The sequence below is a fragment of the Eptesicus fuscus genome, chromosome 5 (assembly GCF_027574615.1).
Source record: "Eptesicus fuscus isolate TK198812 chromosome 5, DD_ASM_mEF_20220401, whole genome shotgun sequence".
Classification (NCBI taxonomy): Eukaryota; Metazoa; Chordata; class Mammalia; order Chiroptera; family Vespertilionidae; genus Eptesicus; species Eptesicus fuscus.
Genome location: NC_072477.1, coordinates 57,971,328 through 58,105,382, shown reverse-complemented (window position 1 = coordinate 58,105,382; position 134,055 = coordinate 57,971,328). Strand labels below are relative to the sequence as shown.

At 41.8% G+C, this 134,055-nt stretch overlaps 2 protein-coding genes across 3 annotated transcripts; one reads left to right on the top strand and one right to left on the bottom strand.

Annotated features, from left to right (window-relative positions):
* The first annotated feature begins 30,494 nt into the window (after positions 1-30,494).
* On the top strand, positions 30,495-92,761 carry USP8 (ubiquitin specific peptidase 8). 2 transcript variants are annotated; one of them, XM_054716237.1, is made up of 20 exons: positions 30,495-30,606; positions 43,996-44,164; positions 47,126-47,270; positions 53,529-53,614; positions 55,080-55,242; positions 57,350-57,383; positions 60,855-60,999; positions 64,840-65,002; positions 68,348-68,492; positions 69,164-69,381; positions 74,857-75,441; positions 78,978-79,064; positions 81,828-81,905; positions 82,318-82,580; positions 84,406-84,618; positions 85,746-85,956; positions 87,333-87,569; positions 88,288-88,430; positions 90,106-90,238; positions 90,402-92,761. In XM_054716237.1, the coding sequence occupies exons 2-20, from the start codon at positions 44,061-44,063 to the stop codon at positions 90,585-90,587; spliced, it is 3,339 nt and encodes a 1,112-aa protein (XP_054572212.1). In that variant the 5' UTR covers positions 30,495-30,606; positions 43,996-44,060; the 3' UTR covers positions 90,588-92,761. The 2 variants fall into 2 exon arrangements, with proteins under 2 accessions (XP_054572212.1, XP_054572213.1); XM_054716238.1 differs by lacking the exon at positions 74,857-75,441.
* Positions 92,294-133,327, bottom strand: USP50 (ubiquitin specific peptidase 50). Its single transcript, XM_054716239.1, has 7 exons — positions 133,115-133,327; positions 130,236-130,430; positions 129,807-130,002; positions 126,972-127,181; positions 125,489-125,631; positions 121,506-121,638; positions 92,294-92,575 (listed from the first exon to the last, which is right to left on the bottom strand). The coding sequence occupies exons 1-7, from the start codon at positions 133,165-133,167 to the stop codon at positions 92,390-92,392; spliced, it is 1,116 nt and encodes a 371-aa protein (XP_054572214.1). The 5' UTR covers positions 133,168-133,327; the 3' UTR covers positions 92,294-92,389.
* Positions 133,328-134,055: the final 728 nt, after the last annotated feature.

Sequence of the window (134,055 nt, the reverse complement as noted above, 5' to 3'; positions counted from 1 at the left end):
GAGGGATGTCCGACTGCTGATTTAGGCCCGATCCTAGGGATGGGGCCTAAACCAGCGGGCCTCTAGTATCCTATATAATAAAAGCCCAGGCCGAAGGGCATAACAACCAGTACGACCTATCAACCAGACACTCAGCGCAGGAGCTGCCCCCTGGTTGTCAGTGCGTGGCCCTCCCACAGCAGTAGCAGCTGCTCAGCGGGCAGGTCCACAGCAACTGGACTGACCGGGATGAGCGATGCTCACTCAGCAGGCTGATCCCCGCAGGCCGCCCCCCACCAATGCAGGAATCACTGCACTAAAAACTGGCAGTTACTAATCACTGTCCTTGTGGCAGGCAAAGGCCGGGTACTCTCCAAGGAATCTCAGATAATCTCAGAACCCACCTCAGGGTTGATCTAAGGGTTTCTATTCATAGCTTTCAGAATTGAATGAGATCATCAGCTTTTAAGTAGTTGGGGGAAAACACACACTGCTCTTTTTTCATTCTTTTCCTCCCTCCTCCTTGCAAGAAAAGGAACAAATGGCTCTCACGGCCCGCCCTGAGCACTGTGCCAAGACGTCTCCGAGTCTGCCTTCCAATGGCCTTCACACCTAACGCCACTGCCTGAGCATCTTACTCAACCTGTATCACTGACTGAGCACCCACCATGTCCTAGGCATGCCTGGGTGCTCGCAGAGCAGCAGGGAGCCAGCCGCCCTGTCCTACTGAGCATGTGTTCCGCCAGGAGAGGACTAGGGTGCGGGGAGGAAACAGCCTCCGATAGACGTGAGGTGCAGCTATTAGAGGGCACAGGCACCATGAAAACATGGGAATGAAGCCACATAGGGCTTCGTGAGGATGGGGCAAAGGGAGGCTCACTGAGGGAAAGTGGACGGATGGAGGAGAGCCAGGCGGACACCTGGAGAAGGGCATCAGGCAGAGGGACAGCAGGACAAGCAAGAGGCTGAGTGGAAGGGGGTCAAGGCTGGTTCAGGGGGCACATCCTACAAGGATTGAGGGCCCATGAGAATCTGGCGTCCCCTGAGTGTGGGGGAGGGGGGGGCACCTGGGCTGTAGGTGAGGACCTGCTGGCTTCTGTGTCAGGAGCAGACAGGGAAGAGGAAGCAGGAGGTGACAGCTCCCTCCCTGAGAGCAATGCAGAGACAGTGGAAACTGGCAGCCGAGGTGGTGGCTTTGGGGTGTACTGGAGGGAAGCCAGAGTGTAAGGAATGATGGGGGGAGGAGGCCCCATGCTCCGCTCAGCCCCTGGAAGGCAGGGTCCCTGGCAGCTGCTGGCAGGGGGCTGTCCATTTTGAGGGTCTGACTGTAAAACCCAGACCTTAGTTTGAGCTTCACACGAGGGATGTGGAATGTTCATGACCAGTCTCCCACCCTGACGTCCAGGAGGCGGGTCATTCCTGTCTGGCTGCCCTAATCCCTCCAACCCCCCCTCCCCAAGCTTTCTTCAGTGATGACAAATACTTATTGGAAACAGGCAAATGGTGGTTTTTTTTGGTACAAAAAACAAAACAGAATGTACAGTATTATGGAAAGCAAATGTTGAAAACTAGGAAAATAGCCCTAGCCGGTTTGGCTCAGTGGATAGAGAGTCGGCCTGCGGACTGAAGGGTCCCAGGTTCGATTCTGGCCAAGGGCACATGCCCAGGTTGTAGGCTCGATCCCCAGTGGGGGGCATGCAAGAGGCAGCTGATAGTGATTCTCATCATTGATGTTTCTATCTCTCTATCCTTCTCCCTTCCTCTCTGAAATCAATAAAGAAATATATTTAAAAGAAAACTAGGAAAATGAAGCCCCCTTGTGGACACAGATCAGCTGTGCCCGGAACCGTGTCTCGCGTGACACAAAAGGGCTCAGGGTCCAATGCAAAGGACTTGCCCAGGTGGTCTGACTCCAATCCCCAACTCCAGTTTCCAGGACAGAGAGGATCCTACAGACAGAACAAAACTGCTGAGACCAGCCCCAAGTCCCGCGGCCTAAGGCAATGCTTGCAGTGCTTCCAGAGAAAGAAAAGCTCCTGAGATGCTGGGACAGGGCAATCAGCATCCAGATTGCTGCCTCTAACTCCCACCCGGGGTCTGTGGTGCTCCCAGCTCTGTCCCTCCCTTCCCCTCACACGTCCCCTCCCAGTTGAACTACAGATGGCCCTTCCCATCCTCCACCCCCCTCAGCTCCGGTAGCGGGTAGGGAGGGTGGGGGGTCATGCGGGGAATCTGAGGGCCTCAAGGAAGTGCCACTTGAAGAGCCAGAGACAGTGTCTGTCCACTCGCCCCCCTGGATGAACCCATTAACACAGAGGCCTCATGAGTGCATGTTTAGAACCGGTCCCCCTCCCTCCCTCTGACTCTGCCACTGCATAACTTGGCTGTTTTGAGCTAGTCGACCTCTGGAGTGTTAATTCTCCTTTAAAACAAGAACAAGAGCCTGGCGGGCTAAGTGGTTGAACGTCAACCTATGACTCAGGAGGTTAAGGTTTGACTCCCTGTCAGGGCACATACCCAGGTTGTGGTCTTGATCCCCAGTGTGGGGTGTGCAGGAGGCAGCTGATCCATGAATTCTCTCATCATTGATGTTTCTGTCTCCCTCTCCCTTCCTCTCTGAAATCAATGGAAGATATCCTATATAAGAAAAGCCTAATATTCATATTGTCCCATCAACCAGGAGTTCGATCAGGAGTTCAACCACTCACTATGACATACTCTGACCAACAGGGGGCAGCACGGAACATGGCAGGCGTGGGCGACAAGGCACTGGCAGTGGGCGGCAGTGGAGGTGCTGCCAGCCCCAATGGGCTTCCGGGTGAGCAGGACGCAGGGGGCCGGTCAGGCTCACCATGGGTTCGCACAAGAGTCAATCTGCCAAGGCAGGCTGGGAGAGAGCGTGTTGCCTGCTCAGCTTCCGTGCGGCACTGCTGGGCAGCCCAGAGGCCCACGCTGTGCCCCAACCCATGGCATCTGGCCGTGCTTACCACATCTCTGCATGGGGACTCAGGCGCCATGACTCAAGCGGAGACGGGCACATGGGGCCCAGGGCCCAGGTGCTGCCCACGCCCAGAGGTTAGCTGGGACCTGCCCTTCCACGCCAGACACTCACACTTGGATTGCTGGGCAGGCCTAGGGACCGCACCTGTGCACGAATTTTGTGCACTGGGCCTCTAGTAGAAAAATAAAAGTACTGAGGACAGAGGCACTGAGAAGTAAAGGAAGGAAGGAAATCAGCATTCATTGAGCATCTATTAAACTTTGTGTCAGCTGCTCTACATTTGTCATCTTATGTATTTCCCTCAGATTTCAAGGTAGCTAATTTAGCCTCACTTGGTTAATTGACTTTGTAGACTCAGCAAGAAAAAAGAGCCAGCACTGAAGATCAGCTTGACTCAATTTGCCCAGTACACTACACCATTCCCTGAGAAACAAGTATCTCTTGCAGAAGCCCATGGAGAATTCGAGTCAAAGAAAGGCAAGCCCTGAAGAAGAAAAACCATTTGTGATGTGTCACCCAGGGATTCCTGGAAAGTGTAGCAGTGCCTGCACTCCTGTTTGTTGTGCTATGAGTGTGGGTAGTCCAGACAAACGTTTGTGTTTTAGACCTCTGACAGTAAGAAGACATTGAAAATGGCAACTGTAAAAATTAGTATAATGAGAACAGTCATTTGTTAAAGCTTAGCTAGATACTCTTGCCAGCCAAGTCCTTTGAATCTGAAGGCTTGTAAGAGGGAAAGGAATAACTCATTGATTTGGTGTTCGCTGCTTTGTTCATATACTGCCTGGAACCGTCTTGAGTATCACCAGTGGTATGGGTCCTAGGATGTTATGTAATATGTTTACTGTTTACAGTGCAGTTTCAGTCACCTAAAATTCTTAGTGAAAACATCAAGAGGGCTTTGCCAGCCACAGTCATTGAAACTTGAATGAAAGCCCTGGCCAGGTGGCTCAGATGGAGTGTGCTCCCGTGTAGGAAAGAGTTGCGTGTTTGATCTCCACTCCAGGCACATACGATAGGCAACTGATCAATGTTTCTCTCTCACATCAATGTTCCCTACTCTCTGTCTCTCCTTTTCCCTCTCTCTCTGGAATCAATAAAAACACATCCTTGGATGAGTATTAAATATATATATAAACTTGAATGAAATGAACACATACCTTTTAGAAAGCAGACTCAAAATTTAGAGTAATCAGCTGAAACCGGTTTGGCTCAGTGGATAGAGCATCAGCCTGCGGACTGAAAGGTCCCAGGTTCGATTCCGGACAAGGGCATGTACCTTGGTTTCGGGCACATCCCCAGTAGGGGGTGTGCAGGAGGCAGCTGATTGATGTTTCTCTCTCATCGATGTTTCTGGCTCTATCCCTCTCCCTTCCTCTCTGTAAAAAATCAATAAAATATATTTTTTTTAAAAAATTTAGAGCCCTAGCCGGTTTGGCTCAGTGGATAGAGTGTCGGCCTGCGGACTAAAGGGTCCCAGGTTCGATTCCGGTCAAGGGCATATGCCCGGGTTGCAGACTCCATCCCCAGTAGGGGGCGTGCAGGAGGCAACCTATCAATGATTCTCTGTCATCACTGTTTCTTTCCTCTCTCCCTCTCCCTTCATCTTTGAAATCAATAAAAATATATATTTTTTAAAAAAATTTAGAGTAATCACAGTAATGAATGAGGAAGATTTATTTCAGAATTCCCCAGACTAAGAACTTTGATTTCCAGGAATTGGTTAGGCACAGCCACTTTACTCAAGCTTATATTTTACACACCACAATTAAGGTTGCATTTGGGCCATCTTATTTTCTTAGTCTATTTTAAGGTAGTCAGCATTTAATAATTGTTGGTTGGTTATGGCTCCCAGCCAGATTTTTAAAAATTATTTGAATAATCTATTCACTGGTGCAAAAAACTTTTTTTTTTAATTCTCACCCAAGAATATGGTTTTATTGCTTTATTTTTAAAGGGAGAAAGAGAGAAACATCAATCAGTTACCTCCCATATGTGCCCCACCTGGGATTAAACCCGAAACCTAGTTATGTGCCCTGACCCAGAATCAAACCCACAACCTTTTGGTCTACGCCGTAGACTCTACGGGATGATGCTCCAACCAAGGCACAAAATGCTTTTTCAACATCATCAGCTGTCTTCCATTCATACAGTTCCCACTCCCAAGGTAACTAACCTCTACTCTTATCTTCTTGTGTCTTCTTTCAGTTTTTTTCTTGCCTATACACGTAAGTAATAATAAATATTCTTATTTTTCCCTGTTTTTATTTAACGGAGGATACCATATACACTCTTGTGTGCTTTGCACTTAAGACATCTTGGACTAGAGTGTTACCCCAATTTTTGGATTTTTTTTACTGCCAGTTTTTGAAGGGCAGATTATTTCAGGTCCTGCCTAATATTTTCAGGACCAGTAACAAAATCATTTGGTTAAATTGGGAGAAATAGGGTTCTGTTTATAGGATTAGTTCAGAATACAGAAATGCTTTGCTGCAGCTCCTGCAGCTACACACCCACAACTAGTAAAACATGGTTGCTTATGCAGTAGAAGCAACCAGAAAACCTGGAAAAGGACCAAAATGACTACAAACAACTCCGCCTACTTTTTTTATTTTTTGGTAAATTTGCAAGCTTAGCAGGATCTAAAAAGATCCTTCAGCCTTTGTGTGAATTGCAGAGACTCAACCTGGTATGAGAGAGGAAATTAGTTTATTTCATAAAAAACTCCCCTAATATGATAGGAGCTGACAATTATTTTTATGTTATTTTGCTTCAGTGTTGAGCACAGGGAAACAGGAAGTAGGTGTATTGGGTCATGAGTTCTAGCTGCACTGGGATTATATGGTATGAAGAAAGATTTCCAGGAATGATGATCTCAGGTACTTGGAGCCAAAGTAACTTAGGAAGAGAGAAAGAATTAGTTGTGACATGCTAGTTTACTGGCTTTTCAGACTTTTAGTCATTTTATAAATTTGTAGGTTTATTATGGACTGAATGTTCATGCCCCCCTAAAGCCCCTAATGTGATGGTATGTAGGATGGGACCTTTAGAAAATAATGAGGGTTAAATTAGGTCATGAGGGTGGGGGCCTTATGATGGGATTAGAAGAGATCCTTTTTTAAAAAAATATATTTTATTGATTTTTTACAGAGAGGAAGAGAGAGGGATAGAGAGTTAGAAACATCGATCAGCTGCCTCTTGCACACCCCCTACTGGGGATGTGCACACAACCAAGGTACATGCCCTTGACCGGAATCGAACCTGGGACCCTTGAGTCCGCAGGCCGATGCTCTATCCACTGAGCCAAACCGGCTTAGGCTAGAAGAGATCTTATAAGAAGAGGAAGAGAGAAAGGTCTTCGCTCAGCCACAGAGGAAAAGCCATGTAAGGACAGTGAAGAGGCCCTCTGCAAGCCAGTAAGAGAGCTACCAGGAACTGAATGAGCCAGTACCTTGAACTTCCCAACTTCTACAACTGTGATTGTTATTATATATATTTGTGTGGGTTACTGTTCAAGATACTGAACTGAGCCTGGCCAGTGTGGCTCAGTGGTTGAGCACCAATTTATAACCCAGGAGGTCATGGTTCAATTCCTGGTCAGTGCACATGCCCTGTTGTCAGGCTCCATCCCCAGTAGGGGGTGTGCAGAGGCAGCCGTTCAATGATTCTCATCATTGATGTTTCTATCTCTCCCTTTCTCTAAAATCAATAAAAGCATATAAAAATATTTTTTAAAAAAAAGGAATATTGAACTGATACTCTCACCTCACTTTCAGAACATAAAGGAAGAGCTCAACCTTGAGGGCATTACGCTAAGTGAAATAAGTCAGACAGAGAAAGACAAATACTGCATGATCTTACTTATATATGGAATCTAAAAAACCAAACTCATAGAAACAGAGTAGATTAGTTGCCAGAGGTGGGGTGATGGGGTGTGGTGGTGATGAGGGGAATGAATAAAGGTGAGAAAGGGTACAAACTTCCAGTTACAAAGGATGAGTAAGTTCTGGTGATCTAATGTACAGCATGGTAACTATAGTTAACAATACTGTATTATATAGTTGAAAGTTGCTAAGAGAGTAGATTTTAAAAGTTTTCACCACACAAAAAAGGTAACTATATGAGTGATGGATGTGTTGACTAACCTTATTATGGTAATCATTTTGCAAAATGTATGTATATTAAATCATCATGTTGTACACCTGCCGGGGCTGACCGGCAGACCCTGAACGACAGATGAATGATTACTCTGACACACATTTCTGTGAAAGAGAGGCTTAGGGGCTAGTTGGCTTAAGGAGCCAAAAAAGCCCTGTTCACCTGCCTCCTTAGGCTTTTATTGTAACAACAGTTTGAACTAAAATTAACCTCTAGATACAATCAGCAGGGTAAGCATCCTTGAGAAAACACCTGCATCTGTAGTGTCTTTCAAACAAGGACATTTTGAAGTCTAAATATAAAGATTCTAGTAAAACACCCGGGAGCCCAGACTTGTTTGGAAAAGTCAAGGCAGGGTTTGCTGCCTTTGGCAAGGTCCCCCTAAGAGGCCTCTGACCTTTCAGAGAATCCTCCTTACAGACTTTCCAACTAAGTTCCATGCTTCCCCACATATACCTTAAACTTATACAATGATATATGTCAATTATCCTATCTTATATAATAGAAGGCTAATATGCAAATCGACCGAATGATGGAACAACCAGTTGCTATGATGCACACTGGCCACCAGGGGGAAGACACTCAATGCAGGAGCTGCCCCTTGGTGGTCAGTGCACTCCCACAGGGGGAGCGCCGCTCAGCCAGAAGCCAGGCTCACGGCTGGTGAGCACAGCTGCGGTGGCGGGAGCCTCCCCCCACTACCCCTCGCCACCCACCCCCGACTCCGTGACAGCGCTAAGGATGTCAGACATCTCCTGAGGGCTTCCAGACTGTGAGAGGGTGCAGGCCAGGCTGAGGGACCACCCCAAATTTTGTGCACCAGGCCTCTAGTATCTCAATAAAGCTATGAGGGGGAAAAGCTCGCTTTTAACACAATTACCTCTTTTCTGTTCCTTCTGCATCCCCACTTTACCCTGTTGACTTACATCCCTCAATTGAAGCCATGCCTAAGTACCTTGGGAAATGGAATAAGTGCAATATAGAAACATCCCCCAACTAACACCAGTTGGCCCTGTCAGTCATTGCTTTCTCCTTTCTCTTCCCAAGGACATGTCCAGTTTGCACTTTAAGGGAGCTTGGGACAACCCCCTACTCCAAAGACACTTGTAACAATGGAACTTTAAGAAAGAATACTTATGTATAGTGTGGCAGAGTTTAACAAAAGCCCTACCCAGAAGTGTGTGGAGGGAAGAGACCAGATTTTATAAACTCTTATGGTTAAAGCAAGACTTGAATCCAAGAAAGGGTTCACCCATTGAGGCCTTATGTCAGATCTAAGTACTTATACTCCTTTTTTCCTCCCTCTCTCACCCATCCCCCCCAAATAAAATAAAATAAAATAAAAAGCACCTCACTCAGGCAAAGGTAGACTCAACTATGGTTAAAACAATCCCTTGCTAACTATCCCCACAGCGTGGGTCATGTGAGATTGACTTGAAGTTCTGTGGTGCACTTTCTTTGCTCCTGGATTTCTGCATCTCCAGCCCAGAGAAAGTTAACAGGACAGAGTTTAATAAGAGCACAAACTCCAGTTTTATCCAGAGATGTTCTTTGACCATGCAGAAACACTGAATCATTGGAGAAGCTATGCCATGTTTGATTTTAGAAAAGACTTGACACTTGAGCCCAAAGAGATTGGAAAACTAGGAAGTGAGAAATTAAATTTCGAGTTTGAATAAGAGAACACCTACAGATTATTTAGGGCATAAACTTGAAAATGCCCCTGCCCAACCTCTGGAAAAGGCTTTCAGTAGGATGGGAAGCTGAGAGCTGAGTTTTCCCCCTGGCTAACCCACCTGTCCCTAGCAGCAGGCAAGCAATAGGGGGTACTATATTATTTAGTAAAATGTTTTAAATCCAAAATCTTGGTTTAAATTTAGATTTTTAGTTTCTCACATGTACTAAAAACTAATTTTTCTGCCATCTGCACACAGGTGTGTACAGGTATCCCTCTCCCCCTTAAACTCTTCAAATGAAACTTGTTTTGCTTTTCCCCCTCAAGGCACCATACCACCCTTCTCCAATAGTCCAGGCTCAAAACTTTGTTCATTTGTTTAGTTTTTGTTTCGTAATCGTAAACTTTGCAATCCAGCTAGACTTGGAGAACTGAAGTGAGAGCACAGAGATTATAGGATATAGTGAGCAGATGAGTGTGGTGGGGTGCTCTCCTGAGCAGCAGAAGGGCTGGTCTGGAGGTGAAGATAAAACACAAGTCAAATTTATTGGAGTTGTCCACAGTCAGCAACAGAGAGCTTTGTGGGCCTGCCATTCCTGGGCCTACGTGCTCCATGGCTTCCACAATGTTCACGTACTCTCCCACCTTCAGGATAAAATTCATCCAATTTCTCCCCACAGAGGGACTTGCTGCCAGTGCTATTGCCCTGTGTGAAGTCACCATCCTGGCACATAAACCCCCAGAAGAACTGAAAGCAGGAATGTTTATAACCAAGTCTCTTTTTTCCCCAGTGTTCAGAACATGAACATTTTCTGGCTGTCTTTGGAACTTTGTCTGCTAACAGCTAGAAGCAGACATGACCAAAGGCTTGCTACGGAGGGTAATGTGTCCAAGAATGGATTGACCTTGGCTGGGTAGTAGCAACAGCACCGTCTGCAAAACCAAATTTTCTTCATTCTTTAGTCCAAAGTGCTTGTCCTCCCTGGAAAGAAATTATGTTTATACCTTTATCTCCACAAACAAGGACTCCACCCTAATGAGCCTTTATCACTTTCCTTTCAGATTACTGAGTCTTGCTGCCGTTTTTTGAATTTAATCTTTCCTTCCTGCCCCCAGATGATCCTGCTTGACCACCACTGTGATCTTCCTCAAGTATTGCTTTCATCTTGAGAGTCTTCTGAGCATTCCCTACAAGGCATCTAGGTAGACATCTAGGCTCCTTCTTGACCTGACCCTATCTAGCCCTGGGTTTGGGCTGACCTGCAGTCAAGGATGATAGTATTTGAAAACACCTAGCATGGTTCCTGACATAAAAGACACTATAGCTTCTTTTTTTTCTATTCTTATCAAGTTAGTTTCTTTATTGCCAAAGAGTATCACTGGTTATATCTGCATCATAGATTATTCTCCTTCCAAGAAATGTATTCACTCCAATCTTCTGTCTCTCCAAATCTATCAAACATGAACAAATTCAAATTCTACCTTCAAATTTTAAAAGTCTTGAAAGTCACAAAATTAGGAACAAATGAAAAACCATACCTTATTCTTGGCTAAGGAATTCAACATCATAAAAATATTATTTACTTAACATATGTCAAAAATACTAACAAGGTTTTTTGGAGAGCAAAGGTAATAATAGAGAGGAGCTAGCCAAGCTAATTCTAATACTCATATGGGGAGAATAAACAAGCAAAAATGGCCAGAAAGTCCTGGCAAAAGAAGAGTGATAAGAGGAGACTAGCATCTGCTATGTATTAGTCAGATTGTAAACCCTCAGTAGGGGCACTAGTCTACCTTTTATGTCCTAAACACCTCCAAATACCAGCACATTGGGAATAAGGTTTCAACATGCAAATTTTGGGAGGACACAAACATTATTTATAGCACAAAATACCCACCTATATAGCTCACCATATAGGGGATAAAAGGGATCTATGATTACTGAGAGGAAACCATCAGCTTAATATAAACTTACATCATTATTAGGAAGGTGCAGAAAGTACATATAGTGTGCTATCTTTTAATAAGGGGAGAAGAAATATATGTACTAGTATTCACTTATATTTGTATAAGGAAACCCTTGACGGATTCTAAAAGAAGTGGGTACCCATAAAGTTAAGCCCACAGGGACAGTAATGGGAACAGGACTTGTCAGTGCACACTTTTTGATATTGCTTTGTTATTTAAACAATAAGAATTAAATATATCTCATGTCTATTTTAATATGTATTAAAATATAGTATACAACATAAGTAAAATATAACACACATATATGTATATATTTAAAGGCTTTCCCCATCTATGAATATAAATGTAAAAATTAAGAGTTGGGAAGGCCTTCAGATACCACCTAAAACAGTTTCCTCATTTTACAAGTGAGAAGATGAATGAATATAAGGGCAAAATGTTCTGCACGAGCTAGTCTGCTATAGAACTGGAATATAGGTCTTGATGATGCCCTTCTTCAGTCTCTTGAAGTGCTCCTACTCTAGTTCATGTTGATCTCACTTTTTTTTAAAATACATTTTATTGATTTTTTACAGAGAGGAAGAGAGAGGGATAGAGAGTTAGAAACATCAATGAGAGAGAAACATCAGCTGCTTCCTGCACACCTCCTACTGGGGATGTGCCCGCAACCAAGGTACATGCCCTTGACCGGAATCGAACCTGGGACCTTTCAGTCTGAAGGCCGACGCTCTATCTACTGAGCCAAACCGGTTAAGGGCTGATCTCACTTTTGACTAAATCACTGATGTCTCACCTTGTTTGCTGATTAGTTCTTAAGGCTATTCCTCTGTATATCCTATAGCACTTTACACAGTGTTTGGCCCATAACTGCTTTCTTCATTTATTCAACAATTTATTAAATGTTCACTAAATGCCAGGCACACTGATAGGTCTCCAAACGGTTGATTGGAACACTGGAAGTGAAGAAAGAAGTTTTAATCCTTGTTTTAAGCATTGAAATAAAGGCAGTAAAGCCTCTAATTCATTCACCTTCCTATGTGAAGCCATATTTAAATTTCCTCTCTTAATTATTCCTCTTGAGGTAGGGCCTAGGCATTGGGTGACATGCATCTTGCTGCTCATATATAGGTTGTAGGTAGATAAGACTACTGATCATCAAATGCAGTGTTAGGTAAACAGAGAACCTTTGGCCTGCCTGGTGTTAATAGCCCATAGATTCCCTTCTATCACTCTTGGTTTTCAGTAGCCTTCTAGAAAAGACTCTCCTATTTTCATCAAGTGTGCCCCACGCCAGGCTGTCCATCTCTGAAAGACAGGAACCATTTGTTTCTTTGTATTCTTAGCACCTGTTACAGTGCCCAGCACACTTTACATGTTAGTTGAACTAAACCTAACAGGTCTAGGGCCGTGCGCACCCCTGACTTCAGTTCCAAATGTGTCCCCTTCCATGTGTTTCCCACTAGAATGAGTTTCACTTGATTTCTAATCTGTTTTAATGTTTCTGATTCCTGCCCATCAATCCTGTAGCCTCCATTTCCTTTTCCCACAACCATAACTATCTTCTTTCCTCTATCCTTTCTGGAAACATTCCCTAACCCCTAAGCCTACTGAGAAGTAAGTGTTTCCTGGTGCTCAAGATAAAACCTGGCAAGTTTATTTGTGTTCCTCAAGGACTTCCTCAATATAAAGTTTGATGCAAGCCTGACTCCTGATCCTGGCAGTTATACTTCCCCCGGGTTCAAGAGCTTCTCTAGTCATTTCTCAAAAAACCTTCTGAGTGTATTTATATTGCATGATGAGGTGGAAAAGAGCTTGTGCTTAAGAGTCTCACACACCTGCTTTCAAATCCTGGTTCCGTCACTCACCAGCTCCATGGTATTAAATAAGTCACTAAAGCATTCTGAGCCTTGTTCTCCTTCTTTGTCAATTTAGAATAATAATGCTCATCTCATAATGTTATGGTGATTTAGAGATAAGGCATGTGAAAATCCCTGGCATATAGTAACTACTCTAAACACATCCCCCTTATTTTCCACAAAGTGGTTTACAAATTAATGAATAAATAAATGAACAGCTTTGCCAAGCAACAATACTTATTTATGGAAACCTGTACTACCACTTCATGAAGACAGGGACAAACAAGGTCTCTTAGTTGCTTGCCTTGGCCTGTCTCTAGCATTTTAGCTTTGGAACATTGTGTTCTTGAGGTGTGTCGTGGTACGTTCTGATTAAGGGCCTAGTCAGTTGTGACAATGATGTTGGTATGTAAAAGTCCCTCTTACTAGACTCCATGAGGTCCTCAGATAGGACAAGGCAGAGTGTCTGGCCCTTAGGTGATAAGCATCTGTCAGAGAATATAAGATATTTACATAAATAACAATTACACATGGTAGAAAGTGATATGACATAAGAGGTATATAGAGAAAATGCTATAGCAATTTAATAAAACCTACTTCCAGCTGGAGATCAAAAATGGGTTTACTCATTCAGTCAATAGAAATCACAGGTGTGTCTGTGTAAGGTATTAGGCTAGACACTGGGATGCAAAGATTAAAATTGTACTTGCTCTTGAGGATCATAGTAACTAAAAAGTCACTGAAAAAAATAATCACAGTGCTTTGGAAGCAGAGATCAAGAGTAATTAACTCTGCCCGGCTAGTGTGGCTCAATGGTTGAGTGATGACCTATGAACCTGGAGGTCACGGTTCTATTCCCGGTCAGGGCACATGCCCGGGTTGTGGGCTCGATCCCCAGTGTAGGGTGTGCAGGAGGCAGCAGATCAATGATTCTCTTTCATCATTGATGTTTCTCTCTCCCTCTCCCTTCCTCTCTGAAATAATTCCTCTTAAAAAAAAAAAAAAAAGAGTAATTAACTCAGCCCTGCCCGGTGTGGTTCAGTTGATTGAGCATCATCCCATGCACCAAAGGGTCACCAGTTCGATTCCCAGTCAGGGCACATGCCTGGGTTACAGGTAAAATTCCTGGTAGGGGTTGCATACTGGAGGCAACTGATGGATATTTCTCTCTCACATCAGTTTTTCTCTCTCTCTCCCTCTAGCTTTCTCTCTCTCTCTCAAATCAATGAAGAAAAAGCATTTAAAAAAAATAGTAATTAGCTCTTTCTCCTCCATCGAGGTGTGTGCATTTGATTTTCCTTCGCCATGTCTTCCCAAAAGATTTTCAGGATCAAGAGATTCCTGGCCAAGAAACAAAAGCAGAATTGGCCCGTTCCCCCAATGAATTAGGATGAAAACTGGTAATAAAATCAGGTACAACTTGAAGAGGAGACATTGGAGAACCAAACTGGGTCTATGAGGAATCACACATGAGAGATGGCGCATATATTTTTGCTGTATCCAGGTTGCCTGCACCTTTAAATGACTGAAAAGATCACTATTGTCTGGACAGTTGGGCATTTTAATTGGAAAATTATTGGACTCATGATTTTGCTCTGTTGGGTTTTTTCCTGCAGTAATAAGTTGGTTCAGTAATAAATGTGTGAGACCTTTTAAACTGCAAAAAAAAAAATAGTAATTAACTCAGTTTACAGACAGTATAAAGAAAAATAATGTTTGAACTGGTTCTTGAAGGAAGAAGAGTTTACCAGATAGAGAAGGTAGGAAAGGATATTCATTAAGGAGTTGACCTTTTATCTTGAAAAATGGGAAGAATTTAGACATTCAGAAATGGGGGGAATCTAGAACTGCATCAACAAAGGTAGAGAACTTAAAAGAAAGCATGAAGTAAAATAGTTTTTACTATAGTAAAAATAAGTGAATTTGATCCATTTTGTGATCGTATTAAAGACAATGGGGAAAACTGTCATCAAACTAGGACATGATAAGGTTAGAACTTTGAATTAAGAATATTAACCTAGTTTTGTACAGGATAGGTTGGACAAGGGCACACAAGGAGCAAGGAGGGCAATTAGAAGACCATTAAAATAGCTCGGTAAGAGGTAATGAGATCATGTAGAAAATGGCAGGAGGGATGGAAGGCAGAGGACAAGTGGAAGAAGTTTTGTAGACATAGCTGTATAGTTATTGGCAACCTTAGTGTTTGAGAGTGACCCATAACAGAAAGAGACATAAAAGATAAGGCTTGGGGAAGAGAAAAAATTCAATTTGGATACACTAATTTTGAGATTCATCAAGAGAGTAATTTCCACAGACTGGTATAAACAATACGATTGGACAAGTGGTTAAGGAGAAATGGGAAATGAGAAAGTAGAGACAGCAAATGTGACTACTTTTTGTGTGAACTTTGGTGATGAAGGAAAAGTGTATGAGGAAAGAGGTTGAGAGTTTTTATCGTATGATGAACTGGGGAGACTGAGCTTGTTTGTAAGTTGAAAGAGAAAATGAAGAACATACCAAACACTGAAGGTGAAAGAAGAGATAAATGATGAAGCAAGAGGCAGTGCCCTCAGCGGTCCCAGATCTGCCTTTTGCTTCAACAGTGTTTGGACAGAACAGACCCAAGGACGCCCCCTCTTCCAGCCTCTGACCACTCTCCTGCGTCTTATCCAGTCACCACCTTAAGAAACACCTCCAGGACCAGCCAACCGGTTTCTTTTTCTACCTTAACTCCTATTGCTGAACAACCACCAGCTCCCAAATTTGTCAGAATTATTCCACCCAGGTGGAGGCTGTGGTCAACCACCTGGCCAACCTGCATCTGCGGGCCTCCTACACCTACCTCTCTCTGGGCTACTATTTCCACCGTGATGATGTGGCTCTTGAGGGTGTGGGCCACTTCTTCCGCAAGTTGGTGGAGAAGAAGCGTGAGGGCGCTGAGCATCTCTTAAAGTTGAAAACCAGCGTGGCGGTCGCATTCTCTTCCAGGACATGCTGAAACTTTCCCAAGATGAGTGGAGCAAAACTCAGGACGCCATGGAAGCCGCCCTGGCCTTGGAGAGGAACCTGAACCAGGCCCTTTGGGAGCTGCAGGCCCTGTGTTCTACCATCGCAGACCCTCATCTCTGTGATTTCCTGGAGAACCACTTCCTGGATGAGGAGGTGAAACTCATCAAGAAGATGGGCGACCACCTGACTAACATCCACAGTCTGGCCGGCTCCCAGGCTGGGCTGGGTGAGTATCTCTTCGAAAGGCTCACCCTTAAGCACAACTAGGAGCCTTTGGAGCCCAGAGGCCTTTCAGAGGCCCCCCTGCACCCCCCTAGTGTCTCTGGCTTTTACCTGAGCCTCTTCCCGAAACTACTAGCCATTCTTTTAACCACCCTGGAGCCCTCTCCCATGCATTGGACCAAATGAAACAATAAAGCTTTTTGCAGGAGAAAAAAAAAAAAAAAAGATGTAGCAAGGTCATGATATCACAGTATTAGTGGAGGGAAAGATATAAAATACTCCCTGATACAATTGAAAATTTCCAGACGTAAGAGAGAAAGAATCTCAGATTCTACTTCAGATGATTTCAGCTTTTTATTTCAGTCCCTTTGCAATTAAATAATATCTCACTGGCTTGCAATATGGCCTACTTGGTAAAAGAGACACTTGGCTAAAGTAAAGTGGAAGTTGTGTAATTGCTTTCCCTAGGGTTCTGCTTGCAGAGAGCTGCTTGTTCAACTACTTCGATTTGATATCACAGGTCTCTGTGACTGGCTTTTTAAAGTAGCTCTTCAATTTGGATAGACGTTGATTTTCAAAACTTTCCCAACTCAGACATTTTAAAAGTCACGAGTGATACAATATAGCCTCTAGTAGAGAAGCCAGGTCTTTGAGCATGGTCTCACCTGTGACTCCAGGTTTGGCTCCATTTCCTTAAAAAATAAAGCTTTACTTTCTTGGCTGCAAACTCCTGTTCACATTCAATTGGGCTTTGATGTGTGCAGGCAAACGAACCCCTTTAGTTCAGAAAAATAAGCAGATGGGGAAAATTTTTTTAAATAATAAAGTCTATAGGAGAAAACCTTTCTGACCTCAGAATAGGCAAAATTTTCTTAACTAGGACACAAAAAACACTAACCATGAATGGGGAGAAATGTGATCAATTAGGACTATTAAACAATTATAAATTTTTGTTCACCAAACGACACCAATAAACAGTGAAAAGACAAGACACAGGGTGAAAGAAGATATCGTCAATATGTAAATAAAAAAGATGCATACCCAGAATATATTTAAAATTTCTGCAAATCAGTTAAAAAATAAAAAGCCCAATCATCAGGCATTTCAAGAAAGAGACTATCCAGGAAGAAACCAAGATGGCGGCATAGGTAAACACCTGAACTTGCTGCCGCACACAACCACTTCAAAACTACAACTAAAAGACAAAACGGACATCATCCAGAACCACAGGAAGGCTAGCTAAGTGGAAATTCTACAACTAGAAGGGAAGAGAAAAGCACACTGAGACTCAGAGGAGCTGCAGAAGTAAAGTCCAGAGGTATGGAGGCGCACACGCGCGCGCTCGGAGAGGGCTGGCATCTGAGTACGAGGCTGGCTTTTTCAATCCACAGGAGACACAAGCTCCCGACTGCTCTGAACTCCAGTTCTGGGTGAGACTCTGGAGACCCAGACTCATACGGGGAGAAACTGGACTGTCTGGCTTTGGGCGGAACTCGAGGGAGGCTTTCTCTCAGAGGTGCTTGCAGCGATTACTGCGGGACACTGAGACCTGGGGGCCTCTTAGGGCAGGGCTGACAGGAAGCCATTGCTGTTTGCTCCACCCTGAGACTCCGCCCCATCCAAGCTGTGCACAGAGGCTTTTGCATATGAATGGCCTGGTCCTTTGAGACCTAAACTTACTTAATAAACTGCAGCTGAGTCAGAAAGACTCAGAACATCCAAAAGAAGGCCCAAGGCCCCACAGCAGCTTGCATTGCTTCACAGCTGAGCCTCATCTGGGCACCTCCAAAACCGAAACAAAGAAGAGGAATCTGCAGATCTCTCCATAGCTCCTGCTGGGTGGCCTCAGACAGAGGCTAAATTAGCACCTCCTTGGAGATCCAAGAGCCAGTGTACCCAGGGGTCAGAGTAGGACCATCCAGATTACAACTTCTCAGATCCATAAGAGACACACTCAGGGGGCAGACTCAGTGAGCACCTATAGGGTGTCCTATAGGGCCCAGTGGCTCAGCCTCCCCAGTTACCTGAGGTGGACACTCTTGGTGCACCCCTTTGTGGGCTGTGTGCATAGTCTTGTTGTAGTTAAGCCTTGATTTTTGTTGGTATCACTGGGAGGAATTGACCTCCAGGCCAATTGTCTGTGAGGATCAGCTGTGTCTATGATGGGAGAACTTCTGTGCTGGAGACACAGTTATGGGGCAAGACTTGCTTCAGTGGACACCTAGCACACAAAACCACTCTATCAACTCAGGGAAGCAGCCAAAATGCGGAGACAAAGAAACAGGTCACAAATGACAGAAATGGAGGAAAGCAAACTACTGGATATAGAGTTCAAAACCACAGTTATAAGGTTTTTCAAGAATTTTCTAGAAAAGGCTGATAAATTTAGTGAGTCCCTCAAGGATATGAGAAAGGACCAACTAGAAATTAAGCATACACTGACTGAAATTAAAAATAATATACAGAGATCCAACAGCAGACTAGAGGATCGCAAGAATCAAGTCAAAAATTTGAAATACAAAGAAGCAAAAAAACACCCAACTGGAAAAGCAAAAAGAAAAAAGAATCCAAAAATATGAAGATAGTGTAAGGAGCCTCTGGGACAACTTCAAGCGTACCAACATCCAAATTATGGGGGTGCCAGAAGAAGAGAGAGAGCAAGATATTGAAAACCTATTTGAAGAAATAATGACAGAAAACTTTCCCCACCTGGTGAAAGAAATAGACTTGCAAGTCCAGGAAGCGCACAGAACCCCAAACAAGAGGAATCCAAAGAGGACCACACTAAGACACATCATAATTAAAATGCCAAGTGCAAAAGACAAAGAGAGAATATTAAAAGCAGCAAGAGAAAAACAGTTACCTACAAGGGAATACCCATATGACTGTCAGCTGATTTTTCAACAGAAACTATGCAGGCCAGATAGGAGTGGCAAGAAATATTCAAAGTGATGAATAGCAAGAACCTACAACCAAGATTACCCAGCAAAGCTATCATTCAGAATTGAAGGTCAGATAAAGAGCTTCACAGATAAGAAAAAGCTAAAGGAGTTCATCACCGCCAAACCAGTATTATATGAAATGCTGAAAGGTATTCTTTAAGAAGAAGGAGAAGGAGAAAGAGAAAAAGGTAAAGATAAAAATTATAAAAATTATGAACAACAAATACATATCTATCAGCAAGGGAATCTAAACATCAAGTGAATAAAAAATTTGATGAACAGAATAATCTGGTGAATATAATAGAATCAGGGGTATAGAAAGGGAGTGGACTGACAATCCTCAAGGGGAAAGGTGTGTGGGGGATTCAGGAAGAGACTGGACAAAAATCATACACCTATGGATGAGGACAGTGTGTGGGGGGGTGTAAGGGCATGGGGTGGGGTGGGAACCGGGTAGAGGGGAGCTATGGGGAGAAAAAAGAGGAACAACTGTAATAATCTGAACAATAAAGATTTTTTAAAATTTTAAAAAAAAGAAAGAGACTATCCAAAGGACATTATCCAATAAACATTTTACAGGATGTTCAGCTTCTTTAGTCATCAAGAAAATGTACATTAAAACCACAACAAGCCCTAGCCAGTTTGGCTCAGTGGGGAGAGCATTGGCCTGCGGACTGAAGGGTCCCTGATTCGATTCTGGTCAAGGGCACGTGCCCGGGTTGCAGGCTCGATCCCCAGTGGGGGGCATACATGAGGTAGCTGATCAATGATTCTCATCATTGATGTTTCTACCTCTCCCTCTCTGAAATCAATAAAAAAAATATTTTTAAAAAATATATATATATTAAAAAACACAACAAGACATCATTTTGGCTATCAAAATGGCTAAAATGAAAAGAACAGAAAATGTGTTGGCAGGGGTTTGGAGCAACTAATCTCATACACAACTTGTGGGAGTATTAGCTAGTTCAACCTCACTAAAAGGCAGTTCGGTAACTGGTATAAAAAAACTCGGGATCTCCCATGCCATTTGTTCTAGAAATGTCTCTTCTGAAAATTTATTTTAAGGTGTTTATCCTGGATGTGCAGTAATATTTATGCTACAAATGTAGAGTATGTATTTTTATACTCAGTTCTTTTTATAATATTGTTAAATCAGAAATGTAAATATCCAATGTACTCTTAAATAAATTAGGGGATTGTAAAATAATATTGCACAGTAAAATAAAAAATAATTATTTTTAATATATATCTTTTTTCTATCAGACAATTAATAGTAGTTGAAGCTGGGGGATGGGTACATGGGTCTTCATTGTACTACCCAACTTTTTTGGGTATTTGAGAAAGTATCTTTTGTGACAACTTCCTGGGCTCAATATTTTATATAGCTTATTCTTTATTAAAATGTGAATCCATATCTTTCATCATAACTGGAGCTTCATGCTCAGAATCTCTAAAAGACTTGGTTCAATGCTCAAAGAGTCTCTAGAAGGCTGACTTTAAAGCTATGTAGCAAATACAAGCCTCTGCTAATTTAACGTGGAGTGTTTATGCCAGATTAATAGAGACCTTTCCTACTCCAGAAAGCACTGTGTACCCTAAGTACTCACTTAAAATCTAAGCCTATGGGAGTTTTCAATTTTTAAAAGATTAGTAGTTCTTGGTTGATAGTTCTGACCTGCAGCAGAAAAGTGTTTCAAAACTAGACACAGAAACTCTTCGTTTGCCCCCTTTTTCCTTTCTTTAAGTAAATAAAAATATTCCTTAAATTGACAAGCTGTTTGTTTAACAGTTATCTGTGATTAAACTGTCACTCTCTGAAGCTCTTGCTTGAAATAGTCTTTCTAAGCTAATTGTCCCTTGTGTTTCAGTCAATAGTCTCTCTTACTTGCTTGTACTTATTTGCTGATGACTGTTCTACCACTAATGTAAGTTGTCTACTTTAATTTGAATGAGAATTTCCTTTTTCACCTTGAATCTTTGAATTTAAGAGAGACCAAGTCACATTTCATTTCTGAGCCCTAGACCCATATTTCTAATTTCTTTAAATATCTAACTCCATTTGGAGGTCTCCTGGCCACTTGAAATCCTCAGTTCAATACTGAGTCCTTCTTTCCTCCCCCAACCTGATTCTCTTCTAGTGTCCCCATGGTAATGAATGACTCCAGCATCCACCCAATGGCTCAAGTCAGAGTCCAGCAGCAGCCTTTTCCTGTCCCCCTTTACCTGTCCACATTTTCTCATACCCACCTTTAAACTATTCTCTCCCACAGCAGGAAGAGTTATCTTTACTAGTATAAATGCAAATCGAATCCTGTCATCCCTTTGCTTAAAATCCTGGAGAGGCTTTTCATGGCTTTTAGGGTAAAAACAAAACCCTAAATCTTATGTATGGTCGCGGTCCCAAATAATCTGGCTCCCAACCACCTCTCCAGCCACCCTCAGCTCCTATCAGTTCCCCCTAAATACTCTACAACTCCTTCCTACTTCAGGGACTTCCAGTATGATGTTTCTTTAATCTAGAAAGCTCTTTCTCCCCAAACTCCACTGCACTCCTAATTAATCCCCATTAGTCATCTAGGATTAAGCAGCAGTGAACAGTAGCTGGGATGGGTGGAGGGGTGGGCATCTTAGGGATGGGGTGGGTGAAGGAAGTGATGTCTTTGCAGGAGACTGAGAAGGAACTGTCCATGAAGTGGAAGAGGTAGCAAGAGAATGTGAACTCGCAGAAAGCAAAAGAGGAGAGTCACAGCAGATGTCAGAGGCTAAGAGAGACAAGGACTGAAATGTCTCCACTAGATCATGTATTTAGGAGGTCCCTGGTGACCTCAGCCACAAGAGTTACCCCTAAAAGAGGTGAGAAGAATGTTTATTAGACATTCTTTTAATAAACTTGCCTGTGAATGGAAGAGGGGTGAGAGAGGATGGTAAAATGGAGAGGTGGGATGGAAAAAGTTTGTGTGTGTGTTGAATCAGAGAGCCATTGGCAGATCCACAGTCTGTGTATAGGAAGGGTGCTGGAGCCCAATTGGGTTGGAAGGGCAGGCTTGAAGTTGCTTTTACATAGCACTTTACAAAAAAAAAAAATTGATAAAACTGTTAACTGACCCCATTAAAGGATGGGGGGTGCTGATGGAGTATATTAAAGGGTGTTAAACCCTCCTCAACTTTCCCTCCTGGATGCCAGCCACCTTTGCAGTCAGGTACCATATTTACTGAGCACCTAATATATGCCAGGTGTTAGTTAAATCCTTTGTATCATAAATGTGGTTTCTTTCATATACAAGATAATATGAAAGTCTTGTGTTTATCTATATTGAAACAAATTGGAATAATAAAAATCATCTATATAATCTACTAATGATATTACACACATTTATCCTAAATAGAAGGAAAATATAGATCTCTTGACCTATTTAAATAGTCCAATCATGAAGCAGTGTGGTGGGGGGGGAATGTACTTATGCATTTTTTATCCCAAATGATCACGCTACTAGACACAGGCATATAAATAGGTTCATCCTTTCAATTTTTATCCATGAATATACTATACAAAGAGAGACACTCATTCTATTACATTCTGAAATATGCTCTCTTCTCTATAGAGGTACTGTGTACTAGTAATCACTGAGGTACTTACCCACTTCACAGACTTATATAATCCACTGAGAGGAGGCACATTCATACTCTGCCTACCTATCTGTATGTGTAATATACTCGCACCTCTGTAATAAAACTACAATAGATTAGCTGGCCATCAAAGCAACATGAATTGGAACAGCACCCCACTCTCACACATGTCTACCACAGAAAGGACCGTTAACAATGGCTTGGACATTATACCTTTGCACTAGGCAGATTATAGAATGACATGCTGATGGACTTCGAATTTTAAAATACCTCAGAGATAAGATTATAAACTCCCCAATAATTGCATGAAGAATCTAGTTAAACTTTCAAAAATCTTCCTCAAGATTTCTCACAGCTATTTTATTTTTATTTTTTAAAATATATTTTATTGATTTTTTTACAAAGAGGAAGGGAGAGGCAGAGAGAGTTAGAAACATCGATGAGAGAGAAACATCCATCAGCTGTCTCCTGCACACGCCCTACTGGGGATGTGCCCACAACCAAGGTACATGCCCTTGACTGGAATCGAAACCTGGGACCCTTGAGTCCGCAGGCCGACGCTCTATCCACTGAGTCAAACCAGTTAGGGCACAGACAGCTATTTTAAAAATAAACTCAGAGTGAAGAGAATGTTTTCTCATGACTGTGAAGTAACATTTCTTCAGGTCTCGTCCATGACCACCAGCATCAGAGTCACCATGGACATATTAAAATGCAAATTGGTGGCTCCCTCTCCTTACCTACTAAATGTAAACTTGAAGTTGGTTCTTTTGCGTAGTTGAAGAAGGACAAGCTTGTCTATCTGCTAGGTAACCCAGTGTTCTTATTCTCTTCCTGCAGCCTAGCAACAAGCTGGCTCCACAGGGAGGCGGTTTCAGGCAGAAACCAGCATGGGTAAGGAAAACTTCCCAGACAGCTAGTGTCAAAAAGCTTGTTTTTAAAGCAATATGATTGAAACCCAAATAGAAAAGCTCACTTTTTCAAATCTGCAGGGTGATCCCCACACCCTCTCTACTCTGTTAATGTGTAAGGGAGCAGGGAGTCAGGATTCCTTTTCTGGAACATTTCCCAAGGTGTATCCAGGCCCAGGCACCAGTCTCCATGGATGGACAAACAGTGGGGGGTTCCGTGATTTGACTAGCCCTAAGTCTATAAAGTTTAGTTTGGAACCTGTACCGTGTGCTATTGTGTTTATAGAAGCCGTATATTGCTTGATAATATCTAAGTCTGAAAAACAACTTTCATATTATCTTGTATATGAAAGAAACCACATTTATGATACAAAGGATTTAACTAACACCTGGCATATATATCTTTACCAATATATTATTTAATACATTTACCTATGACTTGGAAGAATAAACACCCCATCAAAAATTGCACTCCTACTTCTATAGATGACATTATATTATTTTAGATAGTTAGGAGTTGTATAAATAGGAATAAATTGCAGGAGGATGTTTTGGAATTTCAACTTGAAGTCTCTTTTTTTAAATTAGATGCTTCCTTAAAATATCACTATAGCTAAAATTTAATAGTTTCCTTTGAGTGTGTGTAAATATGTAGAAACAGTTTAAGCATATCTGTTGAGTCCATGATCTCAATTTAATACTCTCATAGCTCAACAGTCTATGGCTATTGAATGGATTATCTTTTTTGCCAGTTAATGTTAGTATGACAAAATTGCAGAGACAATTCTTAAAAGGCTTAAGTAACCCTTTGATGAAAGTGTTACTCATCAGTAACCCTCAGTTAAGTAAGTGAAAATTTTGTGATAGGGTCAACAAACAAAACTTTCTCTTGTTAAGATAAGAGTATATGCACCCTGGCCAATGTGGCTTAGTTGGTTGAGTTTCATTCCATGCATAAAACGGTTGCCAATTCAATTCCTGGTCAGGGCACATGCCCGTGTTGCGGGCTCAATCCCCAGTAGGGGGTGTGCAGGAGGCAGCTAATCAATGCTACACGCTTGCATTAGTGCTTCTCCCTCTCTTTCTAAAATTAATAAAAACATATTTTTAAAAAGATAAAAGTATGTGCATCACCACTTGTTACATTGTATTTGAGTATTATTTGAGTATTAACTGTAAGTATAATCTAATAGAAGGAAAAGCCTGAAGACAAAGTAACAACTGGAATGGAGAACCCCTGAAGAACATAATAACCAGATTAAAACTCTTCAGTTTAGATTGAAAAACAAAGGCAGAAAGGAGAGAAGACATAAGCCTGTAAAACCATAAAGGGATGAAAAAGCTCTTCCCTGACTCTCCCATAAAAATTACCACTGTCTTTGCTGGCTCTTTGTCCTGTTTTATTTTTCTTCTCAGCACTAAAAAACACCTGCATGATATATATGTATTTGCTTATGATTTGTCTCCTCCACTAGAATGTAAGCTAATTCTATGTTAAGGAGGAACTTTCTATTCCAAGTCTAAAACAATGCCTGACACAGAGCATTCAGTAAATATTTGTGGAATGGATGAAGGATGAACCAGGTTTGGTAAGTTTTGGACTACTGCTTATATTGGATGGCACAGGAATTAAAGCTGTGATAAGTACAGGGCTACACAGCTAGTGACCATTTGATTATAGGTACCATAGATACTACTGCCTGGTTTATTACAATACACATTTGAAAATGAGCTAGGGTTGTCCTGGCCAGATAGTTCAGTTGGTTAGAATGTTGTCCTAATGCACCAAGCTTGTGGGTTTGATCCCCTGTCTGGGCACATACAAGAATCAAACAATGAATGCATAAATAAGTGGAACAACAATCTCTCTCTCTCGCTCCCCCGCCCCCTTAAAAACAAAAATCAATAAATAATTAAAAAAACTAAAAAGAAAAAGAGCTAGGGTTTATAAGTGTAGTTTCATCCACCATGCTCCTTAAAAACTCTTATTCCACTCAATTTGAAAAATTCAAAACTGGTCCCCATATTTCTTTAAATTTCCTAGGAATGGTGTGGTGTGTTTCTTTCTTTCTTTCTTTCTTTTTTCTGTTTTCACCACATTAGTTCACTTTGGGTATCATCTTGTCATTTTTCTTTTTAAATGTTTTATTGATTTTTTACAGAGAGGAAGGGAGAGGGATAGAGAGTTAGAAACATCGATGAGAGAGAGACATCGATCAGCTGCCTTCTGCGCACCCCTTACTGGGGATGTGCCCACAACCAAGGCACATGCCCTTGACCGGAATCGAACCTGGGACCTCTCAGTCTGCAGGCCGACGCTCTCTATCCACTGAGCCAAACCGGTTTCGGCTCATCTTGTCATTTTTGTGCCTGGTCTCTCTTCTACACCTGTTGACCAACATTTGGAAATTCTTCATAAAAGGAAAAGAAAGAAAAGAAGAAGAAAAACCCTCAAGCAAATGATTTGATGATTTGTGTTTTAGCAAACCTGACCGATGCTTTAGGGAAATGGAATAATTTCACTTATTGGGAAGAGGGATTGTGGCAATTACATCAAAGCAACAAAAATAACTTTAGTTAAATGTTAAATAGTACTATTTGCTAAAACCTTTCTGCCACCCCACCATAGGAGATCCTTTTCATTGGTTAATTCATTGTTATGGCTCCTTTCTTTATCACCTTCCAGTCCTTGCACCCTGTCTCTGAGATTGTCTTCATAGAACTCCAAATTCTCCCTATTTTTTTTGTTTTTGGTTGCTACTCCCAAACTCAGTTCTGAGGGTTTCCCTGCATATTCAAATTCATCAAGGTGCTCAGCAGGAAAAACAAAAGACAAACAAACAAATAACAACAAAAATCCCCCACCAACTTCCTTCTCTAAGATGTGCCCTCTAACACCCAGAAGTCTATGGCTTTTTTATACACCAATAATGAACTCACAGAAAGAGAAACTAAAAAAAAAAAAAAAAAAAAAAAAAAATCCCATTTACCATTGCAATACAAAAATTAAGGTACCTAGGAATAAATTTAATCAAGGAGGTAAATGTCCTGTACTCAGAAAATTACAGGATGCTGAAAAAAGAGATAGAGGAAGACATAAACAAATGGAAGAATATACCGTGTTCATGGATTGGTAGAATCAACTTCATTAAAATGTCCATACTACCCAAAGCAATCTATAGATTCAATGCACTCCCCATTAAAATACCAATGGCATACTTCAAAGATCTAGAACAAACTCTCCAAAAATTCATCTGGAATAAAAAAAGACTCCGAACAGCTATAGCAATTTTGAAAAAGAACAAAGTAGGTGGGATCACAATACCAGATATCAAGCTATATTACAAAGCCATTGTTCTCAAAACTGCCTGGTACTGACACAAGAACAGACATATAGACCAATGGAACAGAACAGAGAACCCAGAAATTGACCCAAGCCATTATGCTCAATATTTGACAAAGGAGGCAAGAGCATACAATGGAATCAAAACAGTCTCTTCAATAAATGGTATTGGGAAAATTGGACGGATACATGCCAAAAAAAAAAAAAAAAGAAAAAAGAAACTAGACCACCAACTTAAACCATACACAAAAATAAACTCAAAATGGATAAAGAACTTAAACATAAGACAGGACACCATAAAAATCTTAGAAGAAGCCATCGGCAGCAAAATAGCAGACATTTGTCGAAGCAATATCTTTACCAATACAGCTCCTAGGGTAATGGAAACTAAGGAAAAAATAAACAAATGGGACTACATCGAAATAAAAAGCTTCCGCACAGCAAAAGAAACCATCAACAAAACAATAAGAAAGCCCACTGCATGAGAGAACATATTTGCCAATGTTATCTCCAATAGGCGTTTAATCTCCAAAATTTATAGGGAACTCATACAACTTAACAAAAGGAAGATGCACAATCCAATAAAAAAAAAAAAAACAGACAAAGGACCTAAATAGACACCTTTCGAAAGAGGACTGACAGAGGCCAAGAGACATATGAAAACATGCTCAAAGTCCTTAATCATCTGAAAGATGCAAATCAAAACAACAATGAGGTACCATCTCACACCTGTCAGAATGGCTATCATCAACAAACAACAAGTGCTGGGGAGGATGCAGAGAAAAAGGAACCCTCTTGCACTGCTGGGCCTCCTCGTGGGAGGATGCAGACTGGTGCAGCCACTGTGGAAAACAGTATGGTCTTTCCACAAAAAATTAAAAATGGAACTTCCATTTGACCCAGTAATTCCATTTCTAGGAATATATCCCAAGAACTCAGAAACACCAATCAGAAAGGATATATGCACCTCTATGGTTCATAGCAGCACAATTTACAATAGCTAAGATTTGGAAACAGCCTAAGTGCCTATCAGCAGATGAGTGGATTAAAAAACAATGGTACATCTACACAATGGAATACTATGCCACTAAAAAAAAGAAGGAACTCTTACCATTTGCAACAGCATGGATGGAACAGGAGAGCATTATGCTAAGTGAAATAAGCCAATCAGAGAAAGATAAATATCACATGATCTCACTCATTTGTGGAATATAATGAACAACATAAACTGATGAACAAAAACAGAACCAGAGTCACAGAAGCATCAAATAGACTGTCTGACCTATGAGGGAAGGTGGGGGGTGAAGGGGTAAAAGATCAACCAAAGGACTTGTATGCATGCATATGAGCATAACCAAAGGACACAGAGGGGGAGTGGGGAAGGGCATGTGCTGGGGTTTGGGGGCAGCCAGGGAGAGGTCAGTGGGGGAAAAGGGAGACGTATGTAATACATTAAACAATAAAGAACTTAAATTAAAAGAAAAATAAAAGATGTACCCTCAAAAGATATATTTTTCCCCTTAGTTATGAAAAATTTGCTAAGGCTTCCTAGTTTGTAATTCCAGGCAATACAGCATCCTATACAATAAAGAGGTAATATGCAAATTGACCATCACCCCAACACACAAGATGGCTGCCCCCATGTGGACACAAGATGGCCGCCCCCATGTGGACACAAGAGGGCCGTCACAAAATGGCCAGCAGGGAAGGGCAGTTGGGAGAGACCGGGCCTGAAAGGTAGGACAGTTGGGGGTGATCAGGGCTTCAGGGAAGGGCAGTTGGGGGTGACCAGGCCTGCAGGGGAGGACAGTTGGGGGGGACCAGCCCTGCAGGGGAGGGCAGTTGTGGGGGAACCAGACCTGCAGGGGAGGACAGTTGGGGGGGACCAGCCCTTCAGGGGAGGGCAGTTGGGGGGAACCAGCCCTGCAGGGAAGGGCAGTTGGAGGGACCAGGCCTGCAGGGGAGGGCAGTTAGAGGGGACCAGGCCTGCAGGGGAGGACAGTTGGGGGGGACCCAGGCCTGCAGGGGAGGGCAGTTGGGGGGGACCAGCCCTTCAGGCGAGGGCAGTTGGGGGGAACCAGCCCTGCAGGGAAGGGCAGTTGGAGGGACCAGGCCTGCAGGGCAGGGCAGTTGGAGGGGTGGGGGAGACCAGGTCTGCAGGGGAGGGCAGTTGGGGGGTGGGGGAGACCAGGTCTGCAGGGGAGGGCAGTTGGGGGGGACCAGGCCTGCAGGGGAGGGCTATTAGAGGGGACCAGGCCTGCAGGGGAGGGCAGTTGGGAGGAACCAGCCCTTCAGGCGAGGGCAGTTGGGGGGAACCAGCCCTGCAGGGAAGGGCAGTTGGAGGGACCAGGTCTGCAGGGCAGGGCAGTTGGGGGGGGACCAGGTCTGCAGGGGAGGGCAGTTGGAGGGGACCAGGCCTGCAGGGGAGGGCAGTTGGGGGGGACCCAGGCCTGCAGGGAGGGCAGTTGGGAGGAACCAGGCCTTCAGGGGAGGGCAGTTGGGGGGAACCAGGCCTGCAGGGGAGCAGTTAGGCATTGATCAGGCTGGCAGGGGAGTGGTTAGGGGGTGATCAGGCTGGCAGGCAGAAGCGGTTAGGGGCAATCAGGCAGGCAGGTGAGCAGTTGGGAGCCAGCAGTCCTGGATTGTGAGAGGGATCCCACATTGGAGAGGGTGCAGGCTGGACTGAGCGACACACACACACACACACACACACACATACACACACCCGTGCACAAATTTCATGCACTGGGCCTCTAGTCTATATATATAAAAGCCTAAGCGACCATTACAACTGGTTGCTATGACGCACACTGACCACCAGGGGGCAGACGCTCAATGCAGGAGCTTCCCCCTCCTGGTCAGTGCACTCCCACAGCCAACCCCCTGTGTCCCTCCCCCGCCCCCTCTGGCCATGCACGAATTCCTGCACTGGGCCTCTAGTATTTCATATTAGTCTTATCTCTTTTGGGAAACAGTGTAAGCTTAGATATAAAAAAGAGCTACTATATATTTTTTGCAGGTATTTCATTGTGATGGAAAAGAAATTAACATTTCTTGAAATGTTGGACCAGGTGCTTTCATTTATCCATGTATCCATTACAAATTTATTGAACACCTACCTGGCACACACTTTCACTTAAGGCGCTTACTAGACCTCACCTCCCTTGAGACAGACACCTTGACTGTCCTTGGTGACTTAGTGCACCTGGGCAGCAGCTCCATTCAGGCACCTGTATGTTTACACACTATAATTGGAGCATCCAATCACCTTCCTTTACCAGAGTACAAAGGTCACCTAGTGAGAAAAGTTCAGACCTCTCGTTTTGTTTTCGTATAGCTGAGCCTTTAACTGGAACCAAGTATGTGTGTACGTAGTATGTTTGAGGATCGTGCCCGTTCTCCTTTGACCGTAGGCTTGGCTTCAGAAAATGTTAAACTTTTCGCCCAAACTTGGGAGGATTCAAGTTCTTTTTCCAGTCAGCTCTCACTCTCCGAGCGGAGGAGGAAGACACGTAGCCAAGAGGCGCAAAAGCAGCCCCGCTTCTCCCGCGAGGAGGCCCAGGATGCTAGCAACACCAGGGTGCCCGAGCTACGGCGGGCATAAAGCCCGGCTCCGAGGCTGAGCGCTCGCCCCGGTTCTGCGTAAGCCCGGCCCCGCCCTCCGCCCCCGCGCGCACCCGCACGGGCGTGGCCAGGCCTGGGGAGGAGCCAGGCGTCAGCAGTGCGCGCGCGCGGCCCCGCCCTCCGTGGCGTCCGAGGCGAGACGCGTTGCAACGCAGTGCAAACTGGGAAAAGGGGGATGAGCTGGGCAGGCTTCGTCGGGGCGGCGAACGCGGTTTGCTCCTGAGGTTGGTGGGACATGGGCCTTGGGCGAGGAGTCCGGCGTTAGTGAAAGCGCGCCTGGCGCCAAAGGTGAGTGCGGGTCTGGGTCCTGGCATCTGTTCCCCGCAAGCCGACCGCAGTGAACCCCCTTTTCTTCCTCCGGCTGCTGGTCACCCGGGAGACGAGCCCTGACCGCGGAGGGGGTGGGACTCCCCGAACTTGGAATCGGCTTTGGGAGGAAGGGCCCAGCCTCGGGTTTCCCCCGCCGCCCACCTTTGGTTGCCCAGCGAGTTCCGTGTGGATTCGGGTTTTCCGGCCCTACAAGGTGGCCTTGACCATTCCTCCCCCTTCTTGTGCACTCGGACCCGAAATGGATAAACTACCTCTTGCTTCCGTTTTCTCATTTTTTTGCTAACGAGCTACAATCCCAGTGCTTACTGTGACCCCTCAGAGTGTTCCGCAATCCCTCCCCTGCCCCAAACTTGCTTTTAGCGAAGTCCGAGTATGAATTTAAAGAACCTCTAAGCTCATCAGAATTAAAGCTGTGACTTACCTCAAACAGAAGCTTTTCTGTCTTAAAATGTGGCCTCTCCTAGAGTTGTGGGACAAGTGAATTTCACCTCCACTCCACCTTGGAAATTATCAGAACCCTGAATCGCAGTGATGGTCATTTATGCATAAAACTGCAGACCACACTTCTGGGTTTATTTTTGTGCCGCCAGTTCATTCTGTGACCTTGAGGCAGGTCACTTAATCACTAACAAAATGTTTACCTGAAGACAGGTGTTGCAGAGCCAAAGGAATTTAATATTTGTTAAGAGCTCAGAGAATTTAAGATGAAAGGGATTCCGCACTAATGGAGGTTACTCTTTCTGAATCTGCAAGCATCCTTAGTTTGTGTATTTTCTGTTGCAGCACTTGAAATTGTTAAGTGATATTTGTTAAGGACATTTTCCTGTTCTAGGTTTCCTCTCTGGCCTTGCTGTGTAAGCAGATTTTGCATTTCAACAGATTTTTTTTGAGTCGTTGAATGTCTTTCATGATGGATTCAGATAGTTTCTATGACTCTATAGCACTTGGACCAGTTTATGTGAAAGGTGATGTAGGTTGTGCTTTCTTTATCATATTGCTATGATTGCCTTAAATGTGCGTTTCTTTTGACACATTAGATGCATCTTTAAAATTAAATAGTAAGGATCTTATCAGCAACAACCTGTCATTAATGACATAAATAGGCATTAATTGCACTTAGGTATGTATTGTATTCTTTGAGAAACAATGCATGAAAAAAACTGACAGAAAATATTTTAAACCTGTCTTTCTAGCCTGATTTTTTATATATTTACTTGAACTTTATTTATCATTATGGTCATTTATTTATTAATGTGAACATAATGGAAAAGAACAAAAAAGACATTAATGGACATTTGTAAAGTATGGCAGTTGGAAAATAAATCCAGCACATCTAATTTTTTTCCATAAAATTTCCAGCATTATATATATAGGTTGTCCCAAAAAATGTATACACACACTTTGAATAATTATAAAGGCATTGTTTATTAAAATGCATTTCATTTTTCAAAATTGAGCTATCAGCTGTTAAAGTACATACATTTTTTTGGGACACTGTACACACGTGTACACACACACACACACACACACACACACACCCACGGGACGCAGTGCACGAATTCATGCACCTTGAAAGGAACTGTGGGCCTCGAGGCTGTGGTGGGCACAGGGGCGGGTCCATTAAATATGAGTTGCTAATATTAGAAATAAGAAAGACTTATTTTTTAAAATCTTGGTTATTGTTCCAGTTACCTATTGCTGTATAACAAATTGTTTCAACACAAAATGGCTTAAGACTACGATTTATTTTCCCTTGTTTCTGTAGACTGGACTCAGCTGGTTGGTTCTTGCATGGGGTTTCGTGCAGCTGTAGTCATCTGAAAGCTCCACTGGGCTGGCCATCAAAGATGGTTCATTTGCATGAGTGGCAGTTGATGTTGGCTGGGAGTTAGCTGGAGATGCCACCTGAAGTGCCTGCATGTAGACTCTTCATGTGGCTCAGATTTCTCACAATTATGGAGGCTGAGTTCCAAGAGCAAGTGTTTGAAGAGACAGGAAGTGAAAGCTGTCTCTTAAAGCCTGAACCCAGAAATTGGTATAGCATTACTTCCAACATTCTCTATTGGTCAGAGCAGTCAGAGCCCTCCTCCCATTGGATGATCGATCCCTATCTTTTGATGGAAAGAATGTCAAAGAATTTGTAGATTGGAAGAAGCCTCCTCACCCCCCAAGCTACATAGAATTTCCCCTTTCTTTTGACTCTCCAGGGACTGGAGTCACATTTTAGTATATAGTGTAACAATTAATTGTTGGCTTATTATTTAATGAGTATTGGTTTGGTTTTGGTGACTAGACTAAGTAAGATATTTGTGATCAGAAGCCCGATGGTGGTACTGTCTTTATGCCCTAGAGCAGTGGTCGGCAAACTCATTAGTCAACAGAGCTAAATATCAACAGTACAACGATTGAAATTTCTTTTGAGAGCCACATTTTTTAAACTTAAACTTCTTCTAACGCCACTTCTTCAAAATAGACTCTTCCAGGCCGTGGTAATTTGTGGAAGAGCCACACTCAAGGGGCCAAAGAGCCGCATGTGGCTCGCGAGCCGCAGTTTGCCGACCCTGGCCCTAGAGCAATGTTCCTCAAACTAGCCAGTCTCTGTTACAGGCTTGCAGCTTGAGCTAGAATATAATCAGTGCACTGCTTTCTTCATAGAGGAAGTAACTACTATGAAAAGCTCAGTGTGTTTAATTGTTACATTCTGTTATAAGCTTTGTATTTTATCACAGACTTAACAAAAAGTTTCCCAACCTGTACTAGCCTATGGACCACACTTAGGGTAGCAATGCTTTGCAGAACTTTTATACTTTTTCAGTGTGACCTATTGTATTAAGAAATACATTTTTTTTTAAAAAAATTATTATTGATTTGAGAGAGAAAAATACCAATTTGTTTTGAGAGAGAAAAAATTGACTTGAGAGAGAAAAAATACATTTGTGTATGTATTTATTGATTGGTTTTTAAAAAATTTTTTTATTAACCCTTTGCACTCGCTTGCTTTTTTCTCAATTCCTTTATTCTACTCGGGATTTAATTTTTTAAATACCCCAGATTTTACAAAGCATGGCAGTAGAATAAAAAACTGGAGTTTCTTTTCATACAAACTTATTTATTTGGATTTTTTTATATTTCAAATACATACGAGCTGCTACCGATGCTAACCGTGTCGAGTCACACTCGACATCCGAGTGCAAAAGGTTAATTTTAGAGAGGAAGAGAGAGGGGGGAGAGAGAGAGAGAAAGAGAGAGAGAGAGAGAATGATCAATGATGAGATAGAGTCATTGATTGGCTGCCTCCTGCATGCCCCACACTGGGGATCAAGCCCACAACCTGGGCATGTGCCCTGACTGAGAATTGAACTTTGACCTCCTGTTTCATAAGTTGATGCTCAACCACTGAGCCACACCGGCTTGTCCTCACCTGGGATTGAACCCACAACCTTGGTGCACCGGGATGATGCTCTAACCAACTGAACTGCCTGGCCAGGGCCAAGAAATACATTTTACATTTCAACTCAGTGCTCTATATAAGCATCTTTAAAAAAAAAAAATCCTCACTGGAGGATATGTTTTTATTTATTTTAGAGAGAAACATTGATCGGCTGCCTCTCATAGGTATCATGATCAAGGGATCAAACCCACAACCTAGGTATGTGCCATAACTGGGAATAGAACCTGCAATCTTTTTGGTAGATGGGACAATGTTCCAACTAACTGACCCACCCAGCCGGGGCAACACCAGGCATCTTATTTGACAATATAGCTTATACTAGAGGTCCTCTCGCAATCCAGAACCCCTCGGGGGATGGCAGACTGCTGGTTTTGGCCCAGTCCGCAAAAGCCAAGCTCAGGGATCCCACCAGTGCATGAATCTATGCACTGGGTCTCTAGTATGTATATAAGATATTTGGTTAATCTCTTCCCCTCCCCCTTCTCTCTGAGATTCATCAGTGTGTTCCATGTTTCCATGCTTGTGTGTTGAGCGTCTGCCCCCTGGTGGTCAGTGCACATCATAGCTACTGGTCGAATGGTGGCTTAGGCTTTTATATATATATAGACTAGAGGCCTGGTGCACAAATTCATGCACAGGTGGGGTTCCAATGGCCTTCCCCCCATGGGGGCAAATCCGGTGGGGAGGAGGGAAGTTGGTCGGCCAGCCCTGCCCCTGATCGGGGTGGGGCGGGGTGGTGGGGGGTGGTTGGGGTGGGGCTGGCTGGGGGAAGGGGCCGTGGGCAGTTGGCCGGCCGCAGTGGGCATCATAGCAACCAGTCGTTCTGGCATTCCGGTTGCTTGGCTTTTATATATAGAGACTAGAGGCGCGATGCATGAAATTCATGCACTTGGGGGGGTCCCTCAGCCTGACCTAGAGGCACGATGCATGAAATTCATGCACTTGGGGGGATCCCTTAGCCCTCTTGCAGTCTGGGACCCCTCACTCCTTACCACCCACCTGCTGGCTCCTTACCGCTTGGCTTGCTGCTCCTTAGCGCTGCCACAGTGGTGGGAGAGGCTCCCGCCACCACCACTGCACTCGCCAGCTATGAGCCCAACTCAGGGCTTCTGGCTGAGCAGCGCTCCCCCTGTGGGAGCACACTGACCACCAGGGGGCAGCTCCTGCATTGAGTGTCTGGTGGTCAGTGTGCATCATAGCAACTGGTCATTCCACCATTGGGTCGATTTGCATATTGGCCTTTTATTATATAGGATAATTTTGTGAATGAAAGTGGAAACAAAATTAGTCCTTTGATGACTAGTTATTTCAGCTATTCTCAAGAATCAAATAAGGACAGAAAAGGTAACTTTAAAAAAGTACAGTCTTTCTCATAGAAACCTTCACTAAAAACTTAGATGTCATCATAATCTTATTCCTATACTTTGCCTCCATGTGTCTTAGTCATTTGCCAAGTCCTGTCATTCTACCTTTGCAGTTTCTGTCATTCTACCTTTGCAGTGTCTGTTGTATCTGCCTCCTTTATTCCATCTCTGTTGCTCTAGTTCTGACCTTCATCATCTTTCCTTAGGATCATTCTGATAGGTAACAAGAGTGTTCCTTTTCTCCAGTCTTTTAAAGTCTTTGTACTGTTGTCAGTTTGGATCATATAACTCATTGTTAGAATCCTGCTATGGCTCTGTTACTTTTAGAAAATAAAATAATAAATGCTTTTTGTGACATTCAAGGACTTCCATTTTCTGTTCCTAGACTATTTTTTTCAAGTTTAGTGTCTAGTAGATCCTTGTTCATTCTCTGTAGTGACTAGTTCCTAAAGATGTTCTTTATTTTTTTTTTTTACTTTTCCTCATACTGTTCTTAATCTCTGTCAAAAACCTTCTCCCACCAAGACACATAAATGCTATCTCTTCCCATGGTGCCTCCCAGCATCCCACTTACTTAGTCATACTTAATCTTCCTTCTTAATTTTCCCATTGTACATTATTTGTATCTCTTTTTAGTTTGACATGATACTATGTTGTATTACCATTGCTTACAATTTTCTGTCACATTGGTTTTTTAAACTTTGTGAGGAAGCAGATCACATCTGATTTTTGAGTTCCTAGAAACAGTGTCTTCCATACAGCAGAATATCTGTGAATGATAGAATACAGCAATATACTGTTCAATGTAGTTTGTTTTTAAACTTTATACAAATGGAGCCATGTAATATGTATTCCTTTTATTTAAGTTTGAAATAGCTAATGATTTATGATTTTAAGTTGCCTAGGTAGCATATATAGTTTTAATATTCTTTGTCTTTTAAAGATCCAAACTTTAAAGGTAATCATGAGAAACAGATTCAACTGAGAACACATTTTAGATGTTCATTTTGGAAGGTTCAAATCAGTAGCTTTCTTTTCCTAGCCAGGAGACCTAATTGTCATGATTCAGCAAAATAGACTCCACCGACTTTTTTTTTTAAATCCTCACCTGGGGATATGCTTATTGATTTTAGAAAGTGGGGAAGGGAGAGAGAGACATCAATCGGCTACTTCCCTTACGTGCCCCGACTGGCGATCAAACCCACAACCTTTCAGTATAGGGATGATGCTTCAACCAACTGAGCCACATTGGCCAGGGCTCTACCTGACTTTTTGAACATACTGGTACATTGTGTGGTTAGACCAGTAGTACTTATGACCCAGATAGAGAATAGAATTGGAAAAAAGATACTATCAGACTGATACTTGGTTACTCTGCTTAACTCTGGCTTTAGTTTTTATCTTAGTACACTTTGTAATGTCACCAATAAAAAATGATTGTTGTTTTTAGGAATTACATTTCAAGAGCTGGCCTGTGTCAGGGGAGCAAATGTTGCCTTCTGTGGTTGAGTAAGCTGAGCTAGTTGGGAACAGAAAAGTCAGGGATAACTCTTGTTACTGGTCTCTTCTTACTGTCTTCTGGACCTCATTAATAGTCCAAGCTCCAATATCCCCTGCCCTCTGCCACAGTGATGTCTGTTGTCGTATCACTAAGGCCTCAGGTTTCCTTAAGTACCTTCCCGAAAAGTTAGTTCTTTTTTAATCCTCATCCAAGGATATTTTTTCCATTGATTTTTAGAGAGAGTGGAAGGGAAAGGGAGAGACAGAAAGAGAGAAACATCAGTGTGAGAGAGACACATTAATTGGTTGCCTCTTGCTTGTGCCCCGACCAGGGCCAGGGATGAAGCCTGCAACCAAGGTACATGCCTTTGACCAGAATCGAGCATGGGACCCTTCAGTCCTCGGGCTGACTCTCTATCCACTGAGCCAAACCGGCCAAGATGAAAAGCTAGTTTCTTGACCTTACTTTCTCTTAGTCAAAAGTGTTATTCCTCAGCTGCTACTTCTTGTGTTTCAGAAATCATTTTCTGGAATACCATTCCATCCAATCCCATCATTCTCTCTTTTATTGCCAATTTTTAAAAAGTTATCTACAGTCTACTTCCATTTCTTTATTCCTCAATGTTTGTGCTCTTGCTTCCACTCACACCCCTGTACAGAAGCTGTACTTCACAAAGTTATAGATATACTAGGAGCCCAGTGTGCAAAATTGCGTGTGCGATAGCCCTGTGCTGCTCGCAGCCCTGCCCACCACCCCGCTGTGCTCAAAATACCTTCTCCCCCAGTGTCGGGGAGGGGGTAGCAAAAAATAGGAGACATCCCTCCCTATTGCACACAGACCCTATATACAGGCCCACCCGGCCCAGGCCGGCGGGATGCTTGGCACATTTTTGGATCCCTGCTCAGGGGCGGGAGGGGTGACTGGTGGTAGCACACGTGAGAGGGGACCTCCGGGTGGCCACTCTGGTCCTGGCACTTCCTGGTCCTTGGTTCCTTCCTTGTCCTCAGTTCCTTCCTGGTCCTGCCTGCAGCCCTGGTCCCCCTACCTGGCTCAGCCTCCCGTCTCCATCCTGGCCTCAGATGGCCCCCTTGGCTCCTGGGGGCTCTGTCCTCCCCTCCCAGCCTGGAGGTCCTGAGGGGAGGTTATGGCTTCTCAGAGACTCCCCGGCAGCCCTGTCACTCGTGTTCACACAGGGGAAGGGGTGCGTGTGGCAGAAGCAGCTGTATAAATGCGGGTGCAGGGGCAAGTCCTCCGGGGTCACTTGGACAGTTTGCTGATGACGCGGATCAGGGCCGCGTTCTCGTCCTTGAGGCACTGGTTGTCAGCCCAGAGATTGGACAGGCCCTTCAGCTCCTCTTCCAGCTCAGCGGCCATGTGCTCCAGGGCTCTGCGTTCAAATCTCTCCAGCTCCAGGGGTCCCGCCTCTCTGCAAAGTGCTCCTGCCTCTGTGTGCGCGCTCCAGCTCCACCTTGAGTTGTGCCACCCAGCAGCATGGTCTCGGTCAGGGCCTCACGAAGTCTCTTGTTCTCAATGCGCAGCTCTGCTTAGAGCTTCCTGAAGCCTTCCTCAGGCTCTTCCGATTCGGGCTGGGGTTCTGGGTTGAGGGCCCGCTGCCTCTGGGAGGAAGGGCTGGATTCTGGGCTGATGTCTGCTGGCTTCGCTCCTTGCCCCTCCGCAGGCTCTCTCCTCTCCTTGCCAACTCTGCGGTGCTCCCTGGAGGCCTGTGGTCCTTGTCCCTGCCCGTCAGGCACCTCTACTCTCTGGGCAGGGCCATCAGAATTCTCAACCCCAGGGACTCGGGGCTGCCAGGAAGGCCCCACTCTTGATCAGGATGGGAGAATCCAATCAGGGGCAGGCCAGTGGGGGAAGGGGCCGCGAGGTTGGCCAGCCCCACCTACTGATCGGGCTGGTTCACTGGCTACAGTGGGCAGCGGTGGCGGTTTACTGGAGGCGGGTGGGAGGCAGGAGCGAGAGGCGGGAGTGAGCCACCACCACCCACGGGAGGCAGGGGGGAGGCGCCGCTGCCCGAGGGAGGTGGGAGCAAGCCACTGCTGCTGCCTGAGGGAGCTGGGGGGAGGGACCGAGAGGTCAACAGTTCAGCCCACTCGCCAGTCAGTGCCACCTCATGGCGACCAGTCGTTTGGTCGTTTTGGTTGTCACTGCCCCTGGCTTTTTATATATATGGATATCAGGCTCTTCCAATATCCCACATTTTTTTTTAAAATCAGTATTTAATAAACGCATATTTTGTGTTTGCTTGTTTCACCTATAACTTTAAAAAAATATTTTTATTGATTTTTAGAGAGGAACATCGATGCTTATATACAATTGCATATTTTTATTCATACTTGCATTGTTATGCTCATAATTATTTTTAAATTTTTTAATAAAATATGTTAACTACATTATATAATTCTTTTATATGCTATAAAGCATGATAATAAAATGATCACCTGTGATCACCTGTCAGTGTACCACCCAACTTGAGAAATAAAACCTTCCTGATACTGCTGACATTGCTTGTGTATGCCTCTGATTATATCTTCTTTCTCCTCAGAAGTAGAATTTGATTATCATTTCCTGTTTTTCTTTATAGGCTTACCTCATTTATATGAGCAATATACTGTTCAAGGTAGTTTGTTTTTATGCTTTATACAAATGGTGTCATGTATTATGTATTCCTTTTTATTTTAAAGTATGTGTCTATTCATTTTTCAAAATATGTTTTTATTCGTTTTTAGAGAGTAAAGGAGAGGGAGAGAGAGACATCATCAATAGGCTGCCTCCTGCACGCCCCCTTGTGGGGATCGAGTCTACAACCCAGACATGTGCCCTGACCGGGAATCAAACCCACGACCTCCTGGTGCATAGGTCAACACTCAACCAGTGAGCCCCACCAGCTTGGCATGTATTCTTTGTTTATTCAGCATTGGGAGGATAGGCAGGAGGTGAGGAGATGGTGGGTGTGGGAAGGTAGGGTATGTTCTCTGGCTAAACTGTTCATCATGGGAGGTCAGGGACCATCCTATATAATCCTATATAATAAAAGCCTAATATGCAAATTAACTGAATGGCGAAACAACTGGTGGAATGACCGGTCACTGTGATGCTGCGTACTGACCACCAGGCAGCAGATGCTCAACTCAGGAGCTGCCCCCAGTCTTCAGGCCCCAGGTTAGCCAAGGCAGGTGCCAGCAGGGGCCCCGTGATCGCCCCATTGGTTGCCCTGCAGAGGAAGGTGACCGGCGGTGGGGGTGGGAGCGGGGCAGCGCTGCCCTCCTCCCTCCCCGCCCCCCCCTCTCTCCCCATCGCCCCACAGATTGGCCCTGATTGCCAGCAAGGCCTAGGGACCCTACCCATGCATGCATTTTGTGCATCGGGCCACTAGTGTATTATAAACCCTTTGTATCTTTAACACATAGCATAGCGTTTTTTTTGCAAGGTAAGATACTCAAATGATTCTGCTTTGTCTAAAAGTATGAGGAGCCTGGCCAGCATGGCTCAGTGGTTGAGCATCGACTTGTGAACCAGGAGGTCACAGTTTGATTCCTGGTCAGGGCACATGCCCGGGTTGCAGGCTCACTTCCCAGTGTAGGGCATGCAGGAGGCAGCCGATCAATGTTTCTCTCTCATTATTGATGTTTTTATTGCTCTCTCCCTCTCCCTTCCTCTCTGAAATTAATAAAAATATATTAAATAAATAAATAATAAAAGTAGGAAATCCAATGGATCCCTATCATACTACTTCCTTTCCTTAATAAATGCTCTTAGCTGTTTTGGTGATGAATTATTGATGAATTAGATACCTAACTAGGACATATTTAACATTAATAAGTCTCTTTGGCAGTGATGGTGTGGTTCAGAGGCTTTCTCCCGTCATTATAGATTTAGACATAGGACACAGAATGGAGGGGAAAGTGTAGAAAATGTTTATATGTGAGCTTACTGGTTTTTTGTTGTTGTTTTTTAATATGTTTTTATTGATTTCAGAGAAAGGAAGAGGGAGAGAGAGAGAGAGAGAGAGAGAGAGAGAGAGAGAAACATCAATCATCCATCCACTGCCTCCTGCATGCCCCCTGCTGGGTATTGAGCCTAAAACCCAGGCATGTGCCAGGACCAGGAATAGAACTATGACCTTCTGTCTCATAGGTCAGCACTCAACCCCTGAGCCACATAGGCTAGGCTGAGCTCATTGTTTTTAAGTTCATAGATCTGATGCTACTAATTAAAGTGTTTGGTTAAACGTGTTTATAGATACACTAGAGGCCCGGTGCACGAAATTCGTGCACGGAGGGGGGTTGTCCCTCAGCCCAGCCTGTACCCTCTCCAATATGGGACCCCTCAAGGGATGTCCGACTGCCCGTTTAGGCCCGATCCCTGGGATCGGGCCTAAACAGGCAGTCGGACATTCCTCTCACAATCCAGGACTGCTGGCTCCCAACTGCTTGCCTGACTGCCTTCCTGATTGCCCCTAACTGCTTCTGCCTGCCTCTCACAATCCAGGACTGCTGGCTCCCAACTGCTTGCCTGCCTGCCTTCCTGATTGCCCCTAACCGCTTCTGCCTGCCAGTCTGATCACCCCCTAACCACTCTGCTGCCAGCCTGTTTGCCCCCAACTTCCCTCCTCTGCCGGCCTGGTCACCCCTAACTGCCCTCTCCTGCAGGGTTGATCACCTCCAACTGCCCTCCCTTGCAGGCTTGGTCCCTCTCAACTGCCCTCCCTTGCAGGCCGGGTGCCTCCCAACTGCCCTCTACTGCTGGCCATCTTGTGGTGGCCATCCTGTGTCCACATGGGGGCAGGATCTTTGACCACATGGGGGCAGCTATATTGTGTGTTGCAATGATGATCAATCTGCATAGTACTCTTTTATTAGATAGGATAGAGCAAATATAAATGGGAAAAATAGAGAATCATAAAAATATGACTTTAGAGAAAGATATATAGCTAGGTTTGCTAAATCAGTGGATTAATGGCACAGGGTTAGAAGGGATGAGTATCAAGAAATCAGAAAGTATTACTATTTAATGTAAATGTGACTAGAATCAAGTAGATTGGGCTGCCTTTGGAGTTTCACATAAGTGAACCGAAGCTGTTTTCCCCTACAGTTGTACTTTACTCAGCTTTTTAGAATTAGATGTTCATTGATGTCCATTCATCTAATAATAGTGAACTGATAGAATGAAGAGCATTAAAACAGTGGAATAAAGTGGTAGAAAAAAAATAAGTCATAATCTTTAAATGTATTAATGTTGCCCTAGCTAGTTTGGCTCAGTGGATAGACTGTTGGCCTGCGGACTGACGGGTCCCGGGTTCAATTCTGGCCAAGGGTACATCCCTGGGTTGCAGGCTCAATCTCCAGTAGGGGGCGTGCAGGCGGCAGCTGATCAGTGATTCTCATCATTGATGTTTCTATCTATCTCCCTCTCCCTTCCTCTCTGAAATCAATAAAAAAATATATTTTAAACATAAATAAGTAAATGTGTTAAAGTTGTTATTTATTCAAATTGTAATTAGTTCTTCACAGCTAAAGATCTTGCATACATTTAATTGGGTTACTGAAGTTTTCATTTGGTGACACGATCTTGCCAAGACTCCCCATTTGGTGTGCTCCCCTGATCTGCCCCATCTACATGCATCCCTGCACATGTATATACACACACACAACTTAATTGGTATATACCTAGCCTATTGTTTTTATTTTATTTTATTTACAACCTCCTCCATCTTCCTAGTCATAATTTACCAAAGCAGATGAGAAAATGAAGAATGTCATGAAATATCAATGACCTTTACAGAGTAAACCAAAGTACTTGGGTATATCCTGCCAGAAACATGCTTATATGTCCTTAGCTCCATATAAAATGGCCTTGCCTGCCTATCCCCTGCCTCCCTCACTTGTTTCCTTTTATAAATAGACTAGAGGCCCGATGTATGAAATTCGTGCAAGAGTAGGCCTTCCTTCCCCCAGCTGCCAGCACTGGCTTCCCTCTGGCACCCGGGATCCGGGCTTCCCTTGCAGCCCCAGCTTCGTCCAGAAAGTCATCTGGAAGGATGTCCAGTCTAATTAGCATATTATGCTATTATTATTATAGATATCAATGAGAAAGAGAAATATAGGGTGTCCCAAAAAATGTATTCACACTTTGAATAACTATAAAGACAGTGTTTATTAAAATACATTTCATTTTAAAAATTAAGCTATCAGCTGTTAAAAATGTATATACATGGAATACTACGCTGCTATAAAAAAGAAGGAATTCTTACCATTTGCAGCAGCATGGATGGACCTGGAGAGCATTATGTTAAATGAAATAAGCCAGGCAATGAAAGAAAAATACCACATGATCTCACTCATTTATGGAAAATAAAGAACATTATAACCTGATAAACAAAAAGATAGATACAGAGGCAGTAAAGCACCGAACAGACTGTCAAATTACAGTGGGAAAGCAGGGGAGTGTTGGGGAGGGGAGAAAAGAGATCAACCAAAGGACTTGTATGCATGCATATAAGCACAACCAATGGACACAAGACACTGGAGGGGTGGGATGAGGGCATGCGACAGGGGGTAGAGGAGGCTGGGGAAGGTCAATGGGGAAAAAAAGGAGATATATGTACCACTATATGTAATACTTTAAACAATAAAAAAATATTAAAAATATATATATACATTTTTGGGGATACCCTATATTTCTAAATTTAGCTTCCTATTTATGATCTATACATTCATGCAGATTTAATAGAAGAAAAATATAAAAGCTCTTATTATTCTGTTAGTTCCTTTGACAGGAAAGATTCCTAATACTTAAGATAAAATGATACAAACAATAATAATTTAATGAAAATCTGAAAATAAATTGTTTATTAATACCCTGTATATCGTGAACTCCCAAAATAGATATATTCAAGATAATTTAAAATTAACTGTTAGCAAAGAATACAGGTTAGCTGTTTTATTTTTTAAACTGCTCATTTGTTTTGTTGTTAATGAGGAATACTAGTGGAATCATTTGTGTTCATTTTGTTTCAGAAAAGAACTACTTTTACTGAAGTACACCATCCATTGTGAAAGTGGAAAAGTAAGGATTATTCATCATGCCTTCTGTGGCTTCAGATCCTAAAGAACTCTACCTCAGTTCTTCACTAAAAGACCTCAATAAGAAGACAGAAGTTAAACCAGAGAAAATAAGCACTAAGAAGTATGTATCCATTGTTAGTTTGACTGAGTCATATATTAAGTTTTAGTTCAATTCCATTTTCTTACATGTGTTACGTGAGTAAATTTAAAGTTTATTTAAACAATGGCATCATCTCAGAAATAAAGTAAGACCTCCTTAGAGAAGTTCTTAACTTTATCTTGGCAGAGTACATATATAGTCTTCTAATATACATATTATCTGTTTTCTAGACAATAGTAAATCATAAATTTGAGGTAAAGACTGTAAGGGTTCTACATAACTCATTCAGCCACAATCAATACCTTTTCATAACATAATATAAAAATACTGCTTAATTAAAGATTTTATCCTTGTGTATTTCACATATAAGAGATCGTCTTAGCATAGTCTTTCTTTGATTAACCTTTTGCACTCGGATGTCGAGTGTGACTCGACACGGTTAGCATTGGTAGCAGCTCTTTTTATACCCTTTGAATGTATCAATAATTTGAAATATTAAAAAATCCAAATGAATAAGTTTGTATGAAAAGAAACTCCAGTTTTTTTTTTCTACTGCCACGCTTTGTAAAATCTGGGGTATTTAAAAAATTAAATCCCGAGTAGAATAAAGGAATCGAGAAAAAAGCGAGCGAGTGCAAAGGGTTAAAAAGAGGAGAGAGATGTATTTTTTATCCAGTATTCAGCTTGACAAGAACTTTTAATCTAATGATCTATTTTATATAATATAGAGTTGGAAAAAGGAGTTTCAGAAAGAAAGGTAGGCTCTGGCCAGGTAGACCAGTTGGGTAGAGCCTTGTCCCGATATACCAAGATTGTAGGTTCCATTCCCGGTCAGGGCACATAAAAGGATCAACCAATGAATGCCTAAGTGGAACAACACATCAATGTCTGTCTCTCTCTCTCTCCATTCCTCTCTCTCTCTCTCAAAAAAAAAAAAAAAGAAAAAAATTAAATAAAAAAAAAAAGGTGCATCTAGCCAGCCATACACTAGACTTGAGTAAGAAGATTTTAGAGATTAGAGGAAAATACCTGTTCCATGGCTAGAGATAAATGGGGGGGTGGAGGAGGGATGACTCTAAAAACTGATTTTTATGATCCCAAATGTACTCATTCCTGAACGTTTATAGTGAATCTCCTTACTATCTTTGGTTTGATTTACCTCTGTCTTAGGTCTATGATGCCATGTGAGGCGCAGCATACACACTGACTGAAATGGTCCTTGTACAGGACCATCTTTGGTCTTAAATACCACTTTGTCCCTTTTCCTAATGTGGTGGTCTAGTTCCTTGGTCTGACCAACTTCCTCATTAGTCCATGTCTCAGTTTTGGAATACAGTTTGAAAAATACAGAAAACAAGATTCACTGCTTTGTATAAATAAGTATTGGTAAAGCATATTGTATATAACTTGGTTGCCAAAACTTTAGTCCTAAGTGAATGAATTTCTCTTGCAGAAATGCCTATTTTATTAATTTGCTTTCTAAAAACCATCAAACAAGGAAAATGTCTTTAGAATTAATGCCACAGAATCCTCAAATTATTTTACTGAAGTAGAATTTTAAGATGACGTATTTTTGGACTTTAAGTCTCTTTTTCTTGCAGGACCAATGAATCAGAGTGTAGTTCAGCCATTTTGTAGAAAATCTTAACCAAACAAAAAGATTAGCCTCATGTCCTCTTTTCTTTCCCTAATTTCTTGAATTTTCAGGTGGGGGAAATTTTACATAATGGTTAGAAAGGAGTGAGTAGAATGGAAAATACTTGTTTTAATATTATACTAATAAGAGAAATATGGTAATTGATCATCACTCTGTGACACCCACAGCCAATCAGGAAGGAAAATGCAAATTAGCAGGACAAAGATGGCGACAGCCATGGAGCTAGCTGGAGTGGGCAGGAGGCTTGGGTTGCCCCTGGCAATGGAGGAAGCCAATCTTCCTGCCTGCCTGGGCTGGCCGCCAAAGGAGGGGCCTGTGGGCGGTGGCCATGGAGCAGGCCGGAGCAAGCAGGAGGCTTGGGTCACCCCTGGCGACAGAGGAAGCCAAGCTTCCCGCCCGCCTGGACCAGCTGCCAAAGGAGGGGCCTGTGGGCGGTGGCCACGGAGCAGCCGGAGCGAGCAGGAGGCTTGGGTCACCTGGGCCAGCCGCTGAGGGAGGGGCCTGCAAACAGCCCTCAGCCTCTCACCCAGGCTGGCCATGCCACCATCGGGGTGAGGGTCCCCTCTGGAGGGCGTGGCCAGCCTGCAAACAGCCATCAGCCCCTCACCCAGGCTGACCAGGCACCCCAGCGGGGATCCCCATCCTGAAGGGGGTGTGACCAGCCTGAAAAGGGCCCCTCAGCCCCTTACCCAGAGGTGGTTAGGGGCCAAAAGGGGAGGGCAGTTGTGGGTGATCAGGCCAGTGGGGGGGGGGACAGTTTGGGGCGAGCAGGCCAGCAGGGGGCAGTTGGGGGGTGAGCAGGCCGGCAGGCAGAGTGGTTAGGGGCAATCAGGCAGGCAGTCAGGTGAGTGGTTAGGAGCCAGCATTCCCGGATTGCAAGAGGGATGTCCCAGATTGGAGAGGGTGCAGGCCGGGCTGAGAGGACCCCCCCATGCATGAATTTCGTGCACCAGGCCACTAGTCAAAATAATAAAGATTTTAACTCCCCTAATTCAATACAAATGGTATGTTCTTTAATTATAGAGTATGGCTATTATGTGGCTGCCTGAGGACCACTTGTCTCAGGATTATCTGTTGTAGCAAATCTTTTAAAACTGGACTCAGAAAGCATTTTGAAGAGTTTGTGGTATATAAACAATTCTTATGAAACAGAAGTATTTACTTGTAGCATAAGGGAAATTTTCAGATTGCATCCAAACTGGCATCTAACTTTGTGTCAGTTCTGAAATAAATTATGAAATGTATTTTATCGAGGTTCTCTGTGGGCTTTACCCATGATTTCCCCCCCAGATGTCAAATGTTTTATTTTTTTCTCTAATTTTAAGTTATGTACAGAGTGCCCAGAAGATCTTCAAGACAGCAGAAGAAAGCAGGTTAGATCGTGATGAGGAAAGGGCCTACGTACTATACATGAAATTCGTGACTGTTTATAATCTTATCAAAAACAGGCCTGATTTCAAGCAACAGCAGGTACCTTTTGTTTCTACATTTTTATTTGCTAAGTTAGACAATGGACTTATCTTCTCTAAAACTTTTAACTATATTGGAAAGTAGATAACATTATGTAGCATCAAGTTCAAACTCTCATGAAGATAGAAAAACAAACTGAAGATTTAATTTTATTTGCAAACATGTGGATACACACACTATATACACATCCTTTTTTTTTTTTAATATGTTTATTGATTTTTAGAGAGGGAGAGGGATAGATAGAAACATCAATGAGAGAGAAACATCATCGATCTGATGCCTCCTGCACACCCCCTACTGGTTATCAAGCCTGCAACTTGGACATGTGCCCTGACCTCTTGGTTCATGGATTGATGCTCAGCCACTGAGCCACACTAGCTGGGGCTCTATATGCACTCTTCATTTGTCTTGGACTAGTACAAATTTATAGCAAGATGCAGAAACAGTCAGTTTTCTGTTATGATACATCATTGCCAGGTCAAATAGAATATTCCGTTTACTCATGCATTAAATAAGAAAAATGTGACTTGAGATTGTACTTTCTCAAGATTCAAGGTTTAGTCATTTGTTTTAATGTGACAGTTTTTAATATATCACATTGTTGCCATATTGAAGATCTCAGTTTGAAAAATTAATGCTGATTGCTTCCATTTTTGTATATTATTATTTTGCTTTTAATCCTTTGAGCAGGTGCCTTTCTTCCACTTTGCTGAAGCCATGGGCAGTGAGGGAGGGAGGGGAAAGAGGGGAAGTGTAAATGAAAAAAGAACTGATTACTAGATAAGTGTTGCTAAGGAAAATGGTTGCATTTCAGCTGCACCAGCAACAGGCTAAAGAAGATCATGAAGACTAGGTTAAAGAAATGGGAAGAGTTTTCTGTTGGTGGTTCCGCCTTTACTTAGGAACAATCTTGCTACCAGACAATAGTAGCAAAATACTGCCTATAGACCTTATGTGGTGGAGAGGCCATTCCTTAAAAAAAAAATTTTTTTTTGTTAATCCTCACCTGAGGATATTTTTTCCCATTGCTTTTTCAGAGAGAGTAGAAAGGAAGGGAGGGAGGAGAGAGAGAGAGAGAAAGAAACATGGATATGAGCGATACATCTACTGGTTGCCTTCAGCGTGTGTCCCAACTGGGGGCAGGGAGTGAACTCAAAACCAAGGTATTGGCCCTTGACGGGAATGGAGCCCTGAGACCCTTTGGTGTGCAGGTTGACACTAACCATTTAGCAACACTGGCCAGGGCAGAGAAGCTATTCTTGAATTAATATTGAGATTTTTATTTTCTTTACTGGTGGTGGAATTTCCTTTGCCTCATTAAAATTATAGAAGTTAAAAAAAATTCTTACTCTTTTAATAGCCTTATATGAATTACAATAGTGTAATTCATATGATTTCTTTTGGTTGTTGGTTAAGGCAGCAGTCGCCAACTGGTGGTCCGAGGAGCACTGGTGGTCCGTGAGGTCCGAAAGGTTGGCGACTGCTGGGTTAAGGGATAGCCTCATTGTTTTATTTCATGGTGTTAAATCATTGCTCGTATTTCTTCTTACCAGAAAGGTTATACTAATAATAGTTATGGGGTTTTAGCTCTAGCTTTGGAATGGTGGCCCCTTGCATTTAAGGTTCATCCTCCACAAATGGCTGGATTGGTCCTGTCCTTGGAACATTCTTGGGCATACTTATCTGCAGCTGGAGACAGAGGCCTGCCCAAATTTAAGCAAGTGTTTGCATGCTCTTCGATGATTATCACAGTATCTCTTAAAATGGAATTGCTTAAAAAGAAGTGTAAAAGTGTCTGCTAAAGTAATTATTTTTGAAAAATTTGCAGATTTGGGTAACTGATAGTTTTGGTGTTTGCTATTTTGTCTATTACTGTAGGGCCAATTTTTAAATATACTTTTAATTTTTTGCTTTATTTTTCTAAATTAGTAACTACTTTTATTCTTTGACAAGATTGGGAGTGTTTTTGTAGCTACCTTTTTTTTTTTTTTTTTAAACCTGAGAAAGTTGGGAGTAAATTATAATCGGTAAGAGGTTTTTTCCATTTTCACAGACTATTTATTCCTTTTCCAAAGGGAGTGTATAGTTGAAAGTGGCAGGAGTTGTTCAGGTTAGAAAGCTCTCTGTTACTTCATATGTTGCAGTTGTTCAGTTTTTGGTTTTCAGTATAAGTATTATTTTTTGTTTGCTCTGTCCAAGGTATCACATCTGCTTCTGTCTTAGAACTGTTTGTGTTTTATTTTATTTAGCCCAACTTCTCCAGTATACTTCAAGTATGTGAAATGTTAAATTTACTAAGTAAATTTTTTAAACATTTGATTTTAGCGAGGGAGGAAGGGTGAGACCTGAGTTGGGATCCAACCCATACCTAAGTATGTGCCCTTACCAGTAATTGAACCCACAACCTTCCCATGCATGGGACCACACTCTAACCAACCAAGCCACACTGGCCAGGGCACTAACTAAATTTTGGTTTTTACCTTTTAAAGACAGTAGGGACAGAATGTAATGTCATCAGTCTTCAGAAACTTTGTCTTTCACTCTTATTTTATACTAGGGAATAGTTAGGATTTTAGATAAAAACTTTATAATTTAGCAAACTCACTAGTAGAGGACACATTGCATTTACTAGTGTCCTGGTGCGTGGATTTGTGCACATTGAAAGGAAATTAATTAGAAGAAATATTTTAATATCACTATTTGAGTCTTGCTAATGAAAAGAAAATAGGATTCTGCCGAGTCTCCTATCTACCTACTCCAGGACTTTTGAGAGAATCAAATGAGATGAGGCACAGGAAAATGCTTCACAAACATTTGGTTAAACTATAAAATGTTTCCACCTGGCTATAAAGCAAATCGGGTTCCTGGGCTGAAGAAACTCCAAGGATGCTAGTCACTAGGGAGAGGAAGCCAGGCGTTGCTACATGACGTCCTTACCCGGTGCCCAGAGCCACTGTTTCTGGGTGGTGCTGGGCAGTGGGCTGCATTTTGCACCATGGGGTCTTGGCAGCATTGGCTGCGGTTTGGTGGGGTGTATCTCCGAGGTGGTGGCGGGGCCTGTGTCCCACTTGGGGAAAGCCGAGTATTGGTTTGTCCGTGCCAGGTCCGTGGTGCCGTTTATTTTTAAGTGGCCAGGGCGTGTCATAGCAGCTCCTGCATTGAGCGTTTGCTTCCTGGTGGTCAGTGCGCATCATTGCTACCAGTCGGACAGACACTTAGCCTTTTATATATGTAGATTGCTTCCTCATTGAAAATATCAGTATATGAATAATTTTTTCAGGGTTATCTGAAAAGGGAATAAGGCAAATATATTGAAAATATTAGTATAACAGTCTAGATAATATTAGAATTATTATTATTTTTTAGAATTATATTTTAAAATCTCCATGGCATTCTTGATAATCCTGAATATTACTGGTAAACTTTTTTATTTGTGAAATCATGAGAGTTGCTTGAATCTGTATGTTCAAGAATAGGAAAGTTCTACTTGGTAAACCTAAAAAGCAAATGTTTTTAGTTGTATAAGAATTGGATGTTGTTATTAAAATTCTGTCAATTGTCAGTACTGTTGAAAATTTAAAAATATTTATGCTTATTTTAACTGTGATCCATTAACAGTACACAGAGAGAGAATTATTGAAAAGGAACCTCACCGATACTAAGGGAGTGTCTTTTGAGAGTTTGTAATAGGCATAGCCAAGCACAAACAATTTTTTCCGCATTTAAACAGAGTTAAGTTGAGCTTAAGACTGGCTTCTTAATGAGTTTCTATTTAAAAAATTAATAAAACAAGTCATAGTATTTTTTGGTTTTACTTTGTATTTTGTTTTTACTGGAGAAATCTTATAGTAATGATTAGATTTTATTTTCTGTTAGAAAAGTATTGTGCCCTACCTGGTTTGGCTCGGTGGATAGAGTGTCAGCCTTTGGACTGAAAGGTCCTGAGTTTGATTCTGGTCAAGGGCACATGCCCAGGTTGTGTGCTTGATCCCCAGTAGGGGGCATGCAGGAGGCAGCTGATCAATGATTCTCTCTCATCATTGATGTTTTTATTTCTATCTCCTCTCCCTTCCTCTCTGAAATCATTAAAATATATATATATATATATATATATATAAAAATATACATATATATATAATTTTTAAAAGCTTTGTATCAGCCCTGGGTTGCTCAGTTGGTTGTAGTGTTGTCACATAGACCAAAAGGTTGTGGGTTCGATTACCAGTCAGGGCACATACCTAGGTTGTGGGTTCATCTCTGGGTGGAGCGAGTACGGGAGGCAGCTGATCTGTGTTTCTCTCTTACATAGTTGTTTCTCTCTCTCTCTAAAATCAATTACACATCCTCAGGGGAGAAGGGGGTGAATATTGTATCAGTTGTAGGACATTGTGATAACTAAAGTAATTACAGTTTCCACTGTAATGTTCAAGTGATAGAGTATTGAACAAACTATACTTTTATTGAAATTACATAATGAATGCCCTCTTTATTTAGTCTTTAATCTAGAAGAATAAACTCAACCAAAACCTGAGCTACTTTTAGGCTAGATAGATAGACATATGATAGCTATTACCAACAGACTTATTCCACCCAAAGCTCTTGGTGAGGGTCTCTCCATGAGCCAGAGATGGATATTTTTGACCTTCTGGCCTTTCCTTTTTTTTTTTTTTTAAATACGATTACTATATCCTTTGTGATGAATTGTACTAGTAGGTTCTATTTGTAGTCATACTGACAAGTTGTGGCAAATTAGATCCAATAATTAGCCTACTCTAACTGCACTGCTGTCATGTCATACTAATTTGATTTGAAAATATCTCTGATTGCAGGACCTAATGAGTGACATCTTAGTGAAGTGATTTTTTAAAAACAACTTCATTATGCCTATTAGTAAATTATGTGCCAAAATGTGTGTGTGTGTGTGTGTGTGTGTGTGTGTGTGTGTGTGTGTATGTGTTTTAGAGGGAGGAAGGAGGAGAGAGAGAGAAAGAGAAACATTGATGTGAGAAAGAAACACTGATAGGTTTCCTCTGACCTGGGATTGAACCCACAACCTGGTTATGTGCCCTGACCAGTAGTCAAACCTGCCACCTTTTGGCGAATGGTTCGATGCTCCAACTGAGGCACACAGGCCATGGCTATTTTGTATTTTTGTGGGGGGTTGTTAATCCTCACCTGAGGATATTTTTTCCATTGCTTTTCAGAGAGAGTATAAGAAGGGAGGGGAGGGGGTAGTATGAGAGAGAGAGTGAGAGAGAAATATGGATAGGAGAGGGATACATTGATTGGTTGCCTCCCACATGCACCCCATCTCGGGGCGGGGAGCAAACCGGGCACCCAGGTACATGCCCTTGACTAGGTTTTTGAACCTAAGACCCCTCGGTGCGCAAGCCGACCTCTAACCTTTGATTGTGTTTTTTTTAAGGTAGATTATATTATTGATGGCATATTTTCAGTCATTTGACTTTTAGTTATTCAATGTTTCCTTAAATATAACACTTGTTTTATGTCTAAAGTATTGCAAGGCAGGTAGCTATAGTAAAGAAAGATGGAAGCACCCTGGCTGGTTTGGCTCAGTGGATAGAGCGTTGGCCTGCAGACTGGGGGGGTCCCAGGTTCGATTCCGGTCAAGGGCATGTACCTTGGTTGCGGGCACATCCCCAATAGGGGGCATGCAGGAGGCAACTGATCGATGTTTCTCTCTCATCGATGTTTATAACTATCTATCCCTCTCCCTTCCTCTCTGTAAAAATCAATAAAATATATTTTAAAAAAAGAAAGAAAAATGGAAGCAAAACATCTCAATTGAAAACAAAAGGACAAATCCCGTGCTGTAGATTGACACACAATTTGTTTTACTGCATCTGAGACTAGAGAAAAATGAAACTAGGAAACCTCCTTATAATGGCAAGATACATTATGCCCTTGAAAGCTTTGTGGTTTTTGTTTTTTTGTTTGTTTTTTTGCTATTTATTTATAAACAAAAAAGAGTATTTCTTAAAAGTTGCCTTACAAATAAGTAAAAACTGTTACCTACTCGAATTTTTTTTATCATACTGATGCTATGATAAGATGCTTTTGCAACATTTTAAGAATAAGTTGTGCATTCATGTAGGTTAAAAGTTTAAAAAAATACTTCAGTCATAGTGTTTTCATCTAAACTTTCCTGTTTAAGGACTGTGATTTAATGTCTTTAGCATTACAGCTGTGTATAGTACCTAATGCTAACGGTATAGGATGGTTTTTCTATAATTTTAGGACTATGTTCATTCAATGCTTGGACCTGCAAACATCAAAAAAGCTATTGAAGAAGCTGAAAGACTTTCTGAAAGCCTTAAACTCAGGTATAGACATTATTATTTTCAAATATAATTCCTAAAAATAAATCCTGTGTTAACAGACCACAAAAATTAAATTTTTTTTCTGTATCACTTACATTATATTTATGTGTTACCATTAATATTTTTTACTGAAGTTTTTTAAATGCTTAGAACGATAGTTTATTAAGGTAAGTGTTAGTATAGTAGTTTAGAGCTTAGGTCTCATTTTATTCTCAAGTTTCTAACAGGATTCTTCAGAAAAATATCATTCCTCTGCTCCATCTTGTGATGTGCTACTAGACACTGGTCTGATGAGAATAAAGTATTTACTGTAGTTTGATCTGCCTGGTTTCAGAAGGTATATATGTGTTGTTGTTTTTTTAATCTAATTCTAGTATTTTCCATGACTAGTTTACCAGACTTATAAATAGAAATTAAAAATAGTGTGTTTCAATTTTTAGTCATTCCTTAAGTAACAAAATAAAAAAGGAACTATTTAGTTCAATATTTTTTCTTTAATGGTTTTTGTACTTGGATCAGTTAACTATTATAGTTATATACATCATAGCCTTGACTTAAAATTATCTTTTTAAACTGCTATATTCCCTTCATCCTTTCTAGAAATTACTAATCTTGGGTCTGGAATATCATTAAGGTCGTTGATGTCATTAAGAATCACTATTCTCTTTCTTCTTTAGCCAGTTAATCAATTAAGTAGAATAGCATTTCTCCTAATCTTTGTATTAGCCATTATTAACTGTTGTTGTTTTTTCCCTTCGGTTTGCCTAGTTTTTCAATAATCATCTATATGTATAAAAGACGTAAGTTCCCGAACAACTGACCAACCAGTCGACCAGTCACTATGACACGCACTGACCACCAGGGAGCAATACAGGAGCTGCCTCCTGGTGGTCAGTACGCTCCCACAGCCAACCTCACGCAGCCCCTCCCCCTGGCCAACCTCCTGTGACCCGATCACTGTCCAGGCCGAGGGACCCCTCCTATGCACGAATTCGTGCACCGGGCCTCTAGTACTATTATAATAATCATGTTTATCTCCTCTTTTTTTTTGGGGGGGGGGTCCTTTCACTTATTTGTTGTCCGTATTTTTTAGTATTTTTAATCACTTTATAAGTGAGTGAGGTTTATAGTTAATTTTAGGATTTTAGGATTATAATTCCTTTCAAAAGGAAATTGTAGCAGATTTGAGTCATTAAAAGGTTGAAATTAATGGGAGGGAAAGAGCAACAAGAGCATTAAACAACTTTAACTTGAGAGTATAGAGTTTCTTTTCAAGATTTTTGAGCAATTTATGTAAATCTACAAAGGGCAAATTTGCAAGTTGTGGCTTATAATGACCAATGGCAGCATTGAATATCAGTTGGAGGGAGAAAATATGTACCCAAAGCATGGTACTAGTATCATGTAACTGGAACTCCTTTACTTTTCATGATCATTGCAAGACATCTTGACTTCTTTTTTCAACTAGATATGAAGAAGCCGAAGTTCGGAAAAAACTTGAAGAAAAGGACAGACAGGAGGAAGAGCAACTGCAGAAACAGAAAAGACAGGAAGCAAGAAGAGAGGATGGTAACACATCAGCTAAAAATACTTTGGAAAATGTATTGGATTCCAAAGACAAAACCCAAAAGGTATTTTAAATTTATTGTGTGAGATAAAAAGACTCTTCTCAGATGATCTGCTTAAGAAGAGTTGAGATATCACTACAACGTTCATTTGGGCAACCAGGGTAAAATTTGATGTGTTTTTATTAGAAACTGAATCAAATATTCTAGCTTCAGTTGGTTTTCTTACAGGTTTTTGGTTTGTGGTTACTATGAGATTCATATATAACAAGCTGTGTTTATTGCAGTCTGTTTTAAGTTGATGATCGCTTAAAATTGCATTTTAAAAGCTCCATTTTTAAAAAATGTTAATGACTATTCAAGACTGTTGTAATATGGGAGATTGAACTCAATGATGCTTAAACAAAATGTAGGCAGATTTTTATTTATTCATTTTATTTATTCAGTTTAAATTATATTGATCAGATTTTCATATTTAAAAATAAAAGATTTTTACGTATTTATTTCAGAGAGGAAGGGAGAGGGAGAGAGATAGAAACATTAATGATGAGAGAGAATCATTGATTGGCTGCCTCCTGCATGCCCCTACTGGGGTTCGAGCCTTCAATCCAGGCATGTACCCTTGACCGGAATTAAACCTGAGACCCTTCAGTCCGTAGGCCGAGGCTCTATCAACTGACCCAAACCATCTAGGGCGAGGCGGATTTTTAAATGCTGATTAGCTCATGGAAAAGTATTAGAGTATAGTATTAGAGTGTAGAAGGTTGATCAATGTGAGTGGCTTCTGTTTTTGCTAATTGTCAGTTATGGAAGTTAGGCTCCTACCCTCCCAGAGACTGGGAGATAGAGTCCCTATATTTAAAAAAAGAATTTATTGTTGTAAAATACACATAACATAATATTTAATACCTTATCCAGGTCAGTGGTATTGAGCACATTCACATTGTTGTGCAGCCATCCACTGTTCATCTCCAGAACTCCTTTTATCTTGCTAAACAGAAACTCTGTATCCTTTAAACCAGCGGTCGCCAACCTTTTGGACCTCACAGACCACCAGTGGTCCACGGACCACCAGTTGGCAACTGCTGCTTTATACAATAACTCCCCAAACTTCCCTCCCCCCAGCTCCTGGCACCCACCACTCTGTTTTCTGTCTATGCATTTGACTACTCTAGGTACCTCATATGTGTGGAATCATATACTACATTTTTACTAGTCCCCAATGTTTATGTTTTTGACATATTTTACACCTTTTGTGTGAGTTTGTGTGTGAGTGTATCCATTAATTACTGTAGTTACACATGATCTTACTTTGTCTTTTAACTTTCATACTAGTTTTATCCATGGTTGATGCCTACTTTTACTAAATGTTTGCCTGTATTAGTGGTTTTTTCCCCCCAGTATTTTATTTGTTAATATATTTTTATTGATTTCATAAAGGAAAAGAGAGGAAGAGAGAGAAACATCAATGATGAGAGAATCATTGATCTGATGCCTCCTGCACACCCCCTACTGGGGGTAGAGCCTGCATCCTGGGCATGTGCCCTTGACCGAATCAAACCTGGGACCTTTCAGTTGGCAGGCTGACACTCTATCCACTGAGCCAAACCGGCTAGGGCTCTTTCCAATATTTAAAAATTTTTACTATTGGCTATTTCTTTTCCGCTTAAAGAAGTCTCTTTAACATTTCTTGTATTGCTGGTTTAATGATATTGAGCTCCTTTAGTTTTTGCTTGTCTCAAAACTATCCAATTCTGAATGATAACCTTGCTGGATAGAGTATTTCTAGGTTTTCCCTTTCTTCATTTTGAATGCCAGGTAATAGCCCAATTTTTATTTCATTGTAAGAAATATTCTCATTAAATTAAATAATAAATTTCTGTAACAATCTGTGCTTTTAAAATATATTTAGCCAACAACTGAAGAAAATTTTGAAGAAATGTCATATGATTCAGATATGCTGCTAATTATTTTAGCTGTTAACTGCTGCCATAGTAACCTGGTAATGCCGTTAATGTTCATTTGCATTTTTATAAAATGCCAGTACCCTGAGCCCTTCATTTCCTAGGCATTCAGTTTCAATGAGATATTCAAGTTGATATTAAAATTTTTGTTTCTATGAACATTTTTGTTTCTATTATTAAATTTGAAACTTTTTTTTCCTGTTAAATAGATAAATGGTGGAAAAAATGAGACCACAGAGAAAGGTAAGTGTGTTAGCTTCAGATTTTACACAGATTCTAATATTGTCTCATCCTATATAATAAAAGGCTAATATGCAAATGGACTGAATGGCAGAACAACCAGTTGCTATAATGCACACTGACCACCAGGGGGCAGATGCTCAATGCAGGAGCTGCCCCCTGGTGGTCAGTGCTCTCCCACAGGGGGAGTGCTGCTCAGCCAGAAGCCAGGCTCATGGCTGGCGAGCACAGCAGTGAAGGCGGGAGCTGCTCCGCGGCAGTTGGACATTCCCCGAGGGCTTCTGGACTGCGAAAGGGCACGGGTTGGGCTGAGGGACACCCCCCCTCCGTGCACAAATTTTGTGCACCGGGCCTCTAGTCTGTATATAAGCTAGTCTGTACAAATATACTGCAAATGTATTCTATTCTGAATTTATATATTGTGGGTTATATTTATGATACTACTAGAGGCCCGGTGCATGAATTCATGCAGCAATGGGGTCCCTCGGCCTGGCCTGCAGGATCGGGCCAAAACCTGCTCTCCAACATCTCCTGAGGTGTCCCAGATTGTGAGAGGGCGCAGGCCAGGCTGAAGGACCCCACCAGTGCACTATCGGGGTTGGGGAGGGACACAGGAGATTGGCCAGCCAGCAGAGACCGCATGAGGGTTCCAAGGCATGTCTGGCCCATCTCGCTCAGTCCCAATTGGCCAGACTCCAGCAGCAAGCTAACCTACTGGTTGGAGCATCTGCCCCCTGGTGGTCAGTGCATGTCATAGCGAGTGGTTGAGCAGCCTTAGCATATCATTAGCCTATTACGTTTTGATTGGTTGAATGGATGACCAGACATTAGGCTTTTATTATATAGGGTGCAATTGAAAACATCAAAACCACAGTTTGTAGTTGTCATTGTTTTCTTTTCAAGGTAGTTTAACATAGTGGTTAAGAACATGGATTCTCAGAAGTGAGACTGCCTGGGTTTGAACATTGGCTCCTCTGAATTTCCATGTGATCTTGAGCATGTTGTTTAACCTCTTTAACTTAATTTCCCTTTTTTATTTTTATTTTCATTTTAAATAAATAATTGTTTTTATTTATTTTATTTTTTTTTGTTAATCCTCTCCTAAGGATATTTTCCCATTGATTTTTAGAGAGAGTGCAAGAGAGGGGCAGAGAAAGAGAAACATCAATGTGAGAGAGACACATTGATTGGGTGCCTCCTGCACACGCCCAACCAAGGCTGGGGATCAAGCCTACAACCCAAGCGAGATACATGCCCTTGACCAGAATCGAATCCAAGACCCTTCAGTCCATGGCACAACGCTCAATACACTTAGCCAAACCGGCTCGGGCTTAATTTCCCTTTCCTAAAGTGGGGTAATAACAGTACCTATTTCATAGGGTTATTATTGAGGATTGAATGAGTTAATATATGTGAAACTTGTAGAACGCATAATAAACTTTATATAAGTGTTAGCTAGTACTACTTAAAACTCTCAGTTGAAGACTTAATTATTTAAAAATCTTCTTTACTCCCTTAAAAAATCTAAACGAGTAATTTTGGTATTATCCACAGGTGGTGTGGATGCTGTAGTGCAGCAGTCGCCAGCCGGTGGTCCGTGGACCACTGGTGGTTCATGGTCTGAAAGGTTGGCGACCGCTGCTCTAGTGACAAATATATGACCTAAATAATAAGACTTAGGTAGTTGCCCTAAATTTTTGTCTCAGAAAAGGTTTAACTTAACCCTTTGCACTCGCTCGCTTTTTTTCTCGATTCCTTTATTCTACTCGGGATTTAATTTTTTAAATACCCCAGATTTTACAAAGCGTGGCAGTAGAATAAAAAACTGAGTTTCTTTTCATACAAACTTACTTATTTGGATTTTTTTATATTTCAAATTATTGATACATTCAAAGAGGATAAAAAGAGCTGCTACCGATGCTAACCGTGTCGAGTCACACTCGACATCCGAGTGCAAAAGGTTAAATATTAATTGTGTAACACTAAAATAAATTATTTACTTAAAATATTGCCATACAACAATAAAAATTAAACCTAGTAAAGTACCTTCCTAGAAGTTGTTACCAATTCATTCTGAGATTTGTTTTTATCTGTATGTTCCTTTATATCTCATCCTGCTTTGATATTATCCTTCTCAGTGGTTTGGTCTCAACCTGTTTAGCTTCTTTTGTTGTCAAAATAATCTTGATGGTTAGAAAGGGAAGTAGGATGGTTATTAGCAGCTGGGTTTTTTTCCCTCACCTGAGGATATGCTTTTTTTTTTTGGTTTTAGAGAGAGGAAGAGAGAAAGAGAAACATCCATGTGAGAAACATAGATTGGTTGCCTCCATATGCACCCCTCCCAGGGATCAAACTGGCAACCTGGGTATGTGCCGTGACCAGGAATCGAAACCACCACCTTTGGGTGTACGGAACAACACTCCAACCAACTGAGCCACACCGGCCAGGGCAGTAGCTAGATATTTTAGCTTAGGAGATAATGTGACTACATTCTTCTCACAGCTCACTACCAAAGAAATAGTTCTTCCCATATTAAGCTCCCTTGTAGTGCTTTTTGATCGTTTACTTCAGGTGGTAGAAGCTGGAAGAGGAAAAGAGCAACATAGGGAATATTTATTTTGGCTAAATATTAAAGGGTTGGATAGTAAATACTTTAGGCTTGGGGCGGCCATGTGGTCTTTGCTATTGTAGTGTGAAAGCAGCCATAGACAATATGTAAACAAATGAGTATAGCTGTGTTCCAGTAAAAACAGGTGGCCATGGTTTGCCAACCCCTCTCATGGAACACAAATAACAGGCTTTTGGCTTGTTGCTCAGGGAATACTTGAAAATCTAAAATAGCTCTCATAAAGCCCCATTAAAGAACTTAGACCCTTTCAAGAATTTTTGAGCCATAGAAGTTTCTTCTTTTTTTTTTTTTTTTAATATTTTTATTTTTATTGATTTCAGAGAGGGAGAGGGAGAGAGAGAGAAATACCAATGAAAAGAGAGAATTGCACACCCCCTACTGGGGATCGAGCCATGTGCCCTTGACTGGAATCGAACCTTTCAGTCTGCAGGCTGATGCTCTAGCCACTGAGCCAAACCAGCTAGGGCTAGAAGTTTCTTCTGATTGACATATTTTAAATGGCTTAATTTAAAAATATATAATATTTCTGTGAGATACACTTATTAATTTTCTTTATTTTAAACCAGTAACATAGCCAACACCAGAAATAATTGTAAACTCAACAGCAAATTTTATTAAGTCTTTATAAACAGAGCATTGAGTTAGTTTCTTGGTAAATGTCAAAAATGCATGTTATATTTAATATTAGTTTAAAAGGTAATAAATAGTGTGATGGAAAAGCAAGTATGTAACACCCAGTACACTTTACTCTTCTAGAAAAAGCTGTGCTTGCCCTGTGTGTAGTGAAAGATAACACACAGAACTGGGTGTTACTTGTCACTAATATTACCTCTCTTGATTCCTAGGATCAATCACAGCAAAGGAACTATACACAATGATGATGGATGAAAACATCAGCTTGATTATAATGGATGCTCGAAGAATGCAGGATTATCAGGATTCCCATGTTTCAGATTCTCTAAGTGTTCCTGAAGAAGCCATCAATCCAGGGTGGGTCATTGTGTGTTTAGATAGAATGGTAAACTGTGGAGAGTAGTAAATGTTAATTATTAGCATCCAATCTAAATGTGATATAATAGTGTTTTCTTTTCCCATTGACCTTTTCATTCTTTGCTCGTAATGGCACACCTTACCTAGTCTGGGTGCTCTCTCCTGTCTGTGGCATTTGGAGTCTTAGAAGAGAAATGAAGCCGCCCTTATGTACTGTCTCTCCCCAGGTGTTTGCTTGTACTGTTTTTTATGTATGAGCTTTTGAAACATATGCATCAAATAGACTAAAATTGTGAACTAATTGAATTGTTTTTAATTGGAAATTTCCCATGCTATTATCTGTGGTAAAAGCACACAAATACTTTTTTGAAGAAGACAGTGTATAACTAAGCCATTGAGAGAGAGTAAAGACTTTAAAGGCAGATTATGGTGAGATTATAAATGTCTTTTCTTAGCTACCTTATTTCTAGCTAGTGACTTAACCTCTTAAGCCCATGTTTCCATCTATAAAAGGGGATAATAATAGTATTTATCTCAGAGGTTTTGAGAAGTTTGAGAAATTTTATACACACACGCTTAGCACAGTGCCTGGCATTTGTAAGGACTTAACTTAAAAATGTATTTTCTTTCTTTTTTGATAAAAAAGCTTTTAACCTATAAAATTAAAGTTACCATGTATGGATATGTTGTATATTAGAAACTATCTCATCAGTGACAGAATTAAAACTTCAGATCCAAGGTTATTTTCACTGTTTTGAGTATTATATAAATTATGTAACCTCTCTGGGTCTTAGTTTATGGGATTGGAGTAGGTCCATTCTATGACTAACAACATTAAGAAGATATTGTTAAATTAGGTAATTAATAAAATTTGCATGATATTTGGTGTACTGCAGATGTTTGCTAAATGTTTGACCTGAAGAATAGCATGCATTGTAAATATGTTATCTGTCTACTGTGTATCAATCTATCTAGCTATTTATTTATCTGAATTTTAAATTAACTAGTGTAGCTGGATGACTTACTTTTTTACAAAACAAGGTGGCCTCTGCCATTCCCTCTATCATTCCTCTACTGTGAACCACCAAACAGATTAGTAACTACACTATTTAAATATGAAATTCAAGTGCTTAGTCTAATTAAGTAGGTGTGAATATATTCCCAGGATTTGAAAAGAAAAAGAAAGTTACAATTACTCTTTGGGTAGTTTAATCTGTACTAACAAAAAGTTTATGGTTTTTATTGAGTTTAATTGTTTCCCAAAATGTAGGATTTGGATTACTGAGAAACTCAAGGTGAGTTTAGGTTGAAGATTAAAGAACAATGAATTGCATACCAAGAAAAGTATTCCCTTTTAATTTCTGTTTCAGTCCTGAATTAGTTAAAAGAAGTCTCAATTTGGTGCTAGCATTACCTTTTAATATTTGCTAATCTCTCTTTCTTACTAGAGAGCAGGCCTCAGAGCTTTCTGTAGGCAGCAGTGTCTACAGCTACCTGACAGTGATAACTCTATTTTTTCATTGTCTGTTTTTTAATGTTAGTATTCATACGATAAGAATGCTTATGTAAGTATTTAACCCAGTGAATTGTCAAAAATGGAATGCAACCATTGAGTTAGTATCTGGACCAAGAAACATTATCATCGCTCCAAAAGGTCCTCATAAGCCACCTGTCAGTTACTACCCATACCCCCACCCGCCCAGGGAACCACCAATTTAGAATAGATTCCTTTTTATCTGTTTTTATAGTTTATAAATGGAATCCTATAATCAATAGCCTTTTATGTCTGGCTTTTTATACTCAACCTAATGTTTATGAGAGTCATATATATTATTATGTGTTATAGTAATTTATTTATTTATTATTGCTAAATGGTGATCTATTGGGTGAATATAGCATAGTTTAGTGATCTATTTTAATTTTAGGATTATTTATTTTTAGGATTATCCTTTATTGGATATGATTCTATTTTTCCATGTACATAGGAATATACATTTTTCTGTTAAGTTTATTTAAGTAAAGGATCACTTTCAATTAAATTAACGAATAATTAAAGTATTAAATAGTAGACAAGGTAAAGCAAAGTTGTAGCAGTGTGTGAAGATGATACTGGTTGATACTATTGTTTTCCACAGAATAGTAATCTTGAGTTTTTAGATAAAAAGTATTTAGGCAAGTATATCCCTGCAGTTAAAAATAGTCCTTAAGAATATCACATTTCAATTTTTCTCATTCTTTGTTGACTAAGCATTCTTCTGATTTCAATATATCAGATGCGAATTATGAGGCATTTTGTATTTCTTATTTTTTTTATATATATATTCTAATAGGTAAAGTAACCAACATTATTATATACAGGATTTTTCAAAAATGATCTTAACACCATTTAGTTTTACTTATGAATAAAGTTTCACCAGTCCTGTCTTGCTTGCCAGTATCGTCACTTAAATAAATGCCCAGGTACTTTGTTAGAAATAATATGGAGTTTCTTACCTGGAGGAGCAAATCTGTCTTACTGACTCAGTTATTCAGCAGATGTTTACTGAGCACTTGCTATGGGCTGGGTTCCTATGGTTCTCAGTGCTGGGACTAAATCAGTTGAACAAACAAATCTTCGCTTCATGGAGCTTATATTTTACTAGAGGCCCGATGCATGAAATTTGTGCAAGGGGCTTGGTCCCCGCCACCGCAGCGGCCGCCTCTGCCTCGGCCCTCACAGCCCTGGCTTCGTCTGGAAGGTCATCCAGAAGGACGTCCAGTCTAATTAGCCTATTATGCTTTTATTATATAGGATTAACAGGGAGATGAGGTAGATGAGGCTGTCAATAAAATTTAAATATGTCTGCTGTTGATAAGTGCTATGGAGATGGGTGTGTCAAGCTTGTATGTTGGAGTGAATATTAAAATGTTAATCCAGTATGGCTTCACTGAGAAGATGAACTAGTGAGCAAATCTTGAGGGGATGAGGGGAATGACTGATGCATTATCTGAGGGAAGCATACTAGAAGATAAAAGGAAGCCAGTGCCTGGAGTGGAGTAAAGGGGCAAGTACATAGTTAATGATGAGGACATTGAGAGAGTAGGATTTGGGGGAGGGGCCATGTGCGGGCCCATTGTAAGGACTTAAGGAAGAACTTCAGCTGTTCCGTAAGCAAAAGCGGAAATGAACAGCATGCTTTATCATAGAGTTGATAATATTCACAGTTCATGATGTAAGAGGCAACACAACAAGGCAGCGAAGAGCTTGGACATGAACCACATTGCCTGAGTTTGAATTCTGGCTTCACTTCACAGCTGTAACCTTGGGCAGGTTATTAATGTTTTGTGCCTCAGTTTCCCCATCTATAAAATGAAGATAACAATGCCTACTTTAGAGTATTGTTGTGAGATTCAGAATAAAGCGTTTGGAATAGTACCTGGCACGTAATAAATGCTGTATGTGTTTGCTAAATAAATATTTGGGTATTTGGTTAACTATTAATTATAGGTATCAGAACTGAAATATAAATAATGTTACCTGGATGATCTTCCAGTTGTTTATACTTGGCTGAGAGATGCTCATAAGGGTTCCTGTTTTCAGTTTGGTCCCCCATTTTTTGGTAAAGGGTCAAAATTTTAGTCTCTAATACTAAAATATATTCCAATATTATGCAGTTGCGATGTTATTAAACATTTTAGGGTATTTAGTATCTTTAACACACAGTCTGACCTTAGAAAGTAATCTGTCTTAAAGTTTCCTATGGTGTGATACAGACTGGAGAACAAAACTCAGTGTCTTATGTTAGTATATTAGGACCTCTCATCTACTTTTGCCCCAATATAAATGTTAATACATTTCAGAATCACTGCTAGTTGGATTGAAGCAAAACTCCCAGATGACTCTAAAGACAAATGGAAGAAGAGGGGGAATGTGGATTATGTGGTACTTCTTGACTGGTTTAGTTCTACAAAAGATTTACAACTTGGAACAACTCTACGGAGTCTGAAAGATGCACTTTTCAAGGTTAGCAAGTTTCCTTATTAGTTTACTATAATTGCAAGCCTTCTCTGGTTGTTAGAAAGCTATGTTGACTAGTTTATCTTAAGGACAAGAAGATCCATTAATGCTTTGGTTGTAGATTTTTTTGGTATTTAGATATAAAGACTAATTTTGAAATACCAAATAACATTTAGAAATACCAAATAACAGTCTAAAGTAGAATATTAGAATTTTCAGTAATAGAACTTACCTGAAAAAAAGTTATTTTTTGTTTTAAGAATTAGATTATGAAACAAGGACAAAGGAAGGTATCACTAAGAAAAAAGAGATTGATTTGACTTCATAAAATAAAAACTTAGATGTGGAAAAACACTGTAAGAAGACAGAGACAAACAGAAAGATATCTGCCTAAAATCCAGAGATTTTACAAATAAATAAGAAAATTAAGATGAAATGATAAAATAAGTAGTTGACTCAGACATAAACAGAAAAGGAGATGTAAGTGATAATAACATACAAGTGGCCAAATCAGAGAAATTCAAATTGAACCAATGAATACCATTTTCACTGATCAGATGAACCAAGATAAAAATAATCAGTTTAATTTGTTAAATTATTAAATAATGATGATGGCACTGAATGCTGGTGAGAATGTGGTAAGAATAAAACTTACCTGCTGGAAGGAGGGTCAGTTGATGGAACATTGTCTTCTTCCAGGAGGGCAATCTTAAAAGCCTTGAAACAGTTCATGCTTTAAAATAGGGAATCTAACCCTAGCTGGTTTGGCTCAGTGGATAGAGTGTCAGCCTGTGGACTGAAGGGTCCCAGGTTCCATTCCAGTCAGGGGCACACGCCCGGGTTGCGGGCTCGATCCCCAGCAGGGGGCAAGCAGGAGGCAACTGATCAATGATTATCTCTCATCATTGATGTTTCTATCTCTCCCTCTTCCTTCCTCTCTGAAATCAATAATATATTTATATATGTGTGTGTGTGTGTGTGTGTGTGTGTGTGTGTGTATATATATATATATACACACACACATATGTATATAAAGTAAAATAGGGAATCTAGAAATATACCCAAGGATAGGTTGATATATGAAAGTGCCAATATTTAACTAGTATTGACCTACAAAAGAAGCAATTTCATAAAGTTCATTCTAAGATATTTGAGAATTTAGTGTATGATAAAGGTAACAAATTAGTGAGGAAAAGATGGATTTAAATGAATGGTTTAGGGACAGCAGCAGGCTAGCCAGTAAGTAAAAGAAAAGAAATTACCTTAATTTCTTAGACTACACTAGACTCCAAATGAGTCAAAGATATAAATATGTTGATTGAAACAATGAACTACTAGGAAAAAGGATTTTTATTATCTGGGGGGGGAAAAAGTGTTTTCATGATCTTGATCCTAAAGCAAAACACATTAAGGAAAGTCAATATATCTGTGTCAAAAACTTCATAAACGAGGTAAAAATCAATCAGGACAAATTTTGTAACGTATGACAAAGACCTATTAAATATTCAGAGTACATTTGCTGTTTACTAAGAGAATAGCAAACTCTGTAGAAAAATGGGCAAAAGATGAGATTAAATAATCTTCTATATATATAAAAAGCCAGTGTCATCTACTTTCTCTATACATAAAAAGCCAGTGTCTGATGACCAAACGACCGGTCACCATGAGGCACATTGAGTACCTCTCTGTCCCTGCCCCCTAGCCCGCGAGCGGGGCTGGGCGGGACTGGGGACTGGCGAGCTGGCTGAATGGCTGACCTCTAGGTCCCTGCCCCTGGCCTGCAGGCTCCGATGGATCAGTGATGGTGAACGTGGGAATCGGGTGGGTGGCAGGAGGACTGGGCTGGCTGTTAGGCCGTTGGGATCACCAGCTCATCCCCGGCTGCTCAGGGGCTCAGGCCTGCGGGAAAGCAGGGGGCCGCTCACGCTGGGGCGGATATGTTGCGGGCGCGCCCCTAGCTTCCGTCAGCGCCTCAAGCCCCAGCAGCAGTGGCAGTGGCAGCGGTGGCGGCGTGAGCGGCCCGAGCGGGCAGCGCATTCCATCAGTGGCCAGCACATGCATGGAGGTGAAGTTGCCAGCTTTCCTGCAGGCCTGAGCCCCTGAGCAGCTGGGGATGAGCTGGTGATCCCAACGGCCTGACAGCCCGGCGTTCCGCCTGGGGACTGGTGAACAGGCAGAAGATGGCCCTGATCACAGGAGGCTAGGCCCTAGGGACCCTCCCTGCACGATTTCATGCGCTGGGCCTCTAGTATAATATAAATGACTAATAAACATACTAAAAGATGTTCAATTTCACTAATAAATGCTAATTAAAATAGCATTTATGCCCACCAGTTTGGAAAAATTGTAAAGATTTATATTGGGCATTCTCATACACTGTTAGTAAGTATAAAAATTGGTATTGTCCTTTTGAAGGGCAATTTGGCAGCATCTAACAAACTTTAAACCAATAGTTCTACTCCTGGGATATTATTCTACAAAAATAAGTACTTTTTGAGGATCCTTTCAAAGATTAGCAATATAAAGATGTTCATGTGCATTGGCTCGGCACCTACACTTCTGGGGATATTCCCTAATGGAGTTGATTGGGTGAATACATTTATAAGGAAGGATCTTCAATGTTTATAATTAACTGGGGAAAATAACAATAAGTGTTCAAATGATGAATTCAGTTTTGGTGTATATGTATGTGTGTTTACATGTGTGTATAAAATGGAATATTAGCTGGTCATTACAAATGACATACAGCTCTTTATTAATAAAAGACATAAGATAAAAGCATCATCATAAAAGTTTCGTTGTTTTGTAAAAATGATGTTAAAAATTTGTGTATCTTTGTAGAAAAGTAAGAATAAACTGCAATATTAAAGTGGTATCTCTGGATAGTGAGGTTATGGATGGGTTTATTGCATATAGACTTACTTTATTTTTCTTCTAAGGTCATTGATTACTTCTCTGGCTTTAAAAATCTGATCTACCCATTTGTTTCATTTAATGTTGAATTTTTAATTCTGCCCTCTTTTTTTTTTTTTAATATATCTTTATTGATTTCAGAGGGAAAGAGAAATAGAAACATCAATGATGAGAGAGAATCATTGATTGGCTGCCTCCTGCACGTCCCCTACTGGGGATCAAGCCTGCAGCTTAGGCATGTGCCCTTGACCAGAATTGAACCTGGGACCCTTCAGTCTGCAGGCTGACGCTCTATTCACTGAGCCAAAGCAGCTAGGGCCTGCTCATTTTTTTTTTTTTTATCGGTTAGAAGATAAATCTTCAAGAGAGCAATTTTTAAATTCAGGTTTGTTGTGTTCTTAGCTGCCATATTAAAAACACTATTTCCTTATTTTATAGTGGGAAACTAAAACTGTCCTGCGCAATGAGCCTTTGGTTTTAGAAGGAGGCTATGAAAACTGGCTTCTTTGTTATCCCCAGTACACAACAAATGCTAAAGTCACTCCACCCCCACGAGGCAAGAATGAAGAGGTGTCTATCTCATGTATGTATGTGAAAATTTTTTATTACAATTGCTTCAGTAAAATAAACTTTAAATTATTTATGTTCTTAAGGTAATGTTATTGATTGTATGTGCATTTGTCCTATTAGCTAGTAACTTGTTTTCAGGCATAAAAAATACAAGATGTTCATAGACTGGAAGTTAATGTTTAATTCTTTTTTATTTTTTTAAGAATAGTTTATTGATTTTTGGAGAAAGAGAGGAAGGGAGAGAGAGAGAGAGAGAGAGAAACATGGATGGGAGAGGGTAACATCGATAGGCTGCCTCATGCACGACCCCTCCCAGGGATCAAGCCCACGACCTGGGCATGTGCCCTTGATGGGGAATCAAACTGGCAGCCTCCTGGTGCACAGACAACACCCAATCAAGCCAGGGCTAATTTTTAAATTTTATTATATATTTATTTTTAGCAAAGGTGGAAATTTATTGAAGAACAAGTACAGACTCCCACATGGGGAAGGGGAAAGAATCTCACAGCACAGATTCCCACGTGGGGAGGGGAAAAGAGTCCCCTAATTCTTAATTTTTTAATACTATTATTACCTCATTTAGTTTATATCTAACTATCACATACAGCATGCATGAGTTATGTCAGTACTGTTTATGGGGTTTGCTGTTCTTTTAATTTCTTATTATTCTTTTGGGGATTTTAGTGGATTTTACTTATCCCTCACTGGAAGAACCAGTTCCTTCTAAACCTACTGCACAGATGCCATCTCTTCCTCTGGGTGAAAATATAGAATTCATAAATGATCAAGATGAGAGAATGAGACAATTGACTTTATCAACTTCAATTGAGCCAATTGTTACTTCTAAGTCTGATGTTTCACCCATAATTCAGCCAGTGCCTATTGTAAAGAATTTTCCACAGGTATGAATTTTCTTTGATAGTTAACCTCATCTTCATACTGTTTCTTCCCAATTCATTTCTTCTTCTTTTTTAAAATACGTTTTTATTATTGATTTTAGAGAGAGAGGAAGGGAGAAAGAGAGAGAAACATCAATGTGAGAGGGTAACATCTGATTGGCTGCCTCCTACATACCCCTTACTGGGGATCGAGCCTGCAACCCAGATATGTGCCCTGACTGGGGAATCGAACCAGTGACTTCTTGATGCATGGAACAATGCTCAACCAACTAAGCCACACTGGCCAGGGCTGTCTCTTTTATTTAAATATATAGGATAGAAGTGAAGGTTTATATATAACCTTTAATATTTTAAAAAGAAAAATATCAATGAAAAGAATCTCTATGCTTTGGTTCCTTTATTGCTATAAAATATTTTCATTATAATTCAGTTCTGTTTAATACAGCAGTATTAAAATAGATAACTGGAAGGATTTTTAAACCCAGCTGGCGGTCTATTTACTGCAGGCAATACCAATAAAAGATTTTATTATTACCACAGTGAACTTGAACAACTCTTTCAAGTTTTCTGATTTTTTGTTTTTGGTTTTTTTTTTTGTGTATTATTATTTAACCCACAGTATTTTCCCAAATAGCTTGTCTTACAGATGATAAATATGTAATGTCAGTATTTGGTTTTGAAACAATGCTTTGTTTCCTTAGAATTTGGCACATAAATAACAGGCATGTATTAACAATAATAATATAAAAAATTTTAGAATTTTTAAAGCTTATGTTATTGCACTTTTTTCAGTTTAATCAATGTTATTGAACCCTTATTCCTTTGTGACTTTGAGATATGTGCAATTTATCAAACTTATTTTGAAGATTTTTCTATATGAAATAACATGAAGGTTTATACATATGATTAAGCCATGAATTCTGTCTGATGTTTAGGAGAGTCTTATACAAAATCAGCCATAGCATAAGGCAGAATATCATAACTTTTCTAGTAGTCACTGGAAAGAAATTCTGACTGAGGGTATCAGGGATGTCTTTACAGAGTTTTTATCTGGGCTTTAAGAGTTTAGTCAGATTCGAGGATGGAAAAGACAGTAGAAAATTGTATGACTAAAGGCTCAGAGCATGCTTTGCGGCTCGTGAGTAGTTTTGACATGCTTGGACGCAGCTGACTGTTGAGTAAGGTGACCAAAAGTAGGTAAGAATGGAAAGATGGGCAAGAGTCATCAAGAGAGACTTGGATGAGATTGGAATTTTATCCTGTAGGCACAAGGAAACCATTTAAAGAATTTTAAACTTGAAAGTAACATGATCATAGATATGCTTTTATGATTAAGGAAAAATGGATTGATGTACCAAAATGTGTATGAAAACATTTATTCTGGTTTCTATTCAACCTTTTATAGTTAACCTCATCTTCATAGTGGTTCTTCCCACTTCATTCTCAAATGTAGAAAGCAAGAGGGGAGAATAGATTTTTTAAAAAAATAATTTTTTTTATTGATTTCAGAGAGGAAGGGAGAGAGATAGAAACCAATGATGAGAGAGAATCTTTGACTGGCTGCCTCCTGCACGACCTCTACTGGGGATCGAGCCCATAGTTGTGGGCTGGTGCCCTTGACCAGATTCAAACTGGGGACCTTTCAGTCCGCAAGCTGACACTCTATCCACTGAGCCAAACCGGCTAGGGCAGATTTTTTTTTTTTAAGTGATAGGGCAAAAAGAGAAGTGAGGAACAAAGGAATGATTTTTTTTTTTTTTTTCACTAACTTCTTCCTATGGTATCATTTTTTAGTGGAAAAACATACAATCCATTTTATAGGACCACTATGCAGGTTGTTACTAGAAGATATTCTTGTAAGTTCTCATTTTTGTTTTAGTAAGCTGTCCTCACAAAAATTATGCCAGCATCACTTCTAAAGATTTTGTAGGGTTAGTTAATATGCAGTTAAATTGAAATAATAAACATTTACCTCATTAAATCAGGAATTTAGGTGGTTTACTAGTCAACTTGTATTTAGGATCTTATCTCTTAGGAATATTTTATTCATTCTCACAACAATATATGTATTTATGACACATTCAGCACAGTCTCTGCCCTCCTGAAACTTATATTCTAGGAGGGAAGAAGGTTTTAAACAAATAATTATAGTTATTTAATCAGAATTCTAGTAAGTACTATTAGGGAAAAGAATAGGGTATTAGGAGGGTATATATATCAGGGTACTTGGTCTTTTCTAAAGGAAAGATATGTACACCAAGATGTAATGCTGTGGTGGGAATTATCTAGATGAATAGCTAATATGAAAGCTTGCGTTGGGAAGGAGCATAGCATCTTTGAGGAACAAGCATATAGATCAGTAGAACAGAGTAGACAGCCTAGAAAAAACCCACGCCTTATGGTCAATTAATATTGACAAAGGAGGAAAGAGCATACAAAGGAGTAAAGACTTCAATAAATGGTGGTAGGAAAATTGGACAGGTACATACACCATTAACAAGAATCAACTCAAAATGGATAAAAGACTTAAAACGCAAAGCCATAAAAATCCTAGAAGAAAACATTGGCAGTAAAATCTCAGACATCTCTTGTAGCAAAATTTTTTTTGCCAGTGCATCTCCTCAGGCAAGGGAAACAAAGAAAAAAAATAAACAAATGGGACTGCATCAAACTAAAAAGCTTTTGCACAGCAAAAGAAGCCATCAACAAAATGGAAGGCAACTTAACGGCATGGGAGTACATTCATCAGTGATACATTTGATAAGGGGTTAATTTCTAAAATATATAAAGAACTTCTACAACTCAACACCAGGAAGACAAACAACCCAATTAAAAAATGGGCAAAGGACCTGAATAGACACTTCTCCAAAGAGTATATACACATGGCCAATAGACACATGAAAAAATGCTTATCGTCACTGATCATCAGAGAGATGCAAATGAAAACCACAAGATACCATCTCACATCTGTCAGAATGGCTATCATCAATAAATCAACAAACAAGTGCTACGAGAACTTGAAGAAAAGGGAACGCTCGTGCACTGTTGATGGGAATGCAGACTAGTGAAAACAGTATTGAGTTTCCTCAAAAAAGTAAAAATGGAACTGCCTCTTGACCCAGCGATCCCACTTATGGGATATATCCTAAAAAACCTGAAACACTAATTCAAAAAAATATATGTACCCCTATGTTCATCGCAATGCCAAGATCTGGAAATAGCCCAAGTGCCTATCAGTACATGAGTGGATAAAAAAGCTGTGCTACATTTACACAACGGCTACATTTACACAACAGAATACTATGCAGCTGTATAAAAGAAGGATCTCTTACCCTTTGAGATAGCATTGGAGGGACCTGGAGAGTATTATGCTAAATGAAATAAACCAGTCAGAGAAAGACAAGTATCACATGTTCTCACTCATCTTGGAATCTAATGAACAAAATAAACTGATGAGCAAAATAGAAACAGGCATAGACACAGAACAGACTGACAGTTGTCAGAGGGGAGTAGGGTTGGAGGACTGGATGAAAGAAGGTGAGGGATTAAGCAAACACACACACACACTTTAGAGGCCTGGTACACGGATTCATGCACTGGTGGGGTCCCTCAGCCTGGCCTGCGCCCTCTCGTGATTCGGAACCCCTTCAGAGGCCAACCTGGTCTACACGGATCGGGCCAAAACTGGCAGTCAGACATTCCTCAAGGGATGTAGTAGTGCACGAAGCAGCAGTCAGCCAGGGAGGAGCCCGAGCCCAGGCCAGACGCCACGCCACTCCCACTCATTCTGGCCCCTCCTTGCCCGCCGCCACTCGGTAGCGCTGCCGTGGAGGTGGGAGAGGCTCGTGCCACCACAGATGTGCTCGCTAGCTGTGAGCCTGGCGTCTGGCACCCATTCGTCAGCTGAGCGGCACCCCTGCTGTGGGAGCACACTGACCACCAGCATTTGCCCCCTGGTGGTCAGTGCATGTCATAGCGACCGGTCATTCAGTTGCTTAGGCTTTTATATATATAGATATAACACAAAGACACAGACAACAGAGTGGTGATAGAGAGGAAGGGGATTAGGGGGTAGGTGGAGGTTGGGGAAATGGGGACGGAAAGAGACTGCTTGGGGAGATGGGCACATGATGCAGTGTGCAGATGGTGTTTTATTGAGTTGTACACTTAAAACTGGTATAGTTTGGTGAACCAATGTCACCCCAATAAATTCAATTTTTTAAAAATGAATAAATAATAAAATAAAAATAAAAGAGGAATGTATGGATGGACCTGGAGAGCATTATACAAAGTGAAATAAGCCAGTCAGAGAAAGACAAGTACCATAGGAACTCACTTCTATGTAGAATCTAATGAACAGAATAAACTAACAAATAAAATAGAAACACTCATAGATACAGAGAACAGACTGATAGCTGTAAGAGGAGGGGGGTGGGTGGGCTGGGTGAAAATGGTAGAGGGAATAAGCAAAGAAAAAAAACACCTCATAGACACAATAGTATGGTGATTACCAGAGAGGAAAGGGTTGGGGGGTGGTAAAGGGGGTAGAGGGGGATAAATGGTGATGGAAGGAGACTTCACTTGGGGTGGTGAATATACAGATGAATATACACTACAATATATAGATGATGTATTGTAGAATTGTACACCTGAAATCTATAATTTTATTAACCAGTGTCACCCCAACATATTCAATAAGAATGGGATGTGTGTGAAAAGGAAAGTATGTCTGGTGTATAGGATGGTATGAAATAAGATTGGAGAGAGAGGCAGAGGTGAGACCACCATGGTAAGGATTTTAGATGTAATCTGGGTACAGTGAGTTGCTGTTTAAAATAGAGTTTTACGCAGGTGAAGAACATAGATTTGTGTTTTAAAATTATTACTCTGGCCACAATGTAGAGAAATAGAAGGGAGGCAAGAGAAGGAATGAGGCAACTAGTTGGAAGCTATGTAAGAGAGTCTTGGCATGGACTTGGCTGTTGCTAATGGAGAAGGAGAGAGAGATAGAGGAAAATCATCAGACCGCAGAAGGGCAGGGGAGAACATATGAGATTCAGTTTTCTAGTTTGAGCTGCTGTTTTGATAGTGTTTCTATCCACAAGATAACCATGTTTGTTGGGGGAAATCATGGAATTCAATTTTGGGCATATTAGGTTTGTGTTATATGTGAGATACTCACATGAAGTTATTGAGTAGGCAACTGAATATGTAGTAATGGAGCTTAAGTCTAGGTATGCCCAGGTCTAGGTTTTATGTTTTAGAATGAACTCTTCCATATACAGAACACACCAGGATATACTGAATGTGTGGAATCGAGAGTGCCAAGTGCTTCATGAGGGTAGTTTACAAATAGATATTGTGGCAGATGTCTCCATAAAGTGATGGGTTGTGTTTTTTTTTATCACAACTTGATTTCAAGACATGAGTTCCTGGATTTTGACAAAAGTATGTTTTGTTCTGTTTTTGTTGCTATAGATTGATCGTACTAAAAAACCAGCAGTCAGATTGCCTGAAGATCATAGAATAAAATCTGAAAGTACAGATCATGAGCAACAGTTTCCTCAGAATGGAAAAGTTGTTCCTGATCGTTCCACAAAGCCAGTACTTCCCCCTCCAACTGCCATGTTAACAGATGAAGAAAAAGCTCGTATTCATGCAGAAACGGCTCTTTTAATGGAGAAAAACAAACAAGAGAAAGAACTTCGGAGAAGACAGCAAGAGGAACAGAAAGAGAAACTGAGGAGAGAAGAACAGGAACAAAAAGCCAGAAAGAAACAAGAAGCTGAAGAAAATGAAATCACAGAGAAGCAACAAAAGGCAAAAGAAGAACTGGAAAAGAGAGAGAGTGAACAGGTCAAGAAAGAAGATAAAGAAACCTCAGCAAAGAGGGGCAGAGAAATAACAGGAGTAAAAAGACAAAGTAAAAGTGAACATGAAACTACCGATGCCAAGAAATCTGTGGAAGACAGGGGGGAAATGTGTCCCACCCCCGAGGTACAGAAAAAGTCAGTGGGAGATGTGCCCCATTCCTCTGTGGCAGGAGATGCAAGTTCAGGCAAGGTAAGCGGACACAAATAGTATAAATTGTCAGCTAAGTGAAATAAAATGTACATAAAAAGATGACACCAGGAGCATTCCATAAACAGGGCAGGCATTCTGAGTAGTTTGGTAGAGGGGGATTTGTACTGATCCATCTACATTTGCTCACCTACTCTCCTTTGATTGGTTGAGAATGGAATTGCTCTTTGAGTCTGTGAAATACAACATATTTTTAATAATTGAAATGAATAGCAACATTCTTCTTATTTTGATGTGTGATCATCAAAGACTAGAATGAAATACACTCTTCCTTTCTGTATGGAGGAATTAGGTGCTCAATCTATATCTATACTAATAAAAGGGTAATATGCTAATTAGACGACGTCTTCCGGACGACCATCCAGACGTCCTTCCTGACAAAGCCGGGCCTGGGAGAAGCTGCCTGCCCCGAGGTCCCAGGCACCTGCGCCTGCGGCCTGGGAAGGGGAGAAAAGCCACCCACCCTGCGGTCTCGGGCGCCAGCGCCTGCGGCTGTGGCCTGGGAGAGGGAGAAAAGCCGGACACCTGTAGCTGCGCCCTGGGCAAAGCCGCCTGTGCACAGTCCCCTGCGGCTGTGGCCTGGGAGAGGGAGAAAAGCCGGACACCTGCAGCTGCGCCCTGGGCAAAGCCGCCTGTGCACGGTCCCCTGCGGCTGTGGCTGGCCCGGGTCCCGGTTGCCTGCAGCCAGGCAGAGGGAGGGAATCCTGAGTCTCAGGGCCGAGGCAGAGGTGGTTAGGGGCAATCAGGCAGGCAGGCAGAGGTGGTTAGGGCAATCAGGCAGGCAAGCAGGCGAGTGGTTAGGAGCCAGTGGTCCCAGCTGGATTGGGCCTAAACCGGCAGTCGGATATCCCTTGAGGGGTCCTGGATTGAAGAGGGTGCAGGCCAGGCTGAGGGACCCCCCCCCACCCCGTGCACGAATTTCGTGCACTGGGCCTCTAGTATTTATATAATAGATTTTGTATCTAAACTAGAATATGTCCTAAATCAGTGATATCTAAATGGCCTCACATTTATTTTTGTGTACAATGATTTTTTTAAACTTTTCTTTGTCGGGTCTGCCATTTTTTTTGTTGCTTCATGTAATCAAGAATACTGGCAATAACCCCATTCATGTTGCCTTTCTCTGCCCCAGGGCTATCTCCCAAAATTGGTTTCTTTAACTATTGAGGACATTTTTTGTCAATTTTTTTCTCTGTTATGCAATTAATAATGCCTTTCCCTTTTGAACACTAAATAAGTTTCTATAATAGCAGGAATAGTTACAGCCTTTTTTACCTACATTTAAATGGAAATAAAATTTTGGTAGTGTTAAAATGACTTTTGATGGAAGGTGAAATACCATATTTAAAGATTGTTCATTTCTGTACTTCTCACGCAGCAGTTCAGGCATATATCAAAGTTAACAATTATTAATGCCTCACTTCTCCAGGCAACTCTGATCTGGTAACCTTAGCTATCAAAAATATAGCTGCCAGCCGAAACCGGTTTGGCTCAGTGGATAGAGCGTCGGCCTGCGGACTCAAGGGTCCCAGGTTCGATTCCGGGCAAGGGCATGTATCTTGGTTGTGGGCACATCCCCAGCAGGGGGTGTGCAAGAGGCAGCTGATCGATGTTTCTCTCTCATCAATGTTTCTAACTCTCTATCCCTCTCTCTTCCTCTCTGTAAAAAATCAATAAAGTATATTTAAAAATATATATATATATATAGCTGCCATACAGTAACCTTTCTAAACATCCAACGTTAGAGAAATGAAGCCCATGTACTAATACTTGATTCATAGGAGAATCAGAACTTATGAGCTCTTATCATTTAAATATTATTCATTGAGTAGCTACTATAGACCAATGTTTTTCCCTACATTATCTTATTCCTCCTAATGATAACTCCATGAGGTATTCTATTTACAAATGAAATTGAAGTTTAGAGGTTAATTTGCTTAAGATCACATATGCAGTGAGATTCCAAAGTGACTTCCTTTCCATCTTGCTATACTTAGTGGTAGGCAGTCATAAGAACATAAAGAATGTAAAGCATTTATATTTCTGAGGTCATTTAGTATAGGTGCCAAATATTCCTACAGATCTAAATATCCCTGAGATTACCACATAGAGTGTTTGATGTTTCTTATAACACACTAGAGACCCGCTGCATGAAATTCGTGCACAGGTAGGGTCCCTAGGCCCGGCCGTGATCAGGGCCAATCGGGGCCTTCCTTCCCCCGGCTGCCAGCTGGGGCCTTCCTTTGTTCTTCACCGCCCCCTGGTGGTCAGCGCATGTCATAACAAGCAGTCAAACTCCCAGTCGGTCAAACTCCCAAGGGGACAATTTGCTATTAGCCTTTTATTATATAGGATTAAAAAAAAAGTTAAGATTGCCTTCCTTGTATGCTGCTATTTTTTTTTCATTGTATGCTTCTTTTAAAAGTGAGCAAAGTATGTAATTTATTCTAGAATAAATTTTATTAAAATTATTACATATGCCATTTTGGCTCAGTGTCGGCCTGCGTGCTGAAGGGTCCCAGGTTGGATTCCAGTCAAGGGCACATGCCTGGGTTGCAGGCTCAATCCCCAGTAGGAGGTGTGCAGGAGGCAGCCAGTCAGTGATTCTCTCTCATCATTGATGTTTCAATCTCTCTCTCCCTCTCCCTTCTTCTCTGAAATCAATAAAAATTTATTTTAAGAAATGAATAATTAGCTCTAAAAAATTATTACACATTTTTAACTTTTTACTTTACTGTGGTTATTTTTAAATGAACTATAAAATTAAAGTGAATTTTTAAAAATGTTTTTATTGATTTTTTAGAAAGAGAGGGAGAGAGAGAAACATTGATGAGAGAGAAACATCTATCAGCTGTCTCCTACAAAGCCCCTACTGGGGATTGAGCCTATAACTGTGGCATGTGCCCTGACCAGAAATCAAACTGGTTACCTTTTGATGCATCTTGATTTTAGGACAATGCATCTGAGCCACACCAGCCAGGCTAAAGTGAATTTGTAAAAGAAATTATGCTAGGTTCCAAGAGGAGGTAAAATGGGATTTTACACTTTTGAATATCACTCTGTATAAAATTTTACAATCTCTTCATTCCCTTTAATACATTTTTTTTGAACATGCCACCTTCAAGGTAACCAAAATCATATGAGGTTTAAATAAAAGCATATGTATTTATTGTTCAAAAGAGGCCTTGGTGAATTATTCTAATGACTAATGTCTTGTACTTCACCATGTATTATGAATCAGTGCTTGACAAGCCACTGTGAGTTGTGTCAGTTTTTTTTTTCCCTACTGACTCATCAGAAATTTTTAGTTCTTTATCTTTAGCATTAGGAAATCTCACATGGGCTCTTCCACCTTTCCTTTGACAATAAAATTGCATAAACTTATCAGAGGCCTCAATTTTTTCTCCTTTTATATTTTCAGTTTGGTAAATTTGCTTATATTAGCTTATGTTAGGTAGGTGTATATTGGGGGGAAATTCAACTGTTTTTTCACTTCTGAAATTTTAATAATTTTACAGCCTGTTAAGATTAAAGGACAGCCAGAAAGTGGAATTCTAAAGACTGGAACTTTTAGAGAGAATACGGAAGACACTGAAAGAAATAAAGTAAGTAGTCGTTCCTTGGATGGAGAAAAACATGGATTATAACATACCATATGTTAATTGTTACCCTAGCATTCATTCTCCATCTTAAAATCTCTCTGAGGGAATCTTTGCTACCTCTGGTAGCTGATTTGTGTTTGTTTTTACATGATTATATGCTGTTTGTCTTCCTATTTAAAGTACAATAGTATATTCTATTTATTTTACGAAATTAAAAAATACTTAGGCCTTACTATATGATCCAGGAATTCTGCTTCTGGATATATATCCAAAATAATTGAAAGCGGGACCTCAAATAGATATTTATACATCCATTTTCATAGCAGTATTATTCACAGTAGTTAAAAGATGGAAGCAACCCAAGTAACCATCAACAGATGAATGTATAAACAAATATGGTGTGTACAAACAATGGAATATCACTCAGCCTTAAAAAGGAAGGAAATTCTGACACATGCTACACCATGGATAAATCTTGAGGATGTTATGCTAACTGAAATATACCAGTCACTAAAGGACAAACTGTGATTCCATTTGTATAGGGTACCTAAAGCAGTCAGATTCATGGAGATAGGAAATAGAGTGGTGATTGCCAGGGGTCTGGGGATGGGGTGAGTAGGCAGTTGTTTAAATGGGTACAGAGTTTCAGTTTTGCAAGATGAAGAGAGTTCTGAAGGTGGGTTGTGCAACAATGAATATACTTTTACCACTTAAAAATGGTTAAGATGGAAAGAAAAAGGTTAAGATGGTAAATTTTATGTATATTTCATCACAACTTTTGAAATAGGTCTTTTATGAGACATCTTTGCCTTTGTTTTTAAGAGCTTTATTTAAGAACTAGAGGCCCGGTGCACAAAATTCGTGCACATGGGTGTGTGTCCCTCAGCCCAGCCTGCACCCTCTCAAATCTGGGACCCCTTGAGGGATGTCCGACTGCCCGTTTAGGCCCGAGAGGATTGGGCCTAAACGGGCAGTCGGACATCCCTCTCACAATCCAGGACTGCTGGCTCCCAACTGCTCGCCTGCCTGCCTTCCTGATTGCCCCTAACTGCTTCTGCCTTCCAGCCTGATCACCCCTTAACCACGCCCCTGCCAGCCTGTTTGCCCCTAACTGCCTTCCCCTACAGGCCTGGTCACCCCTAACTGCTCTCCCCTGCAGGCCTGGGTCCCCCCCAACTGCCCTTCCCTGCAGGCCCGGTCGCCCCCAACTTCCCTCCTCTGCCGGCCTGGTCACCCCTAACTGCCCTCCCCTACAGACTTGATCGCCCCCAACTGCTCTCCCTTGCAGGCCTAGTCCCTCCCAACTGCCCTCCTCTGCTGGCCTGATCGCCCAAAACTGCCCTCCCTTGCAGGCCTCTTCCCTCCCAACTGCCCTCCCCTGCTGGCCATCTTGTGGTGGCCATCTTGTGTCCACATGGGGGCAGCCATCTTTGACCACATGGGGGCAGCTATCTTGATCTTTTGTGTTGGAATGATGGTCAATCTGCATATTACTCTTTTATTAGGATAGAGGCCTGGTGCACGGGTGGGGGCTGGCTGGTTTGCCCTGAAGGGTGTCCCAGATCAGGGTGGGGGTTCCCTTGGGGCATAGGGCAGCCTGGGCGAGGGGCCTATGGTGGTTTGCAGGCTGGCCACGCCCCCCAGTGACCCAAGCAGAGGCCCTGGTATCTGGATTTATTTATCTTCTATAATTGAAACTTTGTAGCCTTGAGCAGAGCCAAGCCTCCTGCTTGCTCTGTGGCTGCAGCCATTTTTGTTGGAATTTATTTATCTTCTATAATTGAAACTTTGTAGCCTTGAGTGGAGGCCTGGGCCGTCCAGGGTGTGCGGAAAGCTTGGCTTCCTCCATCGCCCGAGGCAACTCAAGTCTCCGGCTCTCTTCAGCTCCGTGGCTGCTGCCATTTTTGTTGGGATTTATTTATCTTCTATAATTGAAACTTTGTAGCCTTGAGTGGAGGCCTGGGCCATCCAGGGTGTGTGGAAAGCTTGGCTTCCTCCATTGCCAGGGGAAACCCAAGCCTCCTGCTTGCTCCATGGCCACAGCCATCTTGGTTGGGTTCATTTGCATACTCGCTCCTGATTGGCTGGTGGGTGTAGCAGAGTGATGGTTAATTTGCATATTACTCTTGTATTAGATAGTACTAGAGGCCTGGTGCACGAAATTCATGCACAGGGCAAGGGGTCCCCTCAGCCCAGCCTGCACCCTCCTATCCGGGACCCCTCGGGGGATGTCCGACTGAATTGGGCCTAAACCGGCAGTCGGACATCTCTCACAATCCGGGACTGCTGGCTCCGGGACTGCTCACCTGCCTGCCTGCCTGATAGCCCCTAATTGCCCCCTCTGCCAGCCTGATCACCCCTAACTGCCTCTGCTTGCCAGCCTGATCGCCCCTAACTTCCCCCCCTGCCAGCTTAGTTGCCCCTAACTGCCCCCCTTGCCAGCCTGGTTGCCCCCAACTGCCCCCCTCTGCTGACCTGGGCGCCCCTAACTGCCCCCCTCTGCTGGCCTGGTCGCCCCCAACTGCCCCCCCTGGTGGCCTTGTTGCCCCCAACTGTCTCCCCTTCCCCCCGTCGGCCTGGTTGCCTCATGCAGCCTGCTGTTTGGTCATTACTGTTACTGTGACGGCATCCCGGACAATTTGCATATTCCTCTATTATTAGTGTAGATAGTATATAAAGGGCAACCAACACAAGGCTTTTGGTTCTCTGGTACAAGTAGCTTAAGTTTGTAAATCAGATTTTTTTTTTCTTTTATAAATAAACTAGGCCCGGGAGCCTTTGACAAGAGCACGAAGTGAAGAAATGGGGAGGATCGTACCAGGACTGCCTTTAGGCTGGGTCAAGGTAAAACTCAAAATTAGCACAGAAATAAATAAATAATATGGTCATTGTATTCTTTGGGGGGGAGGGGGAGGTTTTTTTTTTGTTTATTCTACATTTTTCAATGCACTCAGTTCTGTTTCATTATAGAAGATTTAGCTCATTTTCCTAATTATAGCAGAGTTAGATTTTTGTGTATCCAATCTGAGATGCTGGGTATAATATATGAGCATTACTGGCATTTGTAATTTAAAACCTAAAGTTTTTTGGAAGTTTAATTACAGAAGTGATTATCACCATTCTATCCAGAATACTTTAATCCAAAAGCAAATTTAACAGTGGAATACTTTTGAGTGATTTTTTTTGTTGTTGTTCACGTAATGGTCATTGTTTTTTGACCTGTTTCTTTTTTTTTTTTTTTCCTTTTCCAACTAAGTTTCTTGACCCAATCACTGGAACTTTTCGTTATTATCATTCACCCACCAACTCAGTTCATATGTATCCACCGGAAATGGCTCCTTCATCTGCACTTCCTTCCACCCCTCCAACTCATAAAGCCAAGCCACAGATCCCTGCTGAGCGGGACAGGGAACCGTCCAAGCTGAAGCGCTCCTACTCTTCCCCAGATATAACCCAGGCCATCCAAGAGGAAGAGAAGAGGAAGCCAACAGTCACTCCAACAGTCAATCGGGAAAACAAGTAAGTTTATCCTAACTCCTGAAACTAGAATAATCTGCTACATTTGTGAACTGCTGTAAACATAACTTATTTATGTCAGGGAGTCAGAAATTTCTGTGTATGGCTTCTCACCAGCAATTGTTATTTACCATAGAGGGAAAAAGAAATTACTGGATTAAAATGTCCTTGGTTGTTCTCCCAAGTGCTAATTTAAATATGTCAGAGAAGACTGTCACAAGCATTAAAGTAGATATAAAGGTATATATACATTATTACATTTTAAGACACTATGCTATAGACTACCTAAAAGTTTTCATAGTTCTTAAATCTCTTTAAGGAGCATAATTTATAAGCTTGTTGAGTTTACCTTATTAAATCTCTAAATCTAGTTACAGATTTTAGGGCTCACTATTAAAACCCGTGAGATTTAATTCCTTCTTGCATCATCATCCTTTTTTTTTTTTTTAAATATATTTTATTGGTTTTTTACAGAGAGGAAGGGAGAGGGATAGAGAGCCAGAAATATCGATGAGAGAGAAACATCAATCAGCTGCCTCCCGCACACCCCCCACCAGGGATGTGCCCGCAGCCAAGGTACATGCCCCTGACCGGAATCGAACCAGGGACCCCTCAGTCCGCAGGCCGATGCTCTATCCACTGAGACAAACCAGTCAGGGCGCATCATCATTCTTAATAAAACTTGTTAATTTCACAGTTTTAAAGACTATTACATATGCACTTTATGTATTTTTATATATATTGAACAGAGAAAGAGTAAATGAGTGCAAACACCTGAGCACATGTAAAGAAAAGCAATTGAAATATAGTTCACTGGGTTCTCAATATTCCTTCAGGGTGGCCCTAGCTGGTTTTGCTCAGTGGATAGCGCATCGGCCTGAGGACTGAAGGATCCTGGGTTTGATTCTGGTCAAGGGCACATGCCCGGGTTGTGGGGCTCGATCCCCAGTAGGGGGTGTGCAGGAGGCAGCTGATCAATGATTCTCTCTCCCTCTCCCTTCCTCTCTGAAATCAATAAAAATATAAAATATATATATATGACAAAGTCTTAGAGGCATTCACTAGTCTAATGCTGTCCAGTAGACATGTTGATAGAAATATTCTCTATGTTTGATGATGGAGATGTTTTGGATCTGTACTATCCAATGTGGTAGTGGCTACTTTGGATTGTGACTAGTGTAACTGAGGAGCTGAAATTTTTTTATTAATATTTTTAATTTAAATAGCCATCCATCTGTAGCTAATGGCTACCATATTTGTCAGCACAGCTCTCGACTTTAGGGAATAGTACCCAAATAACCTCTTCCTCCTTTGATATACTCCATAGTAATGTACAGGTTTATAACTGTGAGTACATGAAACAGAGTTTATTCTTATATTATTATTTATTAATGTATTACTTTTTATATAAACTACTTTTGCCCACCCAGGTGTGTGTGTTGTATTCCTTTTTTTTGTATTCTGTTTAATTCAACATTTGGTAATACTAAACTTCCCAGAATCATTTAACGGAGTTTGAAAGAGGCTTCTTTACTAGAAGACTCTACCTATTCATGAGAAGCAGAGATCTATCTCAGGATGTCTGTAAGACCCATGGACCCACAAAAGAGGTTAAAAGTATTTATTTCATGGGAGGGTCACAGAATATGTGTCACCTAGATGGTAAATGTTCAGTAAGACCTAGTACCTTATGAGCTAAGTTATTAACACTTTACAAGATTACTGTTTTCTATAGTACACATCCTGGAGTTTGCTGCCATTTGTCATTTAAACTTTATTTTCACATGCCATGTATTCTAAGACATCTTGTATGCTTTTTCTTTCTCAGGCCAGCATGCTATCCTAAAACTGAGATCACAAGGCTTTCTGCTTCTCAGATTCGGAACCTCAATCCTGTGTTTGGAGGCTCTGGACCAGCTCTCACCGGACTTCGTAATTTAGGAAATACTTGTTATATGAACTCAATACTGCAGTGCCTATGTAATGCTACACATTTGGCTGATTATTTCAACCGAAACTGTTATCAGGATGATATTAACAGGTAAAGAAATACTTTTTGCAATATAATGTTAAAAGAGTGATATAGCCCAGTTGGTGTCGCTCAGTGGTTAAGCGTTGACCTATGAATCAGGAGGTTATGGTTTGATTCCTGGTCAGGGCACATGCCCAGGTTGCAGGCTCGATCCCCAGTAGCATGGGTGCAGGAGGCAGCCGGTCAATGATTAACTGCCACGATATTTTTAATTTAATTTAAAAAGGTCTGCTGCTTGCGTCTATAGACGTTTAAGGCGTACAAATGGTTAATTCTCCCTCTCCCTTTCTCTCCCTGAAATCAATTAAAAAAAAAAATTTTTTTTTAAAGAGTGATGTAACCACCCAACTCCTTCCAGTGAAGTCAGAGTAGGAAAGGGGAAAATAACTTTTTTCTTTAGAAAAATATAGAGAAAAGCCTCTTCTAATAGGTAAAGGACAGACAGGAAAGGAGCAGTGCAAGAGGCTAGACCAGTGATGGGCAACCTTTTGAGCTTGGTGTGTCAAACTTCGCCAAAAAACTGAGCATAACTCGGGTGGTGTGTAACTTTGAGGAAAAAACATTATTTCACAAATGTTTCATCCTCAGGAGCAGCAAATGTTTCATCCTCGGCATGCGGCTGCATCAGCGGCCGCGTGTCATCAGAAATGGCTATGCGTGTCAGTGCTGACACGCGTGTCATAGGTTCGCCATCACTGGGCTAGACGCTCACAGCCATAAACTGGAGCCTGTCGATGAGGAAGAAGAGACAGTGCAGGGCTGGCAGCCGTAAAGAAGCCAGTCAGGCGTGTAATCAAAGTCAGATTCATATGGTTATTTGGTAATACCGTATTTTCCGGCGTATAAGATGACTTTTTAACCCAGGAAAATCTTCTCAAAAGTCGGGGGTCGTCTTATACGCCGGGTGTCATCTTATAGGACGGGTATATCCCAAACTCTATATTTTAACTGGAGAAGTTGGGGGTCGTCTTATATGCCCAGTCGTCTTATACACCGGAAAATACGGTACACCTGTGAATAAGTATTTTAGTGTAAGGTCATAGTACGTTAATAGTTTAATGTTGACATCAAGATCCCACTGCACCTTGACTGTTTACAACTTCCTTTATTGCTTTTTTGTAATTTTATTTGCCAAGGTCAAATTTGTTGGGTCATAAAGGTGAAGTGGCGGAAGAATTTGGCATAATCATGAAAGCACTATGGACAGGACAGTACAGGTATATCAGTCCGAAAGACTTTAAAATCACCATCGGGAAGATCAATGACCAGTTTGCAGGATACAGCCAGCAAGATTCACAAGAACTGCTTCTGTTCCTAATGGACGGTCTCCATGAAGATTTAAATAAAGTAAGAATTTTGATTGTTCTTTAGGTTTGTTCAACATGTAATTTTTATAGCAATTTAAAATTATAGTTGGTGATTGTTCAATGCTAGTTTATCATGTCTAGTGACTTTGTATTAATGCGTGGAACTATAAAACGCATATATCTGATAGGTCTAGTATTTGAAAAAGTATATACAATTTGTATTTACTCACTAAAATGTTAGCAGGTTGTATTGTGAGAAATACAGTTTGTATTTACTCACTAAGATGTTAGCAGGTTGTATTGTAAGAAATTTATAAATGTTAAAATAGTTGTTAGAGATATCCTGCAGGGATCAGGCCGAAACCTGCTCTCCGACATTTCTCGAGGGATCCCGGATTGCAAAAGGGTGCAGGCCAGGCCGAGGGACCCCACTGGTGCACAAATCTATGCACCAGGCCTCTAGTATGCATATAAGATTTTTGATTAATCTCTTCCCACCCTCCCCCTCGTCTTCCCCCTGAGATTCATCAGTCTGTTCCATGTTCCATGTGGTTTCGGCTCCTGCATTGAGCATCTGCCCCCTGGTGGTCAGTGCGCATGATAGCTACTGGACGGTTGGCCGTTGGCCAGTTGCTTAGGCTTTTATATATAGAGTTATACTTTTTTCTAAAATAAGAATTATTCCATGTAACCACAAATGATTCATGTCAAAGGTGATTATTGTGGCATATCTCTATATAAATGACCAATCTGTTTAAACACTTTGGTTTCCTTTTAGCACCAAGCTGTCCTCTGTACATCCCTATACACACACTTTTACATACATAAACATAGTGTGTTTGTATATGTACCTTGTGTATATGTGTGAGAGGATATGAATATCCTATATAATAAAAGCGTAGTAGGCAAATTATCCCCTCGACCAGAGTTCTTCCGGGAGTTTGACCAGGGGGCAGGCTGGCTGGGGGAAGGGAGGAGGGAGTACCTGGCCGGCAGCTGCTAGGGACCCTACCAGTGCAAGAATTTTGTGCACTGGGCCTCTAGAGTGTGTGTGTGTGTGTGTGCGCGCGCGTGCGTGCACACGCACATCCCTGAGACTACAAAATAACATCTGTCTAGTTGTAGCCCAAACTCCCAGCTACATGTAGCATGTTTTCTGTTTCTAAAACCAGACTTTTCAGCTTCTTAAATAAAAATTCATTAAGCAATTTCAACAAGTCACACTCTTTTGATAAAGTGGGTTTTTTGGCAAAAAAATTTTTTGTAGTGCTTAATGAGATTAGAACTCCTTTATGAAAAGAATCAGAAGTATTTCAAAATCCGCAAAGTGTTTGTCTTTAATACATTTCTGTCCATTTTATATTTCGATGCTGACTTTAAGATATTAATATAGAGTTTAAATAATCTTATTTCCAGGCTGATAATCGGAAGCGACATAAAGAAGAAAATAATGATCATCTTGATGACTTTAAAGCAGCAGAACATGCTTGGCAGAAACACAAGCAGCTCAATGAATCCATTATTGTAGCACTTTTCCAGGGTCAGTTCAAATCCACAGTGCAGTGCCTCACCTGTCACAGAAAGTCTAGGACATTTGAGGCCTTCATGTACTTGTCTCTACCCCTAGCATCCACTAGTAAATGTACATTACAGGTAAGTTTATGATTGAGAGAAAAGGATTTACTGAATAAAAATGCTGTTTGTATGCATATAAAGATATACTTTATTCAGCCATTTATGTCTGTTTTTTACCCCTATAAACATTGGTAAAACTAACACATAAATTGTTTTAATTAGGCTTATGTGGGTTAGAAAAAAATTTCCCCAAGAAATAATTTTTTCAGATCTGTTTTCTTATTAAATATTCTTTCAGAGCTGATAAATAATGTGTGTTGTTTTTTTTAAGTTTGTATTTTGAAGTTTTTAAAGTTAATTGGAAAATTATGTTGATTTTAGTTTAGGTCTTCTTTTTATAAGAATTTGCTTTACATGGGGATATCAAATGAACATCCTGTTTTCCATACAACAGCAATGTGATGTAGGTCGCTTGTTGACCTCTAGTGTTAGCTTCTTGGAGGATGTCATTTCTTCCAATAAGACTTCCCTGAGCCCCCAGTAGAATTATGCTCTCAGGAGATGCAGTACCTCTTCTGCTCACCACAGGCAGCACTCGCCACACTGTGGTGTCAGTGAAGGCTCTCTGGTCTGCACTCCTCACCAGATCATCAACTTTATGAGGGTAGAAACTGTTTTGTTCTAGTTTACTATTGTACCCTTCATCTAGGCAGAGTAAATTACTGAATAGATGCTCAATGACATTGTGTTAAAGAAATGAATTAATGAGTATCTACTACTTCTTTTTGCCCTCTAGGATTGCCTTAGGTTATTTTCCAAAGAAGAAAAACTCACAGATAATAACAGGTTTTACTGCAGTCATTGCAGAGCTCGAAGGGATTCTCTAAAAAAGATAGAAATCTGGAAGTTACCACCTGTGCTTTTAGTACATCTGAAACGGTAAAGGGCACAATATTTTCTACCTGTTTAGTACAGTTTAGATGAAGGAATTCTAAATCCTTTATTGTAAGTCACTTTGTGGTATTGCCTGCTAAAGATGCATCATCAAGGAAGATGTCTCTGGTTAGGGTATCTCCAGGGGAATAAGGCAGAAACGATGAGATTCTAGTTCACCTTAGTATTTGCAGTAACAGAGCAAAATGATACCACCACTCACTCTTTTATGTAATTCTGTCTTTAAAACATGAGTGAAACTAAATTATTGCATTTCAAATATAAAAATTTTAAATCATTACAAAACATAAATGAAAATGTATTAATATGTTATTTAGTATAACATTTTAGCAGATAAAATTTATTCAAACAATAAACTAAACATAAAAGAGATTTAATCTTGTACTGAAAATGAAATAAATGATATTTTTAAAGTGTTATTTTAAGGGTGACATTGTTGAGTGCAGACATAGTTTTGTCCAGATTTTTCCAGACAGTGAAAAAGATCTGGCCTGTAGTAGTAGAAGGAATAATGGGGAAGAGCTGTAAAATATGCCTCCAGTCTTCTCCAATTCTTTTGTCTTTATGTATTCCATCTGTGGAGTGATAACTTTGAGTCATTTTTTTGAAAAACTTTTTTAAAAGGAAATTTCATCTTTTTATTGAGAACTATTTTTTTAATGTTTTTCTTCATTTCAGAGAAAGGATCCATTGCAAAGGATCCATTGCCTACTTCTTAAAATATATATATTTTTATTGATTGATTTCAGAGAGGAAGGGAGAAGAGAGAGAGAGAGAGAAACATCATGACAAGAGAGAATCATTGATCAGCTGCCTCTTGCACACCCCCTACTGGGGATCGAGCCCACACCCGACTGGGCTATAATTTTTGTTTTACATTTTGTATTATTGGAGATTCTTATATTAATTTTAACATTGACATGTTCAAATTCATCTTGTGTATATTTCCTAACAAAATTGGTTAGATCAATTATTCTTTTCTAATTCTTGAGGACTGGAGATAAACACTACAAAAATAATCACACACTTGTTCTGTTAAAATTTTTAATGCTTTGTATTACTCTTGGAGAATATCTAAGAATATAAATTGTTCAGAATTCAGTTTTTTTTTAAATGATTCTGAAGTAATCATATTATACCAACCAAAATACCCGTATTTTGGTATTTAAAGGAGCAAACTATGCCAGGATAATGCAATGGCATTATTTCAGTCACTAGTCTACATGCTTGCAGTTTCCAGCTCTAGTTTCTCCAAAAGTGCAAGCTTCAATTGAGAGTAGCTCTCTGCAGTCTTTCCTCAGTCCTTTGGTAGAGATTAGCATTACAAGTGGGGTTTTTCAGAACTGTTACCTCTACAGAGGATGCATCTAACCGTCCCAGCTAGCCTACAGATCAAGGGACCAAGGTGTGGCCCTGCCTCTGCCAGTCTAGCTGTTTGACCTTGGGCAAGCCATTTAATACCTGTGTGCCTAGGTTTCCTCACTTGTGAAATAGCAGTGAAACCAAATGTCTTCAGTAGGTCCCTCCACTGCTAAAATGCTGAGTGTGTGATTGAAATGGATTTTGTGGTCCTGGTTAAATATCTAGATTGTTAAAATGAATTAGGGTTCATTCTTATGTCTTTCCTGTCATATAATTGCTGTAATGTTTGGCTTTGCAGTTTTTCCTATGATGGCAGGTGGAAGCAAAAATTACAGACATCTGTGGACTTTCCGTTAGAAAATCTTGACTTGTCACAGTATGTTATTGGTCCAAAGAACAATTTGAAGAAATATAACTTGTTTTCTGTTTCAGTAAGTATATCATTGAACTAAATACTTTTCTTTCAGAGCAAACTAAAAATAATGTTTCCAATGGTTTCTTATCTCATAGAAAAGTAACAACATAAAGCTTTGAAATTATTGACATATTTTAAATAACTCCATTTGAATTTATTTTCTCTTTAATTTGGCACAGAATCACTACGGTGGGCTGGATGGAGGCCACTACACTGCCTATTGCAAAAATGCAGCAAGACAGCGGTGGTTTAAATTTGATGATCATGAAGTTTCTGATATCTCCGTTTCTTCTGTGAAATCTTCAGCAGCTTATATCCTCTTTTATACTTCCTTGGGACCACGAGCAACCGATATAGCCACTTAAGAGTACGTTGTAAGCTAGTTATCTGTTAGAAGGCTGAGCAACACAACTCTGGAAATGCTTATAAAGATCCTGGACAGCTCTACCTGGCCATTTAGAGGAATTGTAAGACCATGAGAGCTGTGTTACTAATACCATATATTCCAGGTCAGTGCTATTATTAAAAAACCGACCAATAACATTTAACAAGTATTGCAGTAAGCATTCCTTAGAGATATCATTGACATCATAATAACTTTTTTAGTTTGTTCCAAAGTTAAGTAGCTATGCATTATTATTCTACTGGTCTAAAAACTGTGTATCTGTTGTTTTCGTTTTCACTGTTATGGCCTTTTCACATTTCTAAACCTCAGCTTGATCTATGAATATTCTAGAATATGAAGCAGATAGGAATGTATGTGTATATATTTATTGCACACTTGCACATCAAATCGATGTACATAGTATCATATGTGGTCCTTCCATGAAATCTAGAACTCCAGGGATTGCTTTTTTTCTTTTGGCCTATTCTGAGTAACTGCAGTGCTTTCTTAGGGAAATGACAGGGCAAAGCTATTTTTCTTTTGGCTTTGGGCTGTATTTGTGCACTAAATCTTTATTCTAAAGAAATAAATGGAAACTTTTCTCTAATTTTTTAAAATGAGAATTTTCATTTACACCTATATTAAAATCTTAATGAGAAAAATAATTTAAAACCTTGTAAGTGTTCTGTCTTTAATTTTATATTATCAAATATAGGACAGTAGAACTATAGATTTTATACACACACACTCTTTGTCCCACTACACTGACTTAAAATTTAGTTCACTTACCTTGTTAGCATCAGGATTCAATTCCACTCTTTTTTCAACTTGACCCAGAACTGCATCTAGCACTTAGGGTTCTCAGATTTGGGAGTCATAATAAGATATTATACTGAGACTCATTCTATCAAGAGTAGTAGAATTCTTAGAATTGAGATAAAAAGGAATAGGAGTCATGTATTACTGCAAAGTGAACTGCATTATGAACCCCACGTCTTTACAGAGTAATGTATTAAAAGGAATAGAGGAGCTTAGAATTTATCATTTACCTCTGGGACTCATTAGTCTAAGAGACATAGTTTTTTGCTAAATTATCTGATCAATAAAATATTTTCCAATCACATTCTTAAGCACACAGCGCCACTAGAACAAAAGTTTTGTTCTAGTAAGTATTTTTGGAAAATAATTTTTTGGAAATATACATCAAATTATCAGATGTTTTATGATAAAAATCCACCCTAATAAACATTGAATTTTGAAGCCTGAACTCACTGCATAATCTGCAGTGGTTAGAAGGCCCCCAATCTATTAGCATTGCATTATTTTCAATATGCCAGGACCCATTTTCTTGGCTGTAACATCTATAATAATAAAAGCATAATATGCTAATTAGACTGGACAGCCGAACGTCCTTCTGGACAAAGCCGAGAAGGCTGCGAGGGCCAAGGGCAGGCAGCTGTGGTGGCCGGCAGCAGCAGCAGCGACAGGGTGATGGGGGCAGCGCCTACTCCTGATCAGCCCAGTCGCCTCCCACGGGGAGCAGGCCTAAGCCATCAGTAGGACATCCCTGAGGGCTCCCGAACTGTGAGAGGGGGCAGGCCGGGCTGCCCCAGGCATGAATTTTTGTGCACCAGGCCTCTAGTATCTTATATAAGGTTGTATAATAATACACCAGAAAGAAAAATGTCAGTGATGCAAGTAAGTTGCAAGAATTTAATAAGGCAAAACTTAAGTACCAGTTTCTGATTGCTTGTTTTGCAACTTTCAGGAAACACCATTTTCCTAGCATTTTTCTATAGGTATAGAAAAGGGCTGGCAGCTGTAGAACAGGAGATATGCTGTAGCAGTTTGAACTGAAGTATCTGGAATCTCACTGACTCGTGTGTCGTCAAAGCTAAACCATGCTTGGGTCACTGAGTTCTTGCAGAAAGCAGTGTAATGGCCACCATCCAGATCACCAAAGTGGTTCTAGGAGAGGAAGGAATGTCAGACTTAGTATTTACATGCAAATACTCCAACTATTGGGACAAAAAAGGTAGGGCCAAGAAATCTTTTTCATAATTGTCCCTTATACTAAATTAAAGGAAAATGATAATTGTGTTCAGTTGAACCAAACATATATTCTGACTTCCATATTGTTTTTCTATTTTTTTTTTTTAAATAAGTTTTTATTTGTTTTGAGAGAGAGAGGGAGAGAGACATCAATGTGTTGTTCCACTTATTTTGGCATTCGTTGATTGATTCTTGTATGTGCTCTGACCAGGGATTGAACCTGCAACCTAGGCATATTGGGACCACACTCTAACCAACTCAGCTATCCAGCCAGGGTTTATAATGTTTTTCATTTAATTGAACAACTATATATGGTACCCATTGACTACTTAACAGAATCTGTGAATGAAATAGGATAATACTTGACTAATATCAGTTAATACTTACTGGGCACTTAACTGTACCATAGACTATTAAAGGAAATTTAAAAATAAGTAAGAAGGTAGTCATCTTTCCTAAATGAGCTTATAGTTTAATTTTGAATATACATGAAAAGACATTTAACATTGGACCAAGACATTTCCACACTGCATATTGCCACTGTACAGTGTGTGCAGCAACAATCCCCTCAGTCACTGCGGGCCCAAAAAGGACCTGTTCCATTCTCGTTTTCCCTTGTCTCTGCTAACCCAGTAAAGGAATATTTGAAATAAAGACATTAGAGAACCTCATATCTCAGAAGGTGGTATAGCATGGAACTAGGGTTGACAAACCATTTGCCATGGGCCAAATCCAGCCTGCTGCCTGTTTTTGTATGGCCTGTGAAGAATGCATCTTATATTTGTACTAGAGGCCTGATGCACGAAATTGGTGCACTGGGATGTGGGGGGTCCCTCAGCCCAGCCTGCCCCCTCTTACAGTCCGGGAGCCCTGAGGGGATGTCCTACTGATGGCTGAAGGACCATCTTAAGCCTGTAGATGAGGGGATGTCCTACTTAAGCCTGTAGGGAGCGGGCTTAAGCCGCAGTCTGGCCTCCCTCTGTGGGAGGTGACTGGGCTGAGCAGCGGAAGGTGCCACCCCCATCACCCCACTGCTGCTGCCACTGCCAGCCGCCGCAGCCGCCAAGGTGTTTTCATCAACACGGACTTCAGTCCCTTCACCATGAAAAAATGACAACTTCCTTTATCCTATATGACATTTCTTTCTTTTTTTTTATCCTCACTTGAGGATATGTTTCCATTGATTTTTTGAGGGAGGGAAAGAGAGAGAAACACCAATGTGAGAGGGACACTTCGATTGGTTGCCTCCTGCATGAGCCCTGACCTGGGCCCCGGCCACGGAGGAGCCTGCAACCTAGGTACATGCCCTTGATCAGAATCGAACCCAGACCCTGTGGTCCACAGGCCAAGGCTCTATCCACTGAGCCAAACCAGCTCGGGCAGATTACGACATTTCTTAGCCCCTCCAGCAGTGGACCTTCGTTTTTCCTCCAGGAGTGAGGTGGAAAAACCCTAGATCACCTTCTTGGATTCTTATTACCCAAGTTACCAAGAACACTGCAAGTAGCAGTGTACAGGGAGCTTAGCCAATGAGTGGTCAGAAAAGGTGTTTCCTCTGCAGCTCACGTGCAGAGGCCACCCGGCACTCGGAGCACGCCCCCACCCCTGGTGTGTGTCCGCTGAGGGCCTGCTCCCAGCTGCACCGCGGAGGCTCGGAGCAGGCACCCCTGTGTGTTGTGTCTCTGTTCTGGCCTGCCACCAGCTCCAGCCTCCCGCGGCTGCTGGGGCTGGGGGCCGCATGCAGTCCTCTCCCACCCATCTGCGCGCACAGCTCCTCCTGAGCTGGTCGTGACACCTTAAGGTGTCCCAGCTAATTTGCATATTACCTCTTTATATATATATATATATAGAGAGAGAGAGAGATATGGTTAAAAAATAAAAAGCATAATTTGTGACATGAATATTATATGAAATTCAGATTTCAGTGTCCTTCAGTAAGTTTTATGGGAACAGAGCCATGCTCATTCTTTTATGTTTTGCACTGGTTGCTTTTACACTAAAACAGTAAAATAGTTGCAGGAGAGACCATATGGCCTGCAAAGCCTAAAATATTTACTGGTCTTTTACAGTTGCTGATTCCTGGTGTTGAAGGAAGAAAATGTTTTTTTATAGTCAATTCTGACCAAATTTAGCTCTAACAATAAGAAAGGACCTTAAAGGAGTTACTTAACCTTTCTGAGCTTTACTTCCCCCATCTATTAAAATGGGGTAATAAAACCTGTCTTGTCTTATACAGCTATTGTCAGGTATCTCATATTATAGAGGTAGCACATAGGACGTACTTATTAAATGTTCCCATAGACCTTTATCTTCTCTCCCTTGACATATTAGAGAAATACTCCAAAGCTGACAATTAAAAGATCTAGTCTTGGTCTTTGCCATGTGACCTTAAACTGACATGCTTATTTATAAAATGGTGCCCAAAATAGTGTGATGTAATTTGAGAAAAACAACATCTGGTGGTAAGTAAGTAGTGCCCAAATATTGAAGTAATGTTCTGAAATGATTAGAACAGAACTAGAGCATTATGTTCAGTTTTGATGACTTAATGTGCAAAAGAAAAATGACAGAAGACAGTCCTAGACTTCCATTTCCAGCAAATATAGGAGATAATTAGATAGCCTGAAAGCCTTGGTTATAAAATTGTAAGGAATGCTGAATAAAACATGATAAACATCCTTTGAACTATATGGCTGACTTTAAAGATTGTTTAATAAGAGTAAACCCCAGGGGCCAGAACTAGAGGAAATAAGAGTAGCATGATGTGTGGTTAATGCTCTGACTGCCTCAGAGTCAAGATAATTCCTGGTCTCTGTAACCAAAGTACTTCAGTTTTAAAGGTCACACAAGGACAGGAGGTAAACTCTTAGGTCCTAGCACGGTGAGGAATTGGATTGAGGTCCACACACCTAGCAAGCACTCTTAAAGTGATTCACCCTCAATAAAAATCCCATCCTTTAAAGCTTGTCTTAGCTTAGGGCATGGGGGCAGAGAAAAAAGTCATTCCTAGGAATTTATTACCACAGAATCCTGTGAATCTAATGTAAAGTATTTTTGGGGTGCCGGGCAGAAAGAAAGAACACTGAGCCCCAGCCCACGTGGCTCAGTGGTTAGAGCGCCAGCCTGTGCACTGGAGTTGCAGGGGGCATGCGGGAGACAACAAATTGATGTGTGTCTGTCTGTCCCCTCCCCACTCCTTTCCACTGTCACTGAAGGTCGATTTTAAAAAAGAGAACACAAAGAGAAGGTAGGGGAACTGCAAGAGCTCTACAGCATCAGAGAAACCAGTGAGTGCCATTGTTTACGCTTCCCCAATGCTTGGATAGAGGATGGGACTTCTAGCCAGGTGCTCTGGTTGACCTGCAATGCTTCTGTAATGCCTCCCCAGCCACTCCAGCAGCAAAAGCAAGGTGCCATAGTGCACGCACAGGACTCCTCCACCAGAAGGAGTGCAGAACTCGCAAAGTGCTGCCGGACCTGCGTGCAGAGCCGTCCCCTCCAGAGAAACTGCAGAGATAGGGTGGCACTGCTGCATGACCACATAGGGATGCCCCATCCAGAGACAATGTGGAGCTAGTGGGGTGCTGCTGTGAGCACATGCAGGATTTACATGCCCAGAGAAAGTGCAAAAGTAGCAAAGTGCAGTATGTGTATACAGACCTGCTCTGTTCAGAGAAAGTGGAAGTAGTAGGGTGCTGCCACGTCTCACTCAGGGAAGCCCTCATCACACATGGCTTAGGCAACAGGGCAGGCTCTGAACAGCAGACAGCCCCACCCAGATCAGGACGACAAGGAAAGGTGCATACATAAGTGTGCCCTGCCTAGACTCCATTCTGGCTGTGGACACCCAGAACAATAAGGAGCTACCACCCGCATGTGAACACCAGACTGCCATGCCTGGAACTGTTCCTTCTGGTTAGGAGGCGTACCAGGCACCGCACATGCCCACCCTGATCACAACTGGCCTGCCAAAGTCATCCAGCACACAGTCAACACAGAAGCCACTGTTGCAAGGCTACAAACACAGCTACTTCATCTAACTCAGGAAGAAACACAGGAAGTCAAACAAAATTAGTAGACAGAATATACCCCAAATGAAGAAACAAGAAAAAAAACTTGGTGAAATGGAGTTAAATAATGTACCTGAGAAAGAATTCAAAGAAGTCATAAGGATGCTCAAAAAACTTGAGAGTAGAATAGAGGTACTCAGAAAGAACTTTAACAAAGAAACTGTAATAAAGAACCAATCTGAGATGAACACAATAATCAAAATGAAAACTACATTAGAAGGGTCCTGGCTCGGTAGCTCAGTTTGTAAGAGTATCGTTTCAATACGCCAAGGTTGTGCATTCGATTCCCGGTCAGGGCAATTATAAGAACCAATGACTGCATAAGTAAGTGGAACAACCAATTGATGTTTCTCTCTCATGAATAAATAACATTTTTAAAAATATATTAGAAGGAATCAACAGCAGGTTAGTTAATAAAGGATAGGTTAGTGATCTGGAAGAAAAAATGTGAAAATCAAATTAGGACAGCAAAATGAAAAAATAATTTTAAAAATTGAAAAAAGCACAAGGGACCTCTGGGATATCAAACACTATAACATTTACATTATAGGGACTTCAGAAAGAGAAGAAAGGGGCAGAAAGAATATTTGAAGAAATAATGGCTAAAAACTTTCCTAAACTGGGGAGGGAAACACATCCAAGTCCAGGGTTTAGAGAGTTCCAAACAAGATGAACCCAAAAAGGCCCACAGCAAGATATACTGTAATTAAAATAGCAAAGATTAACCCTTTGCACTCGCTTTTTTCTCGATTCCTGCTACCGATGCTAACCGTCTCGAGTCACACTCGACATCCGAGTGCAAAAGGTTAAGGATAAAGACACATCTTGAAGGCAACAAAATGGAAATAAGTCACATACAAGGGCAACACCATAAGGCTATCAGCTGACTTCTCAGTAGCAACTTTACAAGCCAGAAAGGAGTGGCAGAAATATTTAAAGCGCTGAAAGAGGAATGTGCAACCTATGCTCAGCAAAGTTATTCAGAATTGAAGGAGAGATCAGAGTTTCCCAGACAAGCAAAAACTGAAGGAGTTCACCACAACTAAATTAGCTTTACAAGAAATGTTAAAATGTTTTCTTTATGCAAAAAAAAAAAAAGAGAGAGAGAGAGAGGCCATAACCATAAATGAGAAAATACAGGAAAGGCTTGTGGTTAAGATGGTGGTGTAGGTAAATGCCATACTCACCACCTCTCACAGTGATGTCAAAATTTACAACTAAAATACAGAACAACAATCATTCAGAACCACCTGAAATCTATCTAAATGGAAGTCCTATTACAGGAATTAAAGAAGAAGCACATCGAGACTGGTAGGAGGGGTGGAGATACGGCAGAATCACAGAATTGGCTGGTCCCACATCCATATATGGCAGTTTAAAATCAGGAGGGATATCTTGGATGTGGAGGTTTCCCTAAGGAGTGAGGGGTCCAGGCCCCACAGCCCAGGGTTCCACTGCCGGGAAGAGAAGTGTCCCTCTCTTGCCCCCCACTTCTGGCTTAAAAAATAGTGAGGTTAGTGGGTGAGTGACACAGAGGCTGCAGGAGTCTCAGGCAGTTCCTCTTAGAGGGCCCGTGCATGGACTTACTTAAGACTCACTCCCGATGGGAGGATCCAAGATGGCGGCATAGGTAAACACCTAAACTGCTGCCTCGCACAACAATTTCAAAACTACAACTAAAAGACAAAATGTCTATCACCCAGAACCACAAGAAAGCTGGCTGAGTGGAAGTTCTACAACTAGAAGGAAAGAGAAAAGAGCATTCAGTGCACAAGCGCTGAAAAGCTGAGGTATGGAGGCGTACACGAACCGGGCTGGTGGCAGGCATTGCTTTTTTCAACCCGAAGGGAGACAAGCTCCCGATTACACTGAAATCCAGTTTCTGGGGAGATGCAGGGGACCCAAACTCCTACGGGGAGAAGGTGGACCATCTGCCATTGGGTCGGAAAGTGAGGGTGACTTGCTTGCAGAGCTACATGCAGGAATAATTGTTTACTGCGCTGGGGCGCGAGACACGGGGACACGGTTGGAGACGCAGAGACGGCTGACTGGCAGCCATCGCTGTTTGCCACACCCTAGCCTAGTGACACCCTGAGACCCTGCCCCACACAACCTACAAACCCACCCAAGCTCCAAGCAGCGGCTTTTGCATATGAATGGCCTGTCCTATCGCAGCTTAACCTAGCAAACTTGCAACCCGGGTCAGACAGCTCTAAAACCTCCAAACCCCAAGCAAAGAGGAGAAAACTGTAGTTCTCACTGTAGCTCCTGCAGGGTGGCCTCAGACAGTAGCTGACCTGCACCCCATTGGAGATCCAGAAGCCAGTGTACCTAGTGGTCAGTGTGAGACACCAGATTTCAACTCCTCACATCCATAAGTGACACATTCAAGAGGCAGACTCAGTGAGCACCAAAGCCCACTGAAACAAGTCCTGCATCATAAGCGTGTCTCCACAGCACAGCAGTTCTTCCATTATAGACACAGCGGGTCCTCACAGCCAATTGGCCTGGAGATCAATTCCTCCCAGTGTACCAACAGCAATCAAGGCTTAACTACACCAAGACTTTGCACTCAGCCCACAAAGGGTTGTACCAAGAGCGTCCACCTCAGGTGATTGGGGAGGCTGAGCTACTGGCCCCTATAGGTCACCTACCACACAAAGCCACTCCATCAACACAGGGAAGCAGCCAAAATGCGGAGACAAAGAAACATGTCACAAGTGAAAGAAATGGAGGAAAGCAAACTACTGGACGACAGAGTTCAAAACCACATTTATAAGGTTACTCAAGAATCTTCTAAAAACCACTGAGAAACTTGATGAGACCTCCGAGGAGCTTAGTGAGACATTCAAGGACCTTAATGAGAATGCCAAAAAAATGGAAAAGGACCAGTCAGAAATTAAGTATACACTGTCTGAAATAAAGAATATACAGAAACTCAACTGTAGATCAAAGTACCCCAAGAATCAAACCAAAGATCTGAAATATGAGGAAACAAAAAACACCCAACCAGAAAAACAAAAAGAAAAAAGAATCCAAAAATATGAAGATAGTGTAAGGAGCCTCTGGGACATCTTTAAGCGTACCAACATCCGAATTTTTGGGGTGCCAGAAGAAGAGAGAGAGCAAGATATTGAAAACCTATTAGAAGAAATAATGACAGAAAACTTTCCCCACCTGGTAAAAGAAATAGACTTACAAGTTCAGGAAGTGCACAGAACCCCAAACAAGAGGAATCCAAAGAGGACCACACCAAGACACATCATAATTAAAATGCCAAGAGCAAAAGAGAAAGAGAGAATCTTGAAAGCAGCAAGAGAAAAACAGTTACCTACAAGGGAGCACCCATACGACTGTCAGCTGAGTTCTCAACAGAAACTATGCAGGCTAGACGGGAGTGGCAAGAAATATTCAAAGTGATGAATAGCAAGAACCTACAACCAAGATTACTCTACCCAGCCAAGCTATCATTCAGAATTGAAGGTCAGATAGAGCTTCACAGACAAGAAAAAGCTAAAGAAGTTCATCACCACCAAACCAGGATTACATGAAATGCTGAAGGGTATTCTTTAAGAAGAGGAAGAAGAAGAAAAAGGTAAAGATAAAAATTATGAACAACAAAATGACATCAAATACCTACCAACAAGTGAATCTAAAAATCAAGTGAATAAAAAATCTGAAGAACCGAATGGACTGGTGAATATAATAGAATCAGGGACATAGAAAGGGAGTGGACTGACAATTCTCAGGGGGAAGCAGGTGTGAGGGATGCGGGAAGAGATTGGACAAAAATCTTGAACCTATGGATAAAGACAGTGGCGGGCGGTAACGGCATGGGGTGGGGTGGGGAATCAGGTGGAGGGGAGCTACGGGGGGGGGCGGGGATAGAGGAACACCTGTAATAATCTGCACAATAAAGATTTATTTAAAAAAAAAGACTCACTTCCTCTGAGCTCCAGCACTGAGGCAGCAGCTTGAAAGGAACCTGGACATTCAGGCAGGAACTAACTTGTCTGGAATCAGGGTGAGAGCTGGAGGGGGAGCTTTTTCCTGACAGAAGTGTTGGCAGAGGCCAGTGTTCATGTGCTGAGCGCTCCCTGCCACAGAGCCAACAGGCTGTGCCATATCTGAATTTCCATCAACCTGGCTCACACCTTTAGCCCTGCCCTGGAGATTCCCTGAGATCCCACCCCTCCCTGCTAGCAGGTTCATCCAAGCCATTTCCAGTGCTGTGGACTTACAACTAAGATTACTGTACCCAGCAAAGCTATCATTTAGAATTGTAGGTCAGATAAAGAGCTCCCCAGACAAGGAAAAGCTAAAGGAGTTCATCACCACCAAACCAGTATTACATAAAATAAAGGCCCTTTAAAAAAATTTTTTTAAATTGATTTCAAAGAGGAAGGGAGAGGGAGAGAGAGAGAAACATCAATGATGAGAGAGGATCATTGATTGGCTGCCTCCTGCACGCCCCACACTGGGGATCAAGCCCGCAACCCAGGCATATGCCCTTGACCAGGAATCAAACCTGGGACCTTTCAGTCCGCAGGCCAACGCTCTATCCACTGAGCCAAGCCAGCTAGGGCTAAAGGGTCTTTTTTTAAGAAGAAGAAGAAAGAAAACAAAAGATAAAAAATCCTACCTAATAATAGACAAATATGCAAATTGACTGTACCTTCGCTATGCCCACGATTGGCCAGGAGGCGCCAAGGGGCAGGACTCGGGGTGGCCAGGGTGGCCGATTGGGCCGGCGAGACACTGAGCTCGTGTCGCCAGCAGCAGCGCGAGCTCAGCATCTGCGCCATGGCTGTGCTGTGGCACAGAAGGGGCCTCTGGGGCAGCGAGCCCACGTCCTACCGCGGACCATCAAAAGCGGGGGAGCTGGGTGCCTGTCCGCTCCGGCACCAGGCCTTTCAGAAGCCTCCGCCATGCAGGAGCTTCCTGGTGCACCAGAGGACAGGCACCCAGCTCCCCAGCGATCGAAAGTGGGGAGCTGTGTGTCCGCTCCAGCACCAGTGGACCCCCTGCCATCAAAAGCTGGGAGCAGGCTGCTAGCAGTGTCCGCAGAGCGTGCTAGGCTTTGCGGGGCAGTGGATATGGCCTGGATGGCAGGTTAGGCCTAGGGGACCCTACATGTGCATGATTTAATCATGCACTGGGCCTCTAGTAAGAACTATAAAATGACAATAAATACATATTAACAATTGAATCTAAAAATCAAAATAAATGGACAAGCTGAACAGAAGCAGACTCATAGATACAGAGAACATTTTACAGTTGCCAGAAAGGAGGGATGGGGAGATTTAGAAGTACAAATTAGTAGTTATAGTGTAGTCTCTCTATCTGGGGGTATAAAGTACAGTATAGGGAATATCCTATCTAATAATAGAGTAACATGTAAATTACCATCACTCCGCTATGCCCATGATTGGGCGGCGGGAGGCTGGGGGGTGGGACTCAGGGTGGCCTATCTGGCCATTGAGAGGCACAGATCCGCTGCCACTGAGCGGGGCTACCCTGCTGTTGAGAGGCGCAGGGGGTGGGACTCCCGCCCCCGGTGCCTCTCAACAGCTAGATTCGTGGCCGCTGAGGGGGCCTGCCGCGGACACCCAGCTGCGCCTCTCAACGGCAGGGTAGCCAGGTGTCCGCAGCAGCCCCCCTCAGCGGCCGTTCCTCTCTCTCAAAAAAAAAAATCAATAAACTTTTTTTTTTTTTAAAGAGGAAAAAGGCAATGGCAACTGCAATTTGGAAATGAACTCGCCGAGAAATTGGGATAATTTCTGAAAAGAAAACATAAAAGAAAAAGGGGTAAAGTTCTGAATTTGCAAAGGGGAATGAAGATTAGATACATTCAGAAGAAAAAGCACAAACTTTCTTTTACATAAACCTAAATGGAAACCACACACACACACACACACGCACGCAGAAAACAAAACTGACACACATAACTTAAAGAAAAGGAAAACAGAGGGGAAAAGTATAGAATACCACCAAACAAAAACAACAGTCAGAAATACACAGGAAAAGAACCAATGGAGGCACAGGGCTGCCAGAAAACAAAAGATAAAAGGATTATAGGAAATCCTCACGCATCAATAATTACCCTAAATGTAAATGGCCTGAATTCACCCATAAAAAGGCACAGAGTAGCAGACTGGATAAAAAACAAAAACCAGAGAGAGAAACCAAGATGGCAGCATAAGGTAAACACCTATACTGCTGCCTCGCACAACAATTTCAAAACTGCAACTGAAAGAGAGAGCGGACATCGTCCAGAACCACCGGAAAGCTGGCGAGTGGAAATTCTACAACTAGAAGGAAAGAGAAAAGGACACTGAGACTCAGAGGAGCTGTGGAGGTGAGGAGACCTGTGTGCGAGGAAAGGGCGGGTGGCTGAATACGTGGCTGGCTTACTCGCGGCGCGTGGAGAGGGCGGGCAGCAAATGCGCGGCTAGCTTTCTCCTTCGGGAGGGAAACAAAACCTCCCAACTGCACTGAAATCCAGCTCCGGGTGAGACTTTGGGTATCAAACTCATTCGGGGAGAAACTGGACTGTCTGGCAGCGGGCGAAACTTGAGAGCAGCCTTCTCTCAGAGATGCGTGCAGCCATTGCCGTGGGACACTGAGACCCAGGGGCCTCTTAGGGCGGGGCTGACGGGAAACCAAGGCTGCCTGCTCCACCCTGAGACTCAGCCCCATCCAAGCTGAGCACAGAAGCTCTCCCAGTGGAGACACTGCTGATCGTCACAGCCAATTGGCCTGGAGGTCAACTCCCCCCAGTGATACCAACAACAATCAAGGATTAACTACAACAAGACTGCACACACAGCCCACAAAGGGGCGTACCAAGAGTGTCAGGTAATTGGGGAGGCCGAGCCACTGGGCCCTGCTAGGACACCTAGCACACAAAGCCACTCCATCAACTCAGGGAAGCAGCTAAAATGCGGAGACAAAGAGGCAGGCCACAAATGAAGGAAATGGAGGAAAGCAAAAGACTGGATATAGAGTTCAAAACCACCATTATAAGGTTTTTTAAGAATTTCCTGGAAAAGGCCGATAAATGTAACGAGACCCTCGAGGATATGAAAAAGGATCAACTAGAAATTAAGCATACACTGACTGAAATAAAAAATATTATACAGAGACCTAAAAGCAGACGAGAGGATCGCAAGAATCAAGTCAAAGCTTTGGAATACAAAGAAGCAAAAAACACTCCTCTGGAAAAGAAAAAAGAAAAAAGAATCCAAAAAGTTGAAGATAGTGTAAGAAGCCTCTGGGACAACTTCAAGCATACCAACATCAGAATTATGGGGGTCCCAGACGAAGAGAGAGAGCAAGATACTGAAAACCTATTTGAAGAAATAGTGACAGAAAACTTCCCCCACCTGGTGAAAGAAAGAGACTTACAAGTCCAGGAAGCACACAGAACCCCAAACAAGAGGAATCCAAAGAGGACCACACCAAGACATTTCATAATTAAAATGCCAAGAGCAAAAGACTAAGAGAGAATATTACAAGCAGCAAGAGAAAAACAGTTAGTTACCTACAAGGGAGCACCCATATGATTGTCAGCTGATTTCTCAACAGAAACTATGCAGGCCAGACAGGAATGGCAAGAAATATTCAAAGTGATGAATAGCAAGAAACTACAACCAAGATTACTCTACCCAGCAAAGCTATCATTCAGAATTGAAGGGCAAATAAAGAGCTTCACAGATAAGAAAAAGCTAAAAGAGTTCATCACCACCAAACCAGTATTATATGAAATGTTGAAAGGTATTCTTTAAGAAGAGGAAGAAGAAGAAAAAGGTAAAGATAAAAATTATGAACAATAAATATGTATCTAACAACAAGTGAATCTAAAAACCAAGGGAATAAAAAATCTAATGAACAGTATTAACTGGTGAATATAATAGAATCAGGGGCATAGAAAGGGAGTGGACTGACAATTCTCAGGGGAAAAGGGGAGTGGGGGGTGTGGGAAGAGATTGAACAAAAAGCGTACACCTATGGATGAGGACAGTGCGGGGGGGGCTAAGGGCAGAGGGTGGGGTAGCAACCTGGTGGAGGGGTGCTATGGGGGGAAAAAGAGGAACAATTGTAATAATCTGAACAATAAAGATTTATTATACTTAAAAAAAGAAAAAGAAAAACAAAACAAAAACAAAACCCAACCATATGCTGCCTTCTGGGGATACATCTAAGCTTCAGAGACAAATATAGACTCAAAGAGAAAGGGTGGAAAATGACTGTCCAAGCAAATGGCATCTACAGAAAAACAGGTGTAGCCATTCTGACAAAATAGATTTCAAAATAACAAAGGCATAAAGATGGACATTTTATAATGAATCAGGGGACACTTCACCAAGAAAACATAACATCTCTCAATATATATGCACCCAGTCAGGGAGCTCTGAAATATATAAAGCAACTACTAACAGAACTAAAGGGAAAAACTGTCAAAAACACAATCATAGTAGGGGACCAATTTAGAGAGCTATAGGGGATCAATTTAGACAGCTATAGATAGATCACTCAAACAGAAAATCATTAAAGAAATAGCAGACTTAAATGACACATTAGACCGAATGGACATAATTGACATTTACAGAGCCTTTTATCCCAGAACATCAGAATGTACATTCTTATCTAGTGCACATGGAACACTAAATAGATCATATGTTGGGACACAAAACTAGCCTCAGCAAAGTTAAGAAGACTGAAATCATACTGAGCATATTCTTCAACCACAATGCTTTGAAATTAGAAATCAACTGCAAAGAGTAAGCAAAAATACCCACAAATATGTAGAAATTAAACAACATGCTACGAAAAATTGACTGGATCAAGGAAGAAAAAAAGGTGAGATCAAAAGTTATACAGAGACAAATGAGAATGACAATACGACATACCGAAACTTTTGGGATGTGACTAAAGCAGTAATAAGAGGGATAAGTAACTAAAGCAGTAATAAGAACATAACATCACATCTTAAAGAACTAGAAAAAGAAGAACAAAAGCAACCCAAAGCCAGCAGAAGAAAGGAAATAATAAAAATTAGAGCAGAATTAAATGAAAATTAATGCAACAGAGCGCTGCTTTTTTGAAAAGAATTAAAAAAAAAAAAAAAGACAAACCTCTAGGTAAGCTCTCTAAGAAAAAAAGAGAAAAGATTCAAACTGAAATGAAATTTAAAAATTCTGAAATGAAAGAGGGGAAGTAACCACAGACATCACAGAAATACAAAGGGTTATACAAGAATACTATGAAAAACTACATTCCACCAAATTCAATAACCTAGAAGAAATGGATAACTTCCTAGAAATATACAACCTTCATACACTGAATCATGAAGAACTGGAAAATCTAAATAGGCCGATAAACAGTGAGGAAATTGAAACAACCATCAGAAACCTCTTAAAACGTTAAAGTCCAAGATCAGATACTTTCACTAGTGAATTCTACCAAACATTAAAAATGATTTGATATCTATCTTTCTTAAATTCTTCCTAAAAGAAGAGGCGGTAATACTTCCTAACACATTTTATGAGACCAACATAACCTTGATACAAAAAAACCTGGCAAGTATAACACAAAAAAGAAAACTATAGACCAATATCTCTGATGAATACAAATGCAAAAATCCTAAACAAAATATTAGCAAGCTAAATATAAAAATATATTTTAAAAAGTAATACATTACAATGAAATGGGGTTGATTCAGGGAGTGGCCCAAGGATGGTTCAATATATGCAAATTGGTCAATGTAATAAGTAACATTAACAAAATAAAGGATAAAGTCATATGATCATATCAATAGATGCAAAAAAAGCATTTGATAAGATACATCTATTTATGATTAAAACACTCAATAAAGTGGGTATAGAAGGAAAGAACCTCAACATAATAAAGGCCATATATGACAAACCCTCAGCTAATATCATACTCAAATGATGAAAAACTGAAAATGTTTCCTTTTAGATCAGGAACAAGACAAAGATATCCACTCTCACCACTTTTATTCAACACTGGGGCCCAGTGCACGAAATTTGTGCACTGGGGAGGGGTCTGTCAGCCCATCCTGCCCCCTTTCACATACTGGGAGCCCTCAGGGGATGTCCTACTGATGGCTTAGGCCTGCTTCTGGTTGGGAGTGGACCTAAGCCACAGTCTGGCCTCCCTTTGCGGGAGGCAACCGGGCTGATCAGGGGAAGGCGCCAGCCAGCCCCATCACCCCGCTGCTGCAGCCACTGCCAGTCACTGCAGCCACCAAGGTATTTTCATCAACACAGACTCCAGTCCCTTCACCATGAAAAAATGACACTTTCTTTAGGCATTTTCAAGACGTGTCTTTCATAGTATATAACATTTCTTTCTTTATTTTTCTTTTTATCCTCACCTGAGGATATGTTTCCATTGATTTTTTAGGCTTGGGCAGGGGGCTCCCCTGTCCCCCAAGGGTTTAGGCTTGGGCAGGGGGCCACCCCGCCCCTCCGATGGCAGGCTCCGCCCCTTCCCAAGCCTAAAGCCTCCGCCCGAGGCTTAGGCTTGGGAAGGGGGCGTGGGCTCCCCCACCCCTCTGATCGAAGGCTTGGCCCCTTCCCATGCCTAAAGCCTCCGCCTGAGGCTTTAGGCGTGGGAAGGGGCCCACCCCCCCCCCCTGCCTCCGATGGCTTGCTGGGAGTGACCTGGGTGCCGAGGAGGTTCCCAGGACCCAGGTATGTATGCAAATTAACCTCCATCTTTGTTGGGTTAATTTGCATACTCACTCTGATTGGCTGTGGGCATAGCAGAGGTACAGTCAATTTACATGTTCCTCTATTATTAGGTAAGACTAGAGGCCCAGTGCATGATTGAATCATGCACGTGTAGGGTCCCCTACACACTTTCGCTTTCGATCACAGGGAGCTGGGTGCCTGTCTGCTGGTGCACCAGGAGCCGGAGGCTTCTGAAAAGCCTGGTGCTTGAGGGGAAAGGCACCCAGCTCCCACGCTTTCTTTTCTATCGCTGGTGCACCAGGCCTTTCAGATCAGAAGCCTCCAGCGCGGCGGAGGTTTCTGAAAGGCCTGGTGCCTGAGCGGACAGGCACCCAGCTCCCACACTTTTGCTTTCGATTGCGGGGGAGCTGAGTGCCTGTCTGCTCAGGCACTCAGCTCCCCTGCTTTTGATGGTCTGCACGGCGGGACGTCAGCTCGCTGCCCCAGAGGCCCCTTCTGTGCCACAGCACAGCCATGGTGCAGACGCTGAGCTCGTGCCGCTGCTGGTGACGCAGCTCAGCGTCCCGCTGGCCCAATCAGCTACCCCGGGCACCCTGAGTCTCGCCCCCCCGCGCCTCCTGGCCAATCATGGGCATAGTGAAGGTACGGTCAATTTGCATATTTGTCTATTATTAGGTAGGTAGTATTGGAAGTCCTACCCACAGCCATCAGGCAAGAGAAAGAAAGAAAATTGGGAATGAGGAAGTAAAATAGTCGCTCTTTGCAGATGACATTATTCTTTATATATAGAAAACTCTCAAGACTCCACCAAAAAACTATTAGAAACAATAGACAAGTACAGTACAAAAATACATTGTATTCCTATGTACTAACAATGAAATTGCAATAAAAGGAATGGGAAAAAATTCCTTTTACAATTGCAACAAAAAGAATAAAATACTTAGGAATAAACTTAAAGGATGTGAACGACCTATACATTAAAAACCACAAAGCATTATTAAAGATTTAAAAAAAACACAATGAAATGGGAAGATATTTCATAGATTGAAAGAATCAACACAGTTAAAATGTCATACTACTCAAAGCAATATGTAGATTTAATGCAATCTTCATCAAAATCCCAATGACATTTTTTTTAATACAGAACAAAAAAATTAGAGGAACCAAGATGGCGGCATGGTTAAACAACTAATCTGCTGCCTCGCACAACAATTTCAAAAATACAACTAAAAGACAAAACGTCTACCACCCTGAACCACGGGAAAGCTGGCTGAGTGGTAGATTTACAACTAAGGGGAGAAAGGAGCACAAATGCTGAAAAGCTGAGGTACGGAGGCGCGCGAATTGGGCTGGCAGCGGGCGACTGGGTGCGCGGTTTTTCTTCAACCCACAGGGAGACAAGCTCCTGATCACTCTGAAATCCAGTTTCTGGGGACACTCGGGGGACCCAGACACCTATGGGGAGAAGCTGGACTCTCAGCCATCGGGTCGGAAAGTGAGAGTGACTTTTTTGCAGAGGTGCGCCCAGCAATCATTGTTTACTGCGCTGGAACGCGGGGTGCAGGGACTTGGAAACGTGGAAAGGCAGAGACGGCTGACGGCAGCCACCACCGTTGGCCACGCCCTAGCCTAGTGACGCCCTGAGACCCCGCCCAGCCCTGAGACCCCGCCCCGCACATTCTACAAACCCGCCCAGGCTCCACACATCGGCTTTTGCATATAAATGGCCTGTTCTGTGGCAGCTTAACCAAATAAACTGCAGCTCCAGTCAGACTGCTCCAAAACCACCCAAGCAGAGGAGGAGAAAACTAGTTCTTGCTGTAGCTCCTGCTGGGGGACACACAGTACACAAGGGTACACCAAGAGTGTCCACCTCAAGTAACTGGGAGGCTGACCCATTGAACCAATAGGACATCTAGTACACAAAGCTACCCTAACAATTCAGGGAAGCAGCGAAAATGAGGAGGTAAGGAAACAGATCACAAACCAAAGAAATGGAGGAGAACAAGCAACTGGACATAGAGTTCAAAACCACGGTTATAAGGTTTTTCAAGAATTTCATGGAAAAGGCCGATAAATTCAATGAGACCCTCGAGGATATGAAAAAGGACCAACTAGAAATTAAACATACACTGACTGAGATAAAAAATATTATACAGAGACCCAACAGCAGACTAGAGGATCGCAAGCATCAGCTCAAAGATTTGGAATACAAAGAGGCCAAGGACACTCCTCCAGAGAAGCATGAAGAGAAGAGAATTCAGAAAGTTGAAGATAGTGTAAGAAGCCTCTGGGACAACTTCAAGCATACCAACATCAGAATTATGGGGGTACCAGAAGAAGAGAGAGAGCAAGATACTGAAAACCTATTTGAAGAAATAATGAACGAAAACTTCCCCCACCTGATGAAAGAAATAGACTTACAAGTCCAGGAAGCACACAGAACCCCAAACAAAAGGAATCCAAAGAGGACCACACCAAGACACATCATAATTAAAATGCCAAGGGCAAAAGACAAAGAGAGACTCTTACAAGCAGCAAGAGAAAAACAGTTAGTTACCTACAAGGGAGCTCCCATACGATTATCAGCTAATTTCTCAACAGAAACTATGCAGGCCAGACGGGAGTGGCAAGAAATATTCAAAGTGATGAATAGCAGGAACCTACAACCAAGACTACTCTACCCAGCAAAGCTATCATTCAGAATTGAAGGGCAGATAAAGAGCTTCACAGATAAGAAAAAGCTAAAGGAGTTCATCACCACCAAACCAGTATTATATGAAATGCTGAAAGGTATTCTTTAAAAAGAGGAAAAAGAAGAAGAAAGATAAAAAATTATGAACAACAAATACATATCTATCAACAAGTGAATTAAAAATCTGAGGAACAGAATAAACTGGTGAACATAATAGAATCAGAGGCATAGAATGGGAGTGGATTGATAATTCTCAGGGGGAAAGGGGTGTCTGTGTGGGGAGTACGGGAAGAGACTGGACAAAAATCATACACCTATGGATAAGGACAGTGGGGGGGGGGAAGGTAAGGGGAGAGGGGGGGTGGGAACTGGGTGGTGGAGAGATATGGGGGGGAAAAGGAGAAACAATTGTAATCTGAACAATAAAGATTCATTAAAAATAAAAAAATAAAAAAATAAAAAAAAATCATCAGATTTGTATGTAATCACAAAAGACCCCAAAGAGCCAAAGAAATCCTGACAAAAAAAGAACAAAGCCGGAGATATCTCTCTCCCTGACTTCAAATTTTACTACAGAGCTACAATAATCAAAACAGCATGGCATTGGCAGAAAAATAGGCACACAAACCAATGGAACAGAACTGAGAGCCCAGAAATAAACCCACATATATATGAGCAACTAATTTTTGACAAGGAGCTAAAAAACACACAATGGAGAATAGAAAGCCTCTTCAATAAATGGTGCTGGAAAAATTGGAAAGCCACATGCAAAAGAGTGAAACTAGACTGTTTGTCTCCATATACAAAAAAAAAAAAATAACTCAAAATGGATCAAAGACCTAAATATGAGATCTGAAACCATAAATTACATAGGAGAAAGTATAGTTACTAAACTTATGGAACATGGTTGTAGAGAACATTTTATGAATTCGATTGCAATGGGACTATATAAAACTAAAAAGCTTCTGCACAGCAAAAGAAACTGACAACAAAACAAAAAGGCAACCAACTGAATGGTAGAAGATATTTGCAAACAACAGCTCCAACAAGGAGTTAATTTCCAAAATACATAAAGAACTCAAACAATCCAACACCAGACAAACAAACAATCCAGATAAAAAATAGGCAGAAGACAGATCTGAACAGACACTTCTCCCAACAAGACATACAAATGGCCAACAGATACATGAAAAGATGCTCCACTTCACTATTAAGGAAATGCAAATCAATGCAAATCAAAGCTACAATGAGATACCACCTCACGCCTGTTAGAATTACTATTATCCACAAGAAAGTAATAAGTGTTGGAGAGGTTGGAGAGAAAAAGGAACCCTCATTTACTGCTGGTGGGAATGTAAACTGGTACAGCCACTGTGGAAAACAGTATGGAGGCTACTCAAAAAATTAATAATAGAGTTAGCACATGACCCAGCAATCCCTCCTTTGGGTATCTACTGGGAAATTTTGAAAACATTTATTCTCAAAGATATATGCACTCCTATGTTCACTGCAGCATTATTCACAATGGCCAAGAAATGGGAACAACTGAAGGGTCCTTTGACAGATGATTGGACAAAGAATATGTGGCATATACAGGGGTGGGGAAAATAGATTAAATTACCAGCTATCATTACCTAAAGGGTAAATCATAAGTAAGAATACAAAATAATAACAACAATAAGACCGATAACACAAATAAGTAATACAATAATTAATAATACAAGAATAAGTTCTGTTTTGTGTACTCCGAACTGTAAACCTACTTTTGCCCACCTGTGTATATACAATGGGATACTACTCAGCCATAAGAAAAGATGAAATACTGCCATTTGCAACAACATGAACCTTGAGAATATCATGTTTCGAGAAATGAGTTAGACAGAAAAAGTTAAGAACCATATCATTTCACTCATATGTGGAATATAAAACTGAAAGCAACAAATAAGAAAAACAGACAAAAACTCATAGATATAGACAACAGTATGGTGGTTACCAGAGGGAAGTGGGGTGGGTGGTAAAAGGTAAAGGGGGTCAGATATATGGTGAAGGAAGATGATTTGACTTTGGGTGGTGGGCACACAATGCAATATACAAATTATGTATCATAGAATTGTACACTTGAAACCATTATAAAATCTTATTAAGCAGTGTCAACCCAATAAAATTAATTAATTAAAAAGAATAAATTACTTGGAGAAAAAAGACAATAGTAGTAGTTAGATCATCAGAATTACAGTGCTCTAAGATCCATCCATTTGTGTGAGAGGAGAGTATGTGATCTTAACTTAAGGCTTTAGGTCAAGTATGAAAGTGGTTTAATTGCAAAAGAATCTAAATAAAATGTGTAACCTTGAAAGCTGTAAAAGGAAAATAAACTTAAGAAAACTATTGATTTAGTAGGAGGCAAGAAAAAAAGGAGGAAATGAGAAATAAGATTAAAGCACACAAGATAACAACAGAAACAAATCCAAATTTATACAAGTTGAAATATATGGAAATGTACTAAACTTACTAGACAGAGATTGACAAACAGAATTTCTTAAATCCAGTTCTACACTATCATTCAGAACTCAAAAAGGTTGAATTTAAAGGGATAGAAAGGATGCCGTAGGTAGATACTACTAAAAGAAAGCTAGAGTAGCTATATAAACATCAATTAAAATGAACTTAAACACAAAATGCATTATAAATGATAGTCACTTCATAATAAAAAAGGTTTAATACACCAAAAAGTTTATAATTCTAAATTGCTATGCAGTTTAAATATATAGGTTTGTTTAAAAATTTGTTGTAAAATACTGACAACTTTAGGGAAATTTTGACGAGTCTACCATCATAATGGCATACACTTTTTCTATGCTGTAATATATATTTTATATATAAAGATAATAAATAATGACCAAATTGTATTCATCCCAGTAAGGCAATAGTAAAATTAGAAAATCTATAAATGTAATTGACCACACTAACATATTTAAAAAGATTCAGGAGAGTCATAGCATCTCGAAAAAAAATTTTTAATAAAATTAAACACCTTTACAAACATGCACAAAAATTGTTAGCAAACTAGAAGTATCCATAACCTGATAAAGTGTAGCTACTAAAAATTTACAGCAAACATCATTCTTGATTATTCCCTTTAAAATCAGGAAAAATATTTCAACACATTTCTTTCAACTATAAATTAGTCAAACAGATGGAGAAAAAATAGTATAGAGATGATTTTGAACAACAGAAGCTTACCTTCAATCTGGCTTCTAATAAATACACAAGTCTCACCAAATGTAAAAGAATTCAAATGGATCATAATCTTAGAACACAATACAATAAAACTAGCAGTCAATACAAAAAGTTATCCCCCCTCCACATTCCTATACTTTTAGAAATTAAGAAGAAATACTCCTAGGTAATTTTTATAGCAAATACTATATCAAAACATGGGATACAGTGATTGTCTTTAAAATAATATGGTGCGGGGAGGGCCTAGGGTGAGTATTATAGCTGAGTCGACAGCTCATCTATAAAGCTGGTTGATGGATACTGTTCGCTCTGTTTTATGTATGCCTGAAATGTTTTATAATTTCAAAGGCGGTGGTAGGCAGTGAAGTGGTCCCTAGAGCACACATTTATCATTTTTAATGCTTATATCTAAAACACAGGCTGAATGTTAATGAACTAAGCATCCAATTTAAAATATAAGGAAATAAACCTAAAGAAAGTAGAGGGAAAGAGATAATAAGGGCTAATTAAGCAGAAAACAACAAGGTAATAAGGAAGATCAAAAAGCCAACTTAGTCCTTTGAAAAGACTTAACTACGTAATAGGAACATTAATAATTGATTTTAAAAAAGAGACAAGGCAATGAATGGTTAAGTAAATAAAATTAGAAATGACATAAAGTGTTTTACCTACAATAAAAAAAATCTATATTATTGTGGGAAAAAGATTTAAGATCCAGCAGAAAATAAAAACATTTTTAATACCTGAAAAAGTTTTGCCAGCAAACTGAAAACTTTGATAAACAGAGAAATATCCAGAAAATTATAACTTACAAAACTGATGGAAGAAGAAAATAAAAAGCCTAAATAGACTTACAAATATTAAAGTAATTGCATCGGTACAGGCATACCTCAGAGATCTCGTGGGTTTGGTTTCAGACCACCACAATAAAGCAAGTCTCCCAGCAAAGCAAGTCTCGCAATAAAGCAAGTCTCTCAATAAAAGCAAGTCTCGCAATAAAAGCAAGTCTCGCAATAAAAGCAAGTCTCGCAATAAAGCAAGTCTCGCAATAAAGCAAGTCTCGCAATAAAGCAAGCCATAATCTTTTTCTGCTGGTGGAGGAGGGTCTTGCCTTCAATTTGTAAAAACACACACCTGTGAAGCACAATAAAGCGAAGGGCAGTGAAACGAGGTCAGCCTGCAGTTCAAATCTTCCCTCAGAGGGAACAGCAGGCCCAGGTGGGTTTACAGGTGAGTTCTGTTAATCCTTCAAGAAACTTTTCATCAGCGAACTACACAGGTTTGTGTAGAAGAGGCGGGGAAAGCTCCTTTAACTCTTGAGGTCAGTATAACCCCAAACCAAAGACAATTCAAGGAAGAAAACAAAGATCACTCTCACCCAAGAAGACAGATGCAAAAATATTAAAATACAGCCAACCAAATCCAGCAAAATATATTGAAGATAACAATGACCAAATTGTATTCATCCCAGCAATGCAAGAGTAATACAAATTTTTTAAAATCTATCAATGTAATTGACCGTGTTAACAGATTAAAAAGGATTCAAGAGAGCCGTAGAATCTATATTATTGTGGGAAAAGGATTTAATAGAAGTTAATACCGTCACAAAATGCACGAAAACGGTTAGCAAAACCAAAATAGAAGGAAGAACGTATAACCTGATAAAGTGTAGCTACTAGAAGCTACGGCAAGCATCACTCTTAACCATTCCATTTAAAATCAAGAAAAAAAGGATACTCGATATGGTGACTTAGAGAATCCTGAACTCACCTCCTCCCAGGAGACACGGAAAAACCAACAGGGCTGAGTTCATGTTCCTGAGATCCACAAGGCTGCAAGGCTCTGAGAAGCGACTGCAGAAGGTTGAGAGCACTCGGACTCACCTGCCCCGACTCACCTGCCCTGCTGCTCAGCCTGCAGGCAGCTGACCTTATGTGAATGAGGTTCACTTGCTACTTTTAAAGCACTGGCCTGAGGGGCAAGCGTCTACTTCAGCACAGTCGTGTCTGAAGCGCCCGCAGGCAGTACCACCTTCATGCTTTCCCTGGGCCTCAGGCTAGCGTGTGCGCGTGTGTGTGTGTGTGTGTGTGTGTGTGTGTGTGTGTGTGTGTGTGTGTGTGTGTTGTGTTGGGGGGGGGGGGGGGGCAGCTCCCTGCTCCCCTGTGCTTCATTCCAGGCCCTCCTTCTGCCATGCCCCAGAGCGCTGGCACCTCCCAGACCAGAAGATGGGAGTTGTTGTTTTCATTGAGGCAACATTGGTTTATAACATCATATAAGTTTCAGGTGTGCAACATTATCTATTTTATTTTTTAAATTTTTTGTTAATCCTCACCTGAGGTTATTTTTTCATTGATTTTTAGGGAGAGTGGAAGAGAGAGGGAAAGACAGAGAGAAACATTGATGTGAGAGAAACACATCGATAGGTTGCCTCCTGCATGAGCCCCGACCAGGGCCCGGGCGGGGGAGGAGCCTACAAACCAAGATGCCTGCTCTTGACCAGAAGGGAACCCGGGACCCTTTGGTCCGCAGGCCGATGCTCTATCCACTGAGCCAAACTGGCTAGGGCTTTATTTATTTATTTATTTATTTTTCAACATCATCATTTGACACGTGTATCCACCACATCCTGCTACCAAAAGTCTCGTTTCCATCTGTCACCATCCACTTGACCCCCTTTGCTCATTGCTACCTCCCCTCCACCAACTTTTCCCCTCTAGTAACCACCAATCTGTTGTCTTCCCCCATGATTCTATTTTGGCTTGACTCAGGTTTTGTTTTTGTTTTATTTTCTACACATAACCGAGATCATATGGTATTTGTTTTCTTCTTATTTGTGTCCTACTTATTTTACTTGGCATTATACACTCAAGATCCATCCATTTTGTCACAGATAGCAAGATTTTATCTTTTTTACGGCTGAGTAGTATTCCATTATGTAGGGTGTGTGTGTGTGTTCACATCTTTCTTGTTGTTGTTGTTCACATCTTTTTTTATCCATTCATCCATCAGTGGACTCTTGGGTTGTTTTCATACCTTGGCTATTGCAAATAATGCTTCAATGGACACAGGGATGGGGATGTCTTTTTGAATTAGTGTTTCGTATTCCAGAAGTGGAATAACTCCATCATATGGTAGTTTTATTCTTTATTTTAAGGGAATATGCACACTGCTTCATAGTGGCTGCAATTTACATTCCCACCAATAGTGCACAAAGGGCTCCCTTTTCTCTGCATCCTATTCATTGCTTGTTAGTTCTTGTCTTTCTGATGATAGCCATTTTTTTAAAAAATATATTTTTATTGGTTTCAGAGAGGAAGGGAGAGGGAGGAGAGAGAGATAGAAACATCAATGATGAGAGAGAATCATTGATCTGCTGGCTCCTGCACGCCCCCCACTGGGATTGAGCCCACAACCCGAGCATGTGCCCTTGATCGGAATCAAACCTGGGACCTTCCAGTCCACAGTCCAATGCTCTATCCACTGAGCCAACCAGCTAGGGCTGATGATAGCCATTTTAATAGATGTGAGGTGGTATCTCAATGTGGTTTTAACTTGCATTTCCCTGATGTTGAAGATCTTTGCGTGTGCCAGTTGGGAACACTCCTTTGGGAAAATATCTATTCAGATCCCCTGCCCATTTTTGTTGTTATTGTTAATCATCACCCAAGGATTTTCCCCCCATTGATTTTCAGAGAGAGTGGAAGAGAGGGGGAGAGACAGAGAGAGAGAGAGAGAGAGAGAGAGAGAGAGAGAGAGACAGAGAGACAGAGAGAGAGACAGAGACAGAGACAGAGAGAGAGAGAGAGAGAGACAGAGAGAGAAACATCGATATGAGAGACACAAATCAATAGGTTGCCTCCTGCGTGGGCCCTGACCAGGACCAGGGATTGGTCAGGTATGTACCCTTGAATGGAATCAAACCTGAGACTGTCAGTCCATGGGCCAATGCTCTAACCACTGAGCACCCAGCCAGGGCTCCTTTGCCCATTTTAAAATCAGGTTGGCTTTTTGTTGAGTTATATGACTTCTGTATACTAGTATATTTTGTATATTAACCCCTATTAGATGTATGATTTGCAACTATCTTTTCCCATCCAGTGGATTGCCTTTTTCCTCGCTGTGCAGAAGCTTTTCATTTATTTACTTATTTTTTATTTATTTATTTTATATATTTTTATTGATTTCAGAGAGAAAGGGAGAGGGAGAGAGAGATAGAAACATCAATGATGAAAGAAAATCATTGATTGGCTGCTTCCTGCATGCTCCCTACTGGGGATCGAGCCCGCAACCCAGGCATGTGCCCTTGACCAGAATTGAACCTGGGACCCTTCAGTCCATAGGCCAACACTCTATCCATTAAGCCAAACCGGCTAGAGCTTACCTTATTTTTTAAAGAAGAGATTGCTAGTCAATTTTTAAATATATATATATATATATATATATATATATATATATATGTATGTATGTATCAGAGAAGAAGGGAGAGAGAGATAGAAACATCAATGATGAGATAGAATCATTGATCACCTGTCTCCTGCACATCACTACTAGTAAGACTGATGTCTAGCAGCTTACTGCCTATGTTTTCTTCTATGTATTTTATGGTTTCAGATCTTATGTTCAAGTCTTTAATCCATTTTGAGTTAATTTTGTGTATAGTGTAACATAGAGGTCTATTTCATTCTTTTGCATGTGGCTGTCCATTTTTCCCCAGCACCATTTATTGAAGAGACTTTCCTTTCTCCGTTGTATATTAACCCCTATCAGATGTGTGATTTGCAACTATCTTTTTCTATCCAGTAGGTTCCTCTTCCTTTTGCTTGACTCCTTTGTTGTAAATTAGTCTTTCCAGGAGGGAGGCCAGTTTGATTCCAGGAGCTTAATTAAGCCTGAGGGCAGGCTCTTGTTTGGCACATAATGAGGGGCCTGTGGAGGTGCTTTCAGGGAACATGTGCGGGTGGAAACCTTCGTTGCGCTCTCCCTGGGCCTTTCTCCAGCTGCCGGTATCTCCCAGAAAGGAGCTTAAATTTTTTGCAGCTGCTGCCAGGGAACCCCTCTACCTTGCCTGGCTCTGGGGGCCCTGGGGGCTTACACCTGTGGGTCCCACAGGACTTGAACCAACAGAGAAAACGTCCTTAAACTGCCGCCACCACCACGGCACAGCAAGAAGCCACAGATCCAGGAGCTCTTTCTGTGGGAAGCGCGCCATTAGCTTATTATCATAGCTGCCCGAGGGACAGGCTCCTCACCGAAGACACATCTGTGGGCTGATGTAATCCTTTCTGGGGACCTCAGAGGGAGGCACTGTCTTTCCACTCTCCCCTGGCCATGCTCTGGAGTGCCAGTAGCGCCCCAGGAGAGCTGTTACATGTATCTGGTGCCCTGGTTTTTTGGGCTGTTGCCCACCCAGGGGATCCCCCTTGATGGCCTGGCTCTAGCGGCCAAGGGGAGCTTGGGTTTTTTGGTCAACACTCTAGACAACTGAGCTACCCGGCCAGGGCTAAGAGGTGGCTGTTTTATCTAACGTATAGAAACCATCACAGAGAGTCAAGTAAAATGAAGAAACAAAGGAATAGGCTTCAAATGAAAGAACAAGATAAAAACTCGGGGAAAAACCTTAATGAAATGGAGATAAGTGATTTACCTGATAAAAAGTTCAAAGTAATGGTCACCAAACTCGGGAAAAGAACAGATGAACACAGTAAGAACTACTTCAACAACGAGGGGAAAAGTAAGATAGTACCAAAGAGAAGTCACGGAGCAAAAGTTCAAAACTGAACTGAAAAATACACTAGAAGGCTTCAGCAGACTAGAAACGGAAGAAAGGGTCAGTGAACTCAAGGATGACAATGGAACTCTCCCCATCAGAGTAGCAAAAAGAAAAAAATAATTTTAAAATGACGACAATAGTTTAAGGGACTTATGGGACAACATCAAGAGGGTTAACATTTGTATTATAGGGGTCCCAAAAGGGAAAGAGAGAAAGGGGCAGAAAACTTATTTGAAGAAATAATGGCTAAAAACTTCCCTAACTTGAGAAAGGAAATAGACATTAAAATATAAAAGTTATATTTAAAAAGATACAGGAAGCCCAGAAAGTTCCAAATAAGATGAACCCAGAGACCCACGCCGAGACACATTATATTTTAAAAGTCAAAAATTAAAGGCAATGAGAGGATCTTAAAAGCAGCAAGAGGAAAACAACTTGTCACTACAAGGCCTCCCCAACCCCCCACCTTCCGCCTAAGACTATCAAAAGATTTTTCAGCAGAAACTGCAGTCTAGAAGGGAGTAACACAATATTTTACACATACTGGGTGTCCTAGCCAGAGAAGTAGGACAAGAAAAAGAAACAAGAGATGTAATAATTGGAAAGAAAAAAACTGACATTTGCCAAAAAAATTGAAAATGTAAACAATGGACACTTTTAAGAATAATTTTAAAAACTGTGTTAAGGTAAAACCAAGCTTTTCATGTGATAATATAGTTGAATGTCTTCATGAACTTTGGAGAGGGTAACTTGTGTCATGTGCCTTCATCATTGAATCTATTCGTCACAGCAAGTCTATAAGCGAGTAACAATGCTCCTGTTTTACAGATGAGAGACTGGCACAAGAGTCCCAGATCCTGTACTAGTAAGTGGCAGCGTTGGGATTTAAACCAAGATCTATATTTTACAGTCTATGTGTTCTTTTTTCCTTTTCCTCTATGTATATGTGTATGTTTTTATATGTATACTGGAGGCCTGGTGCACGAAATTCGTGCATTGGGGGGGGTCCCTCAGCCCGGCCTGCACCCTCTCACAATCTGGGACCCCTCGGGGGATGTCTGACTGCCAGTTTAGGCCTAATCCTTGCAGTCGGACACCCAACAGTCAGACATCCCTCTCGCAATCCGGGACCACACCCTCCTAACCGCTCACCTGCCTGCTCACTCCTAACTGCTCACCTGCCTGCCTGCCTGTTTAGTGTGTGTCACAGCGACTGGTCATTCCGGTCATTCCCTCGTAAAGGTCGCTTAGGCTTTTATATATATAGATAGATATACATATATTATATGCACGTGTATATGTGCTCTTAATATATGTATACAATATGTGCATATATTATGATCTCAATGTGTGTATGTGTGTGTGTGTGTATATATATATATATATATATATATATATGCCATATATATGTATGTGTATATACGCACCTACTTTTTTTTTATTGATTTGAGAGAGAAAGAGAAACATCGATTTGTTGTTCCACTTATTTATGCATTCATTGGTTGACTCCTGTATGTACCCTTACTGGGGATCAAACCTGCAACCTTGGTGTATCAGGACAATGCTCTAACCAGCTGATCTACTCAGCCATGGCCCACACACCCACTCTTAATATATGATATATAAATCCAAATAATTCCTGACAGACAGATGGTAGGTAGGTAGATAAACATTCCTTCTCTCTACTTACCACTGCACATCCCTTAATATATTGCCATGGCTAATGACTAAACCACATGGTACCCCATCTATAACACAGGCTTTAAAAATAATTGTACATACTCCATAGAATTGTTGAAATAATTAAATGGGAAAATACGTGTTAAGTACTTAACATAATGCCAGGCTCAATACATGATGGCTATTGCTGTTATTAACTACTACCTACATAGTAGATGATTTGGTCTGAATATACCCTAGGCTTTCTTTCCTTCTGGGAATCCGCAATGATGAGAGTTGGCACAGAGCCCAAGGGGGCCTCTGAGGCTTGTATACACAGGGCTGGATGTATACAGGCAATGAGTCTGCGACTATTATGTACCTAGTGTTTGGGGGCTTTGGCCATAGGGGGCTCACCGTTATTCTTCTACTGCCCCCAGAGCACAATCTGCAAACATCTCTAGATCTGAAATAACCACTGAGTCGGGGGAAGTGAGGAGGCAGCGACCAGGGCATTTTATTCTTTCACTGCTCTACTGCTCAGGGTCAAAGCAGGGAGTTTCCAGGCTCTACATTTTGTTTTAAAAAGCAACATATAGAAGTCAGGGAAAGATAGAAGGAGTAGGCATTTAAGCAGATAATCCTACAGTTTTCTTTAAATTTGTATTATTTTAAATAGTTGTATTTTACTCACCACCACTGCACAGAGGTTATATTTAGGATGTTTCCGGAAAACTGGACAAATGTAAGGAGTAAGGTCCAAGTTAGTGAGCGGGTAATGAATATCGGTTCTCAGTTTCCTTTTCATTGTACCCAGAATGTCAAACCTGGAGCGATAATAAATGTGTGCAATGAAAAGTGAGTTTGTGAAGCACTCATGAATGAAGTCCCCGTAGCTTGACCAATTCTAAGTACAGTTCAAAGTAATTTCGTAAAAAGATTATTTGGTGCAGATGTGTACACACAGGTTTTTCTTATCTACATATATTTAGGACAGGCGTCCTCAAACTACGGCCCGCGGGCCACATGCGGGTGTTTTTGCCGTTTCGTTTTTTTACTTCAAAATAAGATATGTGCAGTGTGCATAGGAATTTGTTCATAGTTTTTTTTTAAACTATAGTCCGGCCCTCCAACGGTCTGAGGGACAGTGAACTGGCCCCCTGTTTAAAAAGTTTGAGGACCCCTGGCTTAGGAGCTCTGCATCCACAGGCCTTGTCGACACTGAGACTGGAGAGGGCCAAGAGCTCGAGTCAGGACCTGAGCCAGTGTGGAGTCAATCCGGGGGCAGCGGGCGAAGGAACCACTGGCAGCGCCTGGAGACTTCACTGCGGAGCGGCTGGTGCCTTCACGCTAGCCAGGCTGCCTCAGTTTCCCTCTTCTGGATATCAGCACACGTGGTCTCGGCAGTGTCCTGCTTTCCAGCTCTGAGGTTTTAACATCTTTTAATAAGATACCATTTTGTGAAACGCTTGCCACACTCTCTATTTGCCATATGGATCAGCAGTTCCCAAAGCTGAGTCCATCGCAGAACGACCCTGGAGCTCCTTAAAAAGTAAGTTAGGTTCATTTTGGGAAAATGGCTGATTTAGGTCTGGGGCAGGGCAATTCCTGGATGAGCCTGAGGTAGGCTTAGGCCTGAAAGCAAGAAACCTTGTTTGCAAAAACGAAGGGACCATATGACCCAGCAATGCTATGCCTAGGTATCATCTGAAAAGAAATGAAAACTTCTATCCACATGAAAATCCACATCCTAATGTTTACTAGCAGCTGTATCCACATCTGCCTCAAACTAGACACAACCCAAATGTTCATCAACTGGTGAACGTGGTACATTCATAAAAGTGACTACTACACAGCAATAAAAATACTACACTACACTACACCACACCACACCATGAATTAATCTCAGAAACATTGTGCTAAGTAAAAGAAGCCAAACTCAAAAGGCTGCACATAGTATAACATAGGGCATTCTGGAAAAAGCAAAACTATAAGGATACAAATCAGATCAGAAATTTCCAGGGGCTGAGAGTAGAGAAGGGATTGATTATAAAGGAGCATGAGAAAAAAATAAATTAAATAAATAAATAAAGTAGGTATGAGAAAACTTTTTGGGGTGATAGAGATAGTCTATATGTTGGCTGATGGTTACATGACTGTGTGCATTTTTAAAAATTCATGGAACTGTGCATCTAACAAGGATGAATTTTGTGCCTGTAATTATATTTTATTAAAACTAAATGAGCTAATAATGAGGTAACAAAAGCTTGAAGCGGCTCTCACTGGCCCATTTTAAACAATTTGAACATCAAGAAGAACGATGATAGTAATGGATACGAAGCACATTAGGTTTAAGTGTCCATAGGTCCGGGGTGATACCAATTACAGAGGGGAAACTACAGCTTTTTAATATATTTTATTGATTTTTTACAGAGAGGAAGAGAGAGGGATAGAGAGTTAGAAACATCGATGATAGAGGAACATCGATCAGCTGCCTCTTGCACAACCCCTACTGGGGATGTGCCCGCAACCAAGGTACATGCCCTTGACCGGAATCGAACCCGGGACCTTTCAGTCCGCAGGCCGACGCTCTATCCACTGAGCCAAACTGGTTTCGGCGGAAACTACAGCTTTAAATGGGAGATCTTGCAGTCACCACCTTACCTAGGGGATCGAACCTAACAGTACTAATAGTGAGAGAAACTTTCATGATGTGCCTCCTGATGCAAAGTGATAAGCACACAACATCATCTATGCCAGATTCTTGCTAAAAAAAAAAAAAAAAAATACAATAAAATAAAATTTTAGCCTGGCCCCGCTGGTGTGGCTCAGTGGTTGAGTGTCCACCTAGGAACCAGGAAGTCACGGTTCGATTCCCAGTCAGGGCACATGCCCAAGTTTCGGGCTCAATCCCCAGTGGGGCTGTGGGAGGCAGCTGATCAATGATGCTCTCTCATCATTGATGTTTCTATCTCTCCGTCCCTCTCCCTTCCTCTCTGAAATCAATACAAATATATTTTTAAAAAATTTAGCTTGAATCTAAGCATGAGGAAACAATTAACTAAATCCAGAACAAGACACAGTCTAAACAATGGGCTCTTCAAAGGCTCAATATAAGAAAAAAAAAAAAAGTTTAGATATATACAAAGGGGGAAAGATCGTTCTAGATGGAAAAAGACAGCCAAATGCAATGTAGGACCCTTGACTGGATCCTAGATTTGAAAAAAGTTATAAAAGACATTTTGGGGATGGGGGAAGTTAGGTATGGACTGTATCTTAGGTGATATACAATTATTGTCACATCTCTTAGGCGTGATAATGGTGATTATGCAGGAGAATGTCCTTATTCTCAGGTGATACGTGGTGGAGTACGGAAGCATGAAATGCCATGTGTTACATCTTACTTCAGACGGTTCTGCTAATAAAATGGAAGGGGGCGGGGGGAAGGGAAAGAGGAGAGAGAGACAGAAAAGAGAAAGGAAATGTGGCAAAGTGTCACCAACTAATGAACACTTTAGGGTATATGGGTACTCATGATATAGTTTCAACTTCTTTGTAGATTCGAAAGTTTTAAAATAAAATTTGGTGGGGGGATCTAAAAATTAAAATAGGGATGCTTAGACTCTGCCTCAGACCTGTGGAATCAGAATTTGTAATGGGAATTTATTTTTTTAAAAGCACTCAAAGTGAATGCCAAATGTCCATCAACAGATGAACAGATAAACAAAATCTGGCATACATACAGTGGAATATTATTCAGCCATAAAAAGGAATGAACTTCTGGCACACATGGATGAACCTTGAAAACATGATGCTAAGTGAAATAGGCCAGCAGAAAGGATGAATGTTGTACGATTCCACTTACATGAAGCACCTAAAATAGGCAGAATTATAGACCCAGAAAGTAGATGAGAGGTTACCTGGGGTCAGGGGGAGGAGGAATGGGGAGTTACCGCGTAATGAGTACAGAGTTTCTGTTTGGAGTGATGAAAATGTTTTGGAAATAGTGGTGATTGTTGGACAACATAGATGTAATTAATGCCAATGAAGTATACACTTAAAATAGTGTAAAATGGCAAATTTTATGTTATATATGTTTTACCACAAAATTTAAAAAATCAGTGTAACATATTGGATACCATTGAATTGTAGCTTTAAGTGGGTGTATTGCATGGTATTGTATTCTATCTTTTTTTTAAAATATATTTTATTAATTTTTTACAGAGAGAGGAAGAGAGAGGGATAGAGAGTTAGAAACATCCATGAGAGAGAAACATCGATCAGCTGCCTCCTGCACACCCCCTACTGGGGATGTGGCTGCAACCAAGGTACATGCCCTTGACCGGAATCGAACCTGAGACCCTTGAGTCCACAGGCCGACGCTCTATCCACTGAGCCAAACCGGTTTCGGCTGTATTCTATCTTGATAAAGCTGTTCAAAAAATATGCTCGTCCTAGCTGGTGTGGCTCAATGGATAGAGCATCGCCTGCGGACTGAAGTGTCCCAGGCACATTGCCAGGGTTGGGGGCTCGATCCCCAGTAGTGGGCGTGCAGGAGGCAGCCAATCAATGATTCTCCCTCATCATTGATGTTTCTATCTCTCCCTCTCCCATCCTCTCTGAAATTAATAAAAATATATGTAAAAAAATATGCTCACAAAATGTCAAAATCCATACCTTTTCAAGTGAAAGATCATTATTTTCGGTGCTTTGGAAATGCTGGCCCTCACAGCTGCTTCTTGCTTAGTTCCACAAAAGGAGCAGTGAATCTGGTTGTTCCAGGTCAGCGTGTCTTGTTGGAAAAAGCACTGGAGACAGTCCTGTTGAGGTAAAAAAGCTGGATCAACGGCAACCCAGACTCTGCTCATACTGCAGCCTCGGAAGAGCTCCGTGCTGCCTTCCTCCGTGCCAGCAGGTCCAGGCCATGCCAGGTCACAAGCTGCACCTGGGGCGGGGGGGGGGGGGGGGTCACCTCTCCCTGCAAAGAAGGTGCTTCCTGCTCTCTTCCGTCACTGAAATGGGTCCAGGTGCCCATTCGGATCTAATCTCTGAGGCAGCATGTTTACTTCAGAATAATATTGACGGTGAAGTTCCCACTAACCAGTCAGGCAGCTGTTTTACATTATTCGTCTCATCACAAAAGTGACCTGGTGATCGGACAATGACCACATCTCAGTGTTTTGACCTGGTCATTGGACCATGACCATGTCTCGGGGTTTGGAGGTGACCCCTAATACAGCCAGCAGAACAGAGAGAGTGAGATCCCTGCCCGGGAGATGTCCTCAGTGCGGCCAGGCACCCTCAGCTCTGCAAACCATTAACCTAAGGACGAGGAGGGCAGATCCTGCTTTCAGTAGACACACCAGCACCTCATTTGGAGGCTTTGGGATTCGTTTCCAGCCGTCTTTAGCCACGGGATCTGCGAACAAGTCCCGTTCTGAATAAGTAGTGGGATTCCATTCTCCAGTTCGGGTAAATGTGTATCATCCTGCGAGGAGACGCATTGCTCCCGCCTCCAGACTGTTCCCTGTCTTCTACCACCACACCCTCTGCTACATCAGCTTTTGGTATTATGGTGAAGAAAATTCAAGAAGTAAACTAGGCACTAGGTTCCATTCTATTTTCCCAACACACTTCACAGCTTTTGTCTAAAAATATAACAGCTCGCCCTAACTGGTTTGGTTCAGTGGATAGAGCATCAGCCTTCGGACTGAAGGGCTCCAGGTTCGATTCCGGTCAAGGGCACATGCCGGGGTTGCAGGCTTGATCCCCAGTGGGGGGCTTGCAGGAGGCAGCCGATCAATGATTCTCTCTCATCGTTGATGTTTCTATCTCTCTCCCTCTCCCTTCCTCTCTAAAATCAATAAAAATATATTTTAAATATAAATAAATAAATAAAATATAAGAGCTCAAGACTGAGTCAGAATCTTTTATATCTACTTCCCAAAATGGACCTACAGACCTTTGAGATAAGGAAAGGCCATACATTTTTTGCACTTTTGTCTGTCGCTTTTCTATAAAATGTTATCATCCTGGCTTCCAATTTTTTTTTAATTTTATAAAGCAGCCCCTTTCATAGTAGAAAATACAGGAAACAGGCTGAGAGAATCCAGGACTGAATAGAACCAGAGAAGAAAGCAAGCAGGAGTGAGAGCCCTACCTGGAGAGAGCACTTGTACTCGGATGGGATGGGGAGGGGGAGGACGGTGAAGACTTCGTTCCTGTAGGTGCAGTTCTCACACTTCAGGCACATGATGCTGTAGTTGAGCTGCCCTTCAAACAGCCGGGTGACGATGGAGGTCTCGCTGGCAATCGCCTTCCTGCAGCATCGCGGAATAGACCCTGTCTCGCAGGACCTTCTTCGGTGGTACTAATCAAGGAATGAAAACCAAGGACTGGTTATCAAACAGATTTTAATAGAATGACTTGAATTTTTCCATCAGAACGATACATTGCTGCCAGAAACCATGTTGTAGATTCAGACAATACATAGAGTGAGAACTTAAGAGCATGTAGTTTGTGTGACTTCCTATAATCCAGCCAATCCCCTCCTTAGTGAAGCTGAGGAATGATACCCTAACCTGGTAACACATATGGCCGTGGCTCCAGAAGCTCACAGCCTCATGATAAAGTGACAGAGGGCCCGGCCCGGGAGGCAGTTTTTCCCGGGAAGAGTTTCTAGGTAAGTTTCAAACTAGCTTTCAGTCATGGCAGCTGATCTAGAGGTGAAATCAAGGAATTTGATCTCCCCGCCAGTCCCTTCAGGTTATGTTCCCTAGCCACTTCTCCTTTTGTTAGAAAACACTTTCTATTTTTTAAATTATTTTTATTTCTTAATTAAAACTTTTTTTCAATTACAGTTTACAGTCACTGTTATGTTGTATTAGTTTCAGGGGTACAGTTTAACGATCCATCATATACTTTACAGAGTGACCCACCTGATACTTCCCGTACCCACCTGGCACCACACACAGTTATTACAATACTCGAGGCCCGATGCACGAAATTTGTGCAAGAGCAGGGCTTCCGTCCCCCGGCTGCTGGCATCGGCTTCTCTCTGGCCGCCAGCAGGCACCTGGGACCCAGGCTTCCCTTGCAGCCCTGGCTTCATCAGGAAGGTCATCCGGAAGGATGTCCGGTCTAATTAGCATACTATGCTTTTATTACTATAGATTAGTGACTATTGAAAATAACACTACAATGAACATAAAGGTGTATATATTCTTTCAAATTAGTGTTTTGGGTTTCTTCAGATATAAATCTAGAAGTGGAATTTCTGGGTCATAAGCAGTTCCAATCTTAATTTTTTGAGGTCACGCCATACTGTTCCCCACAGCAGCTGCACCGATCCACGTTCCTACCAACTGCGCACGAGGGTTCCCTTTTCTCTGCATCCTCACCCACACTTGTCAGTTTGTTGGCTTATTGATGACAGCCATTCCGCCAGGTGTGAGATGACATCTCACTGTGGTTTTAATTTGCATTTCTGTGATAACTAGTGACTCTGAGCATCTTTTCACGTGTCTATTGGCCATCTGTCTGTCCTCTTTGGACAAATGTCTATTCCGAGAACACTTTCTAAAAGAGCAGATCTTAAATCTCCGAGGCAGCCCGACTAACTGGCCGGGCGCCTGGCTCGACCCTAGCCCCCTCTCAGGGGCAGCACGGCCGGCCGGGAGCACACCCCTCGTCAGGGACCCGACACACTTGGGAGGCGCGTTAGCTCCGGTCAGCTCTGCCCCGGAGCTGCCCACCGCTCCACTTGGGCTTCCTTCTGGGATCACACCTGCTGCCCAGGCCTGCCCCTCCCTCCTCCCCCCAACAGGGATGCAATTAGTGCCTCTAATTCCAAGTTTGGTCTTGGGAACCAAAGTGTTGTTTATTTCCGACTGGCTGCCAGTGAGAACCCAGGTGCTTTTACTGACCACCACCCTCCCTCTGGCTAGAAAAAGGGCAGCCGTGAATATTTTATAAGGAGTGAAAAGGAACAGTGGAACCGAGGGCTGCAGATGAGGAGGACCCATGGCTATGCTGTGATCCTTTACGCTGAGTATTTCCTGGAGCCAGCGATGAGGTAAGCGGACACCACAAGGACACCGCCTAACCTCAAGGACACATCTTCGGGGACTGTGGGTCCCCAGTCAAGGCTGAAGGCAGTGAGTCGTGTAAATAAAAGCAAAACCCGTAGTAGGTGGCAATTTCATGGTTCATTAAATGTCCTAACTCAGTGGTCGGCAAACTCATTAGTCAACAGAGCCAAATATCAACAGTACAACGATTGAAATTTCTTCTGAGAGCCAACTTTTTTAAACTTAAACTTCTTCTAACGCCACTTCTTCAAAATAGACTCGTCCAGGCCGTGGTATTTTGTGGAAGAGCCACACTCAAGGGGCCAAAGAGCCGCATGTGGTTCGTGAGCCGCAGTTTGCCGACCATGGTGCTAAGTGAACGAGGGATTCGGGTTGGGCGTGTTTGGCATGAAGATGAAACGTTACCGTACACAGATCTGTCTGTAATCTAAGGCCGAACTGAATACTTTCTTGGGTTTGTTGTTACCAAGAACACTTAATTTTAAGTTGTAAAGTTCTGTATGTTGTAACTCAGGAGGAATCATATTTTTTATTAAAAAATGTGAATTTTCACTTTTAAGAAGTAGTCCATGCGGAGGTAATTGGCAAAGGGAACGGAGTTAGTGGTTCTCACACCGTTTGATCCCTGGAAATACCAAGTGAGCGTTCCCAGAGCACCAGGCAGACGCCCGGCGCCCTCAGCACTGGAGCGAGGCCTGGAAGCTGGGTCCTGACCTCTTCCCGGTGACTCTGATGACCGGCTCAGCTAGGGAAGCACAGACGCATCCAGACGCTAACCTGGAGCCCCCCAGCACCTGAGCTTGGCACAGAGCAAGATACTGACTGAAGGGACGAAGGAATGAAAAGTGAAAGTTGCGGATGGAGCAGAAGGTCTCTCCTATGTCAAGGCCATTCATTCTACTTACCTTTTTCAGGGACTCATGAAGCTCATTCAGGACGTAAATCAAGAATTCCTGAGCGTCTTGCTGTGTCTTTTTCATAAACGCTGGGTAGAGGTTGCCAAGAGCTGACCGAAATATTTCTGGTGAGACACAGTCTGAGTCCCCCAGCCACATGTCTGTCATCACGTAGGCAAAAGCGGTGGCGACTTTGCTGCAATCCCTGGGGAGAAGGGAGGGGCGTTTCTGGCTGCTCTCAAGAAAGAGGGCACCTCGGACCCAAAACGAAGCTTCATTCCCTTCCCGGTCGACCCTCCCACTTCCCTCACCCCAGACTGGTGTCTGGGCGCTGAAGCCTCTGCCGGCCTGAGCAGGGGTCCCAGAGGCTCCCTGCCCAGCCTCGCCTTGGGGGAGCGGGGGCGGGGGCCGGGCCGCAGGGGACACGCGTGGCCTTACTTTTGAAGGGCCGTGATGTACTTTCCGGAGAGGAAGTACTCCACCAGCGGCGAGATGCTGCAGAGACACTGCAGGATGGCGTTCATGTAGCACGTGTTGCCCAGGTTCCGCAGGCCGGTCACGCCCTGGCAGTGCGGCTGGTTCCCGCCGGCCTTGTGCACCGGGGAGGCGCGGCAGTGATCTGCACACTCGGCGCTGGGCCCGCGAGGAAAGAAAGCAGCGTTGTGAGGGAAGGGAATACTCACCCACAGACCTTGTATGCGTCTGTGCATGACCCAGGAACGCAGACATGGGGGTGGTGAGGGCCTGGGGCGGGGGGTGGGGGCGGCTGGAGGGGGTCGATGGGGAATAAGGGGGACCTATGTAATACTTTCAACAATAAAGATTTTTAAAAATAATTTAAAAATATGTACAAATGACAGTACGTCTCTTTCAACTTCATGACACAGAGAGTTCTTTTATTTTTTATTTTTATCCTCCCACGGGGATATGTTTATTGATTTGAGAGAGAGAGGACGGCAGAGAGAAAAAACATTGATGAGAGAAACATCCATCGGTTGCCTCCTGTATGCCCCGACCGCGGGATGCAACCTTTTGTTGTACAGGACGGTGGTCCAATCAACCGAGCCACCCGGCCAGGGCCAGAAGAGTTCTTAATAAGGCTTCCATCAAGCACACCCCCCACCAGGACAGCAGTATTCGAGCTTGGAGTCTAAAATTGCATTACTTAGTCCAGAACTCTCTGAATGGTGCCTGCAGCCAAATAAGCAGAGATAAAAGTTTCTTCCTAAAACCAAAGGGGCCAGACATAGTGACCTTTCAGAGTCCTGGCATTGCTAAAAACGCAGACTTTCCCGCTAAATACCAAAGCACTTCCCTTCTTGTTGGGCAAGAAATGTAACTATTATTAGTAGTAATAATAATAGGTAGTAGTTAATAATAGCAATAGCCATCATGAATTAAGCCTGGCGCTATATTAAGTACTTAACATGTATTTTCCCACTTAATTCTAGCAACAGTTCTGTGGAGTATGTACAGTTATTTTTAAATCCTGTGTTATAGATGAGGTACTATGTTTCAGTGGTTTAGTCATTTGCCTATGGCAATATATTAAGGGGTGTGCAGTGGTATGTAGAGAGAAGGAATGTTTATCTACCTACCTACCTACCTACCTACCATCTGTCAAGAGTTATTTTGAGTTATATATTATACTTGAGGGCTGGTGCATGAATTCGTGCATGAGTGGGGTCCGGCTGGCTCACCCCGATTGGGGCCCATGGGGCCAGGCTGGCCAGGGGGAGGGGCTGTGGGCAGTTGGCCAGCTGACTCCACCCCCTGGTCGAACTCCTGGTGGAACTTCCAGTGGAGGGGACAATTTGCATATTCGCCTTTTATTATATAGGATATTAATAGTTGGGTGTGTGTACACAAATACATATATACATATTGAGAGCATATTATGTACATATACTAAAAGCACATATATACACTACGTGCATATTATATACTAGAGGACCAGTGCATGAAATTCGTGCATGGAGTGGGGTGTCTCTTAGCCCAGCCTGCACCCTCTCCAATCTGGGACCCCTCAGAGAATGACCTAAACCAGCAGTCAAACATCCCTCTCACAATCCAGGACTGATGGCTCCTAACTGCTCACCTGCCTGCCTGCCTGTTTGCTCCTAACCGCTTCTGCCTGCCAGCCTGATTGCCCCCTAACCGCTCCCCTGTTGGCCTGATTGATGCCTAACTGCTCCCCTGCTGGCCTGATCGCCCCCAACTGCCCTCCCCTGCTGGCCATCTTGTGGCGGCCATCTTGTGATGACATGAGGGCGTCCCACGAGGGCGCGAGGACCACCTAGGCTTTTATTCGTATAGATGTATATATAGACATAGAAAAACACACACATACAGCCGAAACCGGTTTGGCTCAGTGGATAGAGCGTCGGTCTGTGGACTGAGGGGTCCCAGGTTCGGTTCCAGTCGGGAGCATGTGCATTGGTTGCGGGCACATCCCTGGTGGGGGGTGTGCGGGAGGCGGCTGGTCGATGTTTCTCTCTCATCAATGTTTCTGGCTCTCTGTCCCTCTCCCTTCCTCTCTGTAAAAAGTCAATAAAATATATTTTAAAAAAAGAAAAAGAAAAACACACACATACATAGAGGGAAAGAGAGTACAAGTATAGACTTTGTGAGAAAAATAGCTTGGTTTACACCCTGACCTGCCGCTTACCAGTCACAAGATCTGGGACTCATGCCATTTCTCATCTATGAGACAGGAGCACTGCTAGCCGCCTTAGAGGTTCGTAGTGAGGATTAGATTAAATGATGCAGGCATGTGGCACCGATTGCATAGCGAATAGGAGGTAACCTAAGATCTTTTTAAAGGAGTGACTGATTGATCTAGGACGTCCCTAACAGTGAGCTCTAGAACTAAAGCGTTCAGGTGAGTCAGCCAGACCTGCACGGGGGCGGGAACTCTCTGGGCTCCTGGGGAGTCCTCCTCCCTCCACAGTTTCCTTTTGTAAGTTGGCTATTGCGCCAGGCAGCCCGGCATCTTTGTCCTTTATGAGATGTCTTTCCATCTACGGTATGAAATGGGGTCTCCATGAGATGACCCCCCCCACCCCCCCGCACCACCCTGCGGGTCTGAAAGGGCTCGCTGTTACATGGAGGGTCGTTTCACTTCTATTTACCGGTGTCACCCTTCGGGAATATCTACTGCCTGCATATTAAATAGCCTCTTCCCTTCCTTCCGGGGACCTGCAGTGGGTAAGGTCTGGGGGAACCCTTCCGAAGGCGGCACCTTCCCCGACTGCTTTAGCGTGGGCTCCCACCCGCCCCACGCTGGGCTGAGAAAGCCGCGGAGGACAGAGGCTCACAGGACGTAGTAGATGCCGAAGTCATCCGCGGGGGAAGGCCGCTGCGAAGTCATGTTCGTGAACCCACGCTGGACTTTTCACTGCTATTTGGGAGCGACTTCTAGTCCTTTTAACTTCATTTCTCCCAGCCTGTTATCGCGGCTCTTTTTGTTTGTAATAAACTGTATGTCCCTCCCCCTCCTTTCAGTAGCTGCAAACTGGTTTTTATCTGCACTTCAGCTACATTCCAACTTGGATTTTCTATGCATCATAATCCTTCCCGTTCATCTTCAATATTCTAACATGTTGCCATGAGCTACTGTTACTTGGTTGCTTAAAAACTTTGCAGCAGATTCAGTTTCAAAGAATGAACTAAATATATAACATCTACTCCTCCATCACTCAGGTTCTCTTGTGTAGGTTTATTAAGCAAGTGCACGCTCTTGCACACACACACACACACACACACACACACACACGAAGATTTACCCGCCGGAGTCAGTGGACACCATGGCGACGCACTCAGGACCGGGAGGACCGTTTCTTACCCTGGGGAGGGAGGCAGTTGGATTTTGCCGCTTCCAAAAATGCATAGCACTGAGGTAGACTGGATCATTAATTACAGTGCAAAGGGGGTGCACGCACATGCGTGTGCACACCGCACAGACACATAATCCCACTAGTGCCCAAAAGGGCACATATAAAGGGTTTATTATAACATAATTTATGAGCTTAGAAGTAGCAGAGCACACAATGATCTCCTGAGCCTCATGTTCTTCATGGAGAACTGTGCTTAAGAAAGCTCTTCAGCCGGCTGGTGTGGCTGAGGTTGAGCGTCCACCCCTGAACCAGGAGGTCACAGTTGGATGCCTCATAAGGGCACATGCCGGGTTGCGGGCTGGATCCCCAGTAGGGGGCGTGCAATCGATGATTCTCTCTCATCATTGATATTTCTATCTCTC

Bases quoted from the DNA above. Each gene is read 5' to 3' on its own strand.
- USP8 (XM_054716237.1), top strand. From the start codon at position 44,061: ATGCCTTCTGTGGCTTCAGATCCTAAAGAACTCTACCTCAGTTCTTCA. The intron at 53,615-55,079 runs GTATAGACATTA...TTTTTCAACTAG, and splicing joins TCTGAAAGCCTTAAACTCAG to ATATGAAGAAGCCGAAGTTC. The intron at 81,906-82,317 runs GTAAAACTCAAA...TTTCCAACTAAG, and splicing joins TGCCTTTAGGCTGGGTCAAG to TTTCTTGACCCAATCACTGG.
- USP50 (XM_054716239.1), bottom strand. From the start codon at position 133,167: ATGACTTCGCAGCGGCCTTCCCCCGCGGATGACTTCGGCATCTACTAC. The intron at 130,003-130,235 runs GTAAGGCCACGC...CCTTCTCCCCAG, and splicing joins TACATCACGGCCCTTCAAAA to GGATTGCAGCAAAGTCGCCA. The intron at 125,632-126,971 runs GTAGGGCTCTCA...TTACCTCAACAG, and splicing joins AGTACAAGTGCTCTCTCCAG to GACTGTCTCCAGTGCTTTTT.